Genomic DNA, 127,153 nt, shown 5'->3' on the forward strand with positions numbered 1-127,153 from the left:
TGAAATAAATATAGTGCCCCAATGAAAATTCGCATGAGGATCATCGAATCTTCATTACTTAAGCTGACTACACACCATAAAATTCAGTAAAACGACATGTCATCATTTTCAAATACATAAAATCAAAAATACGAAATGTAATGTGTGTGAGAAATAGAGAACGAAATATCAGCCATCTCTTTCTCCCACACACAAAATCAAAAGTTTCACAAAAAAAATTTCATATCCATAAAAAGTCTAGCGGTTTAGTTTTGTACGTGAAAGGGTTAATGTAAAAAAATTGGAAAAAAGTGGAACACTTCTGTTAAATGTAAGGAACTATATAAAAAATTATTCTTAAATCCCTATTTAGACAATTTTCATAGGCATTCCAACACTTCCATAATATTTTAGCCGCAAATTAATTATTGTAATTGGAATATACTCTTAAGATTGATAAAATTTTATCAAACAGTTATTCCAATAAATTTTACAAATAAAAATTGTTAATTAATTAGGAAAATCAAAACAGTTTAACCAAAGGTGCGTTAGAAAAATATACTCTAGTTTCTGGACCCCAATATTTTTAAAATTTAGACGGGCTGTATCTTTATTTACTTCAAAATTTATAAATTATAATATAAGTAATCTTTGATTACACAGAAAATAAAATTATTCGAAACCGGTTTTTAAAAAGTAAAAAACCGGGTTATTCGATATTCGAAAAATCAACATATAGAAAAAACCGACACTGGCATAACAGAAAAAACATGTTGAAAAACCGAGTCGATCACCCTATTAATTATAAAACACAGTAGGGATGTGTTTTATAATTAATTAACATTAGGAAGATATCTTCCATAGAAGATATAATAGCAATACATATCTTCATTTTGTCATTTAGAAGAAAATCATCAAAGCAATATTTGTTTGATATCAACATTTTATCATTTAAACGAAATTTCGGCGATAAACCAAAAAATATATACATATATATTTTTTTTTAGCTTTTGTAAGATATTTAATGTTACCAAATTGTTATAATTTTTTTTCTAATGAGTTTTCCTTCTAAGCAATAAGTTTCTGATATCCTTATAATATCATGGGGAAGATCTCAAAGCAATACAAGATTTTTTCAAACTTCAAAATATTTTATAAAATAATTAAAATATATAAGGAAAAAATATTAAATCGTTAATGTGTGTGAAGATAAATATTCTCACCCAGGAAAAACTTACATTGAAAAGTAATGCGTTAAAAAGCTAATAAAACTTCTTTTCACTACTTCTTCATTAGCATTTAACATGGTGATGTCATTGGAGGCAAGTACTTCTACGCACGCTTACAAATAGGGACATATAGAAGGGATCAGTTTTGCCACAACAAAATTTTTTTCTAACCAAAATTCGAATAAAAAATAACCAAATTAAGAAAAAAGTAAACAAAATTATTTTTATTTGTTTCATATTTACATTTGGACATTAACGCTTGTATTTATAAAAAAATCTTATTTTGCTTTTAATGCACTCAATAGTTAAAGCACACTTTAGCCTTAAAAACCATTAATAAAATTATGATATTCATAAACAAATAATAAACGTATATTAACTATTGTGCTGATTTATGTTTAAGTTGGCAGCACTGTACAATATGGCTGTCATTTTATGTGTTAGTGTTGCGTACAATTAGGATAAAATATTCGTTGATTCGGTTTTCTTAATTTCATATTTTTGTTTATAATAGATTTTTGACAATAAAAACAAACTTTTAAGAAAAATAAATATATATATATGGCTTTAATAAATGTCTATATAGTTCAGATGTATAAATATAACATATAATTTCTAATTATTATTAAAAGTATCCGAATAACGGATATTTTGCGACAAAATATACATCACTATGACACATTTTCTTATTTTTACTTATTTTCCTTGTAATTTTTGATAAATTTTTGCAAATATTGATAAATTTCTTTGATATTTGACTAATTTTAATGCCGGCGAATATACTTATTTTGCATTAGTATAACACTAATCAATATAATTTACATGGTTAATTACTTTATGGCATTATATTTAACCAACAAACTTTGAAAAAGCCAAATCAAATGATTTTGTCCATCATTTGGTTGACAGACGGGCATTTCCAAATTGCCTAAAAATAGTGCTGGACAATTGGAATATTGTCAAATATTCATGCATTAATCCAATAATGCCTAGATTTGAGTTTTTTCCTCAAAATATAATCGTTTACAAATTTTCTGGGATTTTATTTACAAATTTGTAAACGTTAAAATTAGAATTTTTAGATTTTATTTTAAAAGAAACCATAATTAGTTTTCGCAATCAACCTAAAATTACCGGAAAAATCTTTATCTGCGAAAAAAATTGTTAAAAATCAACTTATTGTTGGCTTAAAGAAGGGTCGAGCCTACAATAAAATTCTTCTAATTGTCAATAGTTTATTGAAGGTGTTTTAAGCTATTTCACGTTTATAAATACGATTTTCCTGAATTTTGCCTAAAATTGTTTAATAAACCTAAAATAAGTTTTTATAAATACAGCCGTAAAATAACAAATTCATTTTCTGAAGTGGAACTTGTAACTATGTTATGAAGACAGTTATGAGCGTTAAAGTAATTTTCTGTACGGGATCTTAAATGAGACGTATGGTCAATTATGGACCAATTCTTCCTTTAAAACTTAATATGTTGAATTTTGTTGCTATATTGCAGTACATTATGAGCTTTAAAGTAATTTTCTGAGGAGAATTTTTATGAGGTGAAATCGTTGACCGATATTTCGCATTTTCAATACCAAGCAAACTGGGTTAACTAAAAATATTTTGGCAAAATATTTGAGTTTTCTATCTTGTTTCTTTTCGACTCTATCGTGTTTTCAACAATAAATATATGTCTCTTCGCGGATTCGTTAACAAAAGTAATTAATATTTATTTTAAAAAATAACTGAGTTTTTAACGCGTTTTAGCGCTATTCAAAAATACTCCACATTTGACTTTTTGGAAAACAATTTTAAATTAAAAAATTCTTCCCATTTTATGTACAGATTTTTAGATTTCGTTCGAAATTTGGGTTTAAGGGGTATATTTGACCAAATTATAATACCATGTAGCGGATGTTAGCATTACATTCATAACTTTAGCAATATTTGTAAACGTAATCTATCCAAATTATCCGACAAATTGACAAAAATTTAGAATTTAAGACGGTAAAATAAAAACTAGTTTACAACATCATCTAGAAAATGTAAATAAAGAACTAAAAGTCATGGTGAGATAGTAGAAGTCAAAGGTCATGAGTATCAAATCTTTGCATATATCGCGATTATTATTCGTTGTATGATCTGAGATGTTATTACAAGTTTTGTAGATAATACAATTTCATTTTCCTTAGCTGTGTTATTCAAAAATATCAGTTGATTAATACTTTAAAGATATTGTGATACTATTCTTGCATCAATTAGCAGAAAATACTTTATTAATTCTTATTAAATCATTTATCTTAGAATTTCGACAAATTAGCACAGTATCTGTTTATGCAAAATTTCAAATAGGTATAGAATTTGCAATTATACTTTAAATTATTAATTTAATTTGGAGGACATAATCTACTAAGTACGTAGACTATTCCCATCAAATTCCATAAAAATCGAAATGCGAAATACAGCCTACTTCGTTTTTTCATATAAGTACCGCGAGTTCTTTACATAAAAAGATCCAATAGAAATATTAACGGAAGGACGGACGAGTTTGAATCAAAAAGTGATTCATTCCATTATTCACGGTGTTAGATTGGCTAGTGTAAATAAAATTATATTACGATGTTGTTATGATTTAAATCAACTCATTTAATATATGGAAAACGCATAGGTACTATTGCTAAATCCTAAACCAATTAAGATATCGAAAAATACCTTTATGCACATAATTATAACCAGTATATGTACAAATTGCAGTAATAAAAAATTTCGAATATTAAAAAAAAATTCCACATATTACCAAAATTCAAAACAGGGACGGTATGTATATTTACATAGTTGGTTTAAAACTAGAGATAAAATAAGTTTTTTTAATTTTATTTTTAGAATAAAAGCAAACAGCATTTAGTTCAATTGTTTGCAAAAAATAACCAAAACGAAAAAATAATTCACATGTACACATGCAAAATAAAAATAACCAATTTTGGTTAATAATAACCAAAGTGGCAACACTGGAAGGGATATAGGCGAATCTGAAGGGGTTGTCAAACAAACTTTGTTATTCTCTTCACACAGACGAGTTCTGAGAGAATAAAACACACTTGAGAGAACTAAACGCACTCACAAAACTTCAAATTTTCTTCGCCAAATTGCGAGGATATTAGCACTTAAGCGATTTTCTTATCACTTCAACTTAATATTTATTATTTTTTGCCACACTTTTAATGTATTTAAAACCCCAAAAATAATTTATATTTTACAAACAAAAAAAATATTTTTTATTTTTTGACATTTCATTTTAATTAAAACTGAAAAAAGAAAAGTTGTAAATTTTCGTATTGAAAATGGAAAATGTGTATCACATACTTTTTTTCTTTTTCCATTGGTGCAGAAAAAAATAAGAAAAAGACGTGTTTATAATATGTTTTAAGATGAAATATCTTCTGAAAAAAATTAATTAACTAATATTTTCATTCACTAGTATATGAAATCCGAGTAATAAGATACAAAAAACAAGAGTGCTATATTCGGCTGTGCCGAATCTTATATACCCTTCACCATAGTGTATTTAAAAATTCACTTTCCCGACTATATCATTATTATAGCAAAACATAATGAACAACAACAACGCTAAACGCAATAAACCAGGGTACAGATAGCGATCGAATTCAATTCGCTCGCGAGCGAGTTTAATTCGAGCGATTTAAATAATTTATTTTCCGGCGAATAAATCTATTCGACTCGCGAGTTTAATTTTTAAACTCGCGATAAGAGTTGAAAATTTAAAGAGCTTAAAATAGAACTCGCTCCGATTCGAGTCAAAACGAGTTAATCGCGAGTTTTATAATTTTGTAAATGGAATAAATTTAAATTTATAAGGCATAATCAATTTATATATAAATATGACATAACCAAATAAGTTTCCCATTAAAATTATGTACGCAAATACATATGTACGTACATTATTTGCTGCAAAGTAGTAGACACTTCGTACATACATACATACATACATACATACATACATACATATATACATACATACATACATACATACATACATACATACATACATACAAACATACATACATACATACATACATACATACATACATACATACATACATACATACATACATACATACATACATACATACATACATACATACATACATACATACATACATACATACATACATACATACATACATACATACATACATACATACATACATACATACATACATACATACATACATACATACATACATACATACATACATACATACATACATACATACATACATACATACATACATACATACATACATACATACATACATACATACATACATACATACATACATACATACATACATACATACATACATACATACATACATACATACATACATACATACATACATACATACATACATACATACATACATACATACATACATACATACATACATACATACATACATACATACATACATACATACATACATACATACATACATACATACATACATACATGATTCACAATCAATAATCTAACTGCCTGTTTCACAATATCGAAACAACATTTTCTTTCTTATAAATATATTGAAAACAAAAACAAAATTTTAAATTTAAAGAAAATGTTCTTTCGCATTTAGAGAAACCGGCAGTAATAAATAAAAAAAAAATTTTAAAGATCACTTGCATGTCCATCAATATACATATGTACATACATAACTACAGATAAAAAACATACACATTTAAATAAAAAGGTAGACAATATATTTCTTATACTTTCCCACTTTTGCTTTGTCAGACCGTCATAAAACCTACGGGTACACAATCACACATACATAATTATTTCCCATATTATTGGTTCTTTTTTACTACCACAACAGAACCTGTTTCTTGCACACACATTTTGCTGATTTTCGGCTCGAATTTAACTCGAATTCAACTCGTTTTCCACTCGCTCGTAAGCGAGTTGAAAAAAGAAAAACATGTAATTATCGCTTACGATGCGAATGCAAAACACATAAAACTCTAATTAAAATTGTGCTCGCGTGTTGAAAAATAAAACTCGCGATTTTGAATTTTAAAACGAGCGATATAAATAAAATAGCGATCGCGAGCGATATTTTTACCTACCCTGCAATAAACACACAAAAAAAATACACAAGGCAGTAAAACCAACAGACATCCAAACATACGAAACGAAATACAGAAAAAAACAAAATACACAACGCAATGAAACTAACAGACATACGAAATTCAATACACCAAGAAAACAAAAACACAAGGCAATGAAACACACAGCCAAAGTATATTAATAAAGTAGCGACATCTCTTGTTGTACAACAACATCTACAACAACCACATATATTTTGTTTTTGGAATAATTTAAGATTGTGTCAAAATAAAATTTCCTTGAACAACAATGTGAACAAAACATAAATAAAAAATATTACTTTTAAGTTAAAAATATTAACAATTTAATTATATTATTATATATTATACAATTTATTACACTTTTAAACTACTTTAAAACCACTTTTAATTCACTTTTTCAACTTTTCACAAATTTTAACAAATAGCAAAAAATGGCGACGTAAACAATGTTAACAATTTTCAAAACAAACTTTGACAATTTGCTTCATTTATCTAGTTTAAAAAAAATAGTCAGCTGTTCAAGTGATGCTACTTTATTAATATACTTTGCACACAGCAATCCAAACATACGAAATTGAATGTGCCAAGAAACAAAAACAATATACACAAGGCAATGAAACACAGCCATCCAAACATACGACACGAAATACTCAAAAAAACAAAAACAAAATACAAAGGCAATGAATAAGCAGTGTTGTTGTTGTTTATTTTTTATGAAATTTTCAGAGGTTGTCTCGGATTTTTGCTTATATCTCTGTTGTTTATGAACGGATTTTGCTGATAAATAGGAAACTTCTCGAAAGCATGTCTGATAGAATTATTGAAGATTTGGATTCCGAAGATATCTGGGGTCTTCAGAAAACTGATTTCAACAGACAGACAGACGGACATGGCTTAATCGACTCCGCTATCTATAAGGATTCAGAATATATATACTTTATGGGGTCGGAAAATTATATTTTGGAAATTACAAACGGAATGACAAACTTATATATACCCTTCTCACGAAGGTGAAGGGTATAATAACGTATCAAAAATACATTTATTAGTTAGTACCTTTTGAACAAGTTTGTTTATTTTTGTGCTTCTACTGATACATTCTCACCAGTTAGGTTTTTGACAGGGGACTTAGGTCTTTGACAATCCCATTCACCTACATATATGTTACTATATGAATAGGGAGTTAAAGAAGTACTTGCAATTTCTCTTACAAAACAGTTGTTGAGTAAGTTTTTCTGTTTTTTAATAATAAAAAGAGCCAGCTAGAATACGAACCAGGGACTTCGGTTTGTTAGTCAAATGTTCTACACACTGCACCACTGCTTAGCTATTTTATCGCGCGTCAAATAATGGTTTTCACATACAAAACTAATTTTGTTTTATTTTTTGTAAAACACAATTCTTAAAACGCAATTAAATAAAATGTGCAAATAAAATGACAAAGCTGAAAATAAAGTACTTTTATATCAGATTATAAGAAAACCATTACTAGAGTACTTCTAAGTAATGCAGACGGTAAGTAGTAGTCATTGAAAAGTAAGTGGTTATGGAAGTACAACCCATTACCGAGTTTTTGCTGGGTAGTTAAATATGTTTCGACGTAACGATATTTAGACCTGCAAAATTAGATTTTTCGACAAATCGACATATTTAACTGCAAAGTTAAATATGTTTTTTAAATAACGTAGCTAAAATTCATAAAGAGAATATTTTACCAAATTTTATAAAAAACTAAACTTTAGACCAAAATTACGCTTTGGTGCAAGTGGACGTAGAGGGGAGAGGCACGTACAACCACCATATGGAAAAAGTGTGTTAGGCTACAGGTTATCAAATCCTATTAATGGAACTCAAGAATTGAATTTGTGGGCTTTTTAGCGAATTAAAAAAAAAAATCAAAGTGGACATATAAGGGAGAGGCATGTATAGCCACAATATGGGAAATATATACAAGGGTCTAAGTTATCACATCCTGTACATAGAATGCCCAAATTGAATTTGTGAGATTTTTAACGAATTTTTGAAAAAAAAAGTTATTTGAAAAATTTCTTGATTTCTCTAAGGGATTTGGTCAAAGTGGGCATATAAGGGAGAGGCATCTATAGCCACCATATGGAAAAAATGTACAAGGATCTTAGTTATTACATCCTGTATATAGAATTCCCAAATTGAATTTGTGAGATTTTTAAGGAATTTTTGAAAAAAAATTATTTGAGAAATTTCTTGATTTCTATAAGGGATTTGGTCAAAGTGGGCATATAAGGGAGAGGCATGTATAGCCACCACATGGGAAATATGTACAAGGGTCTAAGCTATCACATCCTGTATATAGAATTCCCAAATTGAATTTGAGGGATTTTTAACGAATTTTTGAAAAAAATCAGATCTTTTTAACGATTTTCTTTGGATTCACAGACATCAATGCTATAAAAAAAGAGCCTCAAATCCACCTAGATTTTAATTTGGAACCACAGTGCGCAAACGGAAATACTTAGTTCTGATTGTAAAATAAAAGTCAGATACACTGACGGTCAGTTACTTTAAGTGAGGATAAATTAAATTCTCTATTAGGTCAGGGACTTAAAATACTGGTCACAAAATTAGATTGATATCTTTCTTGTAACTCACTCGGCAAAAAACACAGCTTTATAAATTAAAAGTGACGTCTCCAAAAAGTTAATTTTCACACTTAAAATAATATGAATTTTTTAGAATATTAACTTTACAAATCGAACTGAAACATTTTTATTTAAAAATGTATGTCTATTAGAATATGAAAAATACCATTGCAAGGTCTTGTAGGTCGTGGACAGATGTTAAGGAATGTGGTATTATGTAATTTCTAATAAATCGCGATAATATTCCATATTATAAATAATAGTATACATTTATATGAAAATTATTAAAATAATTTTAGCAAAAAGGAATTGCTTTCGGTGCGGAAAGTTTTTCACCAAATTGACTTTCAAACTAGCTTTTTAATTATCAGGACAGTATTGGCTATAAGGTAGTGCTGTGGTATTTTGCCGCACAAAAAAAGTTATGACCTTAATGTTTAAATTTACCCACAATTTAAAAAGTGATTAAAACATACTAGAATATTTCTTTTGAAACTTCATTTTCTACCAAAATTTTTAAATTTAAAGTTTAAATTTTAAGATTTTAAATAATAATTCCCAAATTTATTGCAAGGATCAACTTTTAAAAAGCGGGATGTCTGGTCACGTTACTCATAGTGTGTATTTAAGTATGTGATTTTCGAAGTTGTTTCGAAATAATAAAACACATTTACCACAAATTAAAAAGAAAATAAAATAAATTATGAACTAAAATTGCAAGCCGTTATCTGGTTAAGTATAGCTAAAAAGGAACGCATTAAAACACGTACTTAGAGATTCCTCCAATCCAATGCATATTCCTGAAAAAGCGTACATATGTATTAAATATGAAATAAAACTTTGAATTTCCATAATTTGTATACTATTTAGTACATTAGTACATAGCACATTATCGGCTTAATAAAACTGCATTTACCATGATTTTTAGCGAAATTTTCGAATATAAACGAAATCATATATTTCTATTAAATCGTCAATACAAAAGAAAACAATCGAAAAAATTATGAGTAAAATCCAAGAGTTTTTTTTTTTGAAATTGCTATTTTTAAATAAAATTATTAAAAAGTGTTATTAGTTTTCATCAATACTAGAAGCAAACATGTTTTATTTAATTTTTCAATCTATATATATAAAATTCTAACGTTACTGACTCACTGACTGATCCACTAAGACGGGATTTTTGGAAATTCGAATGTTTAGGGGGTAAAAAGGGTAAAAACGGGTAAATTCGGTAACCTCATATCTCCTAAACTAGAAAAGATAGAAAAACAGTTTAAAGCACATTGTCGTTCATTTTAGTCAAATTCGGCCCCTTTAGGGAATAAACGGGTAAAAACCGTATTTTGGTACTTTTTTTTAATCCCATGTATCTTTTAAACCAATGAACATACAAAAAATATTTTTGACTCCTTCATAACCTAAAGAAAAAATAAAAATAATAATTTAGTACTTTTTGGATATTCTGAAAATTATTCCTATTTTTTTGGTACTTTTTACACAAAACATTGTTTCCTATGTATTGATTTGTATTAATTTGTGAATGAATACTTAATGATGGGCTCCCACAACCATATTGCAACTTTTTACAATAAAATGTTTATTACTTCAATAGGGAGAAAAATGTATCAAAAGGGGGGGAAACGGGAAATTTAATTTTATTCAAACTCACTGACCCAATTTTAATAAAATTGGAGAAATTGATAGATTTAGTAACACTTAATATACCAATGGGGTGTTGCTTGGAACTCTTTAAAAGTTAATTTTGAATTTTCTATAACACTGAACCTAGGAACATGAAATTAAGCATGTAGTGCCCCATGTAAGTTCTCCAAAAGGTACTTTCTGTATTTTCTATAATATTGAACCTAGATACATGAAATTAAGCCCGAAATGTAGAGACCTAAGTTAATGATAAACTATAAAAGGGTACTTTTTCGTTCTTTAACTGGTACTTTTTGTGTTTTCTATAATATTGTAGTGCCCGGAGTAAATGAAAACCTATAAAAGGGGAATTTTTGGTACTTTTTCGTTCTTCAATAGGTACTTTTTGATAATATTGAACCTAGAGACATAAAATTAGACATTTAGAGCTCTGAGTAAATAAGAACCTATAAAAGAGAACCCTTTGGTACTTTTTCGTTCTTCAACTGGTACTTTTTGAGTTTTCAATTACATTGAACATAGAAATATTTATATAATATTTACTTAGAAACATGAAATTAAATAGAAGATGTCTTTTGGTATGTTTTTGTACTTCAACTGATACTTTTTGAGATCTCTAAAATATTGAATATATGTATAAACATAAAATGAAACACGTAGTGTACTGGTAGAACGAAAATATATAAAACGAGATTTTCTGATACTTTTTTTTAATAATACTTTTTGAATTTTCTATTATATTGAACCTAAAAACATAAAATTGGACACGCAGCTTCCTGAGTGTATAAAATTTTATACGAGGAACTTCTGGTTGAAAATTTAACATGCACCATCCTTTTTCAACTAAAATCTAAAAAAGAATCTAGAATCAATCATTATTGATTGAAAATCTATGAAAAATTTAACCTAGGAAGATTTTTTGCTGGGAAGCTACGGTAAGCGAAACAGTTTGGTGACCAGAATAACCAAAAATATTGCAATTTCGTTGATCTATGTATGTATAAAAGATAGATCCATTAATTTTTGACATTGAATATTAGTCTCTACCATTTCTCAAGGCAATTCTATAATTGATTTGAAACCAACTTAATAATTCTGAGGCAACGCCATTAAGGAAGAAAATGCCAAAAAAAGGGTTTGATTTTATATAAAATACAATGAAACTCTGATATTAATACAAAGTATTGTAGTGTAAAACCCCTTTTAGAAATTTATAATTAATAAATTCGACTCGTTTGTATTTGACAAATAGGAAATAATTAAACAAAAATACATGTTGCTTTTGCCAAGTTGTATTTGTTGTAGAATTGGGACTACCTGTAAATCATTATACCTTAGTAAACATTAACTTTTAACAAATTGACTGAATACGATAAGACAAATAATATTTATAAGGAATTTTTATGTTCATACTCCACACAAATTTGGATTACTGGATCGTTTATTGTTTTCTTTACTTGACGAGCAAATATAAAATCCAAATGGCCCCAGTGAGAATCTGGTACTTCATAGAACAGTTTTATATTGGGCAAACGATAACGAAGACGTTGTATATCTTTATAATTAGCCGATGTGTCAGCAAGGCCATAGTAAATATACATATTTGAAGTGATAAGCTCAATTGGGTAGGATGGTGGTTCTGTTTGTCCATACTTTTGTTTGTTTTTCCTTTCGCCATGGTCAAATTGTCTAAACTCATTACTCACATATTCTTGTATATAATGTATACCCTGATTTGTTGAAATTCCAGCAGGATGGGTTTCCGCAAGCAGTGGAAGCAATGTCTTGTACCAAAAAAAAAAAAAATATTGTAAAAATAACGTTAATATGTCTGATGTAAACTTACCATATTTAAATTTCTATTTTCTGACCCAGCCCATAAAAAAAATAGAGTTGAACAATACTTTGGAAATGCCGATTTACCTCCACAAGCAGTATCCAACAAACGCTGTACAAATGGATTATAGGGTATAAATTGTTGATTACCCAAAAAATTGGATCCCTTTCCAGGAGTACCAACATAAGGGGCTAGACCCACTACAAGATTATCTGTAACGTTGCCCATAAATATTGGTGGAGCCAACATATGAGCAGTTTTTATTTTTTTATTATATTCGGGACGTGTTGAAGCCATAACAAAGAACACTGTATTTCCTTGAGAATGTCCAACGTAATGGACTTTGGTTTCTCCAGTTTTGTTTAATATGTAATCAATCATTTCTGGAATGTCAATGTTTCCGATTTCGTGCCAACTAAATGACCAAAAATTCGGATGGTTTAACGATAATCTCGTATTGTTTCGGGAGTATATATTACCCCGCGCATTCCCTAGCCAGACGTCGAAGCCGTTATCAGCAAAGTTAAATGCAATGGAATCATTTGGCCCATTCAATATGAAAGAATCTGAGCATGAAAATAGGCCGTGTTGTAAAAATACTACTGGATTTCCTCTATCTTTATTGTTTAATTTTGGGGAATATGGTATCCGAAACATATTCAAAACATATCCATCAGTTGTTTCAATAAAATGTGATTCAGCAGGATAACCATGTTCCCGTATACGATCAGCCTGTTATTAAAAACACTTATAAATAATGTTATAGACGAAAAATACAACTTACAGAACTTTTAATAGGTTTAAAGGGAATATCAATAAATGGATCAAACTCTGTAAGTTCTTCTGCAGATGAAGCAGCAAATATAAACAAAATAAGTAAAAACTGCTTTATTAAGACCATATTCACTTATTAGCTGCAAATAACTGTTAACAAATAATTTTACCTCCACGTCAAGTACTATATATATACTATAAAGTTAAATCGCCAATCGAAGCGGATGAACTTGATTATCTTATCAAAAAAAATTGAAATTATTTTATAACCTTTTGAGATTAGTTATTCTACATGCTCAAGGGTGGAAACGTGTGATTGATGATTTTTGTTTACAATTAAATAATGTGTACATTAGGGATTTTGAGAATTGGCATGGCATAGACAAGATAGTATTCAATAATAGAAAAAACTACGGTATTAGTTTTTCTCGGTTGTTAAAAAAGTTCACGCACCAAACGCAATAAAGTTTTTCATTGCGCATTTTAAATTACTTTGGAAAAATATATTTTATTCCTTTGTTAACTTGTTTTTATAACTTATAAACGCTCAGCTCAAACCGTTAAAGCTAGAATCATGATTATTTAAAAATTATGAAAAAATTAATTTCCGTTTCCCGGAAATTTTGTAAATATTAATTTATAACTATAATAAAAACATTTTTTACTAAAACTGACTGCTTTTTTATAAATATAACGATAACTAAAATATTTTGTTAAGAGCAAATCAGAACATACATATTTAAATCTCGCATTACAAGGAAATTTTTATAAAACATTAATGTTTTTAATCAATGTGTAAAATAAATATTAATGTTACCTTGTAAAAATTGGGACTACTTCTCACATGCGTGTTAAGTGTTCCCCGCAAGGAACTGGTCCAAAACTAATCCAAATTTATTAATAAAACATTATACATTGTCATGTTAAATGGAGGACCATGTAATATTGGATCATATACTCCAATAATTTTGGTAGGGGACTAGCAAAATCAAAAGTTTCCCAAAAATAGTTTCCTAGTGTGGACAGGCAGAACCAAAGTATAACAAGTAGTCCGACTCTTTGACAGCAGTACCTAACTCTAAGCATGTGTTAGTGAAAAAGTACCTAAGTCTAAATATGTGTTGGTAACGAAAATGTATATGTGTTGGTGCATTCTGAACACACAGAGTTTTATAAAAAATTACAATTTTAAATTTGTTTGAATTTTCAATACCAAAAATTAAAACTCTGTAAATTAAAATTCAACAACAAAAAAATAAAATGTCAATAAATAGAAAAAATATATTTTTTTCCAGTTTAAGAAAATATTTTATAATATTTTATGTGAAAAGTGCGATGAATCTATTTTAAAAAATTACAGATTTTAACGATATTAACTACAAATTTGACGATTTTTAAAACAAGATTTTTTTACTAATTTTCATATACATATTTTATCATTATTCTATCTGTAATTTGAAAGAAAATGAATATTCAATGAAAATGTTAAAAAATTAAAAATTATACGGACTTATAAAGAAAAGGCCAAGCTAACTATCGTTACTTAATATGTATAAGTTTTTTATTTCGAATAATGTTTTAGAATAGAGAATGTAAATGGATATTTACTAGGGTGATCGATTATTCGACATTTTCCAAAAACCGGTATTCGAATAGTTGACATTTGAAAAAAACCGGTTGATATTTTTCAAATTCAGAAAAATCCGGATAAACGGTTTTTTATTATATATAAAAAAATCTATTTTAATTTGAAAAAATAATGTTTTTGTTTAAATGTGATTAATAAAACATGGCCCGAACTGATTTTTAACAGAAGATTATAACTACAGATCTAGTCGTCTAATTTACATTATTTCTTTAATGTAAAAAAAAATAGGAAAAAAGTGGGACACTTCTGTTAAACATAAGGTACTATGTAATCCTAACTTATTCTAAAGTCCCTGTTTAGGCAATTTTCATAGGCATTCCAACACTTTCATAATATTTCAGCCGCAAATTAGTTATTGTAATTGGAATATAATCTTAAGATTGATAAAATTTTATCAAACAGTTATTCCAATCAATTTTACAAATAAACTTTTTTTATTAATTAGCTCCTCGACTCGAATGTTTTTATAATTTAGACGTATTATTATTTACTTCAAGTGAAAGAACCGGATTATTCAATATTCAAAAAATCAACATTTAGAAAAAACCGACACTGAGAAGAAAAAATCGGTTAAAAAAACCGAGTCGATCACCCTAATATTTACCAAATATTTGATGAAAAAGAAAAAGTTGTTCAGAATTTCAGATACGGACGGTACGGCAGAAGGATGATTTTCCTATGTAATGCGTTGTGCGGTTCACTGGCCAATAGACAACCAATATGTGTTTTCTTCATGAACAACGTGTCTAATTAATAACTAGAATTATTTTTTATATTACACATATTTGAGTAAAAAAAATCATAATTTTGATAGAAAAAATAGAAATGGAAAAAAATATTAAAATAATCTCACAAAATAAATTTAAAAAATTTATTTTAAAGAAGTACAGTGATAAGGTACCGGTATCGGTATTTTGACTTATATCGGTATTGGTATTTTAGCGTTATCGGTATTTTAACTTAATTCAGTAGCGGTATCTTAGCACTTCTTCTTTGTATAATTTAGCACTTTTTCTTTGCATTAATAAGCTAAAAATTTCGATAATTTTTAGCTTACATATACACAAAAGATGTTTTTCACCAAAACACTTTTTACGTGTTAAGGCCTAACTATAATATGCTAAAATAAACTGAAGTCAGCTTAAGCAACTATGCGAACACATATAAAATGTATGTGACAAACTATAAAAAAACTATCAGAAACTACGTTTTAATTACATTGATTTGTTGTTGTACGAATGAGAAGAATAACAAAACAAAACGAGTTTCCGAGTACGAGAAACTCCGTACCGCGAGCAGGGCTGCCAGATAAATTTGTAGAAATATCGGCAATTTTTTCCCAAAAAATCGGCATTTATCGGCACTTACGTTTTAAAAATCGGCAATAAATCGACAATTGAAAGAAACACTATTTTGTACCAAAGAAACATAACACAAATAAATTCAAAAATCACAACATTGTTTTTACATACATGCATAATTCAGGGAATTTTTATTCAGAATAGGTCTAATAAAAGAACTCTTTGTAAGGGTACACCGAAACTTTGGTTTACTGGAATAAAATCTATTAGAATTTGTGTCACTTTTGCAGAAAAATGTAAATGCATAATTATTTGTGGATTACTATACATTTACCCTGTAAAAAATTTTCAAATTTTGGTTATGAGTGATGTAGTTATTTCATACATTACTTGACAGTGAGTGATCGTTATCAACAATATTAATTAATTTTTACAATAGGATTTGTAACCAATTGTCTAGAGCGTGTGTCTAATGTGGAATTAGTTAATGGTTCTAATCCTAGTCAATATTAGAAGTTTTTTGAAAAAATGTTGTTTTTTAAATTTTTGTTAAAACCATTCCAATTAGTGCAAAGCCGATTTTAAATCCAAGAAAGTGGGGTTATCACATTTGTTATTGGTTATCGTTGAACAAAAACCGGATAGGTAAAGATTTTGCTGAGTACATTTTTATAATGGGAAATTTTCTTCAGATTTTTTAACTTTTCCACAAAAATGTGTAAATTTATTTTCGAACCATAAAAAATTTCTTAAAAATTTTAAAATTTTAGCACCCTTAGATCAGACTTTTAGAACCTATTCAGGATTTTCATACATAAATTGTGTTTCCTTTTCATAATCGATCCAATTGACATTGGTGATGGAGCAAATTGTGTTCTACCGTACTGTAAATTTTCCTTTCCCAATTGTTTTAAAAGCTCCATGTAATTTTTGCTTATGTAAAGTTATAATAAATTCGTTAATTTGTTCGATTGGGTAAAAAATCGTCATTTTTGAAGCAAAAATCGGGAAATCGGCACTTTCCAATTTGGAAGGTAAAATATCGGCAAAATGCCGATAAATCGGCAAATCTGGCAGGCCTGATCGCGAGAGAGATGAATGATATTCTTTCTCTTTCTCTCTCACGCAAAATCAAAAGTTTCCCAAAAAATGTTTCCTAGTGTGGACCGGCAGTTAAGCAAGGAGCGATACTGACAGCACATTACGTACGGAATCAATTGTTTGTTCATAATACACAAAGAAAATAAAGAAAAAATTGAAAGCTACAAGAAAATTAATTTATTTTAATAAAATATTTTGAAATATGTATTTTTTTTATTACGTGTGTCACATAAATGTGTAAATGGAGCTAAATTGTTTTTATAGCCACCTAAAAGTTTCCTCGGATTTTCTTAATCATTTGAGAGACTTTTCGTTCGATTTTTACATTACCTTAAGCAAGCTTATGCACATTATAGTTGGGCCTTTAAAGATAATAAAAATTTTATTTTTGCATACAATTTTTTAAAAAGCAACCATTTTGTGAAATTATATAAAAATTTTATTTAAATTTTGTTTACATATTTTTTTCTGAAAACAAAATTTAGAATCATATAAAAGAAAAAATCTATCATTATTTTTTAATTTTTATATTATGTAGCTACATCGGTTTTTTAGCCTTCTTCAAGATTCCTACTAGTCTCCGAGATATGACCAAAAATGTCCATGTATCTTTAAAAAAATTATGAAATTGATATAATTTAATTTAAAGTTTTCAACACTGAACACCAAGAAATGAAACTGTGACGTTTTTTTACAACAATAACGTTACGCTCTTCTCACAGACGAGTTCAGTGTAACTCCAACACACAAAAACTTTAAAACTTTGTCGCGAAAATTCGTGGCTTATAGCACTTTAAAGTATTTTTTATCACTTAAAGTTATATTTTATTATTTTTTTGCACAATTTAAATACATTTAATTGCCCGAAAAGAATCTATTTTTTACAAACGAAAAAAAATATTTTTTATTTTTTTGACATTAAAATTTTGTTGTGGAAATTAAAACCGAAAAAAGACAATGTTGTAAATTTTCGTAAGGTACAAGAAAAAAATATTTCAAATAAATTATTTATTTTTTCAATATTGCAGCCAACATACATTCTTCTAAAATGTTTATAGATAAATTATATTGCAAAATATTTAAAGAAGCCTTTTAAAATAAAAATTTAAATGTGATAATTTTTTTCAATATTTTTAAATCCGACTTTTTGCAACTATGTTGGCTTGAGAATTCTACTAATACATTCATAGAGTTAAGTACCGACTGACAGTAGACTTACATATGTATTTTTTGACAGCGTTTCCATTCTTGATGTTCAGTGGTTTTCAATTTTATAAATTTTGTTGTTGAACAATAAAAAAATATGAAATAAAAAAGATTTTTAATATTTCAGGACCTTATTTGAGGATGTACATTTTTGGTCATATCTCGCAGACTAGTAGGAATCCCAGTCTAAATTTTTAAGAACGGCTATAATACCAATGCACACTGTCACGAGCGTGGCCAAAAGTTTGACATTTGCTTGTCGTTATTTAAATTAAACTTTGTTTTGGTAATGGCTGATATATTTGTAATACAATTAAAAGGTAGATATATAACGATAATTGCTACTCTGTTTTGGTTTTAAAATATTGATTCTTCTCGAAATACCGTTAGATAAAGGATACCTCCCGAGTATAACGACCATTTATATACAAATGTCAACAACTTCTGTAGTGAATGAAAAAAAAAAAAAACACACGATATCGAAATTTTTTGATATTATATCGATATAAATATTCAAAAAGTGCAAACTCAACTTTTGGTCGAATTGCCTTTTTGATGGCGAATTGTGATTTTGAAGAAAATAAGTGCTAACTTCCATACAAAATTTTTTTAAAGATCTAGTTTAATTAATATTTATATCGAATCTTATTAAATCGAACATGCTGAACACAGCAGTTTTTGAGATATGCCCATTTATATTCATATTATATAAGTCTAGTTTTTTTACTCTGTATACTTTTTCTCCAGGAAATTGGCACCAACTCTATTAACCAATAATAAAATTAAGTTCCATAATATTCTACTGTTATAATTTAGAATTTTCTTATGAGAATAATGGCAAAAAATTGTTCGACTAAAAAGTGCTATCTTAAAAATATTCGCGTAAACCTGAAAAATAAATATAATTTTTACATACACTAATTAAAAAGATTATTTAAAACATATTATAGAATTTACATTGTTAATTTTCCCAATAATTGACAAACTAAACATTTTTTTGCTCTCCTGAAAAGTTTACTTAATTGATTTGTCACTTTTTGAATATAGGATATCGATATATAAATTTCAACTGCTTCTGAGTGCTTTTACGGGTTTTATATAAATTTTTTTCTGTCAACATCATTATATTTTTGGGATATTTTTCATAAGCGGCTGCAGTTTAAGAAAAGTAATACATCTAATGTCTTACAATATATTGAACAATTTGTGGGAAATTTGATATAAATAATACTAGTGGATACATAGTAGGAATAACTAAAATTTACACTTTTAGAAATGTTTGAAACTTAGTTGAGATGCATGGAACTTCGTAATAATTGACAATTATGTTGAAATTTTTTTTAGATTATAATTTTTCGAATAAAATATAAAAATATTATAAGGCTATTTTTTAAGTCAATTCGGTCAAATTGCAATTCATTTGAACTAGAACAATGAATTGCAATTCAAATGAATGAAATCAAAAATGAGCAATCAATCAAATTCAAAATCAGATCTAGATAATAAAAAAATGGAAATTCCTCAAACCAAAATGAAATAATTCTGTAGGAAATTGAAAAGCTCTGTCCTGCATCCGCACCTCACCAAAGAAAACATGGTTTTTGGAGTATATTTCTTCGAGAAGAACTATTTTTTTATTTTAAAATACTCCGAAAGACAAAACACATTAAATATTCAAGAGGCAATTAATAATATTTGAAATTCTGGATCCACCAATGACAAACTTTTTGGTAATATTTATTTGAAAAAAAAAAAAAAAATAAAACGATCTTTCACATATGAAGAATTCTTCATACCTAAATCAAAAATCAAATATATTTAATTAGAATTCAGCCTTCACCTTCAATAATAATAACTTTCTGTAGATTTGTAAGTAAATCTACAGTGTATATTAATTATCAAAATTAATTCATATTTCCATCAATTCAAATGAGTTGGAAATGAATCGCCATTTCCGTTTTCTAATTCATTTGAATTAAAAATCAACTCAATTCAAATGAATTGCAATTCATTTGACAATTTCATTTGAATTGGAAACGAATTGCAATTCATTTACCAAATTCATATGAGTTGGAAATGTATTCCAATTTATTTTTACCAAATTCCCTTGTAGGACTCTCAAGATGAACTAACTAACTAACTACTAACTAACCAATTTATTTTTACCAAATTCCCTTTATGTCATATATAGTAGAACTGCGTTTTTAGTTTTTCATTTTGTGATCTTTTCTCCTTTTTAAAGGACTTCAAAGTTTTAAGGATATAGAAATTTCTTAAAATTTATTTAAATAGTTCTGCTCATTAGTTTTTCTTTATATGGATATCAAATAAAAGGGGACAATTTCTAGAAGAAGATAATTTTTTTTATTTTTACTTTTCAGGACGAAAAGTTATAAAAAATGTCCTTTGAAAAATGTATCCTTTTATATCCTTGAGAATTTCCAATATATTTTTCTAAAAAAAAATATATGTTGAAAACATGCATATACTTTAACACATGCTTAAATTTCGTTCTTATAGCTTTATAAGTTGAGCCTAAACAGAAAAAAACATATTATTAAGTTCATTAAAAAAAATACTTTTATCGATACAGCAATTAAGATTAAAAAAATATTAGATAGTACTTTTTGGATTTGAACAAGTCCACATACACATGAAACTGCAGATCGTATATAGTAAATCTGCGTTCTCAGTTTTTACTTTTCTGATCCTTTCTTATTTTTAAAGGACTTCAAAGTTTCAAGGATGTACAAATTTATAATAAATTAAATAAATATTTTTATAAATGTTTGTTATGTGTATCAAATAAAAACAAGTAAGAAAGTATAGTCGGTCGTGGCCGACTATATGATACCCTACACCAGTTATGAATATTAAATGTGATTTATTTTTCATAATATCGCATTTATCTTCAATATTCCCTTGTTCCGATACATTTAAGCAATTTATGGATGAAAAACTAATTTTCTGAAAGAGGTTTTATATGGGGGCTAGGGGCAAATATGGACCAAGCCCGATAAAATTTTGTGAATATATTTATATTTACATAATATTTTATTGTGCTGAATTTCATCGCGATATTTGTGTTTATAAGTTAATTTGGGACATTCAAGTAATTTTCTGAAGGGGACTTTGTATGGGAGCTAGGGTCAAATGGGGCCCGATATTTATGAAATTTGGCAGGGTTATCAAGACTTCTATAAAACTTAGTTGTGCCGTATTTTTTCGATATATCTGTATACTTAACATAATTATGAGCTCAGAAGCCCTTTTCGGGGGGTTCTGTTCTATGGGGGCTAGGTGAAATAATGGACTGATTTTAACCATTTTCAATAGGCTTCGTCCTTGGGTCAAATAAAACGTGCGTGCCAAATTTCATCCAATTATCTTGAAAATTACGACCTGTACCTTGCGCACAAGGTTTACATGGACAGCCAGCCAGCCTGCCAGACGGACGGACGGACATAGCTTAATCGACTCAGAAAACGATTCTAAGCCGATTGGTATACTTTACTAGGACGAATATTTTTGTATGTTACAAACATCAGCACAAATCCAATATACCCTCCCCACTAAAGTGGTGTAGGGTATAAAGACAATCATTGGAAATGAAACAAAAGAGTTAATTAAATTTTATTTTTTTTATATTTTAGTATAATTCTAACAAATTCCCAATTAGTACCAGCAGGAACAATTATTATAAAAAAAATATATTTATAAAATATAAAAAATGTTTAAGCTATACTAAATACTATTTAAAGATATAAAAGAAAGAAGAAATATAAAAATATATTATGGAGAAAAATTAATACGTTTACTCTGCCGCTTGTATGGAGTATGTGAATCTCGACATATCGACCAACAGTATTTAGCGAGCATGCGACAAGTGCTCTTTCCTCTAAAGCGATTTTCAATAATTGCTAGCTCCTGGTGGAATCGTTCCCCATGTTCGTCACTAAAATGACCAAAATTATCGGGGAAAAAATCTAGGTGCCTATCTAAGAAGTGTATTTTCAGTGACATATTCACACCCATTTCACCGAAGTTGTGAACGAGATTGCGGACGATTTCTTCTTAGTTTTCAGATTTTCTATTACCTAAGAAATTGTTTATTATGGCATCTAAACTCCTCCAACTATTTTTCTCAATAGGCGATAGAAGGTTTGGAAATTCCTTGCAATTTAACAATTTTTTTAGTTGGGGTCCATTAAAAACACCTTAAAGTATAAATGATTACTTAGGGTAATACAATTATTACCCTTAGCAATCGAACCTACCGGCGTCAATCTTTGCTTCGCTTAATTGGGGAAACATTTTTTTTCAAGTGCACCATAGCTGCACTGTCAACGTCGAGTGCACGAACAAAATTTCTTATAAGTCCCAATTTAATGTGTAGCGGTGGAAGTATTTTTTTTGATTACGGCACGAGCGGAATATTCTCAATGCTATCCTGTCCAAGCTAATGAACAATACGAGGCTGCCATTTGTGGTCGGTGTAATGAAGATCTTTGCGCCGACGTTCCCAAACACACAAAAAACATTGGTGTTTGGCAAACCCTTTTTTTAAACCCATTAAAATGGCAACTATTTTCAGATCAGAACAAATCATCCAACAATGTCGGTCATAATTTATTAATTTTAGAATAGCGCTTATATTTTCATAATTTTCTTTAACATCTGTACCATAAATAATTGGCACTGATGGATACACATTACCTACGTGAAGCAACACACCTATTAGGCTCTTCGTTGATCCATCTACAAAGAGGCGCCTTTCATTTGGGCCATAGGAATGGCCAATAGTTTCGAAAAGTTTTTCAACATCATATGCGTAAGTGATGCCAGTTTGGTCATCCACTTTGAAACATGTGACAAATGATTGCTCGTTTGAACGCTTTCGGACTGATGTTACCCGAAAATCTTCAGAAACCAATTTCCACTGTTGTAATCGGGAACCTAATACTTCAGCACTTCTTTGCGAAATATTTGTGTCACGCACGAGATCATCAAAATCCGCTTGGGTTATAAAATGCGGCGATGGATCGGCTAGCATATTTCCTATTGGTAAAAATTCCAAATAAAGTTCTGATCTAGAGCCGATACGCAGTAATTCTAAATCATCACATGGAATTGTGCGAACCTCTTCCGATGGAGCCTTTGGATTTGATGTTGAACATTTTTTCCTTTATTAAATGGTACAAATAAACCACAAACAACACAAAATTTGTTTTTATTAGGACATTCCATATTACTTTTAAAAATTACCACTTATTAAAAATTATTTATAAGAATTTTGACGTGTCAATTCAAAACTACTAGATGCTTGATGTTACATAAGATATTTAACTCTTTATATACAATGTATTCTGATAAATAAAAACGAATTAACTTTTAATAGACTCAACCCTTTTTTAAAATTAGTAGAACATGAAAGAAAAAATGTTTAAAGGATTTTCCTTGAAATTTTTTGTCCTGAAAAATCAAAAAATATTATTTCCATTTCTGGTGACCGTCTTCTTTTATTTGACAAACATTAATTAATAAAAATATGTATATAAATATTAATAGAAATTTTTACATCTTTAAAATTTTGATTTCCTTTAAAAGGAGAAAAGATCAGAAAATTAAAAACTGAGAACGCAGATTTACTATATACGATCTCCAGTTTCATGTGTATGTGGACTTGTTCAAGTCCAAAAAGTACTATCTAATATTTTTGTAATCTTAATTGCTGTATCGATAAAAGTATTTTTTTAATGAACTTAATAATATGTTTTTTTCTGTTTAGGCTTATCTTATAAAGCTATAAGAACGAAATTTAAGCATGTGTTAAAGAAAAATATATTGGAAATTCTCAAGGATATAAAAGGATACATTTTTCAAAGGACATTTTTTACAACTTTTCGTCCTGCAGAGTAATAATAATAAATTGTATCTATTTCTGGGAAATGTTCTCTATCATTTTATATTCATACAAAGAAAAATTAATGAGCGGACAAGTTTTGTTAAAATATACTGTAAAGAAAAGCTTTGAAGCTTTTTAACACCTAATGTTAAATTTAAAATGTTTACATATCCTAATGAGTAACATAAAATAAACTTACTTGGTATAAATTATATTTCCTTTCCCGCTAGTTTTCCAAAAAGATTTGTAAGACTAACGAAATTAATTAATTTAATTATTATTAATTAATATTTAATTAATTTTTTTAATGAACTTTTTCTTTCACTTTTAAAATAAAGCTTTTTATTTTCGTAGAATACTACAAACTAATCTGCTTTAAATATTAATTTCCTTTTAACACAAACTACTCAAAAGCTTATTTCTCTTAATTTACATTTCACTTTAATAATATTACACTAACACAATACCACGGTATTCAGTACACCCTGCACAATAGTAAGACTTCCACACTCTGTTATTAACGCAACAAACGAAAACCTAAATGAATCACAACGAAAAGATTTTTATACACCGATATTTAGAAACATTTCATTAATAAAATTATGCAAAAATATTTTAACTTTAGTAACTTTTTAATGCAAAAATACTAATTATCTTCGGACACTAGAAATTAACTACCGAACCGTGTAAAAAATGCGCGAAAACTTAATAATTTCTGTCATTTGGGTTTAAATGTCTAAATTGTACGTATGTATTGTTGTTGCTCTTTATGAATGTGGAGTAGATTTTTAATGTTCTTGAGTGTTTTTTACTCTAGTAATTTGTAAACAGCGTTGCCAATATAGCGTTTTTGGCACTAGATTTAGCGCCTATTAACAACCCAAAAGTCGCATTTTTTTCTTTTAGCGCTTTTTTGGAAAAAAAATAAATCAGCGTGTTTTAACTATTTTGAATAAATAAAAAATCTTCAATAACAAAATTATTCTAGTGGAGCATCAAAGATAAAACAGATTAATTTTGGACAGTACACTGCTATAAAAAATTATTGCATAAACTTCCCTTTTCTGAACTTTCTAAACGGTGTAAATTAACTTAGTTAAAATAAAATTAAAATTGTATGTCGTGAAAATTATTGAAATGTAATTTCAACAAATAATTCTGATCATCAATCAAATATGTATGTATGTATTTTACTGTTTTTTCAGTATTTTTGGAAATGAAGAGTTTAATTACAAATTTATTATGGAGAATTTTGCAAAAATCTCTTTGACTAGTTTTTGAGATCTTGATTTTCGTTGGTAGGAATGAGTCATTAAATAAGAAATTCGAACGTATGTACATATGTATGTATTAGTACCCAGCATTTATAACATTTATTATACCCTGTAACAATTTTGAAAAAAGCTTTCACACATAAAAAAGTTGATATGCACGTGAAACTAGAGACCATTTATAGCAATTCTGCAAACATTGATTTTTATAATCAGCTCTTATGTCCTTATAACAGGACTTCAAAGTTTAAAGGACTTACAGTTTCAAAGGAATATTTTAAATATTTATATATGTTGTATGATGCTAATATTGGTATCAAATGAAAGCTGGGAATCTGTACATTCTATCTATATTGTTTATTTGCCTCACTTAGACAAAAAATCGAAAAATAAATTAAATTTAAAAATGGTCTCATTTTCGAAACTAAATTTTTAACTACTTTTTTGTGACAAATTTTCTTTAAGCTTTCATAACTTTTTTAATACTGATGAATTGAAACAAATAATATTATTTTGAAGCCGAGGTTCCCAGCTTCATTAGTTAGTTAGTTAGTTAGTTAGTTAGTTAGTTAGTTAGTTAGTTAGTTAGTTAGTTAGTTAGTTAGTTAGTTAGTTAGTTAGTTAGTTAGTTAGTTAGTTAGTTAGTTAGTTAGTTAGTTAGTTAGTTAGTTAGTTAGTTAGTTAGTTAGTTAGTTAGTTAGTTAGTTAGTTAGTTAGTTAGTTAGTTAGTTAGTTAGTTAGTTAGTTAGTTAGTTAGTTAGTTAGTTAGTTAGTTAGTTAGTTAGTTAGTTAGTTAGTTAGTTAGTTAGTTAGTTAGTTAGTTAGTTAGTTAGTTAGTTAGTTAGTTAGTTAGTTAGTTAGTTAGTTAGTTAGTTAGTTAGTTAGTTAGTTAGTTAGTTAGTTAGTTAGTTAGTTAGTTTAGTTAGTTAGTTAGTTAATTTAGTCTTACATTCAACAATTCGTTTCCATTATTATTACGTTTTCATAGTCATGTTATTTATTCCAACAATAGCAGCCTTTTAGGCGTTGAAGAAAATTATACACATTCAACTTTAAACAGCCAAGTATGAGATATGCATATCAATAACAAACGAATAATAAACTTTCTATAAGCATTTAGAGAATCATTTCGAAATAATTTGTATGCATGTGTTATGTCTGCCAATTACATAAAAGACCGCAATTATAAACAGAACCATTAACGAAATTGGAAACTGTTTAATGTCATTTTAATCTCACAGAAGTAAATAAATAAGCTGAAACAAAACTACGAAATGTTTTAAAAGTTTTAAAATCTCTTAAAGCTGTTCAGAAACAGTCATTAACCTATATTAAGAAAACAAAATCCACAGCCTACTTTTTTAATACAACATTAACTTAAATTCATGGCCTACTTTTAGGTGTTGATATTGTTTGTTGAAGTATTGTTTATATTAAATATTTAAATGAAATAACTTTAACATAAAGTTTGACTTTATTATTTTAGTTTATAGAAAAGAACAGAACAGAAAAAGGAAAATTTTAATCAAAGGACAATTATAACTGTCTTCTCTCGATTTTTTGGTTAAACACACAATTAAAGCACTTTAACTCCTGTAGTCCAGTAAACATGAAAATATCCTCAAAAAAATAATATAAAATAAAAATTCCATTTAACACAGGATGAAAATGTTCGAGTTTTTCATATAAAAGTAAAGCAAGAAATGCTGAAAAAAGGAAGTTAAAGGAAAAAAACAATTGCAAACAAAATTCTTAAAAATTTTATAACATTACGAATAAAACATTTATTTTTTATAATTTGTCAAGACAAAAAACAAACAGGACAATACCAAATTTCATCCTTGTTTCTTGTGTTGAGATTTTATAAATTCTTGGTTATTTGCTTGCAAATTTAAACACCAGACAAGGACAATAACATCCCAAAGAAATTAAATTATGAGCAGTAATGTGAAAATAATATTAAAATGATATTTAAAAGGAAATCTTTTAATTGTTGCAAAATAAAAGAAAACGGAAATAAAAAAGTATTTAAATAACAAGAAATAACAACAAACCAAAGAATAAACAAGAAGTGAAACGCTGTCATTTTTTTACAACAATAACATTACGCTCTTCTCACAGACGAGTGCTGTGTAAATCCAACACATATGTAAAAATGTTATTCTCTCTCCAAACTTCAAAACTTTTTCGCGAAAATTTGAGGATAATAGCACTTTGAAATATTTTTCATCACTTAACATTATATTTTATAATTTTTTTGCACAATTTAAACACATTTAACAGCCCGAAAATAATATATTTTTTACAAACGAAAAAAAAATATTTTTTATTTTTTGACATTGAATTTTTGTTGGTTGAAATTAAAACTAAAAAAACAATGTTGTAAATTTTCGTATGGTAAACGAAAAATATATTTCAAATAAATAATTTATTTTTTCAATATTATAGATTAAAAAACAAATAGACGTGTTTATAAAATGTTTGTAGATAAAATATGTGGAAAATATCTTAAGAAACCTTTCAAAGTATAAATTGAAATGTAATATTTTTTTTTCAATATTTTTCAATACGATTTTTTGCAACTATGTTGACTTGAGAATTCTACTAATACATTCTTAGAGTTAGGTACCGGATGACAGTAGACTTAGGTACTTTTGACAACAGTTTCATTTCTTATTTATTCTTTGCAACAAACAAAAAAACAAACAATTTGAGGTTTTTGTCAGAAAAATATTAAAAGTAGAAAAATTTTTAATGATTTTTTTTTAATTTGTTTTTCCAAAACCATTCGAACACAATGGTTTTAAGTTTTAATTAAAATCTTGTAAAAACAAACTCCCTCGACTTGCCATGCCACAGCAACCCCCCTAAAACTGTAAATTTTCTACCTCCCCCTTATGAAACGGCAACTCAATAGTTTACCACTATTATTCTGTAGCCTACATTTAGGTGTTTTATTTATTTATAAAACAAAAGCATATTTATTCATGTACTGAATATTTGTTTAAACAAAACGACTGCCAACTGGCAAATTAAAAATAACTAAAAATTATTTAACAAATATGACAGAAAACATTATGAGAATTGCTATGATATAGACAGTCAGACAGAAGTGGAACAATTGTATTATGAAAAATTAATTTTATGCAAATAAACTCATGAGCAAAGCAACACATTTCATGAATATATAATAAATATTTTGTGTAATATTTATATTTTTAGTCATAAATGTTAAACATAAAACAATAAAATATGTATTAACATTTGCTAAGCCTAAAAGTATACAATAGTTAATAAATCCCTGAAAATATGCAAATTTTTTCTAAAATTATATAGAAGAGACAACATACTGTATAGTTTTTTAGACTCGACTTGGTCTAGACTATAGTCTGCAACATAGTATACTTCATAATCTTGACTATACACTAGACTATTTACTAGATTATAGTATGTAATATTGACTATAGACTATCGAATAGTCTAGTCTATAGTCCGGAATATAGATTGTTCTATAGTCTGATCTATAGAATAGTCCATAGTCTTGACTATAGAATAGTCTACAGCCTGCACTATAGAATAGTCTATAGTGTAGGCTATAGAATAGTATATAGACTGGACTATAGAATAGTCTATAGTCGGGACTATAGAATAATCTATAGTCTGGACTATAGAATAGTCCATAGTGTGGACTATATAATAGTCTATAGTCTGGAATATAGAATGGTCTATAGTCTCGACTGTAGAATAGTCTATAGTCTGAAGTAAAGAATAGTCTATAGTCTGAACTATAGAATGGTCTATACTCTGGACTATAGAACAGTCTATATTCTGGACTATAGAACAGTCTATAGTCTGGACCATAGAACAGTCTCTAGTCTGGACTTTAGAACAGTCAATAGTCTGGACTATAGAATAGTTTATAGTCTGGACTATAGAATAGTCTATAGTCTGGACCATTGAATAGTCTACAGGCTGGACTATAGAATAGTTGATAGTGTGGACTATAAAATAGTCTACAGGCTGGACTGTAGAATAGTATATAGTATGGACTATAGAATAGTGGATAATTTGCACTATAGAAAGGTCTATAGTCTGGACAATAGATTACTCTATAGTGGGGACTATAAAATAGTTTAATTATTATTAATATATTATATTAATACCAAATCGTTTATATAAATTTGGAATTCCATCTTTTGAAATCGTATGTCCTTTAAACTTTAAGATCCTTTTACAGGGGCATAAGAGCTGATTATGAAAAACTGAGTACACAGAGTTCATAGTAAGTCCACAGTTTCCTGTACACATAGAATTTTTCATGTGTGAAAATGACTGTTGACGGTGTTATCTCATAAAAATGTAAGAACAAAAAATATATATTCGCTACTTTTGAAGTGGTTATAAAAGTTATTTTTTTTGGAAGTAGAAGTAGTAGAAGTGAGTGAGGCTAATATTTTTCAATTCATCACTAAACTTAATAAAAGAAGTGAATAATTTTCACTCAAAAACACTCATTACGCGATATATTGCTTTTTATAGACCTAGATGAGTAGACCATTTTACAATTTTTAGAAACTTCAATATACCCTAAAAATCGGAGGAAATTGGAAAAAAAACGCTTTTTGTTGATAAGACAGACCAAAAAATATATATCTCAAAATTTTCTTAACCGATTTAATATTTTTCAACTGTTTTGAAAACAGTTTCCTTCGTCCTTTTTAAAAAGTATACACACTTTTATATTTTTTACGGAAATGTGTAAAATATTTAGATCCAAATACAATTTTTTTTTACAATTCAAGATCATTTTTGACCCACACTTTATTTGAAAACATATGTTTTAAATATTTTTTTATTTGAAAACATATTTTTTAAATATTTTTTTTATTTTAGCCCATATTTTTAAGAATAAAATAAGATATAAAACGTAGAAATCTGATAAAAACTGACAAAAATATATTTTTTTTCGTAAAATCAAAAATTTACCAAATCTCTCATTACACATTTCCGTAAAAAATATAAAAATGTGTATACTTTTTAATAAGGACAAAGGAAACTGTTTTCAAAACTGTGTTGAAAAATATTAAATCGGTTAAGAAAATTTTGAGATATAATTTTTTTGGTCTGTCTAGTCAACAAAAAGCATTTTTTTTCCAATATCTTCCGATTTTTAGGGTATATTGAAGATTCTAAAAATGGTACTGTAATCTACTCTACTACACCTACCAACTTCACCAGGTCTCGCGTTGAGTGTATTAATTTTTTGTAATTTTGTCACACCGTGTTATTTTGCTAAAATTAATTACCTTCCTAATTTTATGTACATTAGGAAGATAATGACTGCCTTAAATAATAAATTAAAACATTTAATTTTCATTCGTAATTCAGCTCTGTGTGGAGGAAGATCGTCGTGCATCGTTGCCATTATCGCTTAATAGGAATCAGGCCGTCCTTTTTGCTCTGCCTTCGAGGGTTTTACGTTTCAAACCGCATTGGTCAAATGTGTGACGTCGAATAACTGTACCGAGTTACGGTTTTTTGAAGTGCATGTTAAAACTTAGGTTAATAACTTAACCTAAGTTTTAATTTTGATTATGGTTTAGAACAAAAAAAAAAAAACTCAATTTGATATTCTGTCCAGTCGTTGGCGTTATAATCTTTCGATTCGGCCAAGAAGTCTAATATGCAACCTTAAAAAACAAACATTTGATTTTTTTATATTTGAAAATAAAGAGTCAAACGATACAAGTAATGAGAGTGTGTGTGTAATTCAAGTCAAGTAGTATACAGCAATTGAACGCAAACAAATTTTAAGTTCGACATATTAACAAATTTTCGAACTTAATTTCGAATATTCTAAGATAATATTGCATCGCCATCAACGGTACTTAACACTGCCAAATTTCAGCCAATTCGGTCCACCAGAACTGGTTTTTCAGCTTTAATTTTTTTTCGAACATGAGTTTGAATTTCGTAATTTAATATCATAAAAATTTTTTCGAACTTAATTTAGAATATTTGAACATAATATTATATTCTCATCAATTGTATTCAAGATTACCAAATTTCAGCAAATTCAGGCACGGAAACCAGTCGTAACAGCCATACATATTTTCACCATTTATTGAAGAAAAAAGTTTTTATATTGTGTTGTTTTAACGTAAACAAAACATTAACTCACTCAATATGAATGTAGTTGCACAGCCACTTCACAAAGTATACAGGGGTGTCACCTTTGACGTTTAAAAAAGTCTAAAATCGGAAGTTGTCTAGCTTTTGTGAAACTTCTGCATGAAGAGATACATAATTCTGTTTTATGCGTAACACGTGTCCTTCGAGGATCACGAGACATTACATTTTGTTCCGCTGCTTTGTTGTATATAGATTTTTTCTTTCCAAAGTGCATCTACCCCAAATATCAATCCTTCTCCTGGACACAATCTTCAGCAGAACCAAATACCAAGTGTGCTAACCTAATAGTACTAAGGATGTCAATCCCGATCCCGAAAATCCCGGTATTTTTCCCGATCCCGAAAATCCCGGTATATTCCAAATTCACTACTTCTGAAGTCATTCTCAAGAAGTAATTTTTATGTTCTTTTTTGGAAGTTATATGGATACGAACTTGTATTATAAAATACAACTAATTTGACTTATGTAAATAATATTAACATTCCCAGCAAAAGAAGATATTTTAAATATTTTTAAGCAAAATATTATAATAAATATGGGAAAATATATAAAATAATATTAATAATCAAAAATATCTCTAAAAACACATAAATTGATTAAATTGAATTAACAATCTCAATTAATTTTTGAAGTTTTAAGGAATTTTTTAACTGAGGAATAGGTTAAATTTAGGAAGGCATTTATAATGAGTTGTATTAGCACTGTTATTAAAGAAGTAGTTATGATGAAAATTCTACATCTTTTTCCACACTTTTTTTGCTGGGATATATTACAATAACAATTTTTAGATATTTTAGTGGTGGTACGACTAAATTTTGACATTTCTTAACCGATTTATGATCAAACATGAAATCTATCTTTACTTTGATTTTATTTCGAAAATAATAAGTAATTTGGAATTAGATAATTGATATACATATTAGAAAATCAATGGATTTGGACTTAGAAACAATATTTAGTGGGGTTTAAATCTATATATTATAACAAAATAATCTGGGTTTTTGGTCATTTTGTATTGATAAACAAAAACTACATTACGGAAACCCCATCTATCGGGGAGTACTGTGTGAATTTTATTTAGAATTGTATAATATCAATGTTTTCGAAAAAAAAAATTTAATTTTTTTATTATTATCCTTTAAAAAATTTTAACGCAAATAATTTCACAGTTTCACACAATGAGGATATGATTTTAGCAAATTGCAATTGAAAACAAGTAAGAAAGTATAGTCGGGCGTGGCCGACCATATGATACCCTACACCAGTTATGAATATTAAATGTGATTTATTTTTCATAATATCGCATTTATCTTCAATATTCCCTTGTTCCGATACATTTAAGCAATTTATGGATGAAAAACTAATTTTCTGAAAGAGGCTTTATATGGGGGCTAGGGGCAAATATGGACCAAGCCCGATAAAATTTTGTGAATATATTTATATTTACATAATATTTTATTGTGCTGAATTTCATCGCGATATTTGTGTTTATAAGTTAATTTGGGACATTCAAGTAATTTTCTGAAGGAGACTTTGTATGGGAGCTAGGGTCAAATGGGGTCCGATCTTTATGAAATTTGGCAGGGTTATCAAGACTTCTATAAAACTTAGTTGTGCCGTATTTTATCGATATATCTGTATATTTAACATAATTATGAGCTCAGAAGCCCTTTTCGGGGGGTTCTGTTCTATGGGGGCTAGGTGAAATAATGGACCGATTTTAACCATTTTCAATAGGCTTCGTCCTTGAGTCAAATAAAACGCGCGTGCCAAATTTCATCTAATTATCTTGAAAATTGCGACCTGTACCTTGCGTACAAGGTTTACATGGACAGCCAGACGGACGGACGGACATAGCTTAATCGACTCAGAAAACGATTCTAAGCCGATTGGTATACTTTAAGGTGGGTCTAGGACGAATATTTTTGTATGTTACAAACATCAGCACAAATCCAATATACCCTCCCCACTAAAGTGGTGTAGGGTATAAATACTTTACACGTGTCCTTTTAACAATAAAACAATAAATTCCAAAGTGATTAAAAAATAATTTGAAAACCCCAACGAAATTAACTCGAATTCTATAAATGCAAGATACTTTATTGACCTGCAAATTCTGATGAAAAAAAAATGCAACAACATATGACATTTTTTAATTTGAATACATTTTCTGTCTGCTAAATTTCCAAAAAAAAATTAAAAAATTTTCTTTACAAAAATGAAGATTTAAAGATTTTCATATATAAAATAATTAAATTTATGTAATCCTGAAATCCCGGGATCCAGAAATAACCCGGGATTGCAATTTTCAAAATCTTGAATCAAGGGATTTGTAAAAGTCAGTCCCGTTTGGCATCCCTAGTATATACATATATGGGCAATTTCCTGTCAAGTGAACCAACTTAAAAAATAGATTTGGTTGAAATTTGCACCAAGGTTAGTACTAAAAGATAGGTCAGACACAAATTTTTAGCTCTATTGGTCCTAGCAAAAATTGTCTTTTTTTTTTTTTTGTTCAAAAGAAAGCTTAGACCTTTCTTTTAAGAGCTTTGTGAAAATTTGTGCCTGACCTACTATCCAATTAATCTTGGTGCAAATTTCATCCAAATCGGAAGACATCGATTTTAAAAGTTGGGTCACTTGACACGAAATTGACCATATATATCCTCCTTTTTTACGTTTCAACCGCATTAGGCAAATGTGTGACTCCGTATAACTGTACAGAGTTACGGTTTTTCTAAGTGCACGTTGACCAATCGTTTTAACTTTACCTATATATGTAAGTCTTTGGTGGAGAACCAAATAAAAATTAATTTTGTGTTCTGGCCCGTCGTACTGGAAAAATTAGAGTTGGCGTTGTGAATTCTCGATTCGGGCCAAGAGAGTCTTAGCTACAGGTGCAGTTAAACAAATTTAAAATATAAAGAAACAAATAGCCGACTGGTAGTTTTTAATTTTATTGAATTTAATATTCCATATTGTTTTGAAATTTAATCAGATCCTCGGTGTGAAGTAAATTGTTGAAGTAGCAGAAGCCGACGTCGTTGATGTTTGCAGGTTTTTAAATGTAGATACTTTTTGTGATACTATAGGGTGAGTACAAGTATTCAGAAGATTTCGTGCCATTTCAGCATCGCCTTGTAAAAATATAGCCACTGCCAAATTGTAACGAACAATATTTTGAGCAGCATCTACTGATTTAACTTGCCAATCTTTTGTTTCAAAATCAAATATGTTCAGATTTGAAACTGATGTAGGTTCCAAATGGGATCTGGCATCAGATAATTTATCCATCATAATAAGAGCTTCACCAGCATACATGTGTGCCAACATTCTTGAAAATAAAAATAATATAATGAAACGAATTTTTAAAGAATATAAATATTTGATATGTTACAGTCAATATGTTAAATCTGGAAACAGTGCATGTACGGGTACAAATTAATTTACTTACTTATGGGCGTCGGAAAGGGAATCCGTTTTTAATAGTTTCTCAGCCATTTCTAATGCTGTGACATAATCACCCAATCTCAATGAAACATAACTATACGCCGCATATATAGATGAAAGTAAAATACAAAAGGTTTGTTTTGTTATCGGACGGGATGGAGGACAAAAGTTATTATCTGTAGTTGTGCGCCAGTTGTAACTTTCCGATGTATTATTAATACACTCATCATTCTTCTGTGACACATATAGTTTTGTAAGGAAAGATTGTGTCAGAGTCAAAGCATTACGTAGACTTAATGCTGCAAATTCCATGGTAGGCTCTAGTACAGCTGACGACTGACTATTCTCTCTAAAATAAGTGTAAGTGTTTGGCTTAAATTGTAATTCATTTTGTTTAATATTATGTAAAAAAGAAATCACAAAAAATCTGTGTGGTACGAGTGATTTACAAAATATTTTAGTCGTTAGAGGGACAAAAATTTAAAAAAAAATTTTTTTATTTAAGTTTTGCTCTTGAAAACTGTCTGGCAGCTCACGAATGAACAACACTAAACACTATTTTGGGTAACATCATATGACATAACATATGACATTTGTTTCAAAACAAAATTTTAGTTTTGTTTTGAAACAATATATCCAATATGAGGTATCGTTTGAAAGGGGTTTTAAAACATAAATAACCGTCTGCTCATAATTGTCATTTTCCAAAAAATTTAAAATTTTTAGGTTTTTCATACCACATATTGTATATTTTGTTAAAGGAAAACAGTGAAATTTTAAAAAACAAACAAACTTTTTTGTAACAGGTCCAGCACACGAAGGGCCATAGATAGACTAGAAATTTTTGGGAACCACCATAAAACAAAAGAAAGATTTTTTGTAGCTAAAAAATCGTGTCCCCCATAGGATATTTTGTTGAAAACACGACTTTTTTCCCAAACTATTTTCAATCAATCTAAAAATCATAAAGAAATAATAAACAATAAATAATAAAAACCGAAAAATTATTTTAAATACTAAACCTCATTTTCAATCATTTTATTAAAGTTTAGGGTCTCATTTTATAAAACGAAACGACAAACGTTCCAAAAAAATTTGTATGGAAAAAATATAAATTTTCAAAAATTTCCCAGTATTCTTCATACAAATTTTTTACGTTAACGAAAGTTTCGTTTTATAAAATGAGGGGGTTAATTAATCTGTAGCGAATACTCTGTGGAATAAAAACAAAAGTGTTTTTTCAGGAGAATGTTTTAAACTTTTAATTTCAATACAAAACTATATAGTTCACGAAATAAAGTTCTAAAGATCCGATTTTTATAGAAATTTACAGGATGTTGACTTGGATACATCGATTTGAAACAGAAAAAACATGACTTTTGAATAACTTGAATAACTTTTTTCTTTTTTGCCACAGAATTTTATATTCGACACGAACATTTTATTTTCTTATATATTTATTTATTTTATTTATTCATTTATTTTGTAATATTATGCCTTCGCGGCCAAAGTAATAATAAATACCTGAGATCAATGAGTAGTAATATAATTAAACATAATTCTTTAATAATCACCTGTTGGCTCCCCAGCAACAAAATATATGTACATGTATGTATATAATGAACTAGGCGGCATCCTGACATATGTAGTTACCAACTGCTATCAATAAAAGCTAATGTCAAGCACTTTGACACTCACATAAATGTATACATTTTATTATATCCTTCTAACTTCCCTGTATCCGGTTACGAATACGAAACAAAATGTGATTCAAAAATAAAATATATACATATATGTATATTAATAAAAAATCAATCAAATAGCAATTCAGTAACAAAAAAGAAAAAGTGCTTATCTCAAGTTATGCAAAAATCGTGTTTTTACATTTTCAAATCGATGTAATCAATTCTACACCCTGTAAATTTGTTATATAAAAAATATATATCGACATTATTAAGTGATTTGTATTGAAATTAAACATTTTAAAACTTTCTCCAGCAAAACTACTTTAGCCTTTTTCCCACAAAACTTTTATAATACATTAAACCTTAATAAAGAGATTGATAGTGAGATTTTTGAATATTGTTTCATACCAAAATGGGCGTAGAAAAATGTATCATAAGTTTCAACCGAAATACGTTATTAGATTGCGAAAAAAGTCGTAAGGAAAATGGTAATATATTCCGCCATCTTGCAATTCTAACCACATAAGATCTTTCAAAAAAGGAAGAACTAATTCTAGGTATATAAATTTGTAAATACAAAAGAATTGTAAAGTGAAAGCGGTTTTCTACATTTGACAATATTATGAAATAGTATAATATTCCGGTATTTTACAAAGTCGTCGAAGGTAGAACCAAGAAAACTACAAACAAAGCGTGAAACATGTTCGCGCCGCTTTTCATTATAAACAAAGCGGACCACAGAATTTACCAGGCGTTTAATTCTGGATAAGTGTATAGAACAGGTACCAGAAACAGAAATAAAGCTTGGGGTCTAAAACAAGACCTAGACACCTAAGATGGTCAATGAAGACAACATCCACACTATTAAAGGTAATATTTAGATTAGGGAAAAACCGAGCTGTAGGACCAAACATAATGACGTTAGTTTTAGAGGGATTCACAGTTAATGAATTACTAGAAGCCCATTCAAGGACACGTTCCAGGCTAAAATTAATGTATATATATATATATGTTTTGTTGCTGATTGGGACTTTTTATTTGCATTTAATTTTCAATTAATTATTAATATATGTATGTATTATTTTCGGCTTGGGAGCCAACAGATGATTAATACTGAATTATATTTAATTATATGCAGGGAAACCGAAAACATGCTCTAAAAAAGTGTTTTAAGCGCTTTAAATATGTCGTAAAAAACTCAAAATATGCTCTTAAAATTTAAAAAATATGCTCAAAAAATAATTATTTTAAATTATATTTTAACATTGAAAAGCTTAAAAAGACTGAAATTGTAATGAAATAATAAATATTTAATGTCATATTTCATCCTACTAGATTTTTTATAATTGATTCATCTGATAGTTTGAAGAACTAGTTTAATAGAACTCTGTTTTACGTTCAGATAACCAATAAACAACATGAAGCCATTTGGTCCCCAAAAAAACATATTTCAAACGACAAAGTTTGACACATTTCTTCCAATTGTATTCATAGCTTCTAAACTGACATTTTAATCGGTGTTGTCATAAAATCCAATAATAACACTGTAAGTAAAATTTCAACTTTCAAAAAGACACAGAAAAACGCCGAAACACGTGAACTTAATTTTCGGTCGTAGAATATAGTGGCATACTCCGTTTTGAAAAGTTAGGTCAAAATCGGGATATATTGGATTTTAAAGTTTACACTGTTTCTTAGGTGTTTTTTGATTATTTAAATTAAAAAAACTTTCACGCATAGAAAATTATGAATTAATTATATACATATATTTAGCTTTTTATAATTAGTTCGTATGTCTATGCGTGAAAACTTTTTTCAAAAATTTAAAAATTAAAAAATCACCTCATAAACAGTTCATACTTTAAAACACAATATCTCCCGATTTTGACCTAAATTTTCAAAACGGAGTAAGCCACTAGATTCTACGGCCCAAAATTAAGTTTAGGTGTCTCTGCGTTTTTCTGTGTCTTTTTGACATACTTATCAATACTAGTTTTTTAAACGATAAAAATGGATTGGTGCCATGATATCCAAAGTTATCGGTTTTATGTCCGATTTAAAATTTAATGCTTTATTGAATAAAAAATATAACATTGGTTTTCATGAGACTAATGTATTTTTTGCAGTTTTCAAGTTCTACAAAGAAAATAATTTTTTTCAAAATTGTAAAATAGGCTAAAAAATTAAAAAAAAAAAAAATTAAATTTGATTTTTTTAAATAAAGTTTTGAAAAGAAAATTAAAAATGTACAAAAATGAAAAAAAGCGAAAAACTTCAAAATATGCACTAAAAGAGTAAAATATGCTCTAAAAACTCGAAAATATGCCTTAAATATGCTACAAAATTCAAATCATGCAAAATTATGCTCTTATGGGTAAAATATGCAAAAATATGCTCTAACAAATCGATGCCAAAATTCTTAAATTGGTCTGAAACGTGCAAATATCTTATCCATGAGTCCATACGACGCACCACAAAAAACATGCATTTGCATATTTTGGTTTCCCTGATTATATGTATGTATTACTACTTATTGATCTCAGGTTTTTATTATTACTATCCCAGCAAAAAATAATTGCATATTTTTCGCTTCTATAAACCAAATATTTCCTTACAAATAAAAACCGAGTTAAAAGTGAGGAAAGAGATGTTGAAAAGTCACTACAAATAACATATTCGAAGTACATTACAAATTTTGATGAAAAACCAATGAAATTTACATAAGCGTGTCATTGAAAGAATGTGGTTTATTTTTGACATCCAAATATCGGATTTTTACTGCATCTATGAAGAAGATTAGATGTAGTTCAAAGTTGTCAAAAATGAACAACATCCCTCCAATGACATGCTAATGTAAAATTCATAGGTTTTTCACCAAAATTGGAAGTACTTCAAGTATGTTATTTGTGGTGAAAATTCTACTTCTTTTTCCTCACTTTTTTTTGCTGGGATGTAATATTGTTATTTTTGGCCGCGAAGGCTTAATATTACAAAATAAATGAATAAATAAAATAAAATAATTTTGTTAACTTTGGTACTCATTCTAATTTGGCGTTGAGACTGGTTCTGAGGAATCGTTATAGATTTGATTGGGACCAATTTTGAGAAACTGGTATAATAATAACTATTATACCAATTTAGAAATCTTACTTACATACACCTAAAATGCAAAACAACGTAATATCAAAAAAAATCTACATTTTGGTTGATTATGATTCACTAGAGGATAATGCATAATGTCTCTACAAAATTGTATGCGTCTAAGACAAAAATAAAGATTTTATAACTAAAATTCAAAATAATCTACATATATGTATATATAAAAGAGTCGCGTTACTGACTCATCGCACAGCCCAAATGGCTGAACCTAAAACCATGAAATTTTTACAGTAGATGTCTTTTTGGTTATGATGACCCACTAAGGAGGGATTTTATGAAATTTCTATATTTAGGAGTAAAAAAGGGTAAAACAGATTTTCTTAATTATCTTAAAAAATATTAATTATTTATTTAATTTGTTTCCAATATTAATATATACCAACGTTTTTACTCTTTTGAAAATTCAATAATTGCTACAACCCAGCAAAAAAGAACTTCCAAAGAAGCGAAAAAGAAGTAGAATTTACTCCATGGAAGTACTGAAAAAGACCTGAAGAAGTGATGATTTTAACACAGGTTTGTCATAGGAGGGATGTCCTTTTTATTTGATTCATAATTTACTACTTCTGAAGTCATTCTCAAGAAGTAATTTTTATGCCCTTTTTTTGGAAGTTATACGGAAGTGAAATTGTAGTATTATAGTATACAACTAATTTGGCTTAAATAATATAACTAATAAGGGTAATAAACATATTTAATACAAAAGCCCAAAAATAACATTTATTATTTCATAAAAATGTTAAAACCAAAAATATATCTTCAGCATTGAAAAAATATAATTATTTTCGCTTCTTTAAACAAAACTTTCTCTGAAGGTAAAAAATTCACTTAGTGCTACTTTTGAAGTGGTGGTTTTATTTTATCGTTTTATTTTTGCTGGGAAAACAATAAAAGATAAAGTCTGGTTTTAATAAAATTTTGTGGGAATATTAGTCAAAATGTGGATTATGACCACCATTTTTTCCGAATTCTAATCACAAACCTGTGACAATATCTGAAATTATGGATAGACAAACATTGCACTATGGGTCATAGCGATTCTGAAGTAAAGTGTATAACAGTACATAGGCATATATTACCGGCTTATGTAAAAATTAGAACCCAGGGTGCTCTATAGGGCGATCGACCCGGTTTTTAAACCCTTTTTTTCTGTTTTACCGGTGTCGGTTTTTCCTAAATGTTGATTTTTCGAATATCGAATAACCCCGTTTATTAATTTGAAAACCCGGATTCGACCCGTATTTGCTTTATATTCAAAGATTGAGTATCATGTCTGTTCTGTAAATCGATTCAGTTTCAAATCAGAGAAGCTTTTAAACCGAATTTGGTGTTCTGCAAATCGAATTTTTATTAAAAAAAAAAGGTTTAAAATGCCCATAGAATTTATATTAAGTTACAATTATATTAAAAAAACGCCAAAAATAATTGTTTAATTTATTTGAATAAAATTAAAATCGATTTACTTTCGACTAGATTTGTGTATTCGGCTTTAAAACGAGAAAAATTATGAGAATTCGTTTTTAAATGGGAAATTTACTCTGATTCGGTTTACAGAACAGACAGGTATATTTTTCTAAAGGAGCTTTTGTTATTTTTTTATTTTTTTGATTTCCCAATTAATTAACAAATTTTATTTGTAAAATTTAAACAGTTTGATAACATTTAGTTTTTAATAAGTTTTATCAATCTTAAGATTTTATTCCAATTATTCCAAGATACTTTAAATTTGCGACTGAAATTGTATGGATGTGTTGGAATGCCTATGAATATTACCTAAACAGGGATTTTAGAACAAGCTAGGTTTACATACAGTGTCTCTCATAAGTATTCGAATTTAGGTAAACTATGAAAAGAAACCAAATTTAATAACATATTTTGTGTGCAAAAAAAATAAATTAATTTGTTATATTGTCTAGACCGTCCTTAGGTTTGATATCACGCTTTTTGAAATATATTACCTCACAAAAGTATACGAATTTTACCTGTATTTCATATTTGATCATATTATACGAAACACAAATTTTAGAATCGAATGGTTTTTATACTTTAAATGGTTTTAAGGGGTTACTATCAACCGAAATTATATAATTTTGGACCATTTGGTCTACAATTTTTGGGGATTTGTACCCTTTTTATGTAATATCATTAAATATAGGGCCCTTGGAGTATCTAAAAATAGTATTTTTTATTACAAGAATCTGTATTTAAACGAGCCAAGATATATTATTGATATCATTATTCTGTCGATAATTCAATATATTGGAACTTAAGTCCATTTTCATAATACTAGGGTCAAAAATTTTCAGGGAAAGTTTTCTTGTATATATTCTTTTAGATATCAGCTTTTATATATTTTAAGTTTTCAATGTATTGTGGAAGTGTACAACTCCAAAACCTCCAGGCTTCAAGCCATAGTGTCATTATGGTCTAACTCAAAAATATCGATATCTGTTTAAATATTGATTACTATGATCAAAATAAACACAAAATTTTGGACTTACAGTGTTATTGTAATACGAATAGTAAAAACCGAAATCTACTGTATGGGATGACGTTTTGTAAAGGCATGTTTTGGAATTGTATACCGATATAATGTATTGAACATTTAAAATATATTAGTGATAATATGTACATGAATGTATACTAGCCAACTTTGTCGGAAAATATCGACCATATTGGTACTAAAAGGGATGAAAGGAGATCCATACAATTCAATTAGAAACAGAAGAACGATACCAAAAATACATCTTGGAACTTTTAAGTACAGATCCTTATAACAAAAATTATTATTTTTAGATACCTCAAGGGGTCTATTAAATCCCAATATTAAAGTTTGGTTTTATTTCTGAAAAAAAGGAAAAAAATTGCAAATATGGTCAAAAATCGCCATTTTAATGATATTACATGAAAAGATGGTACAAATGCTCCAAAATTGTGGAACAAATGGGCCAAAAATATATAATTTCGGTTGATAGTAACCCCTTAACACAATTTTAAGCAAAAAACCACTCGATTATAATTTTTGTGTTTCGTATAATATGGTCAAATATGAAATACAGGAAAAATTCGAATACTTTTATGAGGCAATTTTTTTAGTTTAGCAGAGAAAATATGAATAATATTTTATTGAAAATTTTCTAATTGACATAGAACAAATTACAAAGTTAAGTATGATTTCGTTTTATACATTTCGAACAAGTAAAAATGTAACAAGTTATAAATCTAACACCCCCACTCGAAATCTACTTTAAAACAACCCCAAAAGTTTACAAAAATTTAAATGCTTTTCCTTGGAAACGGGTTTAGTCAAAAAATCAGAAAGTTGATCATTTGTAGATATTCCAATAAACGAAACTTGATTTGATTGACGTTTTTCTCGTATGTAATGATGCCTTATATCAATATGTTTGGTTCTTGGATGATATACTTCATTCGAGGCTAAGTGTATTGCACTTTGGTTGTCACAATATATGTTAGTAGGAATTTGATCGTTAAATTCGAAATTAATTTCCTTTTCCAGCATTCTTAGCCACATGATTTCTTGTACTGCTGCCGATAAATATATTCGGCCTCGGTTGTAGATAATGCAATGGTTGGTTGTCGTTTGCTATTCCAGGATATTGCTGCATTTTGTAATAAATTAACATAACCAGTAACTGATCTTCGATCTTCCAAATCATTGCCCCAATCAGAATCTGTCTACGAAATAAGATTATTATTACCATTATTATAAAAATGTAACTTGTAATGAGTAGTTGCTTTCAAATATCGAAGAATTCGTTTCACAGCTGTCCAATGAATTCGGGAAGGAGCTTTATTAAATTTACTTAAACAATTTACAGCTTGACTTATATCAGGACGTGTGCATTGAGCAGAAAATAATAAACTACCAATTGCTTGTTGATACGGTACATTTTTCATTTTATCATCTTCACATTCGGATTTTGAAAATTTTTGATTAAGGTCCATCGGTGTAGATATTGGATTACAATTTTCCATTTCATATCTTTTCAGCATGTTTAGAATATATTCTTCTTGATCTAGAGTTATATGTTCATCAGTTTTAATTATCCGTATTCCTAAACATCGTTTTGCTTCACCTAAAAATTTCATTTTGAAATTTTTCATTAATTTTGTTTTAAATAATTGACTAAAATCATTATCATTAGTAAATAGCAGCATGTCATCTACATAAAGAGCCATAAAAGTAATTTTGTTACCTTCAATTCTATAATAAATGGAAGGATCAAGTCTAGAACGTTTCATACCAGATTTTTGTAAAGCATCATTCAATTTATTATTCCAAACATGACTTGCTTGTTTCAATCCATAAAGTGCTTTCTGTAACTTTAAAACATGTCCATTGGGAACTTTCACACAACGTTTAATTTTACTAATATATTAGTAACCACTTGCAGTAAAATACACATATTTATCAATATAATACATTTTAATATTATTGCTAATAAAAATTGCAACATTACTATGAAATTTCTAGCAGCTCACATTCACAGTATTCGTTTTATGCGTTTGTACAACAATCGAAATATATATTTTTGCTATAGTAGCGCACACACGCCATCGTTGTGCTGCTAATTGTTTCCTAGCAACAGTATGTTGTTTTGGTTCTGCTACTGCCAGTAGCAAAATGAGCAACTGCCAGTAGCAATTTATTTATTTTTTAAACACTTATTGGTAATACTTTTAGAAGGTATTTTCTATGCAATGTATACAGTGTAAAAACTTGTTAGTAAACAGTATTATATAATACATACATATGTACATACATACATATGTACATACATACATACATGCATACATACATACATGCATACATACATACATACATATTTTGTTTATCAAAAATAGACAGCAAACACAATAACAGAAAATTTTTCAACATTCTAGAATAACAAATGACAGTTGCTCATTTTGCTACTGGCAGTAGTAAAACCAACACAATTTATTGCACAATTTTTCTACGGCAATAGCAGTTCGACTGTTGTGTGCGTGCGCTGCTAAAACAGAAAAATATATTTTGATTGTTTTGAAATATTTTGCGCCTGCTAACAAAAATACCAAACAGAACAAATATTTCTAGTAGAAAAGTGATAGAAAAATTTTAAAGTTTTATATTTATTGCATAGTCGTACAAAAGAAATCTTGTGCTATTGCTGCATATTTAAACGCTGCTTTCACAACTGATGGCGCTTCAACATAAACATTTTCCAACAAATCACCTTGTAGAAAAGCAGTAACTGCATCCATTTGTTCAATTTTTAAATTGCATTGGTCTTGCTTTTTCAGTTAATGTTCTGTTAACACGTTCCGCAAATCCATTCTGTTGAGGACTGGATGGTACTGATTTTTGATGTTGAATACCCCACTTCTTTAATGCAGTTTCAAATGTTTTATTTATGTATTCTGTGCCATTGTCGCTTCTTAGTATTTTGATTTTGCTTTCTGTTTGATTTTCTGCAACAACAATATTTCCACCATTCTTATCGAATACTATTCGATTACCAGCACTACACATTTGACTCACTGATAAGTTTTCCGTTATATCTGGAACATATAAAACGTTTTTAACCGGGATTACATATTTACCATATTCTCCACAAATATTTATTTCAATATCACCCATTGATTTCACTTTTAGTGAGTGGCCACCTGCTGTTTTTATTTCACCTTCATATGGTTCAAATTTCTTTCTCCTTCGTCATATGTGCCGAAGCCCCAATATCAATGTACCATTTTGATTTATTATTCACATACCTACCGCTCAATGCATAAAACGATTCTTGAAATTTTTCTTTTTCTTCATGGTTGGACAATCAGCTTTAAAATGACCTAAGCCATTGCATCCAAAACATCTGCGTTCAGATCCATTTCCTTTTTGCTTTTTTTGAAACGTTTTCTTCGTAACTAATGCATGACATGAACTTTCGACTCTGACATCTTGAAGTAATTTCATCTTGATTGAATCAGCTGTTATTTTCGTACCACAGCTTCCAAGAGACATTATCATTGGTCTATACGTTTCCGGCAATCCTTTTAGTAGTAAACAGCCCAACCATTCATCATCTACAACAAAACCAATTGATCCCAATTTTTGAGATGCAATTACAATTCGTGATACATAGTCCTCAATTGAAGAACATTCTTCCAATTGAATTGAGCATAGCTTTTGTAACAAACCGACTTTTCTGTCCAAACCTGAATACTGGAACAAATCCTTAAGAGCTTTCCATACATGGCATGTCTTTTCGCAACCTCTAACATAGACATAAAGTGACTTATCCAAAGCTGCTTTTCATCTTCTTCAGGCTTGTAGTTTTCCAAGACAACATCTACATATTTCCACAAGTTTTCCAATCGTAATTGAGTTTCCATAGCAAAACTCCATGTTAGCCAATTTTCCGAACCAACAAGCTTTTCAAATTTCTCTATTTGACCAACCGCCATTTTCAGAATTCGTTAATTCTAGTTATTTATTTTTTTCGTTAAATTAATAAGATTAAAAATTGTATTTAAAAATCTCAATTTGCTGGGCCCATAACCTTTTAGTTTAGCAGAGAAAATATGAATAATATTTTATTGAAAATTTTCTAATTGACATAGAACAAATTACAAAGTTAAGTATGATTTCGTTTTATACATTTCGAACAAGTAAAAATGTAACAAGTTATAAATCTAACAAATTTTATGGACTTTTTTAAAAAAAGTTAAATGTAATTTTTCCAAATTTTAAAGAGTGTGATATTATACCTTAGGACTCTCTAGACAATATAACAAATTTAATTATTCATTTCACACACAAAAAATATTATTAAATTATGTTTGAAATTTGAAAAAAAAAAAAAAAAAAACAGATTTTGGCAATATTAGAGACGTTATCACAGCGCGAACTCAACTTTATTTACAAAATTAAAGTCCAATCTTTCGGCTTTAATTATAAGGCCCCCTTCAGAAAATGGCTATAACGACAATAACTTGCTTCAAAATTATAGTATACATATGTAGGTGTGAAATTCGACATAAACATATTTTGTGGATGTAATAAAATTTTTCAAGGGTATCTTATTTTATTTTATAATTTATATCGATACGTACGTGTAGGATACTCTATTGGGTAATACATTTCTCCCGCCATTGATTGCAAATCGTTTTTCCTCAAAAGATCTTTTCTAAAAAAAAAAAAATATATATATGTATATATATATGTATATATGCATAAGTATAATAAAGAACTATTCAGATATGATATAAAGTACAAATTATATTATTTTATTTAATTTCAAAATGTAGTTAACATTGGTGTTGATGTTATCGTTTGATGTTTCTGAAAGGGGATTTTTGTATTTATTTTTGATTTTATTTATTTAAAAACTTATTAATAACACAGGTCAACGAATTGAATGTTTGGAAAAACTTTTAAACCTAATCTGGCTAGATTCCATGTTCCGGAATAGGGTTTTGAATATTTAGTTCATATTGTCACTTTATTTCCCAAATAAAAGCGTCAATTAGTTTCAACTTCTTTACAAAACTACACAACAGTAAACTGTGTATTTATTTTCAACACTCGAAAGCACACTTGTCATTATTTTCCTAGGTTGACAATCGTTTCGAAGCGGTGATAAGGCACACAGGGAAAAATAAATATACAGGGAAAAATAAATACTAACACCAAAATTTTCAATAACATCCTTTGCCAAGTATATATACATATACATACAACAACAACATGTAATGTAGACCACGCAACTTTGTCAACATTGCAACAATTCGTTGTCGCAATCTAAACTTTATGCACATTCGCTGTCTAAAAATTAACAAACGTGGTAAGCTTAAAATACGTTGTCAATGGTGAGTTTACCACGGTATTGGTTTTTAGATATTAATATAACATATAAAAAATCGTAATAATCTAATAGTTTTTTAAATACATATGCTAAACTTCTTCGTGCAAAATTAAAGATTCTAACTCTAATAAATTCCCAGACATGCGAATTTTTGTATTTATTTCATACGCCCCCTAATGCTAGTCCGCTAATTTGTTACCCAAATGTTGAAATGGATGTTGGAATTTTAGGATTTTAGCTCTATTAGTTTCTCAGATATACGATTTTTTGTATTAAATCCATATAAAAGATTCCAAGGCCTCCTACTGAAAGTCCGCCGTTAAAGTTCTTCGCGCACAATTAAAAATATTGGTCCTATTCCCACCTTAAATTATCGGCTCTGAATCACTTTCTGAGTCTGTCCATCTGCGTGACTATATAAACAAATAACTTAACGAAATTTGGCACACACTTCTCTCTCACCCTAGCCCCCATAAATACATCCTTCAGAAAATGTCTTGAACTTCATTAATTTGCTTAAAAACATTACCACACGATAAAATTCAGAATAAATATAATTTATACAAAAATACATCCATTCACCAAACTCTATTTCAGAAAATAAATTTTTAATCAAAAAATTGTCTGAATGTAACAGAATTAAAGCAAAATTCTATATAAATGCGCTAATATTTAAATGAAATCATATTTTAAATATACTCATAATTGGTGTCAGAGATGGGGGTAGTGCACTAATTTTTAACTATCACTAATTATTAGTGGTAGTTCACTTTTATTTATGTTTAGTGATGAATTGAAAAATATAAGCCTCATTCAATAATAGTGATAGTGATATTTAAAATTTTTAACTAAAAATATTTTAAAAATAGTTAAAATATTTGTTTTTACAGCCTAGTGAAATAATTTTTTCTACACTAAATTATTAGTTCAAAAAATATTCCTGCACTATTTTTTTTTTTTCAACAGAGAAATGTTTCACTCATTTGAAAGTTTAAGCTAATAGGACAGTCTAGAAATGGTTTAAGTCAACCAAAAACTCATTGGACGAATATTATTAATAAGTAAAACGTTCATTATTTACAAAGGTTCCAAGCTATTGCCTAAAAAACATCCAGTAACCACATCATTTTGGCAACTGGCAACGCAGATGACGTGGCAATCGAGGTACAAAATTAACCAATTAATTTACTTTTCCGAGGAGAGTTCACCATTCCGCTAAAGGAAACATCGTTATACTTGAGCAGAAGAAGGCAAAATTTTGGAATTTAGGTGTTTCAACCATTTCTTTTTAAAGCATGAGATGTTGTTGGGATAACTGCATATGTAGGGTCCATCATAGTGCCATCGCTAACAAATTCTGTATTTTCCATTTTAATAGATGTATCTTTTAAAAAATTGAATCATTTATTGTCTTACAAATTTTTTCATTTTTATCAAAAAAATAGTGCAAAGAAAATTATTGAAGCCTTTTGTTAGTGACTGTTCAAATTTTTAACTATTTGAGTGTAGTGCTTGTTTCTACACTATCACTCAATTGAGTTATAGTTAAAAAAATTAAATTATCACTAAAAAATATTAGTGCTAAAAATATAAGCTTCACTACCACTAAGCTCCAGAAAATTAGTGAAAAATATATTTTTTGAAATAATATTTAGTGCTAGTTAAATATTGATTTAACTAACAATTTAGTGCACTACCCCCATCTCTGATTGGTGTAGGGTATCATGGTCAGCCATATTCGACTACACATCCTTGTTTTAATTCGCACATGTTCGTTGTTTAAATGGAGCTTTCCCACTTTCAGAAATCTAATATGTATTTGATATACGTATATGTAATGATGTTTCTTAGGCTTTATAATTATTATCATTCTTGAGATCGTGATTCAGTTAAATTAGTTTTAAAGTACATAAAGCGGTAGCTCTGTCATCAAGAACCTACATATGTATATAGTGTCTTTTATAAAGAAAAATTACATTACGTCCCAGCAAAAAATAATTGATGTCATACTTTACAACCTACATCTAAATCACATCTTAAAATGAGATTACATATTTTTCACTTTTATAAACCGAATATTTTCTTAAAAATGAAAACCAAGTTAAAAGTGGGGAAAGAGTTGTGCAAAAGTGATTACAAATAACATATTTGAAGTACATCAAGATTTGGTGAAAGAGTAGTGAAATTTACATAAGCGTGTCATTAAGAGGATATGTTTTATTTTTGACATCCAAATATCGGATTTTTACTGCTTCTAAAAATAAGATTAGATGTAGTTCAAAATTGCCAAAAATTAAAAACATCCCTCCAATGACACGCTCATGTAACCCAGCAAAAAAAGTGTGGAAAAAGATGTAGAATTTTCATTACAACTAGTAACCCGAAGTGCTTCAAATTCGGGTGTAAAACCTATGAATTTTACATTAGCGTGTCATTGGAGGGATGTTGTTCATTTTTGGCAGCTTTGAACTACATCTGATCTTATTTTTAGAAGCAGTAAAAATCCGATATTTGGATGTCAAAAATAAAACACATTCTCTTAATGACACGCTTATGTAAATTTCACTACTCTTTCACCAAATCATGATGTACTTCAAATATGTTATTTGTAATGACTTTTCCACATCTCTTTCCTCACTTTTAACTGGGGATTCATTTGTAAGGAAATATTTGGTTTATAAAAGTGAAAAATATGAAATCGCATTTTAAGATGTGATTAAGATGTGGTTTGTAAAGTATGACATCAAATATTTTTTGCTGGGAAAATTCATAGCCCAGCAAAAAATAATTGATGTCATACTTTACAAACGACATCTTAATCACATCTAAAAATGCGATTGCATACTTTTCGCTTTTATAAACCAAACATATACTTACAAATTAAAACACAGTTAAAAATGAGAAAAGAGATGTAGAAAAGTCACTACAAACAACATATTCGAAGTACTTCAAATTTTGATGAAATTTACATAAGCGTTTCATTGAAAGATTGTGGTTTATTTTTGACATACAAATATCGGATTTTTACAGCTTCTAAAGATAAGATTAGATGTAGTTCAAAGTTGTCAGAAATGAACAACATCCCTCCAATGACACGCTAATGTAAAATTCATAGGTTTTTCACCTGAATTTGAAGCACTTCGGGTTACTAGTTGTGATGAAAATTCTGCATCTTTTTCCACACTTTTTTGCTGGGAGCTTTTACACCCGAATTTGAAGCACTTCGGGTTCCTGATTGTGATGAAAATACTACATCTTTTTCCACACTTTTTTGCTGGGATGTAAAAGAGAAAAAGGGATTTTGTAAGCAAAAAGGGTCATCGTATTTAAAATCATTAAATTTGTATTAAAATGTGTATTAAATTTGTAAATAAATCAAAATAATTAACCTCATTACATCTTATATGCTCACTAAACTAATATATTTCTATAAAAAACCTAAATAAAATCGTTGATTTTATCCGTCTTCTTATAAACATATTATTTTCATAAAATGTATGGGCTCATGGCTTAAACGTAACTTCTAAGACAATTTTATAGAATTTGGCACATCATAGTCCAAGCCACGAAGCCTATTGCAACCGATCCATTGTTTCACCTATCCCACATATAACCGTGGAGCTCATAATTAGTATCTCTAAAAAATCAGCTCATCATAATTTTATTTTTTAAATTCTGGGTCGATTTAGCTGTGTCCGTCTGTGTGTTCATCTGTCTGCCACATGTTAGGCCATTCCGGACTATACATTCTTACTTGTTATACCCTCCACCACCATCAGTGGTGATAAAGGGTATATATAAGTTTGTCATTCCGTGTGTAACACAAAGAAATATTTTTTTGAGACCCAACAAAGTATATACATACATATATTCTGAATCCTTGTGAAATTCTGAGTCTGTCTGTCCATCTGTCAGCTTCAAACACTCTCACGATAAAACTAAGCAAAAGAAATCAGCCAAATACACTGAAAATATTCACTATTGTCCAGCAGTTTGGTATTGAAAATTTGGTATTGAGTAAAAATTTCAGACTACCTCGAAAAAAAATAAGATAATTGGATGAATTTTGTCACACGTTACACAGTAGTATAGGAAAAAAAAAAGAGGGAAATAATTCGGTAACTTCTAAACGGTTAATCCGATTTTAATGAAATTTGGTATGCACAAAGAGGAGGTGTTGTCGATTTTGGACCTTATAGGCCAACCAGGGGGCCGGCGGGGAGTCCTCAAATAAGGACACCTCGGCTATGTTAAATTTTTAAAACGATCCTATTTCTTCAGTAAATTATCTCTTATAGTTTAGGAGATATTCGCATTTGAAAATTAAAATTTTAAAATTTTTACCGACCTTACTTTAGTTTTTTTGATAATAGCGGGTCCAAATATTCCCGATTTTCGCTTAACAACAAGTTTATATATCAAGCAGTGAAAGAATTATGTAAAAATCATGACTGAGTCCAAAGTTATAGGCATTTTAATTTAAAAAATAAAAAAAAGGCGATTTTTTGTCATTTTTTTGGGAAAAAAGTATCTTTTTCTTTTTAAGTTATCTAAAAAGTTTCTAAGAAGATGTATATAGAATTTATACTTTTTGGAAAGCTGACTTTACATAAAGTACGATAAATGAAACAAAACCTAAAAATTTTTGATACCGAGGGGACCTGGTCCATCCAAAAAAACCCTATTTTTTATGGAAAATTCAATTTTGAGCAAAAATTCTCAAATCGCATAGTCGATATCAAATTATAGTGACCTGTTTTATATGACCCAATATGTTCTTAATCATTTTGTAACGGGTTTCGATAACCCTGCCCCTGGTATGGATATAATAGGCAAAAAACCAAAAAATCCCATTTTTGGGATTTTTTAAAACTTTTTTGAGAATTCCGGGATTTCTAATAAGAAAATTCGAAATTTTTATTTAATTTTGGATTTTGAGTAAAAAAATCTACCTAACTGTAAAATTTCATCAAAAAATATTCATAAATAAAATTTTTATTGCAATTTGAAAAAATTGTATTTTCACAAAAACTGAATAAAAAACATTTTTTAATTTTTTTTTAAAAAAGTATTCCGCGAATTTTTTATACTTTTTTAAAAAAAAAAATTAAAAAATGTTTTTTATTTTACTTTTATTTTATTTTGCGAAGATACAAATTTTTCAAATTGCAATAAAAATTTTATTTATGAATATTTTTTGATGAAATTTTACAGTTAGGTAGATTTTTTTACTTAAAATCCAAAATTAAATAAAAATTTCGAATTTTCTTATTAGAAATCCCGGAATTCCCAAAAAAGTTTTAAAAAATCCCAAAAATGGGATTTTTTGGTTTTTTGCCTATTATATCCATACCAGGGGCGGGGTTATCGAAACCCGTTACAAAATGATTAAGAACATATTGGGTCATATAAAACAGGTCACTATAATTTGATATCGACTATGCGATTTGAGAATTTTTGCTCAAAATTTAATTTTCCATAAAAAATAGGGTTTTTTTGGATGGACCCGGTCCCCTCGGTATCAAAAATTTTTAGGTTTTGTTTCATTTATCGTATTTTATGTAAAGTCAGCTTTCCAAAAAGTATAAATTCTATATACATCTTATTAGAAACTTTTTAGATAACTTAAAAAGAAAAATATACTCTTTTCCCAAAAAAATGACAAAAAATCGCCTTTTTTTAATTTTTTAAATTAAAATGCCTATAACTTTGGACTCAGTCATGATTTTTACATAATTCTTTCACTGCTTGATATATAAACTTGTTGTTAAGCGAATAAAAAAAATGGCGAAAATCGGGAATATTTGGACCCGCTATTATCAAAAAACTAAAGTAAGGACGGTAAAAATTTTAAAATTTTAATTTTCAAATGCGAATATCTCCTAAACTATAAGAGATAATTTACTGCTACGACCCCCGCCGGGCCCCCTATTGGCCTATAAGGTCCAAATTCAAAACCTAAACTCGACAACACCTCTTTGTGCATACCAAATTTCATTAAAATCGGATTAACCGTTTAGAAGTTACCGAATTATTTCCCTCTTTTTTTTTCCTATACCACTGTGCGTCAGGACAAAAAATTTGAGAAATGGTATTTTAGAATGAATTAAATTTCCATTTTCGGTGGGAACAACAGGAACTTTCATTTTGTAGCCTCCCTACTGGGCACCTCTAATGTGCCTTAAATTAATAAAGAATGAGAAAAAGCTTAATATATTTTTGGGATGTTTGAAATTTGGCTTTGAACTCATTATTTATGAACCAATTTTGCCGATTTTATATAGGAAAAGTTAAAAAGTTTCCGCGGCATTCGCTTTAAATTTTTTAATATTTATTCTATACGAAAGTATTTTCAGTGGTTGTTGCAAACATCGTCACAAATGCATAATACCCTCACCTTATTTTATACCAAGTTCATAATTTTTTAGAATATTTGTGTGTGTATAATACAAAAATATATTTGTTTCAAATTAAGTAATATATTTTCTATTAGCATTTTTTGTAATTATACCCACCATCAAAAAAGATGGGGGGTATATTGATTTTGTCATTCCGTTTGTAACACATCGAAATATTGGTCATAGACCCAGAAAAGTATATATATTCTGGGTCCTTATTAAATTCTAAGACGATCTAGCCATGTCTGTCCGTCTGTCTGTTGAAAGCACACATACATATTTTTTATACGAGTTGAAACCTCTCTACCAAATGTATTGAGTATCGGTCCATAAGAAAATTACTTTAACGGTCTTTGCTGACTTAAAAATACGTGAACAGTTATGAAATTTTATATAAAAACATTTATAGGAACATAAATCTTCCTACCCAATTTCATGCGGAAAGTGTCGGGAAGTGATATTCGATGTAAAGATGTTTTGTATGAACCAAAATTGGCCTAAACATTTTTTATGAAAAACGGTCAATTATTAACCCTATCTCTCATATAAGGTCCTCATCAGTTAATTTGATGAGTAATATCCTTTTAAGGCATACGGTTTGATGGTGGGTATAGAGATTCGGCACAGGCACAGAATATAACACTCTGACTTGTTTTATTTTTTATTTGTCTCTAACTAATGAAAACAAACAGCTGATTATGATAAATAGCCGATAAAAAATAGAGATGACACTTATTCATTCATTCGTAATGCATACGTAGTAATTCAAACTGAATTACATACAGCTTGTGTATTTCGCAGCTGTATTTTTGTATGGCCAATTATGTCATACAGTTTATAATTGGGAGTTGAATGACGAATGAGATGGTGAATGACGAATAATTGCATCATGTGAACGGGGTATTAGTCTTTAAAAAGTTAATACTACCTTTTCGAAATGACAGGTTTAATTTATATTACTTACTATTTCATGTTCCATTATACAAGCTTCTGCAATTCTAAACCATAGTCTTGGATTGCTGTGATAGGTTTTTAGAGGCACAAGGAAACATTGGAATGCTTCTTTGGGTCTCCTTAAATGCAGCATAGCAATTCCCAAATTATAGAGAATTTCACAAGATTTCACTGAACTCATATGATGTAACCGGATATTGCGAAGATTTACTGCTACATGTTTATCAAACGATATTGCATTTTGAAAGAAGTTGGCTGCAATTGCATAATGCCGGACCCGTAAGTGTATAACACCCATGTTATTGGCGATTAGTGTATTTAATTCCTTATTATAAAAACTAAAAACTTTCATAATTATGTATATTGTTAATGTACTAAGGGAAATTGGCAATTAAATTTCTAAGACGAAATTATTCGTCTGCTATAGACTAGATCTTTGATTTCGTCTGCTTCAAAATAACGGTAACCAATACTTCCTTTTGTTGTATATCCCCTTAACTGTAGGTTTTCAAATAAATTTGTTTGTTTCTGAAACAATTTAGAACTCGAGTTTTATAATAATTTTGTACGTTGATGGCCTGGATAAACATATTCTCTTTGATACCAGTTACCTAATATGTATCAAACATGGCGATGAATCCATTGTGGTATTTAGTAAGAATCGAGATGTTTACAGTGAAATCACTGATATGCCATGCACTTACAAGATCACTTGGCCACTGCTAATAACTTTTCGAATATAAAATAAAAATCTTAATTTTAATATTTGTTCGAAATTGGGAAATGTAAGAAATTGGGCTCAAATAGAATTTTTTCAATTCAATTTCGCGTTAAATAAAGTCGTAGAATATGGTTGTTGAAATATAATTTATTATATTTTGAAAGCGTATATTTTTATGCTCACAATTTTAGATACTTATTCTCTCAACAGCGCTTCCATACTTTCAAAATATTTTCATACATTTTAAATGATAACCTAACCTAAAATATCGCTATTGAACAGAGATTAATAGTAAATCTCTGTTCAATAGCGATATTTTCTAATTTGTTTTAAACGTAATTTTATGAAAAATACACTAGTGAGCAAATTTACATGTTTGTAATATGTACACTTTATTTTGAATCAAAATAAAACTAAAAAAAGCGAATCCAAAAATTTTTGTTGTGATTTCTTTTCTACATAATATTTAACAAAATGAATTACAATTTGAACAAAAATCGTAAATTTCTGAGCAAAAAACAAACAAAAATAAAATAACTCGCATGCTCTCAGTTTTTCTCGATGAGTCTACAAAATCGGAATGATGAGTCTTTGCCCAATATTTCGTCATCTATTTTCATTGGTACAAGGTGGCACTATGCAAACCAATCCCATTCCATAATCGTGCTTTACTGTTTCCTTGCGATGGTGCCTTTGATTTATCTTTCCAGGGCGGAGACAGCCATTTTGACAGAATCTACGGATTTTGCAGACTCATTATCTCACCTTTGTAGATTTATCATCCCAAACTCATCATCCTGGTCCCCCCAGGGCATGTTTCCTTGATGAAAGGAAACATTTCAAAAAAGAACAATTTATAGAAAAGCGTTCTAATAAGTAATTTATTTAACATCGGACTTCAGTCGTAATTCAGATCAGAGTTGGGGAACAACACTCGCATCACCGTCATTATTTTTTAAGGACGGTCAGGCCTGTGTTTCTTGCCTGGCTTCTAGAAAGTTTGTCTCGCTCGAACCAGTGTGGTGTATTACATCGCATAACTTTTTAAAGTTATGCGTTGTTTTTCATCAACCTCGTGCTTTTTAATTCATGTTCAGGGGGCTCATACTTCCTATATGAAAGTTTAGGTCTATTGTGGGCTCCACCCTGAACCAACGTGGGATAACCTGACAAATTGTGTGTCTGTAACACCGCCATTAAATTTTTAATAAAAAAATAACATTGAACTTTGTAAATAATATTAAAAATGCTAGCCTTCCCTAAAGATTTCGTGGCGAGCAAAACTGAGTGCATGCGAGTTATTTTAGTTTTAGTTGTTTTTTACTTAGAAATTTACCTTTTTTGGCTTAAATTGTGAATTATTTTAGTAATTATGTAAAAAAGAAATCACAACAAAATTTTTTGGATTTGCTTTTTTAGTTTTGTTTTTATTCCAAACAAAGTGCACAAATTACAAACATGCACTCACATTTGCTCGCCAGGTACTATTTAAACCAATTTTAAATTAAGTACAGTGGTTTCCCGGCTTAACGAAAGATTTAATGTCAGGTCCATTCGTAACAACGAAAAATTCGTTAAACCGAATAACAACTTTTCTATGATTTAATGATAAAAATAGGGTAATGGAAGGTAGGAAGTCTATCTTTTAAAGATTTTATGAAAAATTTTATTAAAATTAGGTAAAAAACACAATTTTTTTGTTTAATGAAGGTAAAGTTGTTTCATTTCGAAAATGAATTCTTTTCTTATAAAAGAAAAACAAATTAGGCATTTGATCCCCATTTTAATCGATGTGAAATTCTAAGTATTTTACGGTAATTTTCATTACAAACAATTCCTTTTCTCACCTTATTAGAAAATAATCATAATATTCCCATAAATAAAGAATTTCATATTAACATGTATGTCTATAAATCTTATTTATATTTCAGAAAAAATTGTTTAACTGTTATTTTCATTTCTATTCCAGGATTTTTGTATTTGTAGATTTCGTACCCATTGAATTGGGTACTGAACTTACATAAAATCTTAATATGTTATTGCTTTTGGTTAATAATGATGTTTAGTGATCTCTCAGTATTATTTTCATCTCCTTTTATAGAAAATTTTTTAGAAATTCGTTATATCGAATACTCATTTATTCGTAATATAAGATACTCAATGGAAACAATTTGCCCGTTAAATCGTTTTCATTAAAATTTCGTACCAGAATTTGATAAATACGAGAATAATACTATCCTGTCTGTTCTGTAATCGGAATAAATTTATTTTTCTATATTTTACGTTCAAATAAAAATTCGATTTGCAGAACACTAAATTTCAAACGAACATCTGTTGCATTTTCATTTCAATTTGCCGTTATTTTTTATGAACAGACGAAATCAAAAATATTATGGCCTATCATTCAAAAGATCCAGAAAAATCAAAAATGTTAATTACCAAGTACTGAATAATTTGTCTTTACTTACTCATTCACATATCGGTAACCGTTAATCTTGTTTAATTGTTTTGCCGCCATTTGGAAATCTTTCATTATGTAATATTGATGTGCCTTTAATGCCGATAACTCAGGAGACTAAAATTGTATGTAAGTATTATATTTTTATTATTATTATTATTATTCGATATTATGTTTATATGAGTTTATAACTTACAACATCCTCTGGCACCATAACGGGCTTTTTGTTAACAACCTGTGTTAACAATGACATCAGTTTTAAACCTTTTCCTAAGTTATCCTCTAATCTAGGTAAAGACTCTTGAATATTATAATCATCTGAAGTTAGATGTAATATATTTATCCCCAATTTATGCAAAAATACTTCGAGAAAAAACAATGCTTTTTTAGGTTGGTTAGACGCCAATAGAAGTCTCAGCTCTAAAATACCAAGCATTGCTAGCACGTTTTCATCATATGTGTTTATTTTGTTGAATAATGGCTCCATTATATCCAGAGCCGCTTTATACATGTGACGATGATAATAAATTACTGCTTTATTATATGTTGTAAAAAATGTTAACGGAGATACAATAAGATCTTTTTCAGAAGTATGCTAGAAATATAGTTTTAAGTATTCATTATATTCTCATCATTACTAATGTTTAGTTTTTTTTTTATTTTATATGTACATTAGGGTGTCCCCTGGACCATTTTTTTGGAGGAATACCTCTCAAACGATGCGTTTTAAGCACTAAATACGAGAAAATTAAAAAACTATTTTTTTGAAAAGGTAGTCAGTTCCCTACCAGCTATTGAAAATCTTGATCTCAGTAAAATATGTTCAAATAAAATTTTCTGCAATCTTTTCGAAATGTGTCTCAAAAATTCCGTAATTTTGAGCTTATCGCGGGAAAAATAATTAAAATTTTTGTTAGTGTATTTCTGATCCACAAAACAACTTTTAGGGCCAATCTTTAGGTGAAAGATTAGCGATTAAATTAAAATTAATCCTCGAAAGATGTTTTTGAGTACTCAATTAGTTAATTTTGTTTGCAAGTTTAAGCGCCCAATGGAGGTGGTTTAAACTTAAGCACGAAAAGCAAAAGTGTAAACAGCTGATGCAAAAAACTTAATACTATTTTTACAAATATAAACATTAAAATGTTCTATTTATTGATTAGTATAAATTATGGACACTTCAAAATACATTTTTTTTTTTTAAATTAAATTTTCATTAATTTTCATATTAAATTTACAATTGTCTTCTTCTTTTTTATAAAATATGCATTGTTTTGATAACAAACAGTGGCGTTTTCTGTTGTTTTGTATGGCAAACTGCGAAGTTTAATCTTGTACTCAAAAACATCAAAGAGGATTAACATAAGATTAAATTTATTTTTTGATTAACTAATCTGATTATTAATTGACATTTGATTGACATTTCAAAAACCCGCTCTTAGTGTGTTATAAGGGGCATATCGAGGGACTATATTCAATAACACAAGTTTTCTTCTACAATATATTTTTAAGACCATATTCTAAATCGTTAAATAAAAAGAATTTAAAATTTAGCATTATTTGCAGAATTATTCACAAATTTATATCAGATAGAGCTTTTTTTCAGATAGAGAGTTTTTCATAGAAATATACATTTTTTATTTGATTTAATATCAATAAATATATTTTATGCAATTTAATGAAGTAATAAAAACCAAATTGTTGAAAAAGCAACAGATTATAAGATTTTAGTCCAAAATCAATGTTACATGGATAAAGACGGAAGGAAAATATTTTCTAACAAACACTTTATTGAAATAAATTTAATTTTCAGTAAATATTTTTACTGATTCAATAAATGTTTTTATTTGAGTTTCATTTTTAAATCAGCATATCGATACCCTATATTCAAAAAGTGCTAAATCAATAAAGTCTAGTTTTCAGGAAAGCAAAAAAAACTATTTAATTCGTGAAATATTGCACTAAAAGACAATATTTCTTCCATAATACGTTTTTAACATCCTTACTAATTCTTACCTATGAATAGCACTTTTTGGTCGACAAAAAAACAAATATTTGTTCTAGCATGTTTTGTTCAAAGAATAGAACAAAAATTTCTTCTAATAATATGCGTTATTTTATAATTTTATGAAATGTTTTTTTTTTTTTTTTTAAGGGATATAAGTCAAACCAGTAAGTCCAATAAGATGCATTTACACCATTTAAGTAGAAAAACTCATGGCATATCTGCTTGTTTACTATTCCTTATTCTCAGTACAAATATTTTAAATTATGAAAAGTTTTTGAATATAAAAAGTACCAATATTTTTTGAATAATACTCCATAATTTGCACATTTAAAGACTTTTTTATAATCAAAATTCTAAATTGGAACCATAGAATATTATAGATCTTAGTTTTATAAACGATTTCTGAAATAACTTTAAATTTTTCGAAAAAACATTATTTAAAGTCTAAAACTGGCTTTATATACAAATATGTAAATGATCATATCTTAAAAACTATACATTCAATTTATTAATCTTCGCCTGTTTTGTGTTCAGCATGTTCATCTTGTTAATATACAAAATAAATTTTAAATAAATTTGAAGTTTTAAAAAATGTTGTAAAATTTGTATGGAAGTTAGCACTTATTTTCTTCAATAAAAATTTAACTTTGAGATAGCATATTAACAAAAATTGTTGTTAAAAGTGCAAAAATTACTTTTTTGGTTTCAAATTTATACCAGACGTGGATCATGCATTGAGGAATCCTTTTGCATCAAAAACTCACTTTGCCCAAAATTGAGTTCGCACTTTTTGAATATAGGGTCACGATATGGAATACAACAATAAAACCAGTTTTGGAATGTTCTAAAATGAATTGATATAATTCTTATTTGGTTTATAACATTTAATGAATAATTGTTTCAGTTTTCACCATAGCAGAAATAAAGAAAGTAGAGCCAATCAAAATTTGTTTTCAAAAATAAGGTTTTTTGAAGTTTAATTTTCTCTTATTCATTATGTGTAGCGTTGCCACAATAAAAAAAAAATATTTTAATTTTCAAGAAATTATTTATGACAAATGTGTAATTTATAATTTTGCATTAAAAGCTGCACATAGATGATCAGAAATAAAAATGTATATTGTTAAAAGCAATTGATTTGATTAAGTTAGTACAAAATTATAATAACAACATAATGAATTGAGATTTTTTTTAAAGTTTTTATTAATATACATATCCTTTTGGCTTTAATCCATTATATTTTGGCTATAATCAAGTCAATAGTCTTGTCTATAGACCAAATATGGACGCTAGACTGGACTATATACTAGACTATAGTCTGGACTATAGACTAGACTTTAGACAAATCTATATGCCTCCGGTAGGTTCTAATCTGTCAGACTGGAGGTCGTAGATTCGATTCCCACCAAGAGGCCCGATGGTGGCCTAGGACACTAGTATTAAAAACACTATAAGCAATTTAACACTTTAAGCAAATATATAAACCAATAACGCGGACAACGTTTCGTAGTGTTTAGACAAAAGAACAGCAGGAGCCATTGGAATAGCCGACCTGTAGCACGGCAGCAACTGACCGCGAACTCACAATAGCAGGTTAACTTCATTCCGGAAATACGGTCTGAATGGAACGCATCCAGACTTTTATTCTCATTATCATCTGCTTCAACAATGTCATATATTTAATACAGAGGTCAAGCATATTTTTCACACTCAAAGATTCTCTCGGCTTCAACACAGACTGCATGTCAAGAAATCTTTTAAAAGGTCTGTTCTTCCTGGATTCAGACAAAATTTCGTTCAAAGCAGCAACAGCGATCTCTAACCTCTAATCATTGTCCACTACCTAACAATTCATACTATACAGCCTTCACTCCATGTAACTCTTAATCAGGGAATATGTTATACACTCAAACCTCTTTTCCAATTGAATTAAAACTATTAAATTTTTAAATGTAAACTTCAAACTAAAGAAGAAAAATTAAAATGAATATGGTAGCACGATTTTAACGAAAACTTTAAAATCCTTAAGCATGTCACATGGAGAATTTGAAAAAATAAAGAGAGAATGACACTACCTTCCTTATTTCTACTATGGTTTTCACAGTATAAAATAATAGTTTCTAGAATTAGAAACGTTTACTTAAAAATGTTGTAAGTATATATGTAATTTTTTTAAAAATTTTAGTTTTAAATTTTTTAGTAAAATTTTTGTTAAAATTTAGTATATATTTTTAACAAAATTTTTATAGATTCAATAAAAAATGTTGCTTCTTATTATTGCCAAAATACAATAAATAATTTAACTGTTTCAGATAACATATTTGCTTGAATTTCAGTACAAATACTAATAACTTGTGTTCAAAGCTCTAAAAGAATTCATTCCCTAATTCTTTTTTTAAAATTGAGTCATATTTTAAAGAATTAACAATTCTTCAAACTCATTCCCTTTGATTTAATTCCTAGAATTAATTCTTAAAGCTTTCGATGTAGTTGAATTAATTCTCAAATGAATTAATTCCTATAGAATGTTAAATTCCTTCTGAATGAATTAATTTTGTTTGCATTCAATCTGTTACAAATTGAATTAAAATAAATTTCAATAATTCCTATTGATTTTTAATTCCCTCTGAATGATATAAATTTTGTTTGAATTCAATCTATTACAAATTGAATTTAAAAATTTTTCAACCATTCAATTTGAAATAGATTGAATGAAAGTTTTGTTTTATAATTCAAAAGCATTCTGTATATTAAAAATTGAATTAAATTTTTTTTTCTTTCATTCAATTTGTAATAGAAGGAATTAAACAAATATGAATGATCATTCAATTGAATTCATTCCTATAAAGAATGAATTCTCTTAGGAATTAATTCAATGGAATATAAAGCCAAGGAATTCAGCTTTAGAATTTAAATTCAAAGAATGATTTTAAAGAATAGTACATTCAAAAATTTAAAGCCGAATTAAAAATATAAGGGAATTAATTCCAAATAGAATTCATTCTTTCCAAGCTTTGCTTGTGTTATTGTTTCAGTAAAATAATTGTTTGGAAATGTTGCGAATATTTATTAATGTTTTTCGTAAATAGTATATTATTTTAATAAGAAAAATTCTGAAATTTTTTTTAAAAAAGAATTTACGAATTTGAGTACTTGATTTTACGAATTTCGTGATAGGTCCTATTTTAGTAAAAAAAATACTTGGCTTTATGAATTTTTTGTTTGATTTTGAATTTAATTTTTTTCTGTGCAAATTAGTAAAAGCATTTTTTTTGCAACAGAAAATTATGCAAAATAATAGAGTTTGAAGCTATTTTTTGGATAAGATAGAGAGTTTTGCATTCAGAATTTTTCTTTTTATAAGATAGAGAAATTTTAAATATTTTTTTCTTTTGAAATTTATGTCACTGATGGGGGTTAGTAGTTTGCTCGATATTTTGCCATCAAAATCTTATTTTCATGAAAATGACAGATAGAGACTATTGAATATAGTCCCTCGATATACATTTCAAAATAATCTAAAAAATTCTGAAATGGTCCAAACCACATACCAAACTATTTTTTAAATATTTTTCAGAATAAACTAAAAATTACGAAAATTTTGACACCTATTTCGATAAAAAACTAAAATAATATTCCACTCCAACCCACTAAAAATCATTTTGTGGACCAAAAATACTCTATAAAAATTTTAAAATTATTTTTGCCGTATTCAGCTCAAAATCACGGAATTATTGACACCCATTTCAAAAAAATCGAAAATATTTTATTTTTCACAAATTTTCTATCACTGGTAGGAAAGTGAGGACCATTCGAAAAAAAAATATTTTTTATTTTTCTCATGTTCAGTACATTAATACGCATCGATTGAGAGGTATTCACCCATGACATTCTTAAAAAGGCCGTTCCGTTATGTGTTAAGGTTTCCCGTGGAGCACTTTTTTGTAGGAATACTTCACAAACGATGTGTATTAAGCCCCCTTCACACGAGCACACAAGTAATATGATTTGTCAAAATTTTGTGTAGAAGAGTACGGATGGGATCGTCTAAACGCAATATGTAATGAAACCATCAAACATTGAGAGAAAATACGGATGGAAAATTTGACAGTCGTATGCCTCTCTTCATTTTTTTTTTTTTGAAATGATTCAAAAACATGGAAGTCGTATTAAATCAGGGATGTATTTTTATGTAAATACATACAAAAAAGTGAAAAAAGATAATAATAAAGCAATATCTGAAATGGCCCAAATCATTGCCAATAAATTTTTAAATATTTTTCTGTATAAGACTGTGTGCCAAACGGCAACAAAGTTCTATGGTAAAATAAAATTTTCTTATGGTGGAAAATATTATCACTTTTGCTGTGCCAAACGAAATCTTTTTTGATTACATTAAATTTTGACAATTGTCACCAATTGCACAAGAAAATCTGCATTTGTTTTAATAAAAGAAGCACTTTTATTGATTTAAACTGAAATTATAAAATATTTTATTTTTTGTATTTTCAAATTTTTCTCTTCATTTGTCAAAAATTTATGTAGCCCTATGAGCTAGTAAAATTTTATTCACCTCATATCTATCAAAAATTTACATACTGGGTAATTCCAAAATAAATCGACCAAAAAACGGTGTTTTAAATTTTTGTCTCCTTCGATTTTTTTCAAATCGGGAGCATATATTCTACTCCTGAATGCGGTTTCTATGGCGTATAAATTGGATCCTTAACTCATTCAGTGGTTAGAAAACCATATAATAAATGGACAAAAAATGACTATAAAGGCCCAAATAGACTACACAAGCGGCTTATCAAACATACTTTTTTCATTCCCACACACACTACACAAACATTGCTCGTACAAACACCGATTTTTTCACGTTTTTGTGGACTTGAAAAGATACAGATGACAATTTTTCTTATAAATAGACATTTTGTGAAAATTTTGTTGTTAATAAATATAAACAATACAAACGGTTTGAAAAAAAATTCAATATGTTTGTGTAAAAATCAAATTTTTTAAATTTTTGTACAAACAAACAGCCAGCATTTGTACAAACACGAAACACCCTCATACACTACACAACAGGCTTGCACAAACGTAAAATATTGGTATGTTTGTCAAGCCGCTTGTGTAGTCTATTTGGGCCTTAACTCCTAAACAGGGAAAAATTGTCTGAAACCAAAAGCCGTAAATTTTATTTTCTACAAATTTTGTAATGACTCCTAAATCCGTAGGATGTATGAAAAAGGAGATATTTCAAAAAATTAATTATTTTGACCTATGACCTCCAATATTTCAATTATATAAGACATGATTTCATATATTATTCACCATCATATTTATAACATTAATTTGATGGTCTGTGGTAATTTTTACTTTATTCGGCATTAAAACCTCAATTTACTAGACTATAAATGTGTTAAAATGTATAAAAAGCACTCATTTACTATGGAAATTGTAAATGTAGCTAAATAAAACCCCTTGAGATCCCATTATAAAATTTTTACACAGCGATAAGAATAATTTTGCCTATTTGTTATTAAAAAAATTAAGAAAAACAAAATATCCTTTTTTATGATATTCAAGGATAAAGGACATTTTCCACTATATGGTCCTTGCGCCAGGACTTCATGTAATTTTAATGACGAAGACCTGTCGAACGAAGCATCATTTGTTAAAATCGGATAACTGGTTCCAAAGTTATTCAGTCATCAACATTTCTAATTTTGAACAAAAATACCCGAGATGTCCTACTTTAAAGACCCATAAAACATGAACTGAATGAGTTAAGGATCCAATTTATACGCCATAGAAACCGCAATTAAGAGTAGAATGTATGTTTCGAGTTATAACTAAATCGAAAGGGATGAAAATTTGAAGTGGTCGAAAGGTCTGTGGAATTACCCTACTCAAGTAAATTGTTACCGATTGGCACACACTCTAAGCTAAAAATTACGACAATTTTATAATTATATTTCATAATGTCTATGCGTTACATAAACAAGAGAATTAATGTGCCGCTTAGCACTAGCTATGTTCAAAATACTCTAAAACAAATTTACAATTATTTTTCCCATAATCAGTTTAAAATTACGGAATTTTTGACCCATTTTGAAAAGGTTGCATACAAATTTTCTGCAAAATAATACTTTATATTTTTCCCATGTTTATTACACTAAAGGCCCAAATAGACTACATAAGCGGCTTATCAAGCATACTTTTTTCATTCGCACACACACTACACAAACATTGCTCGTACAAACACCGATTTTTTCACGTTTTTGTGGACTTTCAAAGATACATTTCTCAATTTTTCTTAGAAATGTAAATTTTTTGAAAAATTATTTATTAATGGTTATAAACCATAAAAATGGTTTGACAAAAATTCAATATGTTTGTGTAAAAATACAATTTTTTTAATTTTTGTACAAACAAACAGCAAGCATTTGTACAAACACGAAATACCCTCACACACTACACAACAGGCTTGCACAAACGTAAAATATTGGTATGTTTGTCAAGCCGTTTGTGTAGTCTATTTGGGCCTTAATACTCATCGATTAAGAAATATTCCTACATGAGAGGCAGTTCCACGGGACACTCTAACCCAGCAAAAAAAAAATATTTTTTTAATGCTGAAGATATTTTTTTGTTCTTACATTTGTTACCCTTATTAATTTCAAATCGGCCCAATTCATTCCACATAAATGACAAAGAATTCGATAGTTACTCCAAACATAATTATAAATTTATTTATACAAAATCGGAAATTTTGATGCAAACAAGTGTTATTGCTTGACCCACGACATTTACTAGGATATATACATACATATAAGTAAATGTTAAAAAAGTTTTTAGTTTTCTTCTTTTCACGCAAAAAATGAATTGAATGAAATTTTAGTCAATTAAAATTAATTTGTTAAAAATGAATTGCAAATTATTTCCAATTCAAATGAATTGCAATTCGTTTGTAAAATTAATTTGTTAAAAATTAATTGCAATTCATTTCCAATACAAATGAATTTGAAAAATGAATTGCAATTCGTTTGTAAAATTACAATTCGTAAAATGTATTATTTCCAGGGACTGTAAATAACAGTTATTCTGAAATTTTTAACCCAAAAAATCTCTATATTGGAGTCAACGTAGACCTATACTATTATATACCAATATACTCGTATTGAAGTGCTTTTTCAGAATATATGGTGATTTGAAAAAAACGATCTTAGCTCCACAAATAACAGTTATTTTTTAACGGAAAAATAAAAGTCTGATTGAAACAGTTAAAAAATGAGTTTTATTTTTCCGTCATAAAATAAAAATTATTTGAGGAGTTTTATTTTTTCCATCAAAAAATAAAACTCATTTGGGGACTATTATTTTTTCCGTCAAATAATTAAACAATTTTTCTTTATTTTTTCAGTCTCTTATTTTATTGAATATATCTGATATAATATGTTTGGTTATTTATTTGTTTAATTTAACAAACATAATTTTTTCCAAATTTTCTGCGGAAAGATTTGAACGCAGGTCACTTAATACCAATTTAAGAGCAGATAACGCTCTTTCCACGCTAACCTGTGTTACAGGAACACACTGTACAGTTTTTGCCAATTTGTATAAGTGGGGGTAATGTTTTTTTTTTGCTTCCCAGAACTCAAAAAGGGACTTATCAATCGACAAGGGCCGTGTAGAAAAATTATCAATTTCATAGAAAGCTTTTTTTTTCATCATCATTATCATTTTCTTCGTTTTCTTGCTCCCTATCTGATCAGTGGCAAGCTTTAGGTGTCAATTCACATAAAAGAGTTTTATTTTCTGACGGAAAAAATAAAACTCCTCAAATAAATATTATTTTCTGACGGAAAAAATTAAACTCCTCAAATAATTTTTATTTTATGACGGAAAAATAAAACTCTTTTTTAAAAGTTTCATTTGAATTTTTATTTTTAGGTTGAAAAATAACTTTTTCAGATGGATTTTTATTTTTAAAGTCACAAAATAACTGTTATAAATTAACTTTTTTAATATAACTTATAACTGTTACGGTCCCTGATTATTTCAATTTAATTAATTTTGAATTAATTCAAATGAATTAGGAAAAATTTCAAAAATTACACCGGTCTGCACTGAAATCCTCCTTTAAAAAATGTGTTATACAATGAAAGATATTCATTTCTTCCCATCACGCCACAATTCTTGAAAATTCACTATTTTTCTTAACCATTATGGGACCGAATTCAAATCTCAAAAATTTTTTAAATAATAAATTTCACAAGTTTACAACGATTTTGCACATGGTAAAAAACCTATGTATGTGGATTTCATTATTTTGGCCTTCTAAGTACAGAAAAATGTTTTTAAAAAATCTAGGACGTATAAAGGGTAAATTAGGAGTGAATTTGGAATCAAATAAAAAGGACATCTCTCCTATGACAAACCTGTGTTAAAATCATCACTTCTTCAGGGCTTTATCAGTACTTCCATGGAAAAAACATTTATAGTTGTAGTTTTTTTATATAAAACTCACAACACTCTAACAATGGATTCCTGTCACAAAAATATTAAAAATTATGTTGCAATAATCTTAAATATTGGTGAATAGATGCCATTTTTATCACTCACACTTCCAAGAGTTTTTCGGAAAAAGTATAAATGGTAATGTAAGAAATGAACTAAGAGGGACAAGTTCAGTTCCGTAAGTTTGCAATTCAGGAATAAATTGTTAATAATATTTTTAAATTTCTAAAAAATGTATTAAAAAATTTCTAAAAATCGAGACAAAAAGAAAGACGTCTGGTAAAAATTGTGTTAATGAAGACCTAAAATTTTTATTAATGTTTTTTTTTTCTGAGTCGATTGTTAGGTTCTCAAAACAGGTGCAAGCACCCAAAAATTGATTCTCATTTTTCAAATATTTTTCCAGCACTACTGAAGGAAGATGCTAAATAAAAAACACTTAATATTAAAATTTCGACGTATAGAAAAAAAATTAAACTTGTTAATTAACCGGGCATAGCCCTTTCTAAAAATATATGTTTCATTCCATGAGCAAACAAAAAATATTAATTTGTAAAATTGGGTTTTTAATAAATTTTTAATAGTATCACAATATTTGAAAGTACACTGCGAATCACTTAAATAAGGAATTTAATTTTATTAAATTTGAACGATAATATCATGTAAATTGAATATTGGAGGATTACAAAATTACGGAATTTTAAAGGCCATATTCTTGCTATTTAAGCTATCCAATAAAATCTAGTGATTTTAAGCTTTTGACAATCCTATTCTGGCCTTCAAAGACTGATTTGCATAAATTTGCTTTCCTTTGTAGTATACTTTTCTAACAAGCTAACTATTTTCCATCATGTAAAGGCCCAGATAATATGGAGGATATTTTAAAATTTATACAACTTGTTCACGAAATCACTGTTTTACAACTCTGCAGTGTAATTTGAAGAATTTTCTTGTTTGGGTCCAAAGAAGTTTTCAAATTGTAAAAACGCGCCTCTTAATATCCTCTTGTAGGAAACTCCAATCGTTTTTTCCGTATCGAATACAAATTTGACAGTGCCCACACCCCGCCTTCTCTGGTGTACTTACGATGAAAATGTATTTTTTCGTCCTTATTAAGTCTTGGATATAAAAGCTGTATCCAACCCATTGATATTGGGAATCGAACCCACCACCTCCGGTCTACCAGACTAGAACACTAACCACTAACCTACCGGAGGCCACACTGTATACAATTGGATGTTCATTTCTTAGTTATTCCTGCTATTTAGACGGCATTTAGTTCACTGGATTTTAAAATTATTCTTTCTCCGAGAAAGCTATTAGTCCATTTTTTTTTAATATAAAATACTACTGTTTAGTATTTACGACAATATAACGTTTATCGATGTGAATTACCAGATTCCGCCTAGTTTCTATAAAATATAATAATTCCTTATTCAAGTGATGGATAAAAAAAAAAAAACCCCTTTTTTTATTATAGGTATGGAGAAAAAACTATATTTCTTCTGCAGAAAAAAAAAACTCCAATATTTAGTTTACAAGATATTTTCGTTCAAAGTTGACAAAATTGAATTCCTTATGGATAAAAAAAAAAAAAAACCCCTTTTTTTATTATAGGTATGGAGAAAAAACTATATTTCTTCTGCAGAAAAAAAAACTCCAATATTTAGTTTACAAGATATTTTCGTTCAAAGTTGACAAAATTGAATTCCTTATTTAAGTGATTCGCAGTTTATAAGACTGCAAATTTTCAGTCCAGAGGTTGCTCCATCTGTTATAAGCTTTATAAGTTCAAAATCTTTAAAAAAAATTATAAATTTTTTATTTTTTGGGAAAAATTGCCGATATTTCTACAAATTTATCTGGCAGCTTAAGAAAATCTGAATAAACTTTTAGGCGTATTTAAGCCTCATTTGCACATTTATGAGCCACTTTTCGCTTATAGTCACAACCCTTAATTGAACACAATAGGACTATATCGCTAAAGTGATTATAAACAGATTTTTTTTATATGCCACAATGTGCTTATTAGGGTGATCGACTCGGTTTTTCAACCGGTTTTATAATTGGTTTTTTCTGTTATTCCAGTTCCGGTTATTTACTTTTTAAAAACCGGTTTCGAATACTTTTATTGGCTTTGTATTCAAAGATTACTTTTTGATTTTCGTAATTAATTAACAATTTTTATTTGTAATCTGGTCTCTCTGGCATCTGGCATCACCATGAGCTAATGGTCGTGATTTTTGTTAGCTGAGCAAATAAAAGAAAATAATTAAAAGTTTTTGTTGTTAAATATTTAAATTAATGTGGATTTTTTAACAAACAATCTTTTATAACAAAGATTTATTGAAAACATTGAGTAAATTGTGGATTTACGAATAAATAATACATATCGTTTTAAATAGTTTGCTGCATTGTTTTGTTGTTGTTGACCTGCTGTTGTTGTTTTGCACTTGGCATCCATTTGGTGTGCATACATTTTTTTTTCCATTGTTTACAATTAAAATCATTGTTTTATACACTGTCTATGATGCCGGGAAAAAAGAAGGAGACATTTTTGTGCAAATGCAATAAGAATGTTACTAAGACAAATAGCAGTGTGGGCTGTTATATATGTGGATCTTTTTTCCATATAAAATGCGTTAATGTGACAGATGAGCAGCACAAATTGTTTTGCCAAAACAGAAACGTTTTTCACTATATTTGTGAAACATGCAATGAAGCTCCCAAGAACAAATATTCATCTAACTTGTCCTTAACAACTGATGATATACAGCAAGAACTGCATAACATATCTATGGATATTGGTGTACAATTCGAAGAACATAATCGTATTTTTGAGAAACAAGTATATTCAAGTATTGCTGCACTTGAGCAAAAAATGATTGAATTGTTTGATAAATTTCGTGTAGAGCAACAGGAGAAAATAGAGCGGCTTATCAATGAGAAATTTATGGGTGCTACTATTAACCAGGATACCGATTCAGTTCATAAGCGTCTAGATGAATTAGAAATCAATAATAGCATACTGCAAAGAAGGCTAAATAGAACTGATATCATAATAAAAGGTTTACCAAAAAATATAAAAAATTTGAGAGTTCCAATTTATAAAATTGCATCTCTTTGTGGTTCACCAATCCAACATGGTGGTTTGCAGCATTGTGCTTATATACATAATGGCAGATCAGTTTTGGTAAAACTAAACTCTGTACAACAGCGAGACCTTATTATGATGAGGTTTTCAAAAAAGCGATTTCTTGTGCTTAAGGATGTTATTGGTGGTGATCTCACTTCCAAAGTTTTCCTGACTGATCACCTGACACCAGCAGCGGCCAAATTATTATCATTATGTAGAGATCTTTGCACGGAACATAAAATCCTTAGGTATAAATACATTAATACAGATGTACCTAAAGTAAGAGTATTGTTGCCTAATAATAAACAAACAGTTCTTACTACTGAACAATGTATTACTATGCTTGATGAAGATCTGTTTGTAGGCGATATAAGTAGTGAGCAGAACGCCAGGATGTTAAATGCCGAAATTGGGAATAATGAGTTGCCTTCAATGAACTTTAATAAATCATTCATTACGGGATTTACCACCTCATAGTCAAATGCTTGCTGAAACTTATATAAAGTTAATGTTTTTATACGAGATTTGTTGGTTGTAAATTTATTATTAATTATGTTATTCTTATGTACTGTGGAATTTTAATATATGGATTGCAAAATATAAATTTTAGTTTATTTTGTTATTGAACTGGTTGATTGGCCTTTGTTGTTAAATAATTATTAAGTAATTGATATATTGAAATTCCATTGTGTACTTTATTTGTATTTTTGTTGTTTATGTATTATCTTTTATTATTTGCTTAGTTAATTTTAATGTTATTATAATTCTCACAAATTTAAAATGGATGTTAGATCTAATTTAGGGCCTGTTGTTTGTGATAACAGCTTTCTTACAACTGAATTAAGTCATTTAAATGGTAATCTTAATATAGGACATTTAAATTGCACAAGTTTAAATTTAAAGCCTAATTCGTCAAAGTTTAGCGAGATTAAGCATATTTTGAATGGTGGAATTTTAAATGTTTTTGGTGTTAGTGAAACGTGGTTGAATGATGCAGTCTCTGTTGGGGTAGCTGATATTCCTGGTTATCTTTGTTATAGGAATGATCGAGCATATGGAAGAGGAGGTGGTGTAGCCTTATACATTTCTAAGTACATTGAACATAAAGTAGTTTATAAGAGCAATAATTATGGAGTTGTTGAGTATTTATTTGTTGAGCTTCTTTATAGTGGTAAAAAAGTGTTAGTAGGTGTTGTTTATCTTCCGCACGGAGATTTTGAATCCTTTGAGAGAGAAGTTTCAGATTTGGTTGTTCATTATTCGCATATTTTAATTATGGGTGACTTCAATAACAATATGTTTGACCCGTTTAAGTCCTCAAGAGTACGTAATATATGTGATAGATTGGGCCTTGCTCCGATTCATAATATGATGCCAACACATTTTGATATTCGGTATAAATCTACATCTTTAATTGATTATTTTTTGGTATCGTCGCCTGAGTTAGTTGTTAAATCTGGACAATTTCAATGCCCAAGTATAACGCGGCATTCATTTATTTTTCTTTCTATTAGAACTATACTGTTTAATACTGAACAATATTATGAGTATTTTGATTATAAAGCAGTTAATATTGATTCTATTAATGCAAAAATATCTGAATGTAATTTCAATGATATATATTTAACAAATTGCGTTGATGAACAGGTGCAGATCTTAAATGGCAATTTAAGGCTGTTACATTCTCTTGTCCCTTTAAAACGGAGAAAAATACGAATACATAGTGATGACTGGATAAATAATCCAGAAATTAAATATTATGTATCACTAAGGGATCTTGCTTATACTACATATTATCGTAATAAAACAGATGAGAATTGGAAGGTTTTTTGTCGCTATAGGAACAAGGCAAAATCAATTATTAGGAAACATAAGAAAATAGCTCATTACTTAATGTTTGATCATAAAAGCAGTAAGGAAATTTGGATGATTCTAAATAAGAATGGAGTTGGACGTCCTGTGGATCATTTTGAGATAGCTGATCCTAATATTATAAATAATGCATTCTTATCCAATCAAATTTGTGATGGTATTGATTTTGTTGATGTTTCTAACATTCCTTATGATGGCTTTTCCTTTAGATCAGTTAGTATACTGGAGTTATTTACAGCTTTTGATTTAATTAAATCTAAGGCTGTAGGTTTTGATGGTTTTTCGCTGGAGTTTCTTAAATTATTGTTGCCAATGATTAGTAATTATGTATTACATTTAGTTAATACGATTTTAATGACCTCCAATTTTCCTTCGTTTTGGAAGATTGCAAAAATTGTTCCCATTAAAAAAAATAGCAATGTACTTGGTATTGATGATTTGAGACCAATTTCAATATTGCCAATATTATCAAAAATGGTTGAGCATCTTATAAAAATACAACTTGTTGATTATATAAATAATAAAGCATTTCTGCACGATTGTCAATCAGGTTTCAGGTGTAATCGAAGTGCTACATCATTGCTCATTGGACTGACTGATAATATTAGAAAAAACATTTCCAGTAAGGGTCCTTGTGTTTTGCTATCTTTAGATTTGACCAAGGCTTTTGATAGGGTGAATCATTCACTAATAATTCATAAATTATATAGATATTTTGGATTTTCTAGGTCTGCTTGCAATTTAATAGCTTCATATCTTGCGGGTAGAAAACAATATGTTGTTAGTAGTGGTTGCAGTTCGGGATTGCTTCCTGTGTATAGTGGAGTTCCGCAGGGATCTGTACTTGGGCCTTTGCTTTTTATTATGTTTGTTGATGATTTATATGATAAAGTATCCAGTAGTATATGCCAGCCTTTTTCGTTTGCTGATGACGTGCAGCTTCTTTTTAAAGGTGATTCGATGTTTCCTGAAGTTTTACAAGCCTCAATTGATCATACTGTTGATTTGTTATGTAACTGGATGTCTGATAATTGTCTTTCTGTTAATCCTTTCAAAACTAAAGCGATGCTATTTGGTGATAGTGGTAATAATAACTTCACTATTGTTTTAAATAATAATTTTATTGAATTTGTTGACAAAATTAAATGTCTTGGTATATTTATTGACACGAAATTGACTTTTGATAGTCATGTTAATTCCGTAATTTCTAAGGTTAATTTTATGCTTCGTAAATTGTATAGCTTAGATCTGCTTTTACCGTTTTATATTAAGGAACGTGTTATTCATGGATTAATAATGCCAATATTCTTATATGGGTTGGAAGTTTACTCTGGAACGTTAGGCTATATAATTAAGAGAGTTCGATTGGCATTCAATCGAGTTATGAGATATCTTTATTCTCTTAAGTTAAGCCAGCATGTCTCATGTTATGTTTCAAAATTTTTAGGTTTTACTTTTGAAGATTTTATAAAATTTAGATGCTTATTACATTTCTATAAAGTTTATAAGTTAAAAAATCCACAATATTTGGTTGAATTATTTGAATTTGGTAGATCTATTAGAAATAAACAGTTAAAAATTCCTATGTTAACGTCAATTTTAGAACGTTCGTTTTTAGTTAGAATATCTAGGGATTTTAACAAGTTGCCCATTTCATTAAGAGAATTCAATCTTTCCGTTTGCACTTATAAAAAAAAGCTTAAACAGTCTTTTGTGTAAATAATTGTTCCTGGTAGTAACTTTTTTTTTTTGTATTCACGTTTTTTTTTGTATTTTTGTATTTTATACATATTTTATACGTATATGTTCTTCATTAATCCCAAATATGAATTAAATATGTTTTTCATTTGTGATTTAATTTTATCACTTTTAACATTTATGTTATGTATATTTTTATGTAAAAAAGGCACTTAAAACAAATAACTTGAAACACTTTTCTTATATTTGGCAAACATTTACAATTAATTAAAAGTTTTTTTTATTAACTAATGAAATTTTTGAAAATGGCGGAACGTTAGATTGCTAGGGAAAAAAAAAAAAAAAAAGGAGGGAATTTTCTTCTTCTTCTCTTTTTTGACATTTTCTTTTAATATTTGTATATGTATGCTTAATGTTGTGAAAAGTCAGAGTTGGAGATTGTGAATTGTGTCTTTGTTTGTTTTCTTATTGTTTTCTTATTTTTTAATCTAGTGTTATTAAAATAATGAAGAAAACTATATAAGTCTTAAATTAGTTTTTTTTGTTGTTAGTTTTTGAAAAAAAAAGGAAATGAGCATTTATAGGTAATTTATTGTAATTTTTTTTTTTTTTTTTAATGTTGAAATGATTTGTTAATAAGGAGTAATTTGTTAATGATATTTAACTGAGTGATTTAAATTTTTTTGTTGGTAATTGTTTTCAAATACTTAAAACTCTATAATTATTGATATATATGCGTTGAATAACTTGTTTAAATGATACCTTGTCCATATGCTTGTTGATTTCTATTTGTATTAACTTTAAATTTAGTATTTTTTTTTTTTGCTTTAAAAAAGACTGCTTGTTAGATTTTATTTATATACACCATTAAATATAAAATTTACATATACTTCATTCAGCTCATCTCATTATATGCTAAAATGTCCTATATTATTATTATAATTATTTTTTTTACATTTTTTTAACTTTAATTTATATTCTTTATTTATTTACTTTTATTATTATTGTTATTTTATTAAAATTGAATGTTGTCTAATTAAGTAGTGTTATTGGATCCGATTATGGCCTTTGGCTAGGATTCTGTATAAGAATGAATAAACTAAACTAAAAAAAACTAAACTAAATTTATTAGAATAACTGTTTGATAAAATTTGATCAATCTTAAGATTATATTCCAATTACAATAATTAATTTGCGGCTAAAATATTATAATAATTTTTTTTTTAATTAAAATAGATTTTGTTATTTATAATGAAAGACCGGTTAACCGGTTTATTCTGAATTTGAAAAATGTCAACCGGTTTTCAAATGTCAACTATTTGGACTATTCGAAAGCCGGTTTTTGGAAAATGTCGAATAATCGATCACCCTAGTGTCTATAAAGAAAATCTTATATATTAATTTTTTGTCAATATAAAAAAATTAAAAATTAATATTTATTAAAGAAAAAAATATTATTTTCATAAATTCATTACACAGAAAAAAGTTTTAGCATAAATATTATGAACTGCTTTCATTGACTAAAGTTAATAATATTTAAGAATAAGTTCAAAAAATTGTATTAATTTTTTCATTTTTAAACATAATCTAGAAGCCTTGACTTAAAATATTAAATATTCTCTTTATATTTTTCTATTTGTTAAAAATTGTTTTCAATAAAATAGTCATGTAATCGAATAGTGCGTAACTTGAAAAATAGTTTTCCATTTAAATAATAATAATAATTAAATTTAATTATTATTTAATTTAATTGTTAAGTAGAAATTTGTAACCGATTATGGCCAACAGGCTAGGTTTATTTTGAAAATAAATTAAATTAAAATTGCACCATTTTATAGCAAAATCGTAATGTCTACAAAATTGTCTTTCCAAAAAGAGAGAGAAAAACTCAAAATTGGTTAAAAAAGTTTTGAGTTATTAAAATTTTCCCCGATAATTTTGTGATTCTGAAGACACATAAAAGTAAATATAAGAAAATTTTTTTTTAGTCAAAAAAAGGCCATTATTTTAACAGAATCTCCAAAACTCCATTTTTAAAATTGTTAAATGGATTTTAAAAAAATAAAGGATATATATAAGAATTGAACACAAAAAGAATGAGCTCAATACCTCTCATAGTTTTACCGTATCTGCGATGTGAAGTTTTGACAATAATTAAGTTAAAATTATATTATTACCAATTGTTGCTTAATTTTCAATTTCAATTTCAAATTCTTTATTTCAATAACCTAGCCTATATAGGCCATAATCGGTTATAAATTTCTACTTATGAATAGTTTACATAAAAATGATTTTTTTTCATATTTAAAATTATGATTTAAATAAAAGTAATAAATTAAATTAAATAAAAAGTAAAAATTGATATACTACAATATTAAAATACCTCATAGCCAAAACGTAAATACATTCAATTCCACTTTTAGTTTTCAATGAATTTTGATCAAGTAAATTGCGATTATTATTTCCGAGTCCATGGAAAGTTATTTCTAATCAAATTTCCGAAATTAAAAATCATTAATTAAAATCCATTTAACAAAATTTTTTAAAGTTTGAAAATGGAGTTCTGGAGATGCTGTTAAAACAATGGCACTTTTTTGACCACAGACTAAACCGAGTAAGCGTTATCCAATTTGAACAAAAATTCGTACTAGCACATTTATAAATCTTATAAAGATAAACATATTTTTTTGTAAAATTTTTCAAAACTAAAAAAAAATGTTCTTATACATACAGTTAATCTCAAAAATAAGTATACAGAAATACTGACATTTGTTTTTATTTAAAAAATCAAAAAAGTAATACATTTATTTATTAAAAACAATTATGATAATTATTATTCACTACTTTTTTCCGGGTTATTTTGGTTACTTGAGTTCTCATTTAGTTAAATAGGTGCAAAATTTACGTCACAAAAGTAAGTATACAGATAATTTCAATATGTATTTGGCTTAATGATATTTACAAAATTCATTAAAATTTTACCTGTTTGAATGTAATTATTTTATAATAAAATATTCTGTACACTATAACATGGAAAAAATTCACTTTTTGTTCCGAAAAATTTAAATTTTTGGTAATTGATCTGAATATTATTTATAGGAACATTTTTTTTCCTATTTAAGAACATCTGACTATTTAAACCCCCGGAGTTTTGGATCGGGTATTCAATAATATCCCTCGTTTATTCATTATGATGCATTGGAAGACGATATTTTATCTTTTAAATTAATTGTTTTTTTACAATAACTGCAATCCACTGCGGAACATTGCCGTTTTTAACATAGTATAGCGTTCATATTCGATATTTAACGGCGATTTCCTAAAATTTATATCTTAAAATGCGATATTAATAATATTTGTACTAGTATCCATTAATTAAAACTAGTTTTTTAGTTCCAATCATCCATTACACACTCCTAAATGCTACCAATAATCGTCAAATGGTGACCATGTCAATAACTTACACTACATATCGGTTCTGAAATTGATTATTGTCCAAAATAGTAAGATTTTTATATTAAATCAGGCTCAAGTGGTGGTATGAATACGAATTGAACAATTTTGAAAACGGATACATCTTAATTTGTTGCTATAACAAATAAAATGTCCGATCCATAAAACATGGTTATTGTATCGAGTATATCAAGATATGATTGGTAGCATTATTGTATTCTTTGGAAATCGGAGTATTTGGAAAACCTGTTTAAATTAAAGGAAACATATAGAATTATTCAAATTTTAAAGTTTATGTTGTAAGTCTTAAGAAATCGGAGTTAAATTTCGGTTTTTTAAGAACGTACTGTGTTCAAAATGGCTAAATCCATGCACATGACATTAATTTCAAAATAACAACTCTTTTCAAAAGTAAAAATTCTATTTCCAATGCATCATTTGGAGGGTTCACTGACCACAAAATCAAAATCCGGGGTCTAAAGTAGAAAAAATCTCGTAGAAATGAGAAAAAAACTGTTCTACTAATTAATTCCGGAGCCAATCGGCCCAAATTTCAAGATTTCGGAACTAAGTTATTGTGTAAAAAATATTTTATTAAAAAGTAATTATATTAATACAAGTAAAATTTTCATAAATTTTGATAATATTATTAAACCAAATATATACTGAAATGATCTGTATACTTACTTTTGTGACGTAAATTTTGCACCTTTTTAACTTCAGCTTAAATGAGAACTCAAGTTTAATGTAATCGTTGGTATTTAATTTTTGATTCATTCTTTGTTTTCAATATTTTTTGTTTTTTTATATGTCACTCATTTTCTTCTCGTGCATCATGGGGTTTAGAGTTTATTTGGTTGTGTTATGGTCGTATATTCTTAAAAGAGTTGGTGAGTTGTCATGGTGTTTTATTTGACATATTAGTGACTGATTGAATTGTTAGTCGTAGATATTTTGTGGAGGAGTCAAAACTAGTTTGCTTTGGAGTTTTATTTGCGGATAGTGTGTTGTCATTGAATTGGTGAGCGGAGTAAGTTTATTTTGCTTGCAAATATTTTTTTATCTTGATTTCTTGTTGTATTTTACAATTGTCGTTGTACTTACTTCTGATTACATTATTTGAATGTGGAACTTGGTTTTAGATATTTGTTTTTTTTTTTTTTGGGACTTTGTTTTCTATGTTGGGTAGTCATTCCTATTATCTTGTATAGCTAAGGGTGCGGTTAGCTAACAGGCTCTCATGTTCTTGTACTTTCTACTTTATAGAGATTGGGGATCACGCTTCTTTTTAATTTGGTCGATTGTTTGTATGGCAGGGATACAGTATCCTGGCTTTGGTGAGATTGTTTTTCTTGGCTGGTTGTGATGAACTTCCATTATTAATATTTTGACATTTTGAGTTAGGTTTTTAATTTTGGTGGTACAACTTTTTATATACAATGCAATTAATTTTATTATTAATAATTTATTTTTTATTTTTATTTATTATATTTTTTATATTATATTATATATATTATATTTATATTATTATTATATTATATTTGTATTATATTTTTTAAGTAAAATTTTTTTAAGTAGAAATTTGTAACCGATTATGGCCAATAGGCTATGTTTATTTTGAAAATAAATTAAATTAAATTAAAAGAACCAAAATATGAAGAAAAAAAGTAGTGAATAATAATTATCATAATTGTTTTTAATAAATGTGTTAGTTTTTTGTTTTTTTTAATAATACCTTTTTTTAAATAAAACCAATTGTCAGTATTTCTGTATACTTATTTTTGTGATTAACTGTATTTACTTTTATGTGTTTTCAGAATCACAAAATTCCTGGGGGAAAATTTTAATAACTCAAAATTTTTTAACCAATTTTGAGGTTTTCTATCTTTTTGGAAAGAAAATTTTGTAGACATTACGATTTTGCTATAAAATGGTGCAATAATTAAAACTTAAAGCCGAAAAGCCTATTTTCGACCCACCCTAAAACTCATACAGTAAACAAATGTTTATCTTTGATCTACGTATGCTAACAAATTCATCTAGAAAATATATTTTAGGAGGTGATAAAACAATACTTCGTACAATTTCAATAAAGCAAATTGGCCTAAATATGCTCGATACATAAATAGAAATCTTCCACTTCAACAAAGTTTTGCGGATATATCAAGTACATCTGAAGTTGATGATGTGATAGCGCACAGTGGTATAGGAAAAAAAAAGAGGGAAATAATTCGGTAACTTCTAAACGGTTAATCCGATTTTAATGAAATTTGGTATGCACAAAGAGGAGGTGTTGTCGAGTTTAGGTTTTGAATTTGGACCTTACAGGCCAACCAGGGGCCCGGCGGGGGGTCCTCAAATTAGGACGCCTCGGCTATGTTAAATTTTTAAAACGATCCTATTTCTTCATTTGAGTTCCGATATAAAAAAAAAATTCGTATATAGAATCTCCTCATCGAGCACTATTAAAAATTATCTCTTATAGTTTAGGAGATATTCGCATTTGAAAATTAAAATTTTAAAATTTTTACCGTCCTTACTTTAGTTTTTTGATAATAGCGGGTCCAAATATTCCCGATTTTCGCCATTTTTTTATTCGCTTAACAACAAGTTTATATATCAAGCAGTGAAAGAATTATGTAAAAATCATGACTGAGTCCAAAGTTATAGGCATTTTAATTTAAAAAATTAAAAAAAGGCGATTTTTTGCCATTTTTTTGGGAAAAAAGTATCTTTTTCTTTTTAAGTTATCTAAAAAGTTTCTAAGAAGATGTATATAGAATTTATACTTTTTGGAAAGCTGACTTTACATAAAATACGATAAATGAAACAAAACCTAAAAATTTTTGATACCGAGGGGACCAGGTCCATCCAAAAAAACCCTATTTTTTATGGAAAATTAAATTTTGAGCAAAAATTCTCAAATCGCATAGTCGATATCAAATTATAGTGACCTGTTTTATATGACCCAATATGTTCTTAATCATTTTGTAACGGGTTTCGATAACCCCGCCCCTGGTATGGATATAATAGGCAAAAAACCAAAAAATCCCATTTTTGGGATTTTTAAAACTTTTTTGGGAATTCCGGGATTTCTAATAAGAAAATTCGAAATTTTTATTTAATTTTGGATTTTGAGTAAAAAAATCTACCTAACTGTAAAATTTCTTCAAAAAATATTCATAAATAAAATTTTTATTGCAATTTGAAAAATTTGTATCTTCGCAAAAACTGAATAAAAAACATTTTTAAATTTTTTTTTTAAAAAAGTTTTCCGCGAATATTTTAATTTTCAAAAATTATATACAGTTTTGAAAAATAGATAAAATTACCTTTCCATTGATATATAACATGCCTACCTATTGTTTTTTAAGTGACAAATTAATTAGGGAAAACTCAACATCTATTAGAGAATTTACCTAGTACTATTATTTGCATTAATATATGTAACAAATTTAAGAGTTAACCTTATGGATGAAAATAATAGTGCTAGGTAAATTTTCTAAAAGATGAGTTTTCCCTAATTAATTTGTCACTTAAAAAACATTAGGTAGGCATGTTATATATCAATGGAAAGGTAATTTTATCTATTTTTCAAAACTGTATATAATTTTTGAAAATTAAAATATTCGCGGAATACTTTTTTTAAAAAAAAAATTAAAAAATGTTTTTTATTCAGTTTTTGCGAAGATACAAATTTTTCAAATTGCAATAAAAATTTTATTTATGAATATTTTTTGATGAAATTTTACAGTTAGGTAGATTTTTTTACTCAAAATCCAAAATTAAATAAAAATTTCGAATTTTCTTATTAGAAATCCCGGAATTTCCAAAAAAGTTTTAAAAAATCCCAAAAATGGGATTTTTTGGTTTTTTGCCTATTATATCCATACCAGGGGCGGGGTTATCGAAACCCGTAACAAAATGATTAAGAACATATTGGGTCATATAAAACAGGTCACTATAATTTGATATCGACTATGCGATTTGAGAATTTTTGCTCAAAATTGAATTTTCTATAAAAAATAGGGTTTTTTTGGATGGACCTGGTCCCCTCGGTATCAAAAATTTTTAGGTTTTATTTCATTTATCGTATTTTATATAAAGTCAGCTTTCCAAAAAGTATAAATTCTATATACATCTTCTTAGAAACTTTTTAGATAACTTAAAAAGAAAAAGATACTTTTTTCCCAAAAAAATGGCAAGAAATCACCTTTTTTTAATTTTTTAAATTAAAATGCCTATAACTTTGGACTCAGTCATGATTTTTACATAATTCTTTCACTGCTTGATATATAAACTTGTTGTTAAGCGAATAAAAAAATGGCGAAAATCGGGAATATTTGGACCCGCTATTATCAAAAAACTAAAGTAAGGACGGTAAAAATTTTAAAATTTTAATTTTCAAATGCGAATATCTCCTAAACTATAAGAGATAATTTACTGCTACATTTTTTATAGTGCTCGATGAGGAGATTCTATATACGAACTTGTTTTAAATCGGAACTCAAATGAAGAAATAGAATCGTTTTAAAAATTTAACATAGCCGAGGCGTCCTAATTTGAGGACCCCACGCCGGGCCCCTGGTTGGCCTATAAGGTCCAAATTCAAAACCTAAACTCGACAACACATCCTCTTTGTGCATACCAAATTTCATTAAAATCGGATTAACCGTTTAGAAGTTACCGTATTATTTCCCTCTTTTTTTTTTCCTATACCACTGTGTAGCGTCCTTTAATAATACAATTGCTACAGCAATAGAAAACATTGTACCAAAAAGGAAACCATCTGTACCTGACAATAAACTGCTAACGACATAAAAATCCTTTTTCAATTCAGGATATAAGATATAGGGATATAAACGACCACTATCAAATTACTAAATATGAACAAATTTTTAAATACAAAAAAAATTTTATGTTTTTCTATTTTAATTTATTAATATACTATTATTTAGATTATAATTATTAATATTAAGAATTATTTTTTTTATGTAAACTTTTTATAAGTAGAAATTTATGACCGATTATGGCCTAGAAAGAAATTGAAATTAAAAAAAAATTTATTAATTAAAAAAACAAAACGTGGAATAATATGCTACCTACATCACTTGAAGAAAAATGCAATATTTTATCGGATACGTTTTGCTTAAACAATAACATTTCAAGCCATCTTTGTGAAAACGAAACTACTATTTCAGTTAATAATGTCGTAAATAGTTTAAAAACTCTGAAATATGTAATATATCTCCTAGTTATTATATAACAGAGGAAAAAACGAAAAACTACATTAAGATTATTAAAAACAAAAATCACCTGCTGAATCTTCGGAGTCTTATACACCCATTAGTATTTACCAACAATTAGCAAAATATTAGAGAAAATTATTAAGGATGAAATACTTCATTTTGTTGACGTTCAGCAAATATTACCGCCTTACCAATTTGGGTTTAGAAGACAACACAATACAACGCAACCACTACTTAAAATTAAGAAAATTGTTAAAAATGAATTTGAAAATGGAAAATCAACAGGAATGGTTCTTCTAGACATCAAATCAGCTTTTGACACTGTGTGGCATAACGGCCTTATATACAAGCTAAAAACGTTTAATTTCCCTGAAGAGGTAATAAAAATTATATTAAGTTTCCTAAATGAAAGATCTTTTCATGTATATATTGGAAAGACAAAGTCACATGAAATTCATGCAAATCTAATATAATATATTAGATACAAAATTAAACTTCAAAAACCACATTCCATATATTGTAGACAAAATAAACAGACTTACACAAATATTATACCCCCTAATTAAAAAGAAATCGGAACCATCAATTAAAAACAAAAAAATAATAATTAAATGATTTTTAAACTTCCATGGCACTGCTCAACGCGAAGACTACACACTCTTGCTGGATTTCCTACTGTCAGTTAAGTTAAATTATTTAACAGATAATCTTATTAGAAGATGCGAACTCTCAGAATTCCAACATATAAACGAGCTAATCTCTTTATAATTTTTTACCCCTTCAACTTAGTTTTTTAGTTTTTAGTATTAGGAATTGTTTCAAAAAGGTATTTTCTTAAATTTTTCCTCCAAAACAATTATACATTAATTCATTGTCTATATTTTCACAAAACAAAATGTTAAAGTAGAAAAGGAATATATATTGCTAACCTCTTTAATCAATAATATAAAATGTAAACAAATCAATATCAAAGAAATACATACAAATAAATAATAAATATATACAGTAATTCCTTGCGAACACCATGGATAACAGGATGACAAAACACATGTTTGATAAGGAAATCATCCTTTAGGTAGTCCTTTAATCGTTTTTGAAAATGGTAGCACCCTAGAAAATATTAAATTACTTAAAACGCGCAGAAATACGCAATTTCGGGTAAAGTGAAACTAATTCACAACATTTCACGTTTTTCATTTCTTCTTATTTCAGGTTTAACAAACGTTAACACTTTCTTAAAAGCTTTCATGAAGTTAAAATTGTAAAATTAAATTCTAATTTTTCAATGTTATTTTAAATATTGTCTTTTTCGAAGTGAAGGAATATTATTTCCAACCATTTACAAGAATATCAAATATAGACAGTTATTGAAAATTATTTACGACTTTCCAGAATTAACGTTTAAAAATAATGTAAAAATATAGGCTCTACAAAAGAAATTTTTTAAATATTTTGAAATTATGACTTTGACTGCGTGCAGTAGAACAGTGTTTAGCATTTCGCAAAAATTTATTGCGAATTTGAATATATTGATGTATTGGTAATAGGATGATATAAAAAAATAAATTTTATTCACTGTTCCAAAATTTGAATTTCGCACAGGAAAACTGGTAGTTTGAACTATAGTACAATGATTAACAAAAAACAATTGGCTTTTCGCTCATCTACTTGCTTTTGTTTGCCTTTACAATCGTACATTTGAGAACAAAACAAACGCCGAAACGTATTTTATGAAACAATCATAAAGTGTGTGTGTGGACTTCATTTAATTTGTACGGTTTTTATTTTGTTTTTGTTTTTATTACTACTGTATTCCACATAGGCATCTACAAAAACTTAAACCTACAAGTCTTCTTTTAATTTTACTCAAAAATGTTTTTGTAATGAGCAAAACCATCAGGAAACGTTTGCGAAAATGTTTCGCTCAAAACTTTTCAGTTTTGCTCCCACTGTTTTCTTTTCTAGATTTAGCGCCTTTTAACAATCCAAAAGTCGCATTTTTTCCTCTTAGCGCTTTTTTGGCAAAAGGCGCTAAATTAGCGCTTTTTCAAAAAATTTATCTTTTTAATAACATAAAATTATTCTAGTTTAACAATAAAGATAAAACGGAATAATTTTAGACAGTACTTTTTCTAAACTTTCCATATTATGGGTAATTCAAAGATCTTTTAGTGTGATGAGTTATTTTAAAACTTTAAAACTAAAATAAAAAATATTCACCTCTTTCGCCAAAAGAATTGAAATTTGTTTCTTCTTAAATTTTCATTCCCTTCGAAGGGAAAATTGATTTCGTGAAATTCCACAACAGTTGATTTTGTTCGTAACAGCTTTTTATTGATCAGAAAATTCTATAAAAAATTCACAACAAGGGAAGTTTTTCACGTCAAAAAAGGGAAAAGTTGTAAATTAACTTAATTTTAGTTAGGTTAACTTGAACTTGAAATTAAAATTGCATTTCGTGAAAACTATTGATAATTGAATGTGAATAATACAAAAATAATTTTGATTAGCATTATTTTTTTATAACTTCACTGTGAAGGAAACAATTACTTGATGATTACTTCAGTTTTTTTCACAAAATTTTGGCTCTTGGTATTTTTGGAAATGAAGAGTTTAATTAAAATTTATTATGGGGAATTTCAAAAAATCTCTTGGACTAGTTATTGAGATCTTGATCGATGAAGCAATTAGTCATTGAATAAGAAAATCGAACATATTTGTATTAACCTTAATTTTTAAAATTTCGTTTCCGAATCAAAATTCCAATTAAGGAGTAATTTTTTTAATAAACAAATTTTAGCTAAATACTATGTTTTTTAAGACTGTGTAAAAATAGAATTTTAGCGCTTTTTAGTGCGTTTTGAGTGAATGGACGGCGCGTTTTAGTATAAAATAGTTGAAAACACTGTTTCTACCGGACCCGTTATTTTCAGTCTCTGGTCAGGACTATGATATATTCTATAGTCTCGACTAAAGTCTTGTCTATACTTTGACCTATATTCTGGAGTATAGACTGTGCTACACTATAGCCTAATCTTTGGTCTGACTCTAGATTAAATTGCTTTGACTAGTCCCCTGCTTGTAAGGTATACATGAACAGCCAGCCGACCGATCACAGAGAAAGGCTATCAACCGTTTCATAAAATTTAAAGTGAACATTATTATCATCAGCACACATAGGAAACACCACTAAACGTTTCGTTTTAGCAATACAATATGTTTTGTTAAAATGAATTTGCAAAATCCCTGTTTCTTTCTGCAAGTATGCACACCAAATTTTACATTTCTATTTGCTGTAAATGTTTAAAGTATTCGTTATTAGTCCTACCTTTGGTTGCAATTTAAATCCATATGATTCGGATGTAACAATTTGTTAGATTTTGAATTTTTTTAAATGGTTTCAAAAATTATTTAATTTTTAAATAGAAACTTCAAAGAAAATGTGAGCATTTTAAAAAGAATACGGTAGCACGCATGGCATAATCATGGGTAGCACGATTTTAATGAAAACTTCAAAATCCTTAAGCATGTCAGTTAGAGAATTTAAAAAAATAAAGAGAGAATGACACAACCTTCTATTTTTCTTCCATGCTTAAAAGTAACTTTTGCAAAAATATATCATGATTGTTCTACAATTAACAAACATACATATGTATCTATATATGTATTTATGCGTATTCGCGGTATTCAGGAAAACTCTTGTCAAAGGGCCAGATGAAATTATATTGATTCGGTATTGAAGAAATTAAAGACTTATTATTTATCTAATTTAGAACTTTCAATCGATTTTTGGCACGGGATCTCGTTATCCACTTAAGCTAAAATTTTACACAAGTTATAGACACTACCCTGCCAGCAATTTTGTAGTCGACTACGAGAAAAATTCACTTCTAGTTTACTTTTACAGACTGACTATAAGCTAACTATAATGTCATGCACAGCTGTCCCAAAATTTTGTATTTGGCAACGTAAAGAACCGACTTTTAAATACTAACTACAAGCTAGCTATAATGTAATGCATAAGTGCCTCAAAATTATCTGGAGAGAATTAATTGTATTTCATGTTTTCTCTTGTTTCTCTATTATTATGATTTTATTTGTTAACTTTAGTAGACTGACTATAAACGAACAACAATGTAATGCAGAAATGTTCCAAAATTTGGTATTTATTAACGTAAACAACCGACTTTTAAAGACTAGCTACAAGCTAACTATTATATAATGCGGGAGTACCCCAAAATTATCTGTAGAGCATTTTGTTTCGACATGTTTTCTCATGTTTCTTTATTATTTGGAATTTTGTTTTACATTTTTGTCATTTTCTTCTATACGTTGTGAAATTAGAGTCAGAAAATTGGAAAAATTAATTATAAAATGTTAAATATTTCAAAACTCGGTCCCTAAATTCTAAATTCTGCTGATTAATACTGTAAATATAATACATTAACAGTTAACATTACACATAACATTTTAAAATTTATTTTAGATTTGGACAAATGGGAATCATGGAAATAATGAACAAATCATTCATAATTTTATGGATACCGGTGTTATTATTAGTTCCCCTGCAGAAAACTGATGTCTATTAATTTTAACGAACTAATATCATAACTTGTATTAAAGCGAAATGTAATTTAGATAACTAGTAGTTAAATTTTAAATATATTTAATTAAAATGTAATTAATTAATACAGTAGGGAATACAAAAGAAAACTATTACTTGACTTTTCTGCAACTAACTTTAAGTTAGTTAATAAAGAGTTACCTTTAAGCTAATTTTTTAGTAACTAACTTTAAGCCAGTTGAAAAGTCATGCAGAGTCGGACAATTGACTACTGCGTAGGACATCGCCATGTTAAAATAGTCAGTTGGCTCCATTAAAAATAATCCAAGAATCAACCATAATTAGTTGATGAAAAAGTCGGCTTTTAATGCATTGAGTTGCTGGCAGGGTATAAATTAATACCAATACAAACAAAATTGGTATTTATACCCTGCCAGCAACTCAACTAACTTCAAATGCATTAAAAGCCGACTTTTTCATCAACTAGTTATGGTTGATTCTTGGATTATTTTTAACTAATAATAACATCGGTATCCATAAAATTATGAATGATTTGTTCATTATTTCCATGATTCCCATTGGTCCAAATCTAAAATACATTTTAAAATGTTATTAATCAGCAGAATTTAGAATTTAGGGACCGAGTTTTGAAATATTTAACATTTTATAATTAATTTTTCCAATTTTCTGACTCTAATTTCACAACGTATACAAGAAAATGACTAAAATGTAAAACAAAATTCCAAATAATAAAGAAACATGAGAAAACATGTCGAAACAAAATGCTCTCCAGATAATTTTGGGGTACTCCCGCATTATATGATAGTTAGCTTGTAGCTAGTCTTTAAAAGTCGGTTGTTTACGTTAATAAATACCAAATTTTGGAACATTTCTGCATTACATTGCTGTACGTTTATAGTCAGTCTACTAAAGTCAACAAATAAAATCATAATAATAGAGAAACAAGAGAAAACATGTTGAAATACAGTTAATTCTCTCCAGATAATTTTGAGGCACTTCTGCATTACATTATAGTTAGCTTGTAGTTAGTATTTAAAAGTCGGTTCTTTACGTTGCCAAATACAAAATTTCGGGACAGCTCTGCATTACATTGTAGTTAGCTTATAGTCAGTCTGTAAAAGTAAACTAGAAGTGAATTTTTCTCGTAGTCGACTACAAAATTGCTGGCAGGTTAGGGCACGTCTATGTACACATGTTAAAAGAATGAAAATTTGAGCTAAATTCATATCTAGCGTATGTACGTACCTCTTTTGTGTCCAGTTTCTGAAGATGTTTTAACAAGCTCATATAATCTTTACAATTATCCTTGTAAAATTTAGCTACAGATTTGTTGTGCTCCAATTTAATGTCGTGATCCTTGAACTCCTCGAGTTGTTCCAAAAAATTAATACAGCAATCATAATTCCCTCTATAAATATACTTGAATCAAATAATGTTTAAGTTTTCAATATTTGTCATACTTATCGAATTCATCACTAGCTTTTGTTATTAAAAGGTAATCATGACCATCAACTCTTATTTTATCTGGAGTTGATGGTAATTCTGGCATATTCACTTCCTCAGTTTGCTCCATATTTTTGTAAAATAATTAAATAAATAACAAATACAAATCCAAGGCGAATTCACATAAGGTGGTGTTCAAGGCGAATAGACTATAAGGTGAAGCCATTTCATTTTGCGGCGAATTCATGAAATTTTTTATATATGCAGTTTGACAGCGTCGGGTTTGAGAGAGAATTTTTTTATATGTAGTTTGACAGCTTCGGGCTAAATTTCCATGGACAAAAAACAATCAGATGTTGAAATGACTTCACTTTATTAGTTTCGCCATGGCGGTGTTATTCAATCAGCTGATTATTTTATTCATCACTTGACTGGTACGCACTGATGTCAGAGTTTGTTATTGTTTACATTTTTATATTTAAAAATTTCCGTTAAAACAGAGAAAAACTTCTTTAGTAATTTGAAAAATTTATGTAAAAAATCTGAAAATACCACGCATTTTGCAAACTAATATTTTTCTTATATAAATAATGAATAATTGGTACGCATGTACCAACTTAATATAAGAATACTATTTTTTCTATTAAATGTTAACAAATTATATTTCATATTTACACTTTGTATACAAAGCGATTAACTAAAAAAATCTGTTCTGTTTATATAAAAAACCCACATGAAGAATTTACCTGACCGGCGGCAGCTGTCTTCTACGTTATGGATAAATTTTGAGATCTAAAAAAACTTAATAAAATATTTGGCTTAAGTATATATATATATATATATATCAAATTAAAGGTATTTCAAAGACCTTTCCAATGATATGTAACATGATATACAAAAAATTACCCATTATAGGTCAATTTTGGGAAACATAATTTTTGACCCGATATTTTTGAGGTTTATCTAAAAAAATCGGGAAAAAATGCCTTTATAGGTAAGTATGTAAATTAGATTGTTTAAAAGCAGGGACCGTAACCGTTATGATTTTTACAATAAAACTCAGAAAATAATAATTATTTTGGATTTTTATTTTTTTTGGTGGAAATAATAATTATTTTCTGATTTTTATTTTTTTGGGCAGAAATAAAAATCAAAAAATTATTTTTATTTTTTTTTGGCAGTAATAATAATTATTTTTTGATTTTTATATTTTTGGCAGAAATAAAAATCATTAAGGTAATATCATTTTGGTTTATTCATTTGTTTGTTAATTTGCTTGATATTTTTCTTTGCTTATTTGTTTATTTGATCTTAGATAGTTTCTTTGTTTGTTCGTTAGTTTGTTTATTTGTTCGTTCGTCAGTGTCTTTGTTTGTCCGTTTAATTGTTTGTTCGTTAGTCTGTCTGTCTGTTTGTTTATTTGTTTGTTCATTATTTTATTTTAATATAAAATAATATAACATATAGATATATTTAGTTATACATTTTATTATTTATAAAATTGTTTCTTTATTTGTTTTTTTTGTATCAAGCTAAAATACGAATTGCGTATAAAGAAGAAGAGCTATACTTTTTTTTTTTTTTTGTAATTATACATTTTCAATTAGCTAAATAAGACAATGTGTCCTAAAATAAACATGTATTTTATATTTTGTGTACTTATAACAAAAAAATAAACAAACAATTTTATAAATAATAAAATGTATAACTAAATAAATCTGTATTTTATATTATTTCATCTTAAAATAAAATAATGAACAAACAAATAAACAAACAGACAGACTAACGAACAAACAATTAAACAAACAAACAAACAAAGACACTGACGAACGAACAATGATTTTTATTTCTGCTAAAAATATAAAAATCAAAAAATAATTATTATTTCTGCCAAAAAAAAAATAAAAATCATTTTTTGATTTTTATTTCTGCCCAAAAAAATAAAAATCAGAAAATAATTATTATTTTTTGCCAAAAAAATAAAAATCAAAAATTTAAAAAGCATAGTGTTTTATAAAAATATAGCTCAAAACAATAAAAATGGTATCTTTAAAGTTGTTCTCCTATAATTTCTTATATTTGATTTTTTTCTTTAAAAATTCAAAGATAATAATTATTTACGATCCCTGTTTAAAAGCCAAGATATTGAGCTTTTTATTAAGGTATAATATGTTTTTGTAAGTGTTATAGTTCCTGAGATATTAATAATTTAATTATGATTTTGCTATTATGAAAAAAAAAAACGTATGTATACTAATCTTTATTAAGCGAAGCGGATGTTAGACATACCATAAAGGAGAAAACCCTTGCGCCCGGCCGTAGGCCGGCTATTTAGGAAATCTTTATTAAGCGAAACCGGTGTTGGACATACCATAGAGGAGAAAATCCTTGCGCCCGGCCGTAAGCCGGCTATTTAAGAAATCTTTATTAAGCGAAGCCGGTGTTGGACATACCATAGAGGAGAAAATCCTTGCGCCCGGCCGTAGGCCGGCTATTTAGGAAATCTTTATTAAGCGAAGCCGGTGTTGGACATACCATAGAGGAGAAAATTCTTGCGCCCGGCCGTAGGCCGGCTATTTAGGAAATCTTTATTAAGCAAAGAAAGCCGTGTAAACAAAAAATATTTTGATACATATGTTGGCCTCTCACGATGAACTATTTTCTTCATAGGGGAATCTGACAACTCTGATGATATGTAAATTAAATTATAAAATAAATAGTTTTTGAAATCAAATATCTCTTTCATTTGATTAGATACAGAAATGGTTTATACCTTAAATAAAAGCTTAATTCATTGGCTATTAATATATAGAAATTTATAATAGAATTATATAGAGATTTTTTCCGATTTCTTTTAGATGAAAAAAAAAGTCGGGTCAAAATATATATTTTCCGGGAAATACCCATAGTCGGTCCATATTTTAGTATCCTGTTATATATCATTGGAAAGGTATTTTCAATACCTTTAATTTGATGTATAAATTTTGAAAAATGTATTAAACTTTGGAGCCCCGCCCACTCGAAAGTAGGCGTGGCCGACAAAAAAAATGTATATCTTTTATCGTCTCAAAACGCTCTATATTGGGTTTTTTTTTTTTTTTTTTAGAGAAATGTCACTAAAACTGACTTGTTCCAAATATTTTATATTTACACTGTGTATATAATGTGATTAACTAACAAACGGAGTAGAATTTTCCATTTACAACAAAAATTCTTTCATTCGGTATATAATTTTTCAATAAATTTTTATGTTTATTTTTCCCAAAAATATTAATTTTACATAAATTTGGGCACAAACATAAGTTTTGCAAAATTAATCTGCCGGAGTAGAATTTCTCATTTGGAACAAACATTATTCCAAGGCGAATTCAGATAAGGTGGTGGCAGTTCTGCAACAACAACATTTTACATGTATTTTGTTTTTGCATTTGGTTTACGTAGATGTCAAAAACCATAAGTACGGCGAATTCATTTGATAAAAAATGTTTGTAAAATGTTTATATTTTATTAAAAAATAAAGATAAAGATATTAAAATTTGTGAGGAAAATATATTCTGAATTGAATGTTTGTTTCAAACGAAAAATTCTATTCCGGCAGATTAATTTGCAAAATTTAAGTGAGTGCCTGAAGTTAAGTAAAACTTAATTTTTTGTGAAACATAAACAAAAAGTACATATTCATGAAAATATTATATTACGAATGACTGAATATTTGTTGCGAATGGACAATTCTACTCCGGCGGAGTAATTTTCGATATTTGGCCATAATGTAGCAGCCGCCGGACGGGTAAATACTTTATATGGGTTTTGTTATATAAAGCGTTCCGGAACAGAATTTTTTTAGTTAATCTCTTTATCTACATAGTGTATATATAAAACAATATTGTTTAATTTGTTAACATTTAATAGATTTCAAAATTAAGCCATATGTAAAAGTAAGCTGCCGCTGTTTGGCTAAATTCTTCATATGTGTTTCTTTATATAAAGTGTTCCGGAAGATATTTTTTTAGTTAATCACGTAATGTTAATATAAAATATAAAACAATATTGTTTAATATGTTAACATTTAATAGAAAAAAATATTTTTCCTAAATAGCATATTTGTATACATACCAATTATGCCATTATTTAAATAAAATGATATTTGTTTACGAGATGCTTGGTATTTTTAGATTTTTTACATAAATAATTCAAAATATTAACGAAGTTTTTCTCCGTTTAACGGAAATTTTTAAATATAAAAATGTAAACAATAACAAACTTTGACGGCTTAAATATACTATAGGTATAACTCTCCGATCATGAAAAAATTTATACCACATATAAAGCTTTCAATTCTATGACTTGTGATATATGTCTTTTGGTCAACAAATGTATAGTTTTGGAGTTATAGACCATCAAAGTTAAATTTATATATATTCAATATCTTCTCTAATTATGAACCGATCCTGACAATATATATATATCGTTAGAAAGAGCTTTGAAATACCTTTTCAAAGATATATAATATGACCGCATTTATTAACCCTTTCATATATTTATTAAAACTTTCATATATAAAAACGAAATTTTAATTGCACATAACGCTAATAAACGTTGTCTTAAAATGATAATTTTTTATCTGGATAACAATTTGACGTTTAGTGTGATAAAAATTTATCTAATATAGACAGGACTTAAAGCTGATTTTAACCCCTATCTATATTAGACAAATATTTATTATGCTAAACGTCAAATTGTTATCATGATAAAAAATTAGCAGGTACAGATAGCATTTATTAGCGTTATAACATCATGACAGTGTTGTCTAAACAATTGTTTAGACAACGTTGTCTTGATAACAAACGTCATTTTATTGTAAAATTTGTTTCGAATTTTGTTTTTGTGCAATTAAAATTGATTTTTAACATAAGTTTTAGTGAAATTAATGTTTATTACAAAATTTGTATTTAATTTTAATTGTTTTTATAAAATATAGCATTATTTCAATAAAATTATCTGTGAGTTGTCGTGATAAAATCAGCATTTTGTTACCCCTATGCATTAACATAAACAAAAAAACTGACAATTTTTCTGCCGACGTTTTGTCAAGTATCGTGATAAATATTTGTCTAATATAGACATGGGCTAAGCCGCCGCCGAAATTTTAGAGTCAGCCGTAGCTGCCGTTAATGTTAGGCGCAGGGCTCTGTTTCTTTGTTTTACATTTTATACCACTATAAAAAAAACGAATATTTTATTTCTTAATTAAAAAGAAACAAGAAAACATTTGTGAAAATAAATGGAAAAACATTATTTATTTTAAAAGTGGTAATCTCAGCTTATTCAATTTAAAATTTAGTAAATAGAAAACCAATTTTGGGCTTTCTAGAAATATTTTTATACAAATTGTCAAATATTGGAAATACGACTTAACAACAACGATATGATGGTGGAATCCGATGGTAATACTGATGCCACTCGCAGACTTAATGTAAAAAAGCAAACGCTTGATGATGCTTATGCGGTTCCTGCAAATTTTTTGGAAATAGATGTTGTAAATCCTCAAACTACCATGACAGCAGGAAAGAAACGATACACCGATTATGAAGTAAAAATGAGAGTAAGTATTCTCTAAATAATGTACACATACATACGTATGTACGTACATTCATACATATATATTTACATACATATGTTTATATGTACTTATGTACAAAGAGGAACCACGAAATTAATGAAACTCGAAGCTATAATATACATTTTACAAAGGGAGGATAAAAAACTTATCTAACTTAAACATATATGTAAATTTATGTATAATTTTAATATCGTTAGGCGTAATGGAAATACATATGTATGTATATACAAAAAATTGATAAGATTTTTAATAAAAAATTTCGCACGAAATTCTGAGACTGAAAATGATGCCCATAAAATATTAGTCATATTGAATTATCTGTAATCAATAGTAAATATATACATTATAATTAAAATAAAACGTATTTTATTATTTAAAGTCACTTTTGACCAGGGAAGCTAAAATATGCAAATGCATGTTTTATGGTGCGTCGTATGGAATCATGGATAAGATATTTACACGTTACAGACCAATTTATTCGACCAATTTTCGCATCGATTTGTTAAATTATATTTTTGCATATTTTTCCCATAAAAGCATGATTTTGAAAACTAAGGAAAGCTTTAAAAAAATAAAACATTTTTTTATTATTTTTTTAATTTTAATTAATAACTTGGATAAAAAATCTAATTATATGACAAGGTTTATTGGAATCCAAAAAAAAAAAAAACTTTTTATTAACTTTAAAGATATTACACTCTGTAACAATTTTGAAGAAAAAGCTTTCACATATAGAAAAGTTGATGTGCATGTGAAACTACATAGATGTTAAATAAAAAATAAAATAAATATATTCTATTTATAACAATACTAGATGTTTGTAACCGGCGTTTCCCGGGGTTTTAAGTGGTTTCATAAAATTATACTTAAGTATTCTTCCGTCAGAGAAAACTAAAAAATCTGCTTTATATCCATAGATCAATTTCTGAAATTTTTCAACATTCAGAAATATAAAAAAAATTTTACTCATTTTACCCCTCGCTAAGAGATTACTTCAAAAATTTATTTTTGCCAATTTATAAAGCTAAACGATTCCATAATTATAATTCTAATAGTATTTAGTTAGGTAAAACAATAATAACATACATATTTAACTTAGGAGAAGGAATAATGCTTGACTTAAAGCATAAAGTGCTAATTTTTCCCTAACTTATTCATGTTTCAAAGAATGCTGAAGGTCTTATGAAGAAACAAGAATTTCTTTGTGAACTTATAAAGCTATAAAATAAATTTCATTAGTACAATATTCATAAAAGGTACCAACACAGTTTTTTTGCCTTTTCTCCTATTTCGAAACGGAACTTTGCTACATAATACATATTTCAGACACTTTAAAAGCTTAATCAGAAATATTTTCTTGAGTAAAGACAACAATTAGTATTTACTCCCAAAAGTACGAATTTTGTCCCTTTTTCATCCACATACCCCTTCGTGTCCCTTCTTATCCATGTTTTGGAAAACAATACTGCCTATCACACCATACACTATGTTTCAAATTTAAAGAAAATCGTTCCAGCCATTTAAGTGTAATTAAAAACATTATTCGCATGCTACAGGTCGCTATTTGCAAAATAATTTGATGAAATTTCCAAGGACGAATCATATTGAAAATTGTTAAAATCGGAGCATTATTTCGCATAGCCCCCATACAATCGCACCCCTGAATATGGCTCTTAAGCTCATAAATATGTTAAATGTTCTTGTATGACACCAAAAATCGGCAAAACTTAGTTTTATATAATTTTTTTTTTTAATTTAAATGCTTTATTATTAAAAAAAGAATCAACATTTGTAACATAATCACTGGTGTAGGGCATCATATGGTCGGCCATACCCAACATTTTTACTTCTTTATTTATTTCTTTTAATTATTCATTGAAGTAGTTTGAATTGTCTGAAAATATGCATTTGTTAAGTCCCTTTACGCAGCAAATACAGATTTCCCTTTTTTACCCGTTTTTTACCCTAATGCTGGGATTTCTAAATATATGTACATATGTCTGAGACTATCAAAATCATAATTTATAATATTTTGGCTTTAGAATAGAAAAAAATCGTTCTTAGAGCACAAAAGTACAAATTTTGTCAGATTTTTGCCATTTGGCCTATTTTTTTTTGTCCCCTTCCGGTCCAATTTTCGGAACGGCACACTCGAAGGTAGATTTTTAAGAAGTCTTTCAACTTTCCCCACAGAACCGGAGTCCCGGAGGTGTATTTTTACACAGTCTTTCGTCTTTCCCTACAGAACCGTAGTGCCGAAAGTAGATTTTTTTTTTTATTAATTCTTCATTTACATAACATAGATTTTTACGAAGTCTTTCGACTTTCCCCACAGAACCGAAGTCCCGAAGGTGGATTTTTATGAAGTCTCTACTTTTTCCCCAGAACCGAAGTCCTGGAGGTGGTTTATTATTTAATATAAATATGTAATCTAAGATATATAAGGATAATAAATAAGAAGGGTTTAGACCACGTAGAATATGTTAAATTGTCGATATATGCATGTTTCAAAGTGCCTAGGACTAAATACGCCTGTCAGTATCCAACTAAATATAGTTTTCTGTGCCAATAATGACCCTGATATGTTGTGTTGTATTTCCGGTATAATAATACGCGGATATAAATCTGTTCCCATAAGAATATATACAGGCCTACTAGTAAAAAGATTATAATCAGCCAAACAAAGATCTGTCAATAATTTCTACAATTTTTACGTTCACATACGTCGAAGGCAAATTTCCTGTTATTTCTGGTAAAACAAATGCGTTGATAGTGTTATTAAAGAATCTAAATCTGAACTAATTTCCAAAGGACAAAATTTTGTAACTCAAAAAGCAAAAACCACACAATTAACGTCAGAAACGTTAAAATTCGCAGAATGAGTGAGAAGTTTTAATCTTTTTCGTAAACGTTCAGAAATGAAAGAAGATTCCGAACCTGAATCTATTAAAGCACGGACCTAATACTTATGGCTGTTATGAATTATGTTTAGCATTGCAGTCCCTAAAAAAAGGGACCACAGCAAAAAAGTGTGGAAAAAGGTGTAGTATTTTTATCACAATCTAGCAAAAAGAAGTGTGGAAAAAGATGTAATATTTTCATCACAACTAGTAACTCGAAGTGCTTAAAATTCGGGTGAAAAACCTATGAATTTTACATTAGCGTGTCATTGGAGTGATGTTCATTTTTATTTTTTATTGGATATTAATATCTTATTATATATCCTTTCGGGTTAAATAAATGCAGCGGTTGTGATTTTTTATAATTGTAAAATAAATTAGTATTTAATTTATTGACATGAAAAAAGGAACTTAAGAAAAATTGAGAAAATTATTTTTCTATAAAACACAAAATTCAAATATAAAATGATTAAATAAATATTTGTTTTACAAAGTGTAATTTAACAAAGTATGTATAAGTAATATTTTGTTCAACACCCTTTCTCAATTTGTAAAACATTCATATAAGGCCAATCATTTCTCGGAATTTTCTACTTTGATATTATGCAATGGTTTTGTTAAGAGATCTGCAAGCATATTCTCAGTAGGGCAGTACTCAAATTTAATTTCTTTTGCTTGCTTGACTTCACGAACAAAATGATATTTTATATCGATATGTTTTGTACGCGAATTTGTTTTCTCGACATCTAGAAACTTCAAACAGCTTTGATTATCTTCTTTTATTCTAAATTCAGAAATATTTAGGTTTAAATCTTTGAATAACATTTTCAGCCATAAAAGTTCTTGTGTAGCTTCAGCTAATGAAACGAAGTCAGCCTCTGTTGAAGACAATGTAATGCTTTTGTTTTCTAATTGGAATACGTATCCACTAGTGGACTTTCTGTCTTTTATATCACCAGCAAAATCTGCATCAGCATATCCAGTAATATTTAGGTTTTGTGCCTCAATGCATAGCTTTAAGTTACACGTTCCATTTAAATACTTAAATATTCTTTTAACTTCATTCCAGTCTCTTTTTGTAGGACAGGAAACTTTTCTGCTCAGAATTGAAACTGCAACTGTAATGTCAGGCCTTGTGTTGTTAGATAAATACAGTAATGATCGAATTGCTTGTCTATATAAATTGTTTGATTCTAATTGATCACTTGATGTGTAATTTTCTTTTATATATCCAACATCTAATGGTATTTTTGATGGTTTTGAATTAGATACTCCATAATGTTCTAAAATCTTCTTAGTATTTCTGTTGATGTAATAAAAATTGTCCATTAACTTTTTCAACTTCAATTCCCAAAAATAATTTTAATTCTCCAAGATCTGTTATTTTAAATAATTTTGAAATGTCTTGAATTAATTCTTCTAAAAGTATCTTATTTTTCGTTATAATAAGTATGTCATCTACATAAACTAGTAAATACATTATATTTTCTCCGTTTCCTTTTGTATACAAACAACAGTCAGTAGTTCCCCTTCTGAATCCTAAACTTATTAATGTTTCATTAAGTTTTTGATTCCAACATCTCGCTGACTGTTTGAGACCGTAAATGCTTTTATTTAATTTGCATACAAAATTTGATTTGTTTGAAATTTCAAATCCTTTTGGTTGTTTTAAATAAATTTCATTTTCCAAATCACCATTTAGAAATGCTGTTTTAAAATCAATGTGATGTACTATCATATTTTTGTACGACGCAACTGCTAGAAGAGATCTAAATGTGGACTGTTTAATTACTGGAGCAAATACTTCATCATAGTCTTGCCCATACTTTTGAGAAAAGCCTTTTGCTACAAGACGCGCCTTATATTTTGTCGTACCGTCTGCTAACGCCTTGATTTTAGCTATACAGTCATATCTTTCTGGTGGAATTCCCTTGTTTGCTCTAGAAGATCTTCTTATATTTGATGGTTCTTTATTAGTTTCATTTTGTCTCAAAACATCATTATTTTCATTATTAGGTAAAATTTCCACAGAATCTTCTGCATCACTATCAGCTGTATCAAAGCTTTCTTTATGTTCTTCTTGAATTTCATTAGGCTGGGAGTTATCTACTATTTCATTTTCACTATAATTTAAAAGATTTATAGAAACTAAACTGTGGTCAACATTTTTAACAATATTGTTGTTATTCCAATTTTCTATAAATTTAACATCTCTTGAAATAGTTATTTTATTATTCTCTTTATTACGAATTTTATAAGCTTTCGATTCATCGCAGAATCCAACTAGATATCCCTTTTTTGCCACATTATCAAGTTTCTTACGAAATTGTTTATTAACATGATAATATACTTCACACCCAAACATTCTAATATGTTTCATAGTAGGTTGTTTGGAGAACCAAAATTCATAAGGTGTTTTATTTGTAGATCTAGAGGGTAATCTATTTTGTAAATAATTTGCAGTATTCACTGCTTCAGCCCAATATTTCAATTCTAAACCTGATTGTATTAGTAAACAACGAGTCATTTCGATGAGACTTCTATTTTTACGTTCAGCTACACCATTTTGTTCTGGCGTATAAGGAGCTGTAAATTGCTGACTGATACCTTTACTTTTCATAAAATCATTTAAGGCTTTGTTTTTAAATTCACCTCCTCTATCTGTTCTCAAAACTTTCAATCTCTTCTTAAACAAATTTTCAACATAGGCTACATATTCTTTTATTTTCTCAAACGCTTCACTCTTATTTGTTAAAAAATAAACAACACAGTACCTGCTATGATCATCAATCATTGTTAAGAAATATTTGTTACCACTGGGTGTTACAGCTTGCATAGGTCCACATAAGTCAGCATGTACTAAATCCAAAATATTTTCCGCACGATTTTGAGTTGCTTTAGGAAATTCTTGTCTTGTCATCTTTCCTTTAAAACAGACTTCGCAAAGTTCAGAACACTTACAAGATTTTATTTGTACATTTGATATTAAATTATTTTCAATAGCTGATTTTATAATTTTATTATCACGATGACCAAATCTTTTATGAAACGTATGGATACATTCGCTTTCACTTGCTTTAACAATATTTGCATGTTGCGTTTGCTCAATAATATATAGATTATTCACCAGATTTGCCGTTACTAATATATTTTCATCTTTTGATATTTCACATTGATTATTTTTGAATAAAACTTGTAAACCATTTTGAACCATTTTAGCAACTGATAATAAATTTCCATCTAACTCTGGCACATATAGGACGTTCTTTATCTTGATTTGTTTACTGCCACAATGAATGAAACCATCACCAGAACCTTGAGCTGTTATTTTCTTGCCATTGGCCAAATAAATGTTACCACTAACTTCAGCATTAAACGTTGTAAAAAATTTTCTATTACTGCTCATGTGGCAACTTGCACCAGAATCTACGTACCATTCGTTTTGGTTAAGTTTGTCACCAGAATTCAAACAAAATTCTTCAATTTCACCAGAATTTGGTTTTTCACTAATTTTATTAGCCTTTAATTTTGAATTCTTACTTTCAAAATTCTTTTTGACACGACAATCACGCTTAATATGTCCAACCTTACCACATCCATAGCATTTCTTTGTATATTTCATATTTTGCATTTTCAACGCTAAATTCGTTGTACTTGACTGTTCTTGTTCACTTGATTGTTTTCGTTTATATTCTTGAATTAATTTTTCTTTAACAAGGTCCAATGTTAATTCATCTTCAGATCTCACTTCCAAAGCAGTAATTATTGCATTGTATTCATCTGGCAAACTTCCTAATAAAAACGCTACTTGCAGGTGATTGGCTAAATCGTTTCTAGAATTTCAGATATATGAGCTTCCATATCTTGATTTGGTTTCAATTGCATTCTACATAACTTCTTTAAGAGCATCACTTTATTAGATAAAGTTGATTTTTCGTGCACTTTTCTTAATTCTTCCCAATAATCATGTGCCGTCTGAAGATTGAGAAAATTATTTTTCTATAAAACACAAAATTCAAATATAAAATGATTAAATAAATATTTGTTTTACAAAGTGTAATTTAACAAAGTATGTATAAGTAATATTTTGTTCAACATTTTTTGGTATAATAAAATCTACGGCCGTTTAAAGATTGTAGGCCATATACTTTCCCAGTAAATACTTGCAATGAGAGAGTAAAATCAAACTTTACAAAATTTCGCTCGAAATTAGTTATAAGTAAATGAACGTATTTTTGTCTTTAAACTAGAATTAAAGCTTCAAAAAGAATTAAAATAATTTTCTTCGCAAACATTTTAATTTTTTCATTTTCATTACGCCTTAAACTATCAGGACAAAATCATTGATCTGCATTACTTTTAGTAAAAAATTTTTATTTTTCAGAAGTTATATGGAATTGAAATTGTAGTATTATAGAATATTACTAATTTGATATAAATAATATTAACATTAATAAGAGAAATAGTCACGTTTAACATAAAAGCCCAAAAATAATATTTTTAACTCATAAAAATGTAAGATCAAAAAATATAATTATTTTCACTTCTTCGACAGAAAAATCTAATTCTTTTGGAAGAACATCGTTTTATTTTTGCTGGGTAGTAACTATTTTCCAAATTGAAAGAAGTGCGATTTCTGATTTGGTTCATGTATGGAAAAAATACTATAAAGAATTAATTTGATTCTCTAAATTTAAACACTATTTATTCAAGGAATAACAAACCTGCTCCAATGATGGTGGTGGAGGTTATAATAATCGAATTTTGAAAATATACAGAAGATTTCCTTTCAGAAATCAAATTTTTTGAAAAGGAATTACAAAAGTACTTATACATTTTGCACAATTAATTTTGTTTCTTAAGAAATTTATATATTTTTAATAAAAATACTGAGTTGACCTAAATTCGAACCACTTATGCTCCACTTCTCATTTCACTGTTCTACCCAAAACGCCACTGCTTCACTTTTCCTTTCAATAACTAATGTTTGCCATATAAAAATACTATATTCTTTTCTGTGTGTACAAAAAAAACAGTTGCTGAATACCTTTTGTCAACACTGATCTTGCTGAATTGAACAAAAAATTAAACAGTTAAGTTTTCTCAACGTGAGCATTTTTTTGATTGCACGTTAGAGGTGAAAATCGTAATCGGACATAGCTAGATCGACTCAGAATTTCATAAGGATCAAGAATATTTATTTATTTATTTATTCATTTATTTTGTAATATTAAGCCTTCGCGGCTAAAATAACAATATTGCATAGTAATAATAAATACCTGAGATCAATAAGTAGTAATATAATTAAATATAATTCTTTAATAATCATCTGTAGGCTTCCCAGCCGTAAATAAAATATTAACAATTAATTGAGAAATAATGCAAATAAAAAAGTCCAAATCAGCAACAGTACATGTATATAATGAACTAGGTGGCATCCTGACATGTGTAGTTACCAACTGCTATATATACAGTGGCGGCCATGAGGTTAGCACATTTGGTATCTGTTAAATATAAAATCAAATATTTCCTATAGTTCTTAACTTTTTTAACAAATTCTTTTTTATGCGTAACACATGTCCTTCGAGGATCACGACACATTACATTTTGTTCCACTACTTTGTTGCATATAGATTTTTTTCTTTCCAAAGTACATCTACCCCCAAAAAAATCTGGACATAAGTTTAGCACAAAATAAAAAAAATCATTAAAAAATTAAAAATAAAGCAAAGAAACCGGATAAATTTATGTAATTGCACTTAAAATTTTATATTTTGTAGAATAGTTGCACATTTTGATAACATAATTTCTTCTCCTGGACATAATCTTCACCAGTACACACTAGAAATTTCATGACATAAATTTTAACTTTCAGCCCATAAATAGGCAAAATTCTTAGGAATTTGTGTTTTATTTGTTGCACCATTTCGTTTAATATGTTCCCTATTGGATTGGGATCTAGAAATTATTCTGGACGCTGCAAACATGTCAATCTCGCTCGCTTCCAAGAAGCTCCTCTCTGTACTTTTAACATATTTTGGGTCATTGTCGACCAAAAAACGCCATTTAACTGAACTTTTGTCCACTAATTTTTTTTACTAAAATATTTAACAGTCTATTTTGATAGTCATACTGATCCATTTGTGCATCCACCTTGCGTATAAAACCTCCACTACGCCCGGAAAACGCCTCCGAATTCGTCATATTTCACCCATTGTGTTTTATGGTTTTAAATGTACACTTTGGTTGTTGCTGCATGTTTGGAGTACAGCATAATTACATTTTTCCATCAAATTTGATCCTATTAATCTTCAACTAGTATCCTCCAATCATGCAGATAAAGCTAAAGTGTTCCAGAGAAATCATATATCACAATAGGGGGAAATTTCATGGTATTCATTGCATTTTCTTGGCGTGCTGTTGGTCCTATATTGATGTTGGATGCAGAAATGGATCCGTATGACTATCAAAATAGGATCTTAAATACTTTATTAAAAAAAATCGGAGGACAAAGATGGCGTTTTTTGGTCGACATCGACCGTAAATATGCTAAAAGTGCTGAGATGAGCTGCTTGGAAGCGAGCGGGATTGTCATGTGTGCAGTGCCCAGTATATTTTCTCGATTCCAATTCAATAGAGAACATATAACATGATATGGACCAACAAATAAAAGCAGAAATCACCAAGAATTTTGCCAATTTATGGGCTGAAAGTTAATATTTATGTCATGAAATTTCTAGAGGGTTCTGGTGAAGATTATGTCCAGGAGGAGAAATGATATTATCAAAATCTGCAACTATTCCACAAAATATAAAATTTTAAGTGCAATAAGATAAATATAGCCGGTTGTTTTGTTTTATTTTTAATTTTTTAATGATTTTTTAATTTTGTGCTAAATTTATGTCCATATTTTTTTGGGGGTAGATGTACTTTGGAAAGAAAAAAATCTATATGCAACAAAGTAGTGGAACAAAATGTAATGTGTCGTGATCATCGAAGGACATGTGTTACGCATAAAAAATAATTTGTTAAAAAAGTTAAGAACTATAGGAAATATTTTATGTTATAGGCAACATATACCAAGTGTGCTAAAATCGTAGCCACCACTGTATATATATATATATGTACATATATATATATACATTGTTGTGTCTCAGATGAATATTTCTTGGTGTTACACACGGAATGACAAAGTTATTATACCCTCTATCAGCACTGATGCACTGTGGGGGTAATATACAATTTAGTGGCGCGAAAATAAAAAAATAAACTTTCAGATTTTTAAAAAATTATAATGCGGTTTAAGTCTCAGGTTGTCAATGAGCTCAAATATATACAACATAATTAAATAGTTTCTCCCATAACGGGTTAACACTAGGGTATTCAATTATTCGGGTTTTTGTATTATTCGGTTTATTCGACAAATAATTATTTGAGGTTTTATGTTAGTCGGTTAATAATCGGGTAATTCAAAATTATTCGGTTAATCGAGTAAAAGTAAAATGGATGTTTTTTATTAATTTTATTGCTTTTTTACAATATTTTTCTTCTTATAACAAAGAAAATGATAATGGTATACTAGATCTATTTTGTTTAAAATTTAAGTGTAATGTCTTTTCTTCACTTGTAAAAAAATAAACTTAATTTAACTATAAAAAATGTATATACACTTAAACAAATAGGCTCCCCAGCCAAATGAATCATTACGGATTACTAATAAAAATAATAATAAAATCCCAAAGTAGTAGCCACAAGTGTAAAATGAAAAAGAGAAAATGTAAAATTACCTAAGCATTATCATAATAGTACGCTAGAAGTTTCAAACGAAAGGCATTATTGGAGTGAGAAAAAATACGAAGATCCAGGGGCATAAAGTTCCAAATTCTAGCCACCTTAACAACAAAAGAACGTTCAAATAAACTACTTCTTATCCTAGGTATAATAATCTGGGTATTCCTAGTAGAATGAGAAAAGCAAAATTCAGAGCAAATATAGTAAGGAATACCCGTATTAATAATCCTATAGAAAAGAAGTAATTTACGAATATCAACAATATCTCTAAAATAAGAACCCAAAAAGGTTTTGACATATTCAGAAATATGGACCCATCTCCGAACATTATAAACATAACGGACTATTACATTAACAATACGATTAAGTTTAGCTAATATACAAGACACCGTACCAGTTATAACTTCAAGACCATAAAATATATGAGGCATCAAAATAGCATAAGCTAATTTATATCTAATATGACAAGGCAAATACATGTTATTAGAATAAATTTTGCGTAAAGCACCGTAAACTCGACCACATAAATGATTTATATGAGACTCAAAGTTAAGCTGACTATCAATATATATACCTAAACATTTAAGCTTATCCGCAAAGGTAATTCTCTCACCCTCAATAAAAATATTCAAAGTATGTCCGGGGTTACCAAAAAGCATTGCCTTAGTTTTAGAGAAATTAACCAATAATGCATTAGCAGAAGACCACTGCAGGAAGCGCACCAGGATGTGATTGATATTAGATTCTAAGACATCGATGTTGTCCTTATGAGAGCTAAACAAAAGAAACACATCATCGGCAAAAACAAACGGTCTACATAGGTTATTTGCAATGTAATTAGGAAGGTCATTAACGTACATAATAAAAAGAAGAGGTCCCAGTACCGATCCTTGGGGAACACCAGAAAACAAAGGCAGAGTATCCGAAAATACACCACCAATATCAACGAATTGATATCTACCTGTTAAATATAAATATATTAATAAACACGCCGACCTCGAAAAGTTAAAATGGTCAATCAACTTCCTAATCAAAACCACAAAATTAACCGAATTAAATGCTTTCGCCAAGTCCAGTGAAATTAATGAAGATAAGTAATTCTTATTTACGTTATCCCGTACAGCATCAGTAAGGCTCAGCAGCAATGAAGTGGTATTGTGACCACGCCGGAAGGCATACTGGGAGGGAGAAAGATTCAAAGGGACAAAAGCTAGAATCTGATCTTTGATAATATGTTCCACGACCTTTGATATGGCTGGCAAAATGGAAATAGGTCTTATATCATCTAAATTCCTAACAATGTCAGATTTAGGAATAGGAACAACACGTCCAGTCTTCCAGCCTGCAGGAAAAACTGAAGTGGTCAAGATGGTATTTACGTGAAAAACTAGTAAATGAGATATATAAGGAAAAATAGTTTTGATAAACGTAATCGGTATATCATCAGTACCCATAGACTTAGATTTTACCTTACAGACAGCAAGCAAAATATCATCTTCCGTCACACACCTAAATGAAAACGAACCACTAATATTGTCAAAGTCAACATTAAAATCAATATCAGTATGAGTAACATTAACAAAATGGTTATTAATATCATTAACATCAAATTCACATGAGAACTCATTGTTACTAGAATAACCACTCTTCTTCAAAATCTTCCATAGTGCACACGAATCTAAACCAGAGAACAATCTCCCAAAGTATTTTTTTCTTTCCCTACGAATAACATTTTTAGCTTTATTACGAGACCGGCAATATACTTTCCAATCACTATCAGACCTAGATTGACGAAAAGCAGAATAGGTAATATCTCGAAGAGAAGTCGCCAAAATTACGTTACGAGACTTCATCCAATTGTCAGATTCACTAGGAATACGCTTTCGAACAATTGGAACAAAATCAAACAAAGTTTTAATAAGTGAACTCAAAAGAAGCCATTGAAAATCTACATCGTTGGAATCAAAAAACGAAAGAGTGTCAAATTCAAATAAAGACGCCAGTATACCATCCCAGTCAATGTTATTGTAATTCCTATACTCAAAAAACAGAGATGAAGAACTAATATTAATATCAAACACAACATAAATTAAAGCATGATGGGATATAGAAGGACAGTAGAACTGATCCGAAAAAGTTATCATAGACCTATCGCTCACTAGCCAGAAGTCCAACATCGAAGTAGAACGATGGGCAATGTCAAAATATGTTGGTCTGGTTTTATGAAAAACCGACAGATTACACCTTAAACACATTGATCTAATCAAACTAGCCTTCGTAACATTAAAAAGGTTACAATTGAAGTCACCTACAATCATAATACTAGCATATTTAAGAAATAGATCTAAATGAGATTCCTCAAAAAAGCTAGGTCACCATGAGGCAAATAGATAACACCAAATAGCGTTCTAATACCACAGTTAATAAATTCAATAAACACCGATTCACAAATATTAGGCTCAGAAACCTTAAAAACAATCTTGTATCTCAGTAAATTAGATACATAAATAGCAACACCACCTCCGCGAGCGTGTATTCTATCATTCCTAACCAAGGAATAACCAGGTATACTAAGAGATCGGTTCGAAACATACGGCTTCAACCACGTCTCTGAGATCGCAATTAAGTCAAAATTATTGTTAACAATGCTCTTGAATTCATCAAATTTAGACGAGTTAAGAGAATTAATATGTGCAATTCTTAACAGACCCACAAACTTTTACAACGACGCTTTAATGGACGAGCTACTACTCACAATGGGACCAATGTTATTACTTATAGACATAGTCAAATACATTCAAAAGATAGCTGGGGAACCAAAAGTAAAAATATATAATACAATGCATATACAATTTAATAAAAATAAATCTAAAAATTATATTTAAAAATTCACATAATATTCACAGCTATCAAAAGCAATAAAATGAGATCATATAAAACGAAAAAAATCCTATTCATAATCAAATCTCAAATCTACCTATAACTCACGAACAAATCCCGCATGGAAGTTATTTAAGTAGACATCAATAAATATAAAAAGTGACAAGAGCAAACAATTAATGTAAATTAAAAAGCACTATTAAAAATAATAATATAAAAGATCAAAGGCCTATTAAATAACTCCATGCAAAACTATGCCCGTAACGCCTGATAAATTTAAAAATTTGATGATAAATAGGTATTAATAATAGTATGTAAACAAAAATTATTTTAAGTATAACAAATATAATACTTCCAAAATGCCTTATTCATAAACAAAATTCAATTTTATAAACGGTTTATAAATCAAACTTCGTATGGAAATTTTGTTTTTAAACCTTACACAAAACAAAATGATGTTTATGAGTAAGGGTAAAAGAAAATAAGCTTTAACGACAACAAAACTATGCCAAAAATTAAAAAAAAAGCAGAAATATTCAAGAAAATAATGTCGTTAAAACAAATTTAAGAAAAAATAAAAGTTATGGAACTACAATCAGGAACTAATATTGTTGTTGTATAAGGCAGCACACTCATTAACATTATAGATGACATCCTTGCCATCAACTAATGTAATTTTAGCTTTGACTCGATCCACATTAAGAATCTTATATTTGGAAATTATATTTTGTTTCTTCAATTTGCGACATAAAACATTTAGCTCTGAAGCAGCAGGGGGTCATTCAGATATACTCTACTACTGACTTCACCACCCATTATATCACAAAGTTTTAGCGACCTTGTCTTAAAATACTCTTTCATGATACGGTCCCGGATAGAAATATTATTAAATTTAACCAAAATATGTTTATGATTATTCATGTAGCAAACTTGATAGATATCTTGAGAATTAATAGTAATACCAAAAAACAGGCATAACGAGACAACATTCGATATAAGGTCATCTAACCCGGCCGTCATACCACTCAATATAATGTCACCACGATTAAGTCGGCGATGTAGAATATCATTTCCGGTTTTCAGCTCGGCAATTTTGGTTGAGGTGGAGGAATCAACGCTGATATCAGCTTTCACTTCATTGACACAAGTTGATACTTCTTTTTTAAAATCTGCAAGAAGTTGAGCCATAGTGGCCTTAAAGGAATCACGGTCTTCTTGATTTGCCTTAACAAAATTATTGAAACTGTTGCTCAAAGCACGGACTTCTGCTTTAATGGAGCCATCATCATCATCGTCAGGAACACGAGAATGTGCACATCCAGAACACGTAAAAGAAAATGATTCAGGTTTCTCACTAAACAGTACAAGATGTTTCTCAGAAACTTTGGCACAAGTGGGGTGTAACCATAAATTACATTTGCTGCACATAATACTACCCTTGGATTTTCCAACAGTAATAATGCATACTCCACACTTAATACTTTTAGTGGTACGCATACTTAAAAAATAGCAGCAGCAACAACAAAACAAAAGCCAAAAACTGTAAATTTAATCAGCAACTCAACAGCAACAACAGTTCAATAAAGAACTTGCAGGAACATAGGTATAAAATATATAAATTTTGTTTACTGAAGAAGGAAGACAGGTGTACTCCAATATTTTAATGATCACTTAAATATAAATAATCACAATTCAACAATTATAGTCTTATAAATCTGATGGTTAAGTGAAAAATTAAAAAAAACTTGACAGCTGTATAACAAACACGTTTACTCAGGCATGATAGAGTTGCCAGAATTTATGTAAAAATTCTGAAAATACCAAGCATTTTGTAAACAAATATTTTTCTTATATAAATAATGAATAATTGGTACGCATGTACAAACTTAATATAACAAAAATATTTTTTCTATTAAATATTAACAAATTAAACAATATTGTTTTATATTTTATATTTACACTTTACACGCGGTTAACCAAAATTCTGTTCCGGAACATTTTATATAAAGAACCCACATGAAGTATTTACCCGAGCGGTGGCAGCTGTGTTCTCGTTATGGTCAAATTTTCAGATCTAAAAAAAAATTTAATAAATTGTTTCATATTTACACTAACAAAATTCTGTTCCGGAACGTTTTTTATAACAAAATCCATAATTCCGTCTGGCGGAAGCTGATGTACTTGCAAAAAAATACTCAGAAGGCAAATTTATAGGAGGAGACAATTTACAAACTGAAATAAAAAACTGCTATAATATGATTAAGATTATTGATAAAGTAGCCACCGAAAAAAATAAAGCGGTTGGAAACAGAAAATAATATTTCTCAAAGTCGTTTAAATAGAACACACATAGTCATAAAAGGTTTGCCAAGAACATTAAAAAATTTGCGGAAACCTATAGTTAAAATAGCATCATTATTTAATGTTCAACTATACTATTCCGATATATAACATTGTACATATTTTGAGGGAGGAAACTCAGTACTAGTCAAATTTAATTCAGTACAAATTCGAGATATGATAATAATTAATCATCAGAGAAATATAAATATTATTTTGTAATTGGTGGTCAACTACAACTAAAGAACTGATTGCTGTTTGTAAAAAATTAAAGGAGAAAGGAAAAATTACGAAACATACTTATAAAAATTATGATATTCCTAAAGTTGAGTCTGTATTCTTGGACGAAATAGTAAAAATGCTTACTTAGGAGTAATGCGTTAGTATTCTAGAGAAAGATGGTAATTCTACAACTGAACATGACTCTAGTGGTAGTTGGATCTAATTTACATACATATGTATACAATTTTGTGATATACTATTTTTTTGCATTTATTAGATGTTTTGGTAATTATATACAATTTGCATCTTATTAAAAACTAGTTGATATTTGGTAATTTATATCAACATTTTTGTTAACATTATTGTTAACATTTAACAATGTAGCTTTTATATTAAAACATTTTGGAAGTTTCTCATTAAAAACTTAATTAAGCCAAATACGACTAGTTATTCGTTGGTGTAATTTGAATATAATTTTGTTAATAATTTTTTAATTTATGTACTCTTTTTTTGAATCTTAATTGCATAATTACTCAAATAATTTAAAAATTGGTCACCTTCATCTTCAGTTTTGCACTACTCGATGAATTGAGACATGTTCTAAGTAACAATTTATTCGATGTGGTTGGAATAACTGAATCGTGGTTAACTGAGTATATTTCATCGAACTCCGTTTGTCTTCCAGGTTAGGTAATTTGTAGAAACGATCGCCCGGGTATAACAGGTGGTGGCGGTGTATCTAGGAGTTTAAAATTTAATATTATCTGCAGAGAAACTAAAAAAAAACTAATAGTACCTGCCGAATTTTTGTTTATTGAAATAACTGTATCTGGTCGTAAAATACTTGTTGGTGTTGTTTATCTTCCTCACGGTGATTTAACATCAATAGAGGATAGTATTACAGATGCCTTGACTAAATACAATGATATTGTCATTATTGGCGATTTTAATAACAATATGTTTGATATTTCTAGAGCAGTTTCTGTAAAGGAAATGTGTAGTAGATTAAACATGATCTGTCATCACAACTCTCTACCTACTCATTTGAGCATAATATTTGGTTCAACATCTTTAATTGATTATTTTCTTATATTTCCGTCAGGACAATTTCAAATTCCAGGAACTTTACGTCATTCATTTAAATATGCAGTTTTTGATGTAAAAATACCAATGGTTAAGGAATTCATTGAATATTTCGATTTTAATGATGTTGATTATTCTCTTTTAGAATGTATTTTTAATTTTTGTGATTTTTATAGAATTTTCTTCACCGCTGATGTTAATGAGTAAGCAATCTTATTATTTTTATATTTATGTCAAATGCACAGCGCTGTGTTATTTAGAAAATGTAAAGTTTGTTGATTTAGTGATGACTCGTGGTTTAATTCCCCTGAGATCAAAAATAGTTTGACGATTAGAAATGCTTCTTATCGTTTATACCTGCGGAAAAGATCGAAGAAGAATTGAAATAACTTTTGCCGCTTGAGAAATCGGTCAAAAACCGTTATACGTAATGCTATACGCAAAGCACATGTCACATTATTTCATGATAAGAAGTCTGAACAAATTTGGAACACACTTCGAGCAAATGTAATTGGAGTTACTGTTACTAACATTGATAATATTGATGTCGAAAATTTAAATTCTTTCTTTTCTTCTAATCAAGGTGATAACTCATTTATTAATTTTGATAGAAAAGATTTTTCTTATAATAGATTTTCTTTTCGAACTGTTAACCTGAATGAGCTAGTTATTGCATTACAATCAATTAAATCTAATGCTGTTGATTGCGATGGATTTTCAGTTAAATTTTTTAAATTAGTCTTTTCCTTTATTGGAACATACATATTGCATAGGTAGAGTTTTTAATAATATAATAACTACTTCTACGTTTCCTATGGGTTAGAAAATAGGTAGAGTTGTGCATATAAGGAAAATCGGAGAATCTAATGATATTTCAAATTTGCGTACAATTTCAATATTACCTGTAGTATCTAAAGTTGTGGAAGTTTTGCTTAAAAATCAGTTATTGGACTATATTGATGAAACATCGTTTTTTAGTGATGCTCAATATGGTTTTGGACATGGTAGAAATACGACCTCTCTTTTACTGGGATTGACAGATACTATAAGACAGTCTTTAAATAAAGGAAATTTCAATGTCCTTCTTTCAATGGACCTCACTAAGGCATTTGATAAAGTCGATTATTGCATTTTAATTTCAAAATTGCATCAAAATCTTGGTCTTACATTATCATTTTGAAAACTTTTACTTTCATATCTTGTTGATCGATTTCAGTATGTCTCAATTGGTGAAATAGTTTCCAGTATTTTACCGGTTAGAAGTGGTGTACCTCAGGGCTCGGTACTTGGGCCTATCCTATTTAATATTTATATCAGTGACATTTTCAGTGAATTTGATAAGAACTCATCTTGTATTCCATTTGCTTACGCGGATGATTTATTTTATCTTTTTTGTGGTGAAAAACAATTTGCTGATGTAATGAAAGTGCAGCTTTCTTATGCTGTTTCCAATATTAACAATTGGATGTGTAGAAATAAATTGATTATAAACACTTCAAAAACGAAGGCTGTAGTTTTTGATTTACCTAATGCTCAAAATAATAATAATTCATTCATTAATAATGCCTTTATTTTTATATGGGATTGAGATTTACAGTGGTACCTTAGGGTATAACATTAAAATACTCACCAAATTATTTAATAGAGTTATTCGATACCTTTTCTGTTTACGACGTCGTAATCATGTATCAATTTCTGTTTGCAGATTTTTAAAATGTTCTTTCCTAATTATATAAAGTCGCGACTTTTACTTTGTTTTTACAATATTTACAAAAATGGTAACATTTTACGCATTATGTCATTTTTCTCCTTTAGTTGCTCAGGTCGTAATCGTCAAATTCAGATTCCTAGACTAACATCAGTACTGGAGCGTTCTTTCCACGTGCGAGTGGCTAGAATATTTAATAATTTGCCCAGCTCTCTTAGCCCTTAATAGCCTGGTGGTACCGCCAGGAACCAACCAATAAAAATTAAGTTTTTTGTTATTTAAATATTTGTCACCTTCATGTTATGACTTTTAAAATGTTTTTAATTGCAAGGGGCACTAATTTCTTTGATCGGTATTGGAATAAAGATTCATTTGACTTGTCCGGGTTCAAAAGAATGCAATTACCTCAAAAAAATTTCCATTTGTGATATTGTGTACTGTTGGCAAAAAGACTTAGTTGTAAATCGACAAAATTTTAAACAGAAAAAAATATTTTACGGATCGTTGCCTAATATTATTGCAATAATAGGTATTTTAAGTGATTTTCCTCTTTAGTTAGAGAGATTTTTAGAGATTTCTGGTTGGTTCTTTAAGGGACATCAATTTTTTTCATATATCAGATTATATAAATCTATATTTTTGGGATGTTTTTTGATTGATTTATTTCGAAATGAAGCATAGCATTTGTGCCAGTAGTCTATCAATGCTTGATGAAATCTTGTGTTAAAATTCGAGTGAGAAAAGATCGACCAAAAAATTTTGGGGTTGAAATTGCTTCGAAACGTCGTCGTACAATCTCTGTTTATTGCCAACTAGCGATATTCACCTAGATCACATAATACTCTTACCAAAATTTATAATATAAGGCATACCGCGATCAAAAAATCAAAATTATTCGTCCCTAACAAAAGTTGTCGATGTCGAAAATGTCGCATAAAATCATATTTTTCTTCAGAAAAGAGCTGTTTCATATATTGTATTTATATCCCAATATAATTGTCTTTATTAACCATGAAATTGCTTATTATTGCCTTTAAAGTACGTTTTACAATATTTATAATTTGGAAGTCCGGGTGCCTGGTGGTTCCTCTAGGAACCAACCAGGTATTTTTCACATAACATACTAGGTAAATACTACATATGAACAAAGTTGTAGAACAAAAGTTGCTTAGAAATGTAAGTTTTATAACATTAATTTTTTCCGCTCAAACAAAAAAATCAGGCTATTAAGGGTTAGAATATTTCGATTTTCTTACAACACCTTCAAAAATAAAATATTTGTTCATCTTCTAAATAATGATTTAAAACTGATTTTTATCACCATCTTGCAATTGAGATTTTTCCCAAATTAACATTATTAACAAACGATTCAGAAGTAGGTTCACGAACACCTTTGAACAAAAGAAAAACATCATCAGCATAAAAAATGTTTCGCTAAATTATTGCATATTATAGATAATAGTATAACTTTATATGAGAAATATTAAAATACTTTTAGTAAAAATATCGATATAGGGTCAATGTGTTTTCTCCCTCTTGATGTAATAATTTTATTCCAAAAAGTTGCAATATCGTAGTGGGAGCCTCTCATTAATTATTCGTTAACATGAACAAATCAATACATAGGACACCGCTTATTTTTTAAAAGAACGACGATAAGCTTTAAAATGTTTTGATGTTTTGTAATGACACGATAATCTAAAACTCGGGTTAATAGTTGTAATGAAAATATTGCATCTTTTTTTGCTGGGTCAATTTATATTCTCATGCATGAGAATATTGTCTTTTCGGTTGCTTATCAGGGCGAAGCTACCCCACCAGTTTATTGTACCATTTTTATAAAGTAAAACACTTTCGTGTCATAATAAAATGTTAATATACTTTATCACATTTAAGATTAAGTAGTTAAAATTTAGTTTGTCATGTACCATATATGGTACAATATGCATTTACGAGATAATCTTTACTGCACTTGCTTAAAATTTTTTTCCCTATGCGAACTTTGGAACGATGTGTCATTATAAATAAAGAACCATAGCTTCACATTGCAGGTAATGTACATACATACATACATATGTACATAATTATGATATGTTTATATTAATGTTGCCGATAATTTAAGAAAAATCAATGGAAATTTCAATAAATTTACAACATGTAATATATGTATATAAATTGTATGTACATAAACTATTTTACAATTTCCTCGAAATTTATTTAATTTACAACATGTAATATATGTATATAAATTGTATGTACATAAACTATTCTATATTTTACAAATTTATCGAAATGAATGCAAAATGCAGTCTATACAGCGTTTAAACACATTTCTTACAATAATTTAATTTACTAACATTTAGAAATTAGAAATTTAGAAATTGCTTTCGGTGCGGAAAGTTTTTACAAATTGACTTATAAAGTTGGTTTTTATTATCAGAACAGTATTGATAATAGGGTAGTGCTATGGTATTTTACCGCCCAAAAATAGTTATAACCATAATGTACATACTGTAATTTGCAAAAATAACTTCATTTTTTTAATTTATATTTTTATTTAATGTATGTAGGTATATTTTTAATTTTAGAATTTATTTTACAAAAATATTCCAGACAAATCTCCCTGTATTTAAAGTTAAGGATTCTAGTGTACGCCGTCGATATAGCGATTTTGAATGGTTAAGAAATGAGTTGGAACGTGATAGTAAAGTAAGATCGCTATTTTTAATAGATGTATTCCTTAAATTTTAACTCTTAATATTTAACTCTTTTTAGATTGTCGTACCGCCATTGCCCGGCAAAGCTTGGAAGAGACAAATGCCGTTTAGAAACGACGAAGGCATTTTTGATGAAAATTTTATCGAAGAACGACGCAAAGGTTTAGAGGCATTTATCAACAAAATTGCCGGTCATCCTTTGGCTCAGAATGAAAGGTGTCTTCATATGTTTTTACAAGAGAGTGTCATTGATAAAAATTATGTTCCCGGAAAAATACGTAATACTTAAGAAACTAAGCAAGTGAATATACACATATGTTATGTTAAAGATTTTACAAAGAGTGTAAAGATTTATGAACTAGTAATTGCAATCTACAATGTATCATTGATAAAATTGTGGATGTGAACAATGATTGAATAAGAATATTTTTTCTCTTAATTTAGAATATGCTACATATACTACATTTTATATATTTTCGAATTCCAATGTTAAATAATCTAATTGTATTTGTCTTAATATTAAATATACACAATAATAATATGGTTTTCAAATATGTTCTATGTATTCTTTATTGAAATATTTCAATCAAATTTAAAATTATGTAATAAAAAAAATTATCTGAACTTTTTAACACCACTATAACGCTATGCAACAAATTTTGGGACTTTGAATCTTTCCCGAACAAGACCAACGGGCAATGACAATTAATAGACCCAATTAACCAAAGGGTTTAAAAAAGTTAGCTCGTATTGTTAATTTATAGGCATTTTAAACTTAGCTTTTTTCAGGAAAATTTTTTCATATGTAATATCAAAAAAATTTTGGCAGACCCTCTCTGATTTTGATGAAATTCGGTACACACATAATTTTCATAAATACAAAATCTAAAGTTCTCCAAAATTTCCAAATTCTTTACGGTTTTGATTTTATCGAGGTTTAAAGTTCATATTTCTAAGAGTTTTTCTCAAAAGGATTAAATTTGACAATATTTTATTTGAAATATTATGGTTTTAAAATAAGGATAATGATATATTTTATTGGATTATATACATATAAAATACATATATGTATGTGAAAAATGTTCACAAAATTGCTAAACTGTAAATGCTTATAAATTAAAAACTCGAGCTAACTTTTTTAAACCCTTTGGGGATTTTGGTCTACTAATAGTCTACTTTCATTTCCCGTTGGTTTCATTCGGGAAAGATTTTCTTGTTGCACAGTGTAATAATCGTTAGATTCCCATACGTTTTAGATATGAGACAAAAAATATTTGAAATTTGTATTGAAATACAAAAACGATTTGTGATAATTTGTAACAATTTTTTGTTATTGGACAGACTTATTATTTTCATGATAACATAGTATGCATTTAATTCGGTGACTAAACTAAAACAAATTTCTGCATAAGTAATAAAACTGTGTCAGAATAATAGGAATAAGAAGAATGCATGTTTATCATTTGATGTAATAGGGGGTCATATCTATTTTATGTTTATAATAATTGTATTTTTAACCCTTTTGTAATGAATTTTTACCAAATCTTTGTCTATGTACCATATATGGTACATCATGTATTTGCACATTATACATATTTTTTGTATTAGACGGATATCAACCATATTTCAAAAAAGGACATTATTTTTGACCTAAGTTGTAAGTTCTATAAAGAGCTTTGTCTATAGATAACACAAGTTTACAAATTAATACTTTTTGTTTGCTCCTCGAATGAAACATATATTTTTCGAAAGAGCTACGTCCGGCGGTTAATTAAGAATTTTTCGTCGAAATTTTAAGATAAAGTGTTTTTTACCATCATCAGTAGTGCTGGAAAATATTTGAAAATGAGAATTGATTTTAGGGTGCTTTCACCGGTTTTAAGCACCCAAAAAAATTCAATAATATAAAATTTAGGCTTTCATTAATCCACTTTTTACCAGATTTCTTTTTGGCCCGATTTTTAGTCATTTTTTTATACATTAAAAAAAAAATAAATTTCGAAAATATTGACATTTAATTGTTAAATTACAAACATACGGATCTGAATTTATACCTCTTAGTTCATTTCTTACATTACCACTTATAGTTTTTCCAAAAAACTCTTGGAAGTATGAGTAATAAAATTGGCATCTATTCACCATGATTTAAGATTATTTAAACGTAGTTTTCCATCTGAACAACAATTGGTGTTCTTCTCCCATCCGATCTATATTTCTCCTCTGAGATAACCCGATTTTCACATAGTGTTCATACCAAGATAAAATACAAATCTCGAATACGGTTTCCTCTTAATCAACACCTTCATAACCTTCAAGTTGAGTATTCAAAAACCGAAACCGGAAAACGGTTAACCGGTTTTCTTTTTTGAAAACAGGCCGTTTTCGAATAGTATTATTTCGTATATTTAGTATATTTTCGAATTATTCGACTGGCCGGTTTTTTGGTGTCGGTTAACTGGTTTTTTATGGATGAAATTTTCTTTAAATTTTGGGATAAAATAACTTTTATACACATTTTGTGTTAATTTTTCTAGATAATCTTAATTTTTTAAAACAGTTAACAGGACAGTTTTAAAATATAGTCCAATTTTCTAGTACAATTAAATCTCTTCCTAATGGTTTGATTTTTGCTAATTTTACTTTTAGCTGAGAAATGTTTCATATGATTTTGGATTTTCGAAATATAGCCTAAAATGTGACTATATTTCCATATTCTTATGGTCTAATCATAAAATATTTAGGGGATTTCTATAAATAGTGAGTAACAAATACTCCATTTACATTTACCAATGCAAAAAAAAAATATTTTTTTTTTCCTAATTAATTTTCTCAGCCTTCGCCTGGGTAATAATCTTGTCGCGATGCGAGGGCTTACGTACACTCTGTTGTCAGGGCCTTCTGATTTTTTTGGCTTCAAACCTCTACTCGCGGTGGGTTCTGGCTTATAAAAGGGTGTATAACTAAAGGTTACTCATCCTGTCATGGTATGGCTGTAGCAATAAGCGGTTTACATAGCTCGTCGCTTTATTATCATGGCAAAGATGATACGTGATTGCCCATTGCAGGTTCGCTCTTGATTGATAAGAGCTTTACTATTAGGGTATTGCGTTATATAAGCACTTTTAAGGTCAAGGTGGTTGGAAGCAGTGCCGAGGTCCTGAATGGCTAATTAGTGCATACATAAATTAGCCGTTAACAGCTCCCCTCAGCGTCAGGGTAAAACGCTGTTGTAAGATAGTTGCCTAGTCCACGTATGCCGTCACTGCGTGGATGGTCCGTCCGAACGGGCATATTCGTGGGATCAAAATTGAACCAATAAATTTAAATAAAGAAAAGGTAGAGGAAGTAGCGGACAGAAAAGACGAACATTGTGACGAAAGGGTAGTAGGGTTGGACACTACGGCTTTCAGGGGCCGGACTAGTGAGGATGGTGGGGATACAGACCTATCCTTAGACGGAGGACTGACACTGACTGACATTCATGCTAGGATCTTGAAGCATGAAGAACAGATTCTAAAGGACTGTAATGTGGACGACCTTCTAGGGCTGTCGAAGGACTCCTTTGGAGAATCCGGCGCCACACAGAAGTTTGGGGAGATGGATCTGTCATCCGACGGGGAACATAACACCACTGTGGTGTCTGCTCACGGTCGGAGGACAGAGTCATCCCCTCCTACTGATGAGGCAAAGGAGGACCAAAGTAGCCTCTCAGAAGAAGGTCGTCCACATGGCGTTCGGCAAGCCGTCGTGGAGGAGTCGCCTAGAGCCCCTCCACGAGATCTTGCTAATGCTGTCTTCTTTTGTTTTCTCCTTGTTATTTATTAAAGGGATTCACAATGGACCTTTGGGTCTCCGAGTGGATGTATACATTCTCAGATGAAAAGTAGTAATATCTATTAAAATTTTTTATAATATGAACTTCCTCGTTCCAAATTTTTTATTCTTCATATAAAAATGAGAATTTTAAGGTGTTAAGCTATTTCCATAAGATGTCTTCAATATTGTTACAATTATAATTTCAAATATTTAAGCAAATTTATCTTTCAGTATACATTCAAAAAAGGCCTATATGTTATTTTTGGAAAATTTACCAGTGTGTTAACGGAGAGCTATGAGCTATCCTGCCCGATGAAATTTCCGGGTAGGCATAAGCATCCTAAGTGGTGGACCAGGGAACTACATGATCAAAGGTCGACGGTTAGAAGGTTATTTAATAGCGCCAAGCTTACTAGACTTCCAGAAGATTGGAACAACTACAAAGTGAGTTTCAATAAGTATAAGGGAGATTTCAAAAGAGCAAAACATACATCATGGAGGAACTACTGTGAATCTGTTGGCAACGTAAATGAGATGTCTAGGTTCCGTTGAATTTTAGCCAAAGACCCCAAGGCCTTAGGTTACATTCAACGTGAAGACAACTCGTGGATGGAGTCCAGCTCAGAGACACTCTCTTTGCTTATGGAAATTCACTTCCCAGGTTGTGCTGACATAGATGATAGGGACTTAAGTCAGGGGGTCCAAGGACCTGGGGCTTCTAGTTATTCATCTGGCCATATTGATGAAATAGTCACTAGGGACAAATTGGGCTGGGCGGTGAACACCTTTGACCCATATAAATCACCGGGTCCGGGTGGTGTTTTTCCGGCAATGCTCTGTAATATTCCTGAAGTCGCATTGGCACTTCTAGCTGATATTTTCAAGAGGTGTCTCCTCTCGGGATACCTTCCAAGAGAGAGGGAGGTTAGGGTAATCTTTATTCCTAAGGCCGGTAGGGCATGCCACTCGAAACCTAAGGATTTCAGGCCTATCAGCCTATCGTCTTTTATACTGAAGACCTTAGAACGTCTGATAGATCTTTATCTCAGGAGCAATATAGATACCCGTCTTATTAGCAACGCTCAACATGCCTACCTAAAGGGTAAGTCGGTTGAGAGTGCGTTAGATGAGGTGGTTGGTTGTATTGAGCACGGTTTAGAGCATAGGGAATATACTCTATCAGTGAGGTCATGCAGTCAGCACTAAGTGATCTATCAACCTGGGCAAACAGGAATGGGTTGGGTGTGAATCCATCTAAGACGGAGCTAGTTCTTTTCACTAGGAAATATAAAGTTGAGATTTTTAGCTTGCCGAAATTAAACGGCGTTGAACTGACATTATCGGAAGAAGCCAAGTATCTAGGGACCTTCCTCGACCGAAAATTGTCTTGGAAGAAGAATATACAGGAACGGCTTAAAAAGGGTCACAATGCCTATTACACGTGCAGAAACTCTATTGGTAAGATTTGGAGGTTGCGACCAGACATGGTAAATTGGATTTACACGTCGGTAGTAAGGCCCGTTATTACCTATGGTTATACTGTGTGGTGGGTAGGAATGAGGAAATGTAGCTATAGATTAATACTCAGTAAGGCTCAAAGGTGTGCTTCTATCGACATAACAAGTGCCAGGGACAGTACACCGCAAGCGGCATTGGATATTATTCTGAATCTGCTCCCAATTGAGAAATATGTTGAGAGTGTAGCGGCTAGGAACTTATTCAGACTGTTTGGATCAGCTCTAGTAAGACCAAAGCGGGTAGGCCACACTAGAATACTGTACGAGGTAGATCTAACAGGAATTGAGGGAAGCACGGAGGGTATTTCTGATCATTTGGTTACGACCCTGGACTTCGGAGTAACACCCTCAATAGTGATTCCTAGTAGGGATGAGTGGGAAGGATCCGAAGTACTGTTTGAGGGATGTGCAGTTTTCACTGACGGATCCAAGATGGACTCTGGCACAGGCGCCGGAGTTTATTTGGTAGATAACAACATAAGAGTGTCCTACAGACTTCCGGACGAATGTAGCGTCTTCCAAGCGGAAATCCTGGCTATATGGAAATCCGTGGATATTATTAAGACACACATTACTAGGGGGCCGGAAGTGACGATTTATGTTGATAGTCAGGCAGCTCTTAAAGCTTTGCAGTGTAAAACGTTACATTCTAGCTTGGTAAACAGCTGCAAAAGGGACCTGGAAGGGTTAGTCAGGTTATACACATTCAGGCTGTGTTGGGTACCGGGACACTGTGACATACAGGGTAATAAGATTGCAGATGAATTGGCCCGACAGGGCTCGGATTTGGAGCTCGATAGAAGGGTCGGTTCGGTAAAACCCCCATTTGTCATTACTATAGGCTAATTTCCAAATATTTCAAAAACTCCACCAAGAAGGGTCGGTTCGGTAAAACCCCCCATTTGTCATTACTATAGGCTAATTTCCAAATATTTCAAAAACTCCACCAACCAATCCTGGTACATTAGACTGGATTGTAGGGTTTCTAGGACACTATGGCCGAAGTTAAATCCAAAAGCAACCAGAATGCTATTAGGAATGGACAGGAAGAGTATAAGGATTTTAGTAGGAGTGATAACCGGACACTGCTCAATTGGAGCCTTTAGGGGTAATGGGGTCGGTAACACACAGGATTTTTGCTGGTTGTGTGAGGACGAAGAAGAACTGGAGACAGTAGAGCATATTTTATGCCACTGTCCCAGATTACAGAGTCTGAGACTGAAATGGCTAGGTAAAGGATTCCACGATGAACTAGGAGATGTAGCAGGGTGTAACCTAGGTGACATTATGGGCTTCATCAGGGGAATTTTTTGGATTTTCAGATAACAGACAATTAAGGATTTCCCTTCCATGACCACTTCCTTTTACTGTTCTCTTTTTGGAGGGAAAATCTCACTCTTCTCATCTCTCTTCTCTTCTGTCTTCTTTTGTTTTCTCCTTGTTATTTATTAAAGGGATTCACAATGGACCTTTGGGTCTCCGAGTGGATGTATACATTCTCAGATGAAAAGTAGTAATATCTATTAAAATTTTTTATAATATGAACTTCCTCGTTCCAAATTTTTTATTCTTCATATAAAAATGAGAATTTTAAGGTGTTAAGCTATTTCCATAAGATGTCTTCAATATTGTTACAATTATAATTTCAAATATTTAAGCAAATTTATCTTTCAGTATACATTCAAAAAAGGCCTATATGTTATTTTTGGAAAATTTATATATCATTTTTGCAGAAAAAAATACCATAAATAAAAAAACCGGTTAACCGGTTATTACACTTAAAACCGTATTCGAAACCGGTTTTTTACAAAATGCAATTTTTCGAATTATTTGAAAACCGGTTTTTGAAACAAACCGGTTTTTTGAATACTCTACCTTCAACATTTTTTTCTGAGTCTTTTTTTGGTGACCTAGAAGTGATCAATAAGTTGCGCGTTTAAAAAAATTATTCGAAAATGATCTCGGTTTATGATTAACCTGGTGTTTGAAGTATGTTGTATGTAGATTTTAAACTTTTTTTGTGATCACATTTCAAGCAGTTGGAAGATTGTTTCTTATGTTATTGTTTGTTGTTATTCAGTATTTTTAATGTTTCTGTTTTTTGATATTTAATATTATCGAAATTTATCACGTGAATAAATTCCCATTCAATAAGGAGCGTGTATTTTTATTTTCATTTATACCCTAAATATTATGTTTGTTTCAAATAAAAAAATCCTATTCCGGCAGATTAATTTGCAAAACTAAAGTTTGTGCCTTAAATTATATAAAATTTGTTTTTTTTTGCGAAAAATAAACATAAAAATGTAAAATGAAAAATGAAAGAAGCATTGTTGGAAATGGAAATTTCTACTCCGGCGGAGTAATTTATTTTGTATTAATTTATTTATTTATTTTAGCTGTAAATAAATATAAAAAAGTATTATTTAATTAGTTTAAGGGACCTTCAGACGATCACACTTTATGTACGATAAGTCTAATGAAAAAGTAAAATGAAATTCCATCCGTATGACAAAAAAGAGAATAAAAGTCCTATGATTTACATTTTTTCGGCTGTATATATAAAAATTATTTTAGGTTTGTTAAAAAATTTTAGGCAAAATTAAGGAAAATCGTATTTATAAACGTTAAATAGCTTAAAACACCTTATATAAACCATTGACAAATAGAAAAATATTATTGTAGGCTTGACCCTCCTTAAAGCTTTCTTCGGTAATTTTAGGTTGATAGCGAAAACTAATTATGGTTTCATTAAAATTAAAATTTAAAATTCTAATTTTAACGTTTACAAATTTGTTAATAAAATTCCAGAAAATTTTTAAACGATTATAATTTTGAGAAAAACTAAAATTTAGGCATTATTGGAATAATGCATGAATATTTGACAATATTCAATTGGCCAGCACTATTTTTAGGCAATTTGGAAATGCCCTGTCAACCAAATGATGAACAAAATCATTTGATTTGCCTTTTTCAAAGTTTGTTGGTTATATATAATGCCATAAAGTAATTAATCATGTAAATTATATTGTTTAATGTTATACTAATGCAAAATATATTCGCCGACGTTAAAATTTGTCAAATAGGTATCAAAGAAATTTATCAATATTTGTCGCAAAATATCCGTTATTCGGATACTTTTAATAATAATTAGGAATTATATGTTATATTTATACATCTGAACTAAATAAACATTTATTATAGCCATTTATATATATATTTATTTTTCTTAAAAGTTCGTTTTTATTGTCAAAAATCTATTATAAACAAAAATATGAAATAAAGGAAACCGAATCAACGAATTGTTAACATTGTTTACGTCGCCATTTTTAAATCGTGTTTTGCTATTTGTTAAAATTTGAGAATTAAAAGTGGTTTTAAAGTAGTTTAAAAGTGTTATAAATTGTATAATATATACTAATATAATTAAATCCTTAATATTTTCTTAAAAGTAATATTTTTTATATATGTTTTGTTCACATTGTTGTTAAAGGAAACTTTATTTTGACACAATCTTCTTCTTATTTTTCTTCTGTTGCTGTTACTCTCAGTAACATTGTCAATCATTGGAAAAGACCACCGAAACATATCTTTTTATTGTGGTCTTTACTAAAGTGTTTGGTGTAAATAGATATTTTCATTCATAGTTATTATTTTTTATTTTTCTCTTTCTCTCTTTTTTTCAATCTCCCTCTTTCTTTTCGGTTTTTTTTCTTTTTCCAAAAAAAAACGTTATAAAATTATATGTATTAAATAGAACGTCGCGGCTCTGCTAACGCTACCGTGACAAGAACAGTTAACAGTAAATTTTAAAAAAATGTAACAAACATAAATAACGACTACAATAAGTAAGTATTGAACATTAATAAACAGAAAATTAATACAAATATCATTTAACGAAATGTCAAATGATAAAAAAAAAAAACAGCCTTCGTAAAAAGGTAATACAAATTCATAACTAGAACGTATAATATAATAGAAATAGAAGAGAAAATATATAATATAATTATAATAGAAT

At 28.7% G+C, this 127,153-nt stretch overlaps 3 protein-coding genes across 4 annotated transcripts; 1 reads left to right on the top strand and 2 right to left on the bottom strand.

The window, feature by feature from the left end:
- Positions 1-11,925: 11,925 nt before the first annotated feature.
- On the bottom strand, positions 11,926-13,431 carry LOC119607300 (lipase 3-like). The gene is made up of 3 exons (XM_037961173.1): positions 13,271-13,431; positions 12,496-13,218; positions 11,926-12,433 (listed from the first exon to the last, which is right to left on the bottom strand). Exons 1-3 carry the CDS (start codon positions 13,385-13,387, stop codon positions 12,038-12,040), a joined length of 1,236 nt encoding a protein of 411 aa, XP_037817101.1. The 5' UTR covers positions 13,388-13,431; the 3' UTR covers positions 11,926-12,037.
- A 21,386-nt stretch (positions 13,432-34,817) lies between these two features.
- On the bottom strand, positions 34,818-90,723 carry LOC119607297 (CCR4-NOT transcription complex subunit 10). 2 transcript variants are annotated; one of them, XM_037961166.1, is made up of 8 exons: positions 90,559-90,723; positions 90,344-90,506; positions 58,771-59,169; positions 58,585-58,691; positions 55,406-55,733; positions 47,292-47,365; positions 35,339-35,683; positions 34,818-35,218 (listed from the first exon to the last, which is right to left on the bottom strand). In XM_037961166.1, exons 1-8 carry the CDS (start codon positions 90,669-90,671, stop codon positions 34,879-34,881), a joined length of 1,869 nt encoding a protein of 622 aa, XP_037817094.1. In that variant the 5' UTR covers positions 90,672-90,723; the 3' UTR covers positions 34,818-34,878. The 2 variants fall into 2 exon arrangements, with proteins under 2 accessions (XP_037817094.1, XP_037817098.1); XM_037961170.1 differs by lacking the exons at positions 90,344-90,506; positions 90,559-90,723 and adding an exon at positions 67,245-67,298.
- Positions 90,724-95,691: 4,968 nt separating this feature from the next.
- LOC119607296 (sorting nexin-12) lies at positions 95,692-118,356 on the top strand. Its single transcript, XM_037961165.1, has 3 exons — positions 95,692-96,143; positions 117,699-117,794; positions 117,861-118,356. The coding sequence occupies exons 1-3, from the start codon at positions 95,967-95,969 to the stop codon at positions 118,089-118,091; spliced, it is 504 nt and encodes a 167-aa protein (XP_037817093.1). The 5' UTR covers positions 95,692-95,966; the 3' UTR covers positions 118,092-118,356.
- Positions 118,357-127,153: the final 8,797 nt, after the last annotated feature.

This window comes from Lucilia sericata, unplaced genomic scaffold, assembly GCF_015586225.1.
Source record: "Lucilia sericata isolate MDLA Ls3-8-SP2 unplaced genomic scaffold, ASM1558622v1 Contig000685F_arrow, whole genome shotgun sequence".
Lineage (NCBI taxonomy): Eukaryota > Metazoa > Arthropoda > Insecta > Diptera > Calliphoridae > Lucilia > Lucilia sericata.

What these genes read in the sequence shown, in the direction of transcription:
- LOC119607300 (XM_037961173.1), bottom strand. Translation starts at nt 13,387, where the DNA reads ATGGTCTTAATAAAGCAGTTTTTACTTATTTTGTTTATATTTGCTGCT. An exon ending in TTAAACCTATTAAAAGTTCT is followed by an intron (nt 13,219 to 13,270) that starts GTAAGTTGTATT and finishes TTTTAATAACAG; the next exon opens with GCTGATCGTATACGGGAACA. An exon ending in AAAATAGAAATTTAAATATG is followed by an intron (nt 12,434 to 12,495) that starts GTAAGTTTACAT and finishes TTTTGGTACAAG; the next exon opens with ACATTGCTTCCACTGCTTGC.
- LOC119607297 (XM_037961166.1), bottom strand. Translation starts at nt 90,671, where the DNA reads ATGGAGCAAACTGAGGAAGTGAATATGCCAGAATTACCATCAACTCCA. An exon ending in GCTAGTGATGAATTCGATAA is followed by an intron (nt 90,507 to 90,558) that starts GTATGACAAATA and finishes GTATATTTATAG; the next exon opens with AGGGAATTATGATTGCTGTA. An exon ending in GGTTACCGATATGTGAATGA is followed by an intron (nt 55,734 to 58,584) that starts GTAAGTAAAGAC and finishes GAAAGTTTTTAG; the next exon opens with TTTTTATAATAAGGAATTAA.
- LOC119607296 (XM_037961165.1), top strand. Translation starts at nt 95,967, where the DNA reads ATGATGGTGGAATCCGATGGTAATACTGATGCCACTCGCAGACTTAAT. An exon ending in ATTATGAAGTAAAAATGAGA is followed by an intron (nt 96,144 to 117,698) that starts GTAAGTATTCTC and finishes AAAATATTCCAG; the next exon opens with ACAAATCTCCCTGTATTTAA. An exon ending in AGTTGGAACGTGATAGTAAA is followed by an intron (nt 117,795 to 117,860) that starts GTAAGATCGCTA and finishes AACTCTTTTTAG; the next exon opens with ATTGTCGTACCGCCATTGCC.